The sequence below is a fragment of the Myotis daubentonii genome, chromosome 2 (assembly GCF_963259705.1).
Source record: "Myotis daubentonii chromosome 2, mMyoDau2.1, whole genome shotgun sequence".
Taxonomy (NCBI): domain Eukaryota; kingdom Metazoa; phylum Chordata; class Mammalia; order Chiroptera; family Vespertilionidae; genus Myotis; species Myotis daubentonii.
In genome coordinates, this window is record NC_081841.1 from 22263762 (window position 1) to 22406223 (window position 142462).

The window sequence follows — 142462 nt, forward strand, 5'->3', positions numbered from 1 at the left end:
TGACCTAAAGGATCATTTGGCATTCAGGCAAGAAAGTTGTTGGTAACTATATGATACTATCTCAGCTGTGTGGAGTGGAAATGGGATAGGGGCCTGGCATAGGGCTGGTTTAGATGGGTGCCAGCCCTTATCTCAGATGGAAATAAACATCTTGGATTCCTGATCATTTCCCTGGGACCAAAGACTCTGGTAAAAAAAAAAAAAAAATCAAAGTCTGTCTCAGGACCCACCCTGTGTTCCCCTGGAAGGGCTGGGGTGAGACCCACCTTGGTACCCACCCATCCATCTATGGCTGTTACCTCCTCCCCTGTCCTTTCCTTACTCACGTTGGTGCTCCTGGTGACGATCTTTTCTATCAGAATGAATGGAGCAGCCTGATTTGAAGGAGGGTAGGGGTATTGTCAGAGTGAGTATGCAGATTGGAAAGTCTGCTGTGTGTGTTTGTGTGTGTCCAGTGGGGAATGGAATATCCAGGAAGGTGGCAGAGAAGGGAGGACAACTTGGTGGGTCTTTGGCTCCCACTGTGATGCGAAGCGCCCCCTGCTGCCCATAGGGGGAAACAGCAGCAGAGCTCTTAGTAGGTCCCGGCTCCCACCCGCTTGTAAATGACTCTGAAGCTGCTCAGTCCTCCTCTGGTTGCTTGTGTTCCTTTGCGGGTCTTCAGGCCTCTGGCTCCTGGAGGGGTGGGATCGAGTGGAGGATGAGGATACTCATGTCACAGGAGTTTTGGGGGATTGAGGCTGCTTTTATTTGGGCCTGCTAGTCACCATGGAGGCCTCCAAGCTTCTGGGTCAGGCCCTCTGTCAACACTCCAGTGAGGGGCACTGAACTAACATAAAGAGCACAGAGAACAGTCTTTTGGGGAGAGGCTTGGATATGCACCGTGAACGCAGAGTGGCTGGGACACTGCGTTGGCCTGGTGACTTAGGTAATGGGTGAATACACATGGAGCATCATCCTTCAGCTTCTCTCTACTTTGGAAAGGGATCAAGGTAAGGCCCAGTAGTCCTTGGAGCTTCTGCTGGGCAGCTTGTCTGAGAGGAGGCTCTCTCTCCTCCCCACTTGGCCGGGGGACTCTGCAGAGAGTCTGGGCAAGGAATAAGCTTTCCAGTTCTCCTCTGAGTTCTTTTCTTGCTCTTTTCCAAATGCATTCCAGAGTGTGTGGTAGGGTCAGTGTTGCAAGCCTAGTTCTTCTGGCTAGAGCCCCAGTGACTGTCCTGAATGTGTGTGGGGCAGAGCCATTACAGGGGGCAGAAGTGTTCATCTAATGAGCACAAGCCAGGGACTTTCCAACAATTTCCCTCCCCACCCCAGCCAGACTCTGTCCCCACCCCACACCGAGTCCTCTTCTTTCTGACTCTTGTCCTACAGTACTTTTATTCTGAAAGAACCAAGGCCACTGGCGGTAGGGAGGTGCTAGAGGTTAGAGCTGGCCATGACCATGAATAGGGCCTATCCTCGGGGTTGTTTTCCAGGGCAGTGATTCCAGAACCCTAAGAGAGGGGCCTTGGTGTTCTCAGTTCTCCCTCTTATCCTCTGTCCCCATTTTTGTTGGCCTTTAAGCAGAGGGTCTCTATAGCCAGGCCTATTGGTCTTTCTCTTACTGTTGCCTTCACACCTCCATGATCCTCATCTTTGTAGCCCTTGGCCTTATATCTTCCATCTGTTTCCCTTCTCAGGCCTTCTTGCTGCCTATCCTTCTCAAAGTAGACATGGAGGCCAGGCCACTATTTAGAAGCTTCTCAACTTCCTCCCAGTACTGCACAAAGGGTCTTACCCAGTCACCTCCTTCTTCCCCAACATGTAGGATGGAAGTGTACCATAGCCTGGATGCATTCAGATGTTGGTGAACTGAACTCTGTTCAGTGCCTTGGGCCTGGTACTGTTGAACATAAGAGGCTTTTTCCAAAATAAGGACAAGGACATAGACAAAAAGACTCTTAAATTCTTGAACCCCAGTCACAGTTTTCCAAAAGGTCCTCCAGGATAGACTTTTCACTAGCCCTCAAATGCTCAACACTTAGTTCTTTCTTAGATGGAAGATAAAGAGAGTTGAGATTGGTTATTCTCTAGCATCATTTCCTCTTTGCCCGTTTCTTTCATCCAGGAGGCCAGACCGTGAACTGGATATAAGGTCACTACTGGGCAGTGGAGTGTGAGAAAGAAAGGACTTTGGCCTTAGGGGCTGCAAGTTATAGATTAACGTGGGGAGGGCTGAGGAGGGACTCAGCGGGAGGGTAAGGGCCTGAGAAAGGGACTGATGACCTGGGACAATCTGGGCTTGAAGGTGCACAAACAAGAGGAGTCTGGGGACTGGTGCTGTCTGGAGTGGCCTTCAGCTCCTCTCTGGCTACTTGACCTTCCTGAAGACCTGCTTGCATACTGCATCCCTTGCGGTCAGTTCCTGGGGATAAAGAAGGAAAGTTGAGGAAAGCGAATGTTCTTGCCAGCTGGAGCTCCTTTCTCAAGGTCCTTGACCTCCATTTAATCTCAGGATACATCAACTAGAGCATTTGATGCATGAGGAATTGTATCATTGTCCAGACCTTCAACTTTTCACCCCAGAGGAAGGAAGGTAGCTGGGTCAGGGAATGTGAAATGGTGAAGTCTCCATCTCTCCAGTTTTGATTTATGGACATTCACTTGACTTGTAGCCAGGGCCCCACCTCAACCACTCTACTTTTTCCTCTCTCGACTCTCCCCAGAGCTTTTTTGAAAAAATTTTTTATATGCTTTTGTTCCCCAGTGCTTTCGTCCCCCTGTCTTGGTTGTTTTCTTTGGAGAGGGGGCAGGAGATAGAGTAGTAGAGTTATCTGATTTGGGCAAAGACATGAATCCTAGCTGGAGGCCCCTCTCCAGACATGCCCATTTGGGTTCCTTTTCCCAGACCTCACCCAGCTTACCAGGTGCAGCATCTCTCCTTCCAGCCAGTGCCTCCAGCCTCGGTTAGGCACCTCCCCTTTCTGCACACAGACCAGCTGCTCCTCCTCCCAGGTTACTATGGTCTACAGGCAAGGCAGGAGTAAAGGAAGACTGAGGAGCAGTTCCACTCTGGCTGGGCTGTCCCCTTTTACACCACAGCAGACACTGTCTTGCTCCAGCCCCTTCACTCTGAGTGAGAAGGCTGCTCTGATTTAGGACCCCTGCCTCCCACTCTTAAAGGCCACTGAGGGGGGCCCACAGTTTGTCTACTGTAGGGCAGAGTAGGGAGGGAGCAGGATAACCAGGGTGAAATTGGGGAGTGGGTGATGAAGAACGGAGACTTTGTCCTCTGGATACTTCTGGTCAACCTGGAGGGGCCTTTGGGAAAGAAGAGATAGGTTGGGAGTTCCATCAGGGAACCTCTTTCTCAGTTTCAAGGACAGCTGAAGCTTTCCTGAGAATGAAGGATTAAGCTCCCAGAGTCAGAGCTGGGTGGGCCTGGGCATTCCAATCAAAACTTATAAGATAGATCCTGCCAAACAGGGAGCTCAGAATCTTGATCAGTAAATAGATATTTATGATACCAGGCAAGACTGTTGAGGATGGGAGTGAGGAGCTAAATCTTCAAGGAAGTGAGGAGTTAATTAGATAGGAGCTAATGGGAAATTTCTAGCAAGGAAAGTAACAGCACAGAAGTAAGAAAGAGGGAAAACAGTTCTGAGGGGCTGTAACCTAGTGTGTATGTGGGAAGGACACTAGTGTGCTGTGTGAAGCATATGGCCTTACCTGGAGAGTAGTAGATTGTCATGGAAAGGGTTTGATTAAGGGAGTGACATGGTCACTTTTACATGTTAGATCCTTATGGCTACAGTACACAGAGTGGTTTAAAGAAGGGTTAAGATTGAGGGCTAATTTCAGGTACCAGGTGAGAAATGAGGGCCTGAGTTAGGCTGGGGATAGTGAGAAAGGCTAGGGAGGAACAGATGAGAGCCATGTGGAACAGCAATGTTCAGTACAAATATAATGGGAATGTAAGCCACATATATAATTGAAAGAGTTCTAGTAGCTACATTAGAAAAGTAAAAAGCAACAGGGAACTAGGATCTGCAAAGGAGACCAAAAGGAATATGTAAGAAGCAGAAAGAAATGCAGGAGAGTGAAGTTATAGAGGCTAAGGGAAAAAGACTGTGGAGATGAATAGGGTCAAAGGCTAGAGGGTAAGCAAATATTTGCTCTTTGGCCTGAGGGTGACCTGCTCTTTTGGTCCTGTTGACTGGTGATAAGGTCCCACAGGGAGAGAGTGGGAGTGGGGAGCACCAGGACCCTGTTATCCTGGGGGCTCCACAGCATGCTGCGGTGGGCATTTCCCCTGGCTCTGGCTGGGTGAGGTCATTTTGCTTTGCCCCGAATTATTAAGAAGCACCTACTTGCTCATCCACATCCCCTCCCCCACCCCAAACCTGAGGAAAGGTACCTGGCATTTTCGTCCATCCACCATCCTTAGGTCCTCCTCAAACTCAACTCCCACCTCGAATTCTAGAACGTAGTTGCGAAAGGTGCTGAGGGTCTTCACTGTCATGTGGTTGCCCTGATGGTCAATCTCCTTGTCTGGCTTGAGCAGCAGCGCTATCTTCCGCAGAGCCATGTTGATGTCTGTGGGGATTATCTCTTAGCCGGTGTCCTCTTAGCCAGCCAGCCAGGGTTCCCCCACCTGCAGCAGCCCCTTGGGGGCTGTGAGCTTTCTCTCAGCTGGGTCTGGACTATATTGATTTACTCCCTCCTAGAAACACTCCTAGAGATGGATCCCAAGAGAGGTGCCAGCTCCTGAGCCTTTCCACAGGGTCCCACCCCAGCATTCCCCCTTCTCAATGGGATGGAGAGGCAGGAAGGTAGAGGGAAAAGGGGGAGTGAGAGGGGTCTGGGAGGGGTGAGGCCATTACTTAGGGCTTGCAGGTAGTCCTCCATGTTCTTCTGTGAGACAAAGCAGTAGTAGCCGGTGAGGTTGGGAGGCATTGTCCGGGCTGGCCAAGATGGAGGTGGAGATCTTAGGAGACCATAGGAGACAGGGTGAGGAGGGAGGGGTGTTGTCTGGCAGGAGAGACTCCCGCCAGGCCTCCACACACAGAGACAGGCTTGTGTAAAGGTCTATGCTTACCAGGGTTTTTATAGCGCCGGGGCTCTGTTGCAATAAGAGCTCCTACCAGACCTCCTCCCTCCCCTCATGATGAGTTTGGGGTGGTGTTTGCTGCCTGAAGGAGGGGCAGGGACTTGGCAAGGTCATGCTGGACCTCGGCTTTTCCTGAGGAAGGAACCTGGAGCAGGATCTGGGGCTGTCAGTCATCCAAGACTTGAGCCTTTCCAAAGGTCAGCTTGGCTTCCAGCCCATTTGTGGGAGGCTTGGGAACCATTCCAGAGCCCTGGGGAGATGGTGTCCCCCTGGGAGGAGCTGGTCTTGCTGTGTGGAGTGTGGGCTCTTCCAGGCTTACCCAGGGATGAGTTCCAACAATATTCTGAGATCCGGGGGCTGAGTTGGGGATCCTGAAAAGTATGAGGGGAGAAGGTGGGGGAAGGAGGAGGACAGCCAGCTGACCACGAGCCAAAGTGAAGCAAAGCCTATCGCGCTGGCCCCCACAACTCCTCTAGACAGCTCCCCTAGCTGCATTCCAGGCTCTGTCCTATAAGACCATTGGGAAGGAGGTGGAGAAACTGCCCTTCCTAAGCACAGAGGGGGCGGTGGGCAGCCTGATGAGGTGTTGAGTTCAGAGTCCAGAGCGGAAGTCAGTGAGGGAGGAGGTTGGTTGGCTATTCTGGAGAATTTTACACGCTTTGGCCTGGGACCCAGGGGTTTCCTTTTCCCTGTGTGGTCATTGATGATACATACGCCCCCGGCCCCCCTTACCCCCCAGTCCCTCAGCCCTCATACGGCCCAAGCTCACCAGTATTCCCATGGTGGAGGGAGGTGTGCCTCGATTATTTCGTGCCCCACCCCCCCGCCCCCAACCTACCAACTTCTCTGGCTTCAGAATCAATGGGCTGATTTATTATGGTTTAAGGTGGGGAATTCGGGGAGAGGAAGGCAGGGAGGGTAGGCAGTGGGGAAAATTACACCTGGTGGTGGACTGCCTCGACAGGTGTGTGCGCGTGTGTGCGTGCGCGGCACAAAAATCTCACTTTTCCTTCAGTTCCAAAGCCCTTTCCACCGCCCTGCTGACCGCCCCGTGTTTTCCTGAGAGACCTGGGGCTGGGAACTGAAATGCTAGGATCTTTCGGGTTCAGGCTGTGGGTTTTACTTCATGGTTCCCACGAGGCACGCAGCAGGGACTCGCTGATGGAATGGACTGTGTAAAGAGGTTAATGCAGAGTTGGGGGGCGGGGGTGACGCGGATACTGCTCCTCCTCGCCTCCCTCAGGTCTCCGTTGACGTCTTGGTTCCCCACCCCCGAGCTTCTAGCTTCTAGCTTCTCCCGAGGTCCGTCTTATTTCCCACCCCCTCTACGGCTTTCCAGCTTCCTCTCCAGCCCCCGCAGTTCCCTGGCTCCCGCAAATTGCAATCCAGGGGGAAAAAGCCCTAAAAGCATTCTCCCGCCCCAGCTCCCCGGTCCCATTGGTTCCCTCCCCCGCTGCAGCACCTGGCCCTCCCAGTCAACCGATTGGCCCATGGCCTCATCAATCTTCGTCTGGCTGTGCTTACGTCATCCTGCAGTAGAGGGGATGGGAATGAGAGAGAGCGAAAGAGCGAGGAAGCCGGGCTGGAGAGCATACGAGAAGCCACTGCAAGTCCCCCACCTCCGCTACCCAGGTTGGGGTCTGCCCAGGTCTGCTCTATGGACTAGTGTGGGCGGCAGGCTCCTTCTGTCTCTGCCCTGCTGCCCTCTCTCTTCCCTCCCCTCCTTGGAGGTCCCCTGCATCCTCCCTCAAGGAGCAGTAAGTGGGCTTGAGGCTCCCAGGGGAGAGCAATCGCCTGGCCCTGCCCTGCCCTTTACCACACCACACCATGACCCTCCTGCTGCTGCCCCTCTTGCTGGCCTCCCTTCTTCCCTCCAGCTCCTGTAACAAAGGTGAGTGAGGTGGGGGGTGGGGGCACTAAAAGAGGGGTTTCAGGCAGAACATTGGGGGGTAGGGGTGAGCAGGAGCCATGAGGCTCTCTGGCACATGACAGGTGTCAGTTCTTCTCACCATTCCCCTTCCCATCCATTTTCTCAGATGTACCCCTTCTCCTTTCCTTTGAAACATACCCCCCCCCCCCCACCACATCCTCCTGTCTGGTCCATCTTTATCCATAGGCTTCTTTGGTCCCGTTTGGTCCCTATTCCCATCTTGGGGTTTCTGTCTCCCTGTCTCCCAATTTCTCTCTGTTGGAGATATTTCAGGTCTCGGAAGGACTTGCCCTGAGGGTCATTATACATCTCCGGGTGGTTCTCCATTTTCACTGGGGTGTGCGTGCACTAAGGGTGTGTGGCAGATCCATCTGGTTCATCTCCATCCCATCCTGGGGAGAAACTGTTCCTTGCGGCTCAGCAATTCGGAGCACGTATGTTTTGGCGTGTTCCTCTGCATCTATACCCTTATGCCTGCATGCAGCTGGGTTGTGGGTTACCAGAGCTGCCCTCTCTGGCAGACAGCAGATAAATTCAGCTGGGTGAGGCCCACAGAGGGACCAAGAGGGAGGGAAGAAGGGAAGGGGTGGAGGAAGAGGGCTCAGGTAGGTGGAGAAAGGCAGGAAAGGGCAGAAGTGGGTGTGTGGGGGAGCTAAATGAGTGCTGAGAGGGAAAGCTGAGAAGGAGAAGGGAGATGAGGCGTGGGAGGGGGATAAGAAGGGGTTGGAAAGGGTAAAAGTGGAGGCAAAAAAAGGGGGAGAGAGGAATGAAAGGGAAATCAGGAAGAACGGAGGAGAAGAGGGGGAGGGGAGAGTCAAGGAAGGAAAAGACAGGGAGCCTAGGAGTGAGTGAAAGGAGATGGACACAAGGAGAGAGCTGGTGGCCAAGAAGAGAGGAGCAGGGTCAGGGGTGAGCTGTGAAGAGGGTGCCCAGTGCGGACCTTGCTGTGTGCCTCCCCTCCATTCCCAATCTCTGACATCAGTCTGGTTTTTTAGCTTCCTGCCACTTCCTGTGCTGCCTTCTGAGCACTGTCCTGTGGCTTTCACCTCTGCCACTAGAGAAGGGGTGGTGGTAGTCATCAGCAAGAAAGGGGCAGACTTTCAGATACAAGAAGGCTTTTGGGGGTAGGGTTGGAGGAAAAAATGGATTTCTTGCTCACCATGACATTCTGGGGACGAGTTTCCTTTGGCAACATCCTTTTGGATGATGTCTTTCTCTGCCCATGTCCTGCTGATGGACCATCATAAATGTACCTGGGAGCCTGAGGGTTGACATGATAGGATTAGATAGAGCAGGCAGTGGAGGTTGGGGTTGGGAGGTGATGTAGGAAGGGAAGGGAAGATGCTGTGCTTTCCCCGTAGCCTCTTACCAGGCTAGTGGGAAATTGGTCCTGGCAGGAAGCACAGTTGAGCTAAGTCTGGTAGGAGATAGGGAGATTTGGAGGCTGATCCATCCGGAATGGGCTGGTGGTTGAAGGGAAGTAGGATAGAGTAGACAAGAATTGGGACTAAGTCATGAGACTGTATAAAAAGTGGGGTTCAGGGAGCATGGGGTTTGGTCACCTTGGTGGGGGAATACAGAAATGTGTTGGTTACGAGTGTGTTCTCTTGGCTGTGGGGGTGAGAAGCAGGGAGGAGATTTGTCCTGATTCTAGGCCAGCTTGATAATCCCTTAGGATGTTGGCTCTGCTGGGTCCAGTTATTTGGCATTGATTCCTCCGCTCTATCGCTGCCCTTCTCTGTCCCCCTCCCTCTGTCCTATATATTTTCTCTTCTCTCTTTCCCCCTGTTCCCTCTACTCTGGGAGAATGGCCTTAGGTTGGGGCTTGGCTGGGAGAAGTGCAGAGTGAAGGGATCAGGATTGAATGGGGTAGTGGAAGTGGTGATGGAGTGGATAAACAATCAGGATCTCAGGAAACTTCTAGATCTACTTTTTCTAACACCAACTCTGCCCTTCATCTATCCCTTCCCTTTCCCAGGGCCTTCTGATGGCCCACCACTATTTCCTGAATTCTCCAGTCTCCATTCTCCAGCACTTGAAATCCCTAAGGAAAATTCTCCACCCTCTGACCATGTTTCCCAGTGAAGTTAGAAGATCCATCCCTCTCTTCAGGGCAGACTGTTGCCATGGAAACGTTCTATCCTGCCATAGGAGAAGGCTGTGACCTCCCTCAGGCCTTCTGACTCCTTTAATAGCTGATTTCTTGTCCTCATTTTTTCCACCTGCAGATGCTTCTGCAGGGTGTGGAAAGGGTAGTGATACTGGAGTGTGAGTTTTTCTGAGTCAATGAGAGTTGTGTGGGAGTGGCGGGCGAGCTCACAGGTTCTTCCTCTCCTCTCCCTTGGGGGGTCAGCCAACAAGCACAAGCCATGGATTGAGGCGGAATACCAGGGCATCGTCATGGAGAATGACAACACGGTCCTGCTGAACCCACCACTCTTCGCCTTGGACAAGGACGCCCCCCTGCGCTATGCAGGTAATTGGGATTGGTGGATTGCAAGGTGGGTAGGGCAGAGAAAAGTGGTTGGGAGGGTAGAAGGCAGGAGAGGAGAGGGGAGATCCTGGGAAGGAGAGCAATAAGGAAGTGGGAAAGAGGCCTTGGAAAGTGGAAAATGAAGTTGTCTCAAGGAGTAGAAAGAAGCTGGTGGTTGGGTAAAGGCAACCAGAGAGGACATGGGCAGGATAGGGGTTAAATGAATCAAGATTTTGCCAGATCTCAGACCTGGTATCTCTGAGAGGTTGTTGATCAGGAAAGCTGGCGTTGGAGCTGTATGCTTGATAATTATTGCTTTCAGATGCACAAAAAGGACTGGGTTTGGGAGGAGAGGTGAAGTGGGAACCCGAGGCAGGGAGGCTGAGGCTGGAAGGAGATGCTGGAGGTAGTGCAAGGGCCTCATCTTTCCCTACCCCCTCGGCCAGGTGAGATCTGTGGCTTCCGGCTCCATGGGTCTGGGGTGCCCTTCGAGGCTGTGATCCTGGACAAGGCAACAGGAGAAGGGCTGATTCGGGCCAAGGAGCCAGTGGACTGCGAGGCCCAGAAGGAGCACACTTTCACCATCCAGGCCTATGACTGTGGCGAGGGCCCTGATGGAGCCAACACCAAGAAGTCCCACAAGTGAGGAAGCCCTAGTCCCATGCCCCCTGCTGCAGGGTCTCCTCCCTCCTTCCAAGCCCCTCGCCATCCTCCATCGGTGCAGTCATTGAATATTAGCTGCCCTTTCCCTCTCTGTTCATAGGGTTTAGGGACAGGAGACAGAATTATATGGTAGAACTTAGTGGGATCTAACCCTGGCTCTGCCTCTTATGGCCCTTGGGCAACTTAGCCTTTCTGGATCTGCTTTTCTTATCTGTAAAATAGAAATAATGATGTCACCTACTTCTTTAGGTTGCTGTGAAGATGAAAGGAGATGGTTTGTATAAAAAGCATGCGCCACAGTGCCTGACAGATAGTAATGGGCTCAATACATGGGGGTTACGATGACCAGGAGAGCAAGGAGGAAGCGAAGGTGCACACTCAGCACTGTAGATTCCTTCCTACTGTTCCGCTGGTCTGTGGTGCAGTGTGCGCCACTCTCACACCGTTATCACACACACAGCACGCTGGGTGAGGGTGGGCAGGGGCTGGCTACAGCATGAAAGAGGCTGGGACCTGGGACTCCTTTGTTTCAAGCTAGCTTCTCATGTGAGACTGGATGAAAATTGGCAGGCAGGGTTCCTGGGTTGCTAAGAGGCCCTGGGGATCAACGGCTCTTTGTGACTCAGTTTCCCATTTGGAGACAGGAACTTTGCCTCGAGGGGTCCTGGGAGCCTGGATCTAGGCTAGGGGCAGGCCTCAGCGCAAAGGGTTAGCCTGAGCTTTGGTTGCCCTGCGGGGACCTGAGCAGGGAGGGCCGCAGCTGACATGCATACTGTTCACAAAAGGCAATACTCGTCTTCCGTGTACTGCTCATGACAGATGACATGGCTTTTGTACAAATGCCACTACCTTTCCCATGGTTGGTTTTTAACTTGGCTTTTACCCTGTATCTTCCTTGGTTATCTCATTGGATCCGATTGTTGTGAAGAAACGACCTGCTGGACACAAAATCCTCTTACCCCTCTTCTGGGCAGCCCCAACCTATAGCATTCTGTCCAGAAGCCATCAAAATCAGTGTTGGTGTCACCGGGGGTGGTTCTTACCCCTCAGAGCAGATATCCTTTCCTTAGCACAGTTCCCTTGAGGGCTCTCTCCCTCGAGGTGCCTGGTGCCCTGGGGAGTGGCGATGGGCATCCCAACTGCCCCAGGCTAAGAGACAGACTGCCTCCCTCCTGCTCTGATTCCCTGTCTGGATTTCTGCTTGTGCCTCTCTTGAGTCTCCAGTATGAGGATGGCTGACTCGTTCTCTCCCCTCTTCCCGCTCTGGCACATGCAGGGCGACCGTTCATGTGCGTGTCAATGATGTGAATGAGTTTGCCCCCGTGTTTGTGGAGCGGCTGTACCGAGCTGCAGTGACTGAGGGGAAGCTGTATGACCGCATCCTGCGGGTAGAAGCCATTGATGGTGACTGCTCCCCCCAGTACAGCCAGATCTGCTACTACGAGATCCTCACACCCAACACCCCCTTCCTCATTGACAATGATGGTGAGTCCAGCCCCCGCCCACTTTGTGCACCCACATCCCTCAGGACATCTCAGGGCTGAGCTGTCCACTTCTCTGCCTTCCAAACCCTCCTTTCCAGATGTGGAGCATTTTTTCCCGAGATACCCTCTTTTCAGCTTCCTGCTGCTTAGTTAGCTCCTGAGCCCGCTGCCCTCAGCCCCCCCTTGTCTCCCTAGGTTTTCTTTAGTGCTTCTGACCATCTCTATCCTCCCCCGCCCCCACCCCAGGGAACATTGAGAACACGGAGAAGCTGCAGTACAGCGGGGAGAAGCTCTACAAGTTTACGGTGACAGCTTATGACTGCGGGAAGAAGCGGGCGGCAGATGACGCCCAGGTGGAGATCCAGGTGAAGCCCACCTGTAAACCCAGCTGGCAAGGTGAGGAGCCCTGCTCTGTGACTCATCTTGTGAATCATTTTTTACCTTCACCTCACTTTTTGTCGCTTCTGACAGTCATGGGAGCTAGGCTAGGAGTCAGGGGAGGGATAGTTAGGTTCAGGCTTGTAACTGTCCACCCTGGACAACCATTTTTGTAGGAGGCTGAGACTGTCAGTGGAATGGCAAGAGCAGAATGGATAGACAGGAGGGGCTGCCTTCCTCTTCTGTCTCTGCACTGCCCTCTCCCTCTCCCCCATGCAGGCTGGAACAAAAGGATTGAATATGCACCAGGTGCTGGGAGCTTGGCTTTGTTCCCTGGCATCCGCCTGGAGACCTGTGATGAACCTCTCTGGAATATTCAGGCCACCATAGAGCTGCAGACCAGCCATGTGGCCAAAGGCTGTGACCGAGACAACTACTCCGAGCGGGCATTGCGGAAACTCTGTGGTGGGTGTGCATCCCCAACCCCTAGTCCTGCCCCTTCCCACCCAGCCTTTACATGACCCTCCTCTACCTCTTTAGTAAGAATCTGCATTATATCTTCCTTTGTCCATGCATAGGTGTATATATTCACAGGGGTTGTGGCATGTAGTTAGCTCTTGTGATCCAAAGATCAAATAAATATGTTATTGGCAAAGATGCATAATTGTAGCACAAAACGATTACCAGATGCATTGTGGAAAAATGGTAGGGAGAGATGAAGAGTTGGAGAATGAGTTAATTGGAGAGGTATTCCTAAAAGAGAGGCCAATTCCTCTCTTGTCTTTGAAAGGCCAGAAGAGGTGGTGAGATTAGCTGTAGGAGATTTTTTCTCATTAGTCACTCTTTCCCTGCCTGCTCCCCAGTTCCAAATCTGCTGCTGCTCAGCTCTGACATGTGTGCTTTCTGGGGCTCCTGCAGGTGCTGCCACTGGGGAGGTGGATCTGTTGCCCATGCCTGGCCCCAATGCCAACTGGACGGCAGGCCTCTCAGTGCACTACAGCCAGGACAGCAGTCTTATCTACTGGTTCAACGGCACCCAAGCTGTGCAGGTGCCCCTGGGTGGCACAGCTGGGCTGGGCTCGGGGCCCCAGGACAGCCTCAGTGACCACTTTACCCTGTCCTTCTGGATGAAGCACGGTGTAACTCCCAATAAGGGCAAGAAGGAAGAGGAAACCATCGTGTGTAACACTGTCCAGAATGGTGAGCCTTGCTCAGGGCACTGGCCGGAGAGTGGGAACCCTAGCTTCTTGGCTGTCTCTATCACTGTTCAGTCTGTGACTGTGAATGGGTCACTTCCTCTTGCTGCATCTGTAAGATGGCAGTGCCAGGTTTGATAGTTCCTGAAATTCTTTGATTGGCTCCCAACATGAGAGGTTGAGATCCTACTGCTCTCAGAGTGCAGTGGGACTGCTCACTGCCATTCTCACTTGGGGGTGCCCAGTCCTCCTGCATCCCACCATAGACTGCCCCCTGAATCTGCTCCCATTGAAACCCTTCCACTATGGTGGAAAGCCCTGGGTGGTGGTGTGCCCCATCCTTTCTCCTCTGCCTCTACCCATTTTCCTCTTATAAGGGCTAGTTGGCTCCATCACTAAGTACATCTCCCTCAACTGTGTGACACATCCTTCTGCGGGTCGGGTGTCAGGGCGCTCAGCTTCATATGCTCTTTCATTTCTGCCACTTCTCTGAGGTCAGATATCGTGACTTGAAGAGGACTGTCACCAGTGATGTTTGTATTAACCAAAGGACCAATAATGATCTGGGTGGAACAGGCTGGCTGGTGTCCCCCCTCAGCCAATCAGAGTGCCCAAGAAGCTCTAGTTACCACCTGAACTGGGTGTAGGGGTGTGTGCGTGTGTGTGTGTGTGTGTGTGTGTGTGTGTGTGTGTGTGTGTTGGGGGGAGAAGACTAGTGAATGCAGGAGTGAGAGAGTGCATGAGAGGGCAAAGAGAACCCAGTGTCCTCTCCCTTCTGGTGCTTTGAACCTGTTCTTGCCCCAGGCCCTGTGGTTGACCCCCATCCCCATCCTCTGTCCTCAGAGGACGGCTTCTCTCACTACTCACTGACCGTCCACGGCTGCAGGATTTCCTTCCTCTACTGGCCTCTGCTGGAGAGTGCCCGCCCAGTCAAGTTCCTCTGGAAGCTGGAGCAGGTGAGGCCAGTGCCAGAAAGATGGGTGCATGTAACTTGCTTTCAGGGGAGGAGGGGCCTAGGGCAGGGGTTTGAGTTTTTTGGGTCGCCCATGCCCCCTCTTTCTGTTCCTCACCATTATATCCCTAGGTTCTTTTGTTTTCTATTGCCAAGGCTTGTCTCCTGCAGAAAGCACTCCTGGGTTAAAAGGAAATAGGAAACAAATGACTACTAACATCAAACCCAACCAACCATTTCCTCCCCCACTTGTTTTATTTAATCTCTTTCTGATCTAGAACCTTAATAGTACACATTTCTGACTCTCAAGCAGTTAGCATGTTGTAATTGAGAAAATAATTTAATTCTGAGGTACACAGATTGGGTTTGAGTCCCACCCGGGGAACTTACTAGCTCTGAAAACTTGGTTAATATGTCTAGACTTCAGTTTATTTACCTATAAAATGGGGATAATAAGAATTCTATATTCAGGGTTGTTGTAGGACTAAATGACATGATAGACCTTTACACTGCTATCCCCGCTTAACGACAGAATATGTTCTAAGAAATGCGTTGTTAGGCAATTTTGTCGTTGTGTGAACATCCCAGAGTGCACTTACAGAAACCTATTACACACCTAGCCTATACGGGATAGCCTCTTGCGCTTAGGCTACAAGCCTGTACAGCATGTTACTGTGCAAAACCACACGAGGTTAAACCAAGCACAAGAGAAAATGATGCAATCAAGACCCATGGTAAACGCGAGAAATCTGAGGCTGCTGCTGGCATAACACTTTTTTACAGCAAAATTTTTTTATGAGTAGAAAGACTACATTCTGAAATAGTGATTAAAAGTATAGTAAGTACATAAACCAGTAACATAGTTGTTTATGATCATTATGAAGTATATGTACTGTTCATGGTTATATGAGTTATCCTATATATAACTGGTAGTGCAGTAGGCTTGTTTAGACCAGCTTCACCACAAACAAGTGAGCAATGTGCTGCACCTTGATGTTATGACAGCTATGATGTCACTAGGCAACAGGAATTTTTTTTAGCTCCATTATAATCTTATGGGACCACCATTGTATATATAGTAGATTGTTGACCAAAATGTCATTATTCCACACATGACCATAGACTGGAAAGGACTCTATACATGTTATTTCTTATTCTTATTATCCATGATTATGAAGGATAAGTAAAAATGGACCAAAACCCCACAAAAGAAAACAGTAAAATCCTCTCTTGAGCCAACAGTTGCATTCTCCAAGCTAACCACAAGGACTAGTGGGGACTAATGGGTTTCCATCTCCTATTTTTCTTGCAAGCCCTGGTGGAGTGGCTGGTTAAGCAAATGACTGAAAAAAGGCAGGAAGTGGAAGAGAGAGAATGGCAAATGAAGGGCCTGGAAAACCCACAAACTGGATAGTTGAGGGTTGTTTGCAAAAGCTTCTGCTTTTTGTGGTACTGTTGAAAAGAGATAGTCTGCCATTGGCTATTTCTTGACCTTCTGCCATGTTGCTAATATTGGTAACATTACTCCTATTTTTATTTTACTTTTATTTATTTAAAAAATACTTATTAAATATCAATTAAGTCCTTGTCAATCTGCTAGATTCTGGGGATACAATGGAGTATAAGATGGAACAAAATCTTTGCCTTCATTAAGGCTACATTTTAGTTGGAGATATATTTTTAGAAAGTAAGCAGAAATATAAAAATGATAAATAGTGATAAATGCTCTGAAAGAGTAAGGTACTGAAGTAGGGAAAAGGGGAAGGCAAAGATTGGGGAACTTCCCTGACATTGGGTGTTCAGGGAAGGTGACTGAGGAGAACAGTAAGTAGGATGGGAAGTAGCTGGTAGGAGAGGGTGTTCTAGGCAGAGAAGAAACAGATGTACAAGCCGTGAAGTAGGAAAGAGTTCAGCATGTTCCAAGCATAAATTATTTTGGGAAAAATTAATTCATAAAATAGCACGTTACTCCTTTTAGAAATGTTTATAGCTTTAAAGATTTACCTGAAGAGTGGAATTTTAGGTATTAGGTTGGTTGCCTGAGAGATTTTGCACAAGGATGTTATTCCTTGAGCTGGATAGGCAATAAGTCCCTAATAAGTCCTGATGATAGAACTGCCCCTTGATTCTCAGAAGGGGCAGTGCCTTGTATTAGTTCCCTGAGGATGAAGTCACTGAGGGGCTCTTGACCCTACACTCCTCCCCCAGGTCTGCGATGACGAGTGGCACCACTATGCTTTGAACCTGGAGTTCCCCACAGTCACACTCTATGCTGATGGCATCTCCTTTGACCCTGCTCTCATCCATGACAATGGTCTCATCCACCCACCCCGAAAGGAACCTGCTCTCATGATCGGGGCCTGCTGGACTGGTAAGTCGCTGAGTTGCTCCATGAAGACACTGAAGGTTGGAGCCTCTAGTGCAGGGATGGCGAACCTAAGACACGCGTGTCAGAGGTGACACGTAAATTCATTTTTTTGGTTGATTTTTCTTTGTTAAATGGTTTATATTTGATATATAAAATAAATATCAAAAATATAAGTCTTTGTTTTACTATGGTTGCAAATATCAAAAAATTTCTATATGTGACACGGCACCAGAGTTAAGTTAGGGTTTTTCAAAATGCTGACTCGCCGAGCTCAAAAGGCTCGCCATCACTGCTCTAGTGGCTTAGAATTGGTGAAGGAGCAAGGACAGTTGGGCAAGGTGACTCAAAAAGACCTCCAGTGGCCACCACAGCCCCCTATATCTCCTACCTATTCAACTGGTCATCACCTCTGACTTGGAAAAATTTACTTTTCAGGCATCATGGGAATATTTCTGTCACTTCAGCCAGTTTCCACTCTGTCCCATCACAGCGATTATGATTTCCACAGCCCTTTACCCTGTTGGAGGGCAGTAATCCTTCAGAGTCATCAGTCTTCCAACTTTAAGCTCTTTCTTTCATTTATTTTTTTCCTTCTGGGAGAGTGTGTGTGTCTGTCAGTCTTACCAGAATTTGTGTTTCCTCAGCAACGTATTTGAGGGTTTGTCTATACTAGAGGCCTGAGGGATTAAGACATAACAAAGAAGGGTTGGGGCCCTGGCCGGGTAGGTCAGTTGGTTAGAGTGTGGTCCCAGTACACCAAGGTTGCAGGTTTGATCCCCGGTAGCACATCCAAGAAACAACCAACCCTATATAATAAAAGGCTAATATACAAATCGACTGAATGGCCGAACGACGGAATGACCAGTTGCTATGGTGCACACTGACCACCAGGAGGCAGATGCTCAACACAGGAGCTGCCCCCTGGTGATCAGTGCGCTCCCATAGCGGAAGTGCTGCTCAGCCAGAAGCCAGCTCACAGCTGGCGAGTGCAGTGGCTGTGGCAGAGCTTCTCCCGCCTCTGCGGCCGTGCTAAGGATGTCAGACTGACGGCTTAGGCCTGCTCCTTGTGGTGAGCAGGCCTAGGCCACCAGTCGGACATCCCCTGAGGGCTCCTGGACTATGAGAGGGTGCAGACTGAGTTGAGGGAACCCCCCCCTCCAGTGCACGATTTTCATGCACCAGGCCTCTAGTGAATACATAAATAAATGGAACAACAAATTGCTCTCTTCCTGCCTCTCTCTCAAATCAATAAATAAAGAGGTTGCAAGTCCTATAAGGGCAGGCCAGAGCAAGGAAGACCTCTTCTTCCTCTTTCCTCTCTGTCAATCTGTCCTTACAACTTTGAGCTCACTGCCACTTTTTTTCCTCCTTCAGAGGAGAAGAACAAGGAGAAAGAAAAAGGTGGAGACAACAGTACGGATGCCACACAAGGTACTCTGTGTGTAAGAACTGGAGACCAGAGAGTTCTCACCTTAACTTTCTGTTCTGCACTCCCTTTTCCACACCAAATCCTGTTCAGCCTTCTTAGTTACTGCTTCCCATGCCACCAGGGGGCAGAGCCTCTGAGAACTACAGCAAGGTAGGGTTTCCTTGGTGAGTGGCCAGATGGAGTTTGGCTGGACTCTGGGTGTCCCATCCTGCCTACAGAAGGGAGTAAAGGGTTTCTCTTGCTGAAACGCAGGAGGCAGGAGTCAGTCACAGGAGGACCTGGGCATCTGTGAAGCTCACACACATTCACCCTGGTCTCCTTGCATGCTTCTGAAGATGCCCTCTCTTGCAATCTCCTCCTTTTCCTCATTGTGTCTCCTCTCTCCTCCCTGAGTCTTGCTTTTCTTCTTCCCTTTTCCCTGTCCTGGAAGCTTTTCTCATTTCTGTTGCTTCTATTTTTCACCCCTTTCTCCCCTTGTTTTATTCTGTGCTAGAGGCCCAATGCACAAAATTCGTGCAAGGGGCTTGGTCCTCGAAGCTGCAGCAGCTTGCCTTGGCCCTCGCAGCCCCGGCTTCGTCCGGAAGGACATCTGGTCTAATTAGCATATTAGCTTTTATTATTATAGATTCTCTCTCTGCCTTCTCCAATCTCCCACTTAGCCTCATTTCTCTCTCATCTCTCTTCTTTCCTTCTTTTAGTTCCCACCTTTCTCCTTTGCATTTTCTTTCTCAAGCCTTCTGCCCTTTCTCTCTTTTCCCTTTCTCTTAGTCCCTTTCCTTGTCTATTCCCCCTTTCTTCTCACCTCCCATCTGCCCCTGTGTTCCTGCCCTAGGAGACCCCTTGCTGATCCACCACTACTTTCATGGCTACCTGGCTGGTTTCAGCGTGCGCTCAGGCCGCCTGGAGAGCCGCGAGGTCATCGAGTGCCTCTATGCATGTCGGGAGGGGCTGGACTATAGGGATTTCGAGAGCCTGGGCAAAGGCATGAAGGTATACCCACTTCCTCCAGCCCTCTCCTTCCAGACATGTCCCCAGCTCCCCAACCTTGTCCCACCTCTCTACCTCGGCTCCCTTCCTCTCTTGCCTCCTGGGCCTGCTCTCAGCTGTGTCTGTGTCTGGGACCCAGGTCCACGTGAACCCCTCGCAGTCTCTGCTCACCCTGGAGGGGGATGATGTGGAGACCTTCAACCATGCCCTGCAGCATGTGGCTTACATGAACACTCTGCGCTTTGCCACGCCTGGCGTCAGGCCCCTGCGCCTCACCACTGCCGTCAAGTGAGTGTGGGGTGGGGTGGGAAAATCACAGAGTAGGGACAGACGGTCAGAACCCTTTGGCGGTCAGGGTAGCTCAGTTAATGGATGGGGAGAGGACACTTGACCTGCTTGGTTGACATAGCCTGGACTAGACTGATTTCCCAGCAACTGATGCATTACTCTTTCCACTGAGCCACACTTCCAGGACTTGGGGGTTTTAAACTTCTCGGTGGCTCTCTGCTGGCTCTCTGCTGATACGTAAAGTGGGACAGGGGTGGAACTGGATTGGGAGCTGGGAGGGCTGATATTAATTCTGACTCAATACTCATTACCTTGAAGATATCGGGCAAATAGCTCTAGGTGCTTTACCTATTTTAACCTTGACTCATCAAGCTCTTGCAAGGTCAAAGTGGATGATCTAAGCTCAATCTGATCTGCTGCTTGTTTTTGTAAATAAAGTTTTATTAGTACACAGCCATGTCCGTCCATTTGCATATTGTCTATGGCTGCTTTTCCACTGTGGTGGCAGGGTTGAATATCTGGGACAGAGGCTGTATGGCCAAAAAGCTGAAAATATTTACTGTTTGGCCCTTCACAGAAAAAGTTTGCTGACCTTTGCATTTTAAGTGAATTATTTTGAAATCGTTAAAAGAAAAATTATACATTACTTCAAGGTTTAAGTATATTTGGTGTTAAAAAATACAGATTAATTGAGAGGTAATGAAAGCATAATAGTTATGGACACAGATATTACTAGCTTTTTCACATCGAACAAATGCTATAAAGCAAGGATAACAATAGAATGTAACACATGGAATTGTTATAGCTAAATGATATAATCCAGATCAAACGCCTGGCAGAGTGCCTACTCTGCAAATGTTGGCTCTTATTATAAGGGAATTTTCACCCCTTATTAGGTTTATGGGGCAGTTTTTAGGATATGCTGCCACCTAGTGGGTGGATTACACAATGTAGGAGTCAGGATTCCTGTGTAAGCATTCTCTTCCCTACGCTGCCTCAGTTTCTCCATAAACTGTATGAAGATTACTACCACTGACTTGTCCCTAACTTGAGGGTTGTGGGTTTAGAGATGAGAGAGCTCTGAGCCTAGGCAGTGACTGGGTGTAATGATCAGGCCCCACAATTAGAGCAGTGGAAGGCAGGGGCAGGAGCTTTGGGTAATCTGGCTGTTGGTGGGTGGTGTGGTGACGATGTGGAGTTGAAGGTCATAGGTAAATGAAGTCATGTGGGCACAGGTCAGAGCTGAGGATGTGTCCCATCATGTTATAGTCAGAACCCTAGTTGCCAGAGGGCTGTCATCCAGTTAAGAAGGGCTTAATCCTCCTCAGTCAGCCAAGGGCCAAGTCAGAAGGGAGGGCTCTGTCTCAGCTCAGGGTGGAGCTCTGCAAGAGTAGTCCCACAGGGCGAGGAGTTGACATCCCCTTTGTTGATGGGCTTGTCTGAATCCCTCCTACCTCTGTCGTGCTCAGGAAGAGGCTTATACAAGGGCTGGGAACTGACATTGATCCGTTTGTACAGGAGAGGGGCCCTGTTGTTTTCTTTCTGAGGTTAAGAAAAAAAAGAAAAGAAAAGAAAGAACAAACTCTCATTTCTCCATTTCTAGTGCTTCCATGTGGTTGGTTAGTGCTACCCTAATACTTGAGGTTGTGGGAGAAAACCTAGAGGTTGTGTATTTGTGCGCATGTGTGAATGAGAAAACAGGGAGAGACAGATACCTACCAGCACTTCCTTTTCTCTGATGCATACATATCCTTGCCCTAGTTCAGGTGGCTTCCCTAACTTCCAGTGTTCAGTTCTTGGGCCTCTGTCCATTTAAAGCCAGGTTAATGCCCCTTTTGTCCATAGCACTCTGAGGGGTTGTACAAAATGAAAGGTGTTTTATAGGTAAAAGGGTAGGGCAAGAGAGCTCTTAAGAAAAGGATTATTTTTTAGATCAGGACCTGGGTTTGGGGGAGAGAAAGGGAACAGCAAGGCTTTTTGTCATGCAGGTTGCCTCTTCTTTCTAAAGCCAGGTTAATGCAACTATTCAGTTTTTATTATTTTTTAAATCTCTTTCTTGGAAAGCCCATCTACTTGCAGAATTAACCCCAGAACAAATGCTACCCCATCTTTTTCTCTAGCTTTGTCCTTTTTTCCATAGCTCTTGAATTTCTACCAGCTTGCTATAATCTCTTTCTAGAACAGTGGTTCTCAACCTTCCTAATGCCGCAACCCTTTAATACAGTACCTCATGTTGTGGTGACCCCCAATTTCATTGTTACAAATTGAACATAATTAAAGCATAGTGATTAATCACAAAAACAATATGTGATTATATATGTGTTTTCCGATGGTTAGGCGACCCCTGTAAAAGGGTCGTTCGACCCCCAAAGGGCTCGTGACCCACAGGTTGAGAACCACTGATCTAGAAGTTCTTTCAGCACCTCAAAAAAAATGAGCTAAAGCTGAAATAATGCTGTGAGGAGTTTTATTTATGAATATAGGATGGGGCTAGAGGGGATCCTGGGAGCATGTTTCTGAGCTGCTGTGCTGTTGGTTGGTTCAGCCTGGCTGAGTTTTCTAGGGAGTGTTTGTATCGGCACCAAGATCAGTGAGGCTCATGGGAAGATGGATGCAGGTCCCAGATAGTCAGATTAGTTCACCTACCAAAGTGTGCTACTCTGATATTAAAAGAGAGTCAATACAAGACTCATCAAGAAGGCGAACACCTTTTGATAGGTCCCCACCTCCTTTTGTGGTAGAATATTTTGGGGCATATTTCTGCCAGATATTGCACTAAACACAAATAAAAATACCTCTTGGATAAAGAACTGTATGTGTATATATATGTACATTTTTGTAAGCTCAGCTTGTAAAATACAAGTTTGCTAGATGTTCCATAATTTTGGGGTAAGACATTGAGGATGTGGTCAGCCCCTTAGGTTAAGGTTGCCTGACCTTCTGTCCCTGATCTTTCCTGCAGTAGCATCTTCATGAGAGACAGTATCTCTTTCTTCAGCTCTACTACTGGGGGTGACGGTGGTGGTGGTGGTGCAGAGACACTAGCCCCCTTTCCTCCCCTCACCACATGGGCTGCTCTATGTAGAGGTGGAGGCCCAGAGGGATGAAAGAGAATATAGATTATAAGAGAGGGGGTTTTGGGGTCATAGCTGCCTCTCCCCATTTCTCACATAGGTGCTTCAGTGAAGAGTCTTGCGTCTCCATCCCCGAAGTGGAGGGCTACGTGGTTGTCCTCCAGCCTGATGCCCCCCAGATCCTGCTGAGTGGCACTGCTCACTTTGCCCGCCCAGCTGTGGACTTCGAGGGATCCGAGGGGGTCGCTTTGTTCCCAGATCTTCAGATCACTTGCTCCATCTCTCACCAGGTGGAGGCCAAAAAGGATGAGAGTTGGCAGGGCACAGGTAAGGATGACCCCAGGGAGTGAGGTCATCCCAAGGAGGGTCCCTGTCTAGCACCGGAGTGAGGGAGAAAATCTGGGGCTGGATGTGAGCAGCGACTTCATCCTGCATTTGCTTGACTAGAGCCACAGACCCTTAGGAAGAAGAGCCTGTAGGAGGCTCACAGGTGGATGGAAATTGTTGGGTAATGGCGTTCTTGAAAATGATGCTGACTTCCAGGGAATGACCCTGGCAGGGGAGGAAGAGTGGCTGTGAGGTGGGCCTCAACTCTGACCCAGATCCTGACTCTCTCCAACCCAGTGACAGACACACGCATGTCAGATGAGATTGTGCACAACCTGGACGGCTGTGAGATTTCTCTGGTGGGGGATGACCTAGACCCGGAGCGGGAAAGCCTGCTCTTGGACATGGCCTCCTTGCAGCAGCGCGGGCTGGAGCTCACCAACACGTCTGCCTACATCACCATTGCTGGTCAGTGGGGCCCGAGAGCCTGTCCTCTTTTTCTGTGTGTTTTCCTCCCATGATCAAGTACTGGGAAATCCAGAGGGTCCTCTTCCAGGTCCAGGGATGTGGCCAAGTGACATTTCACATCTTCCCAGCCTGGAAGATTGTTTCACTGCTAGATTGCCCCTGGAGGAGATGTGCCAGGGGTTAGGCTCCAAATGGTCCTTTCTCCCTCTTCTCTCTTCAACCTGGCTCACCTCCACCTTTCCTTTGGCCGAGCCTTCTTTGACCAGCTTCCTAATCCTCTGGCTGTTTGATACCAGCCATCCTGCCTGTCTTCCGTCTCACTCATCTTATGTAAACAGCATAGCTTTCTGTTAGGAGGTCATCTAACTAGTGGGAATGATTTAGAAATGTCCAAAGGAAGCCTGCTCTTCTCCAAAGGATCCTCCCTAAGGGAGGATGGGAGCTGATGGGCATCACCAGTTCCCTCCCATTTCCAGTCCCTTCCAGAGCCTCCCTGGTGATTTCCGTATTTCCCCTCTCTGTTTCTCTCCTGCTTGCCACCTCCCTAATGTGTTGCAGAGGGTCCTGGTTTCCTTCTCTCCATCCCTACTCAGAAGCCACAGAGCATTAGAGAGGAAACCAGAGCAGGAAATGCAGCCCATCCCAGTCAATTAGAGCCAGGTTTCGGGGCAGAAGGGAACACGGCTTCCTCTGAGAACTCCTGTTGAAGGGTGGAGTTAACCCACTCTAGGCTGGTGGGAGTCGGAGAGAGAGTCCGCCCTGGGCCTCTTCACTGGCTCCTGCGCTGAGCTACTTCCTCGTCCCCCAGGGGTGGAGAGCATCACTGTGTATGAAGAGATCCTGAGGCAGGCGCATTATAGGCTGCGGCACGGAGCTGCCCTCTATGCCAGGAAGTTCCGACTTTCCTGCTCAGAAATGAATGGTCGTTACTCCAGCAATGAATTCATCGTGGAGGTACCGAGAGGGTCTCCTTCCTTCCACAGCTATTCCCCACTGGCGAGAAGCCAGGGTGGAGTGGACTGAACCGAAAGGTGGTGGGAGTGGAAATGACAGCAGGGAGGACTCCTGGCCCCGGTGGTGGGTGGGGCGGCAGCAGCTGTGGGGCAGTGGTTAAGAGAGGGCTTTCGGGAGATGGAGTTGGACCTGGGGAGAAGTGTGTGCCCACCAAGCCCTCCCTCCCCAGGTCAACGTCCTGCACAGCATGAACCGGGTTGCCCACCCAAGCCATGTGCTCAGCTCCCAGCAGTTTCTGCACCGTGGTCACCAGCCACCTCCTGAGATGGCTGGACACAGCTTGGCCAGCGCCCACCGAAACTCCAGTAAGTAAGGCTGTGTGGGGTGGGCAGGTGGCAGGGGACGGCGCTGGGCACAGGCATCCTCCCCCTCCACCCCCGGGGGGCGGGGGGGCAGGACAGGGTGGAGCATTGGGTTCTGTTCCCTTGTGGTACCTGAAGGCTGTGTTCCAGTTTCTTTATTCCCCTGGATCATCACCTTTCCCTTGGGAAGAATGTGAGCCGTGTGTCATTGCAGGGGCACTCATGCTGGGAATCATGAAGTCAGTGTGGGGTTTAGGCCAAGCCTTTGTTGTCCCTGCTACCCTCCCACAGCAATATCAATAAGCCCTGGTCCTAGGGACCCTTGGTAGTGAAGTTATCAAGTATATTAAACACCTATCATGTACTAGCACTGTCCTAAAGTGCTTTTAGGAATCTAAAGACATTACAGGATACTGTTCCTATCCCCAAGGGGAAAGTTGGCACCATTACATGTGTAATTACGTGCCATGTACAAAGTCATAAGACTATTTCTAAATCAAAATGAGCAAGTGTGTAAACATGCAGATGGAGTGCTGCCCTTCAAAGCAATCTCCTTCCCTGGCCCTGGTCCTTCACCAGTGACACAATTTTTAAATTCCCATGTAAGAGTTGCTTAATAGCCGAGAAACCAGAAACTGCAAGTGTAAAGAAGAAAGCTCAGCCACAATTCTATCACAGAGAGGGAACCATTTTATTTATTTACTTATTTTTAAAATATATTTTGTTGATTTTTTACAGAGAGGAAGGGAGAGGGATAGAGAGTTAGAAACATCGATGAGAGAGAAACATTGATCAGCTGCCTCCTGCACACCCCCTACTGGGAATGTGCCCACAACCAAGGTACATGCCCTTGACAGGAATCGAACCTGGGCCCCTTGAGTCCGCAGGCCGACGCTCTATCCACTGAGCCAAACTGGTTAGGGCGAAACCATTTTAATATGGTATATTATGCACCAGGTTTTTTTTTTCTATCCCCATTTTTTTTTCCTTTTTACAAAGTTCGGATCCTATTATTTTGCAACTCGAGATTTATACCAAATATTATAAAATGAGTCTTCCCCCACATTATTAAAAACTGCAAAATTATTCTGATCGTGCTAAAAATGATTTTTTAAATCCCTTTTTTGATTGCGTTCAAAGCCAATTAATGAGGTTGCACTTTTTATTTTATTTTTTTTTGGACACACCATGCTTTTGGCCCAGTTCAGCATTACCCAACTTCAGCATCCAGTTTTGTCAGAGTTGGCGCCGGATGTCATGTTGCTTTTTTAAACATTAAACCTACTCTCGAAGGGCACAGATTTGTCACTTTTGAAAAAAAGTCAAAAGGTGTATCACAGGCTGTGAAGGCAATTCCTTAAGGAGTTCCAAGAATGCTTTGTGGGAAGAAATCCTTGGTCAGTGAACACTACCCTGAAAGTACAGCACTCCCTTCAATACATTTAGTAATACGAACAGCAAGCACATCCCCGTGTGCCAGGCACTATGTCTGTGAGCATTTACACATATTAACTCATTTAGTCATTACAAACAGCAAATGAAATAGGTACTAGAATTATCCCTTTAAAGGCAGGGAAATGGAAGCCCAGAGAGGTTAAATACTTTACTAAGATCACACCGCCAGAAAGTGATAGAGCCAGGATTAAAATCCAGCAGCAATTCCAGAGCCTGTGCACTTCCTACTCTCTCCATTTATATTTGATGCTTAAAAACACACACACTGTTATTAGCCTCAATACTTTGTAGGGCTTCCCTCTTACTCAGTCTGGCTTCCTCTCCTTGGGCAGTGGCCGCTGCTACACTATCCTTTGTGTATTGTTACCCTTAGTACTGGCTCCCTTCTTTCTTCTGCAGAAGCCTTTTTAAATGTTTTACTCTGACAGTATGGCAGAGCAGGTGGGAATAGGGACGAGGAGGAGTAAAAGGCATAACCAAGTTGCAGAGGTTCTAAGAAACTTCACTCCATTAAAAAAAAAATATTTTTATTGATTTCAGAGAGGATGGGAGAGGGAGAGAGAGGTAGAAACATTAATGATGAGAGAGAATCATTGATCAGCTGCTTCCTGCAAGTCCCACACTGGGGACGGAGCCCACAACCCGGGCATGTGCCCTGACTGGGAATCGAACCATGACTTCTTGGTTCACTGTTCAACACTCAGCCACTGAGCCATGCTGGCCAGGCTTCACTCAGTGTTTAGTTGGTAGAGACATGTGAGTGAACTAAACCTGTTTGTGTTCAATAGACCCTCAGGGCCAACTTCTTTCTTCTTCTCATGATTCCCTAGCTCTTTCTCCAGTTCTTTCCCTCGGAATTGGCCCACTCAACCCTGTCTGGGTTGGATACTGGGTCCTGCTACACAGATTAAGCTCAATCTAAATCCTTGTTGGCATTGTTGCTGGGCCTGTCGAGATTTCAGTCTTAGTTTTCTGTGGCATGAGGTCCCAGGGGTGGTCCCTCTCTAACTACCCCAGAGCTTCCTACCCTCACCTTCATCCTCCCCAGCTGGCGGTGCTCCAGGGGTGTGTGTAAGTATTGTCCTCATTTCACCTCCCCATCCACTGTTCTGAGCTGATGTGCAGGTCAACCAAGCCTGCTCTGAGATCCTAACTGAGAGCGGCAGCCTGCTTTTGCTTTCCCCTTTATTTTGGGTTGAGTATTGTGCAGAGTTCATAGTTCACCTGGGGTCCTTGGTGATGACATCTCCTGAGTTTACCAGGAGATCCATTTCATAAAACCCTCCTCAAGGCAGTCCATCTCCTCCCCCACCCAATCCCAAGAGTGGTATTATAGAATTATGGTGTTGCAATGTCAAATTCCTCTAGGCAAGCAGAAGCAGTGAGAGATACCATTTCCTCCGAAGGGACAAGAGGTGGATTTCCCTGAAGGTCCTAAGTGCATCAGAAAACAGAGGATCAGTGTGAAGGGGGGCAGTCAGGGAATGTTTTCTGGTGCGCAGAGAGTTTGAACTTTGACCTTGAAGGAATTTTTGTGTGGTTATGAGAGAGAATGAGAATTTGAAAATTGTGGGTGGGTGGGGGGTTTAGGGCAATTATGGTTAGGGAGAATAAGGTTGTCTGAGAAAGGTGAGACAAAACGATGAAGATTGTATTTATATAGTCATCCAAAAGTTTGATGCTCCTCAGTCTCACTTGGGGAGCTGTAAAAATGTTTGGTGCCCAGGTTACACTCCATACCAGTGAAATCAGAATGTCTGGCAGTGGGAGCCAGGCATCAGGGTTTTCAAAGGTTCTTAAGTGACTCCAATGTGCGGCAAGGTTTGGGAACCATTTCCCTGCTTTGTTTCCTACAAGGCTTTTCAGAAAGACCTACAATGTAATAGGATAAAGGTAGAAAATGAATTAGGAAGTGCGGCGGAAAGGACTAAGATGAAAGACGAATAAGATAACACCAGTTCATAAAATACTCAGAGACTGTGCAGTTGCGAGAGTGGGTCAAATTTTGACTCTGAGCTTCCTTGTCGCTAAAGCCAAGGGGAACCTGAGAAGTTATGAAGGTCATAGGATAGGAGCCAAGCAGAATTTCAGGAGAAGCCCTGGGACCAAGGGCAGAAAGGTCTCTCCCGATGGTCTTCACAAAGGGGCACCACGCAGAGCTGTGGCCAGGGCTCTCCACAGTGTCCTCACCATCAGCTGAAGCCAGGAGTTCACGTGGGCCATTTGCTAAAACACCCTTTCATGTTGACTATGGAGGTCATTCAAGGCCAGAACTAACAGCTCAGATCTAATGCCGCAAGAAAGGTTGCTTCGTTGTTAAATTCTTGATTTTTATCTGTAGCTAATTTAAAAATCCTCCCATCTCCCTGGCCTCCTGGCTCATTTTAAACTAACGAACCATGCTCATTGGCCTATAGATAGAGTGTTGGCATTTTGTCTTTCCTGCATCATTCCTTAGTCCTGGCAATCAACTTGTGATTTCCTTTGCCAGGCCAGGGTCTCAGAGGACTAAATGCATCTGATTAAGGCACAAACCAGAAGGTTTGGCTTGTCATCATTGTGCCCAGAGCAAGTATGCCTGCTGTGGCCTCCACTCCTTCTAGAGCCTGGGCTTAGCGACAGGGGCATTCTGCTGGTGGCCCGCCCCCTCCCACCCCCATCTTGCTTATTGACGTGGAGACTTGGGAGGGACTGTTTCCTGCAGATGGGCAGACAGGTCTTCTCTGTCTCCCTCTACCCTCCTCCCCCATGCCCAGGCAGTTAAGAAATGCTGATCCAGCCAGGCCCATCTCTACCCTGGAGCCAGTGCCCAGGAAGGCTGCCTGCCCTGCTAGGCAGAGTCAGCTCTAGCTGGAGAGTGGCCCCAAGTGGGCTATGGGTCGGGACAGGGACCAACTCGGCAGAGAGCCATCAGGGTGGCCTCAGGGAGGTGTGAGGCTAGTGTGCCTTCTCAGGCAGGGCATTCTCCACACACCTGGTTGGCCCTGGAGCGCGTGGTAGTGTGTGTGGTGGCAGCATGAGTGTGCTGGCTGCCGCAAGCAGGGACTGCAGTAGGGTGTGTGGGGCTCTTGTGCTGTGTGCTTCTCTGCATTCTGCTCTGTCTCTTGACATGTGAGTCTTACAGGCTGAGGGTAAATTCAGGACCAGGAGGTGTATCTGTTACCGGAACATAATGTGTGTGTGTGTGTGTGTCCCATGCATTTAATAGTTCCTCAGCAACGGGACTGCTCAGAGTCTGGGCCTCATGGAGCCTCTGTGGTCGGGTGAGCTGCTGTGAGCAAAGGCAGTGGGCAGGATGTGCACCATGTGGGGTGTAGTGACCCAGCTGCCTGTGAGGGCCCTGGGCCTGGGTGTGTATGTGTGGGGTCTCTGCCTCCAACTGCTATCCCTGGGGCTGTGGGCTCTCCTGTTTTGCCTCCTCCTGTTTCTCCGAGGGCTGTTTGTGTGTGTGCGGGGGGTGGGCAGGGCTGTGCTCACAGCTGCTCGCTCTGTGGCCCTTGCAGTCTACGTTTGTGCTGTTTACATCCTCTTTCAGGGGATTGCCTGGTGTGCCCAGCTGGCAGGGAGCTGGGTGACGCTGCACCTATGGCTCTTCGCTGCCTTTCTGGAGACCCTCAGACGTATCCCGTACACCCTGCTGTGTGAGCAGGCCGCCAGGGGGCTGGTGCAGGCAGCTGTGTGGGCCAGCAGAGGCCTGGCTTGGGTGCAGGGTGTGGCAACATTCTTCCGGCTGTGTGCCCACCCGGTCTTCCTGGGCATGTACCTGTGCATGCACATCTGCTTTTCCGCCATCAGCTCTAGGGTCCATGTGAGAGTCCACGTGCCCTTCAATGTCTCACTGCCCTTCAAAGTCCATGCCCCCCTGAGCCTGGGCCTCAAAGTGGGGCTGCAGGACCAGAGGCATGGCAGGGCCAAAGAGAGGAGGGGTGTACCTCAGAGGGAGGTTAGGGAGGAGCAGAGGCCCCGGAGGCCAAGGAGCCCTAAGCCCATAAGGAGAAGGGAGGCGGCATCCAGCAGGAGTGAGTCCAATCCAGGTAGGTAAGTGAAGGGGCTGCTGCTTGCCCCTTAGACCTGTCCCAGCCTTGGTCATTCTCTCCTCCCACACCATTAAGCCCATGTGGCTGCCTCTCTCCTTCTCCCACTGAGCAGCTCATTCCTAGGCCAAGTGGTCCTGAGAGCACAACCTGGGCAGGCTCCAAACCTTGTCCTCTTCCCGCTGACAATAGGGCTGCTCCTGACAGCACTGCGCTGGGAGCCCTTCCCCACCTTGCCCTGCCTCCACTTTTACTCACCTCCTTCCCTCTGTCTCTCTAGCAGCAGCCACTCTGCCGACAGCTTTTCTCTTGGTCTCTGGTCCTTCCCAACTCTATTTTTCTTCTAGCTTCTCCAGGGTAGTCTCCTCTTCTGAGTCATCATGGATCTTCTCTTCTCTTACTAGATACCCTCTGCCTAGGCCCCCCTCCCTGCTCCCTGTGCTGAGTCCCCTTTAGGTGGGCCTGGCCACGGTCTGCTCACTGCACGCTCTCCCCACAGTGGTCCCCAGTGCAGCGACTCTTATCATTGTGGTGTGTGTGGGCTTCCTGGTGCTCATGGTCATCCTGGGCCTGGTGAGAATCCACTCCCTTCACCGCCGTGTCTCGGGGGCCGGTGGGCCCCCAGCGGCCTCCAGTGACCCCAAGGACCCTGACCTCTTCTGGGATGACTCTGCGCTCACCATTATCGTGAACCCCATGGAGGTGAGTGGCTCTGGGGAGTGGGAGGTTTGAAGGGTCATACACAGCGAAGACCTCTAAGGAATGGCCGGGCCCTGGGGGAAAGCTCTGGGCAGAGCCTCTGAGTAGAAAGGAGAAAGGTTTGCATGGGGAAGGAGATGGGAGAGGGGTGGGGTGAGGAGACGGAGGGAGGCTGAGAGGCTCTGGGGTGTGTCAGGCCACTGAACCCCTCTCTTCTCCACTTCTGCCTTCTCCAGTCCTACCAGAATCGGCAAGCCTGTGTGGCAGGAGCTGCCGGTGGCCAGCAGGAGGACGAGGACAGCAGTGACTCAGAGGCAGCTGACTCGCCCAGCAGCGATGAGAGACGCATCATTGAGACCCCCCCACACCGCTACTAAGGCCTACACTCCTCCCCGAAGAGAGAGAGAGAGAGAGAGAGAGAGAGAGAGAGAGAGAGAGAGAGAGAATTCTGCCCTGGTGAGACAGAGATACTCTCAGAAAAGAAAGAAGGACATTCTGAGAGAAGAGAGACCAAAAGGGAGAGAGCTTGAGGCATCCTTTAATCTCAAAATCCCACTGGAGTCTGCCCTCCCCATCCCTCCACCCACCTTGCTCCCATGCCTCTGGGCTCCCCCCGCTATCCCGAGTGGAAGACTCTGGCTGCCTTTTTGCCCCTCAGAGCAGCCTTCCCCTAGCTCACCCATGTCTCTGTCTCTCCCCCCACTAGCCATGCTCTGTACTGGGGGGGTTGTCAGTAGCAATGGCAGTGGCCAGCGGTGGGATTGAAGGAACCCTCTACTCCACTTCCCTACTCTCCTGTCCATGAGGCCTTCCTATCCCCAGTTCCCGCCCTGGGGCCTTCCTGCTTCTCTTATGACCCCCCACCTCTGTCCGTTTCACTCTGGGGACCCCTGCTTCTTCACTGCGCCCACTTTCCTTCCTTTGTTGCCCTCTTTCCTCTCCTGTCCTTGCCTGAAGTCCTACAGCCCCTTCCCCTTCCTACATGACCCGGTCATGGCTAGGTTGTGGGGGTGGGAGCGGGAGTAGGGGCCCCGATGTATTATATATAATGTATATTTTTTCATGTTGTTGTGAGCACAGCCCCTGTGTTCCATGTGCAGCTCACAGCCTTGTGTGTGTGTGTGTGTGTGGCATTGTCATGTCCTGGGGTGGCGGTAGGGGAATGGGTGTGGTGAGGGAGGGGACACACCTGAGGGTTTTCAAATAAAACCACCAGAAAAAAGCGCCGTGAGCTGCCTCCTGCCTGTCTGATCCCATGTGGACACTGTGTCGGAGGTGGGCCTGTGGGTCTCAGGGCCCATTGGGGTCTATGAACAGGGCTGAGGTGAGGTGGGAAGGACTGGTTGTCTTGGGTGCCATCACCAGGATGCCAGGCCACAGGGAAGTAAGGCAAGGTCAGATGGCTCCCAACACCTTCCCTCAGCACTCCCTGGAAAAATATAGGTGATTCAGGGGATGCTGCAGATGCCTGGACATTGTGGAGGTCACTGTCAGTCCCTCCCCATCTCTTGGAACATCCCATCTGGAGCACATGGGCTCCTAGCCCAGGAGTCTAGGCGGTAAGGGCAGGAAGCCCTGCCATTTGTAGCAAGAGAGGATGGGCTCTGAGACATGTCCCCTAGGTGGTAAGAAGCAGTAATGAGATGGACATGTTTCAGAAGAGGGACCTGTAATGGAGCATCCTTCCTGGGCTGTCTCTCCCCCAGGAAACACCAGGGGTCCAAGTCTTATTTCCTTTCTGTGGGATGAGGGGTTTTGAGGATCAGTAACGTTCTCTGGAATTCTTAACAGGTGGGATGGAGGTGGAGATCACTGGCCCATCCCATGCCCCTCTCAGTGCCCAGTCTTCTGCTGGGCGCCTGCTCCTTACCCGTGGATCCAACTACCAGCTGTAGATGGATGCTTCCACATATATTTCTCCCACCCAAACCTCTTTACAACTACCTATTGGTATGTCTACTCAGGCATCTTGTGCCTCAGACTCAACCTTAACCCAAATTCTGCTCTGTTGTTGCTTACCTCTCCCTATCGCCTTTTGCCCAGTTACCTAAGCCAGAAACCTGGGTGTCAGTCTAGACTTCTCCCTCTCCCTTCACCTCATGTCCAAGTGGTGATGACACATGTCATTTTTACCCCTTAAAATCTCTCAACATGTCTTTTCCTTTCTCTTTCCTCTACTGCTGTTACTGTGTTGCTTCAATATAAGCCTGGTCTCCTTGCCTCTGGGGTCTTACTGCACTCCAGCCTGACTCTGGGTCTGAGTGACCTTTCCAAAGTGCAATTCTGGTTATGCCACTCTCCTCTTAGAACTTTCCCGTCCTTCCCATCACTGCCAGTCAAGTTCTGGTGCCTTGGGGGTGGCACTTCACCCAGGGGGGTCAGACCTTGCCTCCCTCCCTGGCCCCTCTCTGCCACCTCTCTTGTGTACCTGGTCACACAGACCACTAGTACTTCCCCAAATTCACCCTGCTCTTTCCTGCCTTCGTCTTTGCACATACTGTTCCCCCTGCCCAGCATGTTCTTTCCCCTTTGTGTGCTTATTAACTATTCTACTTATCTATTCTCTTTGTGCGCAATCTTCTACTTATCACTGAACGCCCAGTTCCAATGTTGCTTCTTCCGGGAAGTCTTCTGTGCTCTGGCACCTCTTGTTTATGCCCCCATCACAGCACTTCCTACTAGACTGCAGTACATGTATGTTTCCACCACCAGATTTGTGATATCCGCAGCAAATTATATAGGGTCTGGCACATAGCAGGGGCTCCATAAATGATGAGTGAGGTGGTGTGTGTGGCTCTCACACTGAGGCTTATTGGTAGAAGGGGAGAGGAGAGCTGCTCTGGTGACCTCTGTCCTGGGAGGTCAGTGCATAGAGGACAGAGGTGGCCAAGCAGATGCCCTGTGGCAGCCTCTCCTGTGGTGGGGCCACCTGTATGCCAAGCTGACATTTCTGTGTCTGTGGCAATACCATGTGGGAGGCAGCTCTACCTGTTCAGCCAGAGTCCTTCAGAGGCTCAGGTGATGGCTCAATAGGTAGAGAGGCATGAGAGAGACTTTGTTGTCCTGAATCTCAGTGTGTTCACATCATTCTTCTCCCTCTTGCCATCCCTCCTCACCCTCACGCTCTCTGGTCTCCAAGACCACAGCTTCCCATGGGGAGGAGCTGAAGCCAAGTGCATCCCGTTATTTCTGTGCTTGCCCTGGGAGCCCATGCACTGTGGCTGAGACCTCAGCACGGGGTCCTTATTCACCTCCAGTTCAAGCCACACCTCTATGGAGAGGGTGGGGGAGAGGGAGAGCTCACTGGGAACTCCCCGCATCCCCTCCCCTTGTACACACATCAGCAGCATAGAATGGCAAATGGCAGCGTGGAGTCTTTCTTACATCTGCCCAACCTCAGCCAGACTCCTGGCCTTTCTGGATCGTCTGCCCCTGGGGTGGAGTTTTTTTCTGAAACCTACCATTCTACATTAGTTTCCTGGAGACTCTAGAATCAGAGCCATGGATCACTGATTATGTCTTATAGGTGTAACCTTTCCTGTCCCTCGTGCCTGACACCCCGGATCCCAGTGTATGGTTACTGCCATCTCCCTCTATGACAATGGAACACATAGAGGCATCGTGGGTGGTGGTGGGGGTGGTGGTATAAGCAGGAGCCTGGTGGCCTGGAGAAGACCTTGAACTCCTCTCTCTCTCTCTCTCTCTCTCTCTCTCTCTCTCTCTCTCTCTCTCTCTCTTACACACACACACACACACACAAGGAATGAGGCATGAGGTAAGATGCTAACTCTGACCATGCGGAGGAAACACAGCAGGCAGCAGACCAAATGGGTTTTTATTTTGTTGCTCAAGATCTCCTGGAAGGCTGCTCCATAACCTCCCGAGTAGAAGCTGGAAAAGCCTCAGGGTGCCTGGTCTTGGGCAGCGTTTCCAATTTACCTACTCCCATTTGATTCGAAATAGCCGACACATCTCCCTTGGCCTGACTCCATTCTTCTGCACTGGAAGGATGTTTTCCTCTGAAATCCTCTCTCTGCAATGAAAATTAATTAGCTTTCCAAAAGCTGCAAGAGCTATGCCCTTGGGAAAAGCCATGCTGTAGAGGCAGATATGGTAACAACGAGTTCAAGAACAAAGTGTGTCCTTCCTGTTACCAGGCCAGAGACCTTAAAACTCACCCTTGTGCTTCCTGGGTGTTAGGCGCATGCACACACACAGACAGACAGACACACACACACACACACTGGTAGTGTGTAAATGCAGGAGGGCTCTGCACACTTCAGGAGTCTCCATTCCACCCTGCAACCTCAGGCTAATGCACCAATCAGCAAGAATTCGGAAACCTCCATTGCCCCACCCACTAGCCTTCACCCTGGGGACTTGGTTGGTTAGGGAAAGAATGACACTTCTGCTCTCTGTCTTCTAGGAGCTATGGAAGGTCTCATATACCCTTCAGAATGTAATATCCATGTTTGCTCCCCAAAGTGTGTCCCCTAGAAGATCCCCCAGAGTTACTCTACCTCAGGACTCTGGACTATATGTTGACCTGGTGACTCCCTCAGATCCTGGGATGTCTCCGAGGCGTGTCTAAGGATGAGTTTGTGTCCACTCTGTTTCTCTGTGCACCTTGGGTATGGTTTCCCGGTTTCCTGAACTCCACTTCCTGGGAACCCTCTCCTCATGCAGCATCCTTTGGGCGAGTCCCTGGCAGGTGGGTGGAGGCATCTGACAGACAGAGAGGAGGAGCTAGCAGGATTATTTTCACAGCACTGGTGTCATTGCATCTCCCGCGGCACCACGCGGTCGCTCCCTTAAAATACCCACGTCCTACAGGAAAAGGACAGATGAGGATTTAAATTTAGCAACAGTGAGTAGGGGGGAGGGGGTGATGGAGACTCTGGGATGTGGTGGAGCCGACTTTGAGAAAACGGGAGTAAAAATCCCACGATGCCTGGGTGAGAATTCCAATATACAAAGATAAGGGAATGTCAGCCCCAAAATATCCAGTCTCAAAGAGCTGCCCACATTTCCCAAGTTCTCACCTCAGGTCTGCAGCCCTGTCCTGTCTCCTCATCAGGTGTGGTCTTTCCCCCTTAAACACATGCAGTTAGGATTATTCTGTGGTCTCCACATGCGCTGCGGTGTGGCAGGCTCTGGGGAAAGAGGCTGCTAGTGGGCAAAAGCAACATTTGAGAAGACCTCTAATTTTAATTAGGCCTCTGAAGGAAGAGCAGTCTTCCTTCATTCCATGGTGCTACAGGGAGGGCAAAGTCTGAAAGGCATGAAGCAGTGAAGAGAGGGTAATACATCTTCCAGATGACAACTGGTCAAAGCCCCAGGGCACCAGGTGGACTTAGGCTGCTCATGCTACCTAGTCTCCTGATAGTTTAGCAGTCCCCTCACAGAGCCCAGGGCCAGGGACCCTCTCCCTTAGCCCCTACTCTTTTTTCTTTTTTGAGCGAGAGGAAGAGAGAGGCATAGAGAGATAGAAACATCAATGAGAGAGAGAGACATTGATCAGCTGTCTCCTCCATGCCCCCTACTGGGGATCAAGCCCACAACCCAGGCATGTGCCCTGACCAGGCATCAAATAGGTGAATTCTTGGTTTGTCAGTCAACACTCAACCACTGAGCCACACTGGCCAGGCCCTCAGGGCCCTACTCTTTTTTTTGTTTTGTTTTCTTATTTTTCTTTTCTTTTTTATTAAATCTTTATTGTTCAGATTATTACATTTGTTCCTCTTTCCCCCCCCCATAACTCCCCTCCTTCCAGTTCCCACCCCACCCTCTGCCCTCACTCCCCACCCACTGTCCTCATCCATATGTGCACGAATTTTGTCCAGTCTCTTCCTGCATCTCCCACACCCCTTTCCCCCCCAAGATAGTCAGTCCATTCCCTATCTATGTCCCTGATTCTATTATAATCAACAGTTCATTCTGTTCATCAGATTATTCACTTGATTCTTAGATTCACTTGTTGATAGATGCATATTTGTTGTTCATAATTTGTATCTTTACCTTTTTCTTCTTCCTCTTCTTAAAGGATACCTTTCAGCATTTCATATAATACTGGTTTGGTGGTGATGAACTCCTTTAGCTTTTCCTTATCTGTGAAGCTCTTTATCTGACCTTCAGTTCTGAATGATAGCTTTGCTGGATAAAGTAATCTTGGTTGTAGGTTCTTGGTATTCATCACTTTGAATATTTCTTGCCACTCCCTTCTGGCCTGCAAAGTTTCTTTTTTTTTTTAATTAAATCTTTATTGTTCAGATTATTACATTTGTTCCTCTTTTTACCCCCCCCATAACTCCCCTCCTCCCAGCTCCCGCCCCACCCTCCGCCCTCACTCCCCACCCACTGTCCTCATCCATAGGTGTACGATTTTTGTCCAGTCTCTTTCCGCATCTCCCACACCCCTTTCCCCCCCAAGAATAGTCAGTCCATTCCCTTTCTATGTCCCTGATTCTGTTATGATCACCAGATTATTTATTCACTTGATTCTTAGATTCACTTGTTGATAGATGCATGTTTGTTGTTCATAATTTGTATCTTTACCTTTTTCTTCCTCTTCCTCTTCTTAAAGGATTTAAGCATTTCATATAATACTGATTTGGTGGTGATGAACTACTTTAGTTTTTCCTTATCTGTGAAGCTCTTTATCTGACCTTCAGTTCTGAATGATAGCTTTGCTGGATAAAGTAATCTTGGTTGTAGGTTCTTGGTATTCATCACTTTGAATATTTCTTGCCATTCCCTTCTGGCCTGCAAAGTTTCTGTTGAGAAATCAGCTGACAGTCGTATGGGTACTCCCTTGTAGGTAACTGAGTTTCTTTCTCTTGCTGCTCTTAAGATTCTCTCTTTATCTTTTGCTCTTGGCATTTTAATCATGATGTGTCTTGGTGTGGTCCTCTTTGGATTCCTTTTGTTTGGGGTTCTCTGCACTTCCTGGACCTGTAAGTCTATTTCTTTCACCAGGAGAGGGAAGTTTTCTGTCATTATTTCTTCAAATAGGTTTTCAATATCTTGCTCTCTCTCATCTTCTGGCACCCCTATAATTCTGATGTTGGTACGCTTGAAGCTGTCCCAGAGGCTCCTTACACTATCTTCGTATTTTCGGATTCTTTTTTCATTTTGCTTTTCTGGTTGGGTGTTTTTTGCTTCTTTGCATTTCGAATCTTTGACTTGATTCTTGCGCTCCTCTGGTCTGCTGTTGGGAGTCTGTATAATATTCTTTATTTCAGTCAATGTATGCTTAATTTCTAGTTGGTTCTTTATCACAACATTGGGGGTCTCATTAGATTTCTTGAGGATCTCATTAAGTTTATCGGCAGCTTCTAGACAGTTCTTGAGAGACCTTAAAAGTGTGGCTCTGAACTCTATATCTTCCATTGACAATTTTGTCCTGTTTCTTTGTCTCCACATTTTTTTTTATGCTTTCTTGGTGCACCCCCTAGTGGTCTTTGTGCGCAGTCTTGTTGTAGTTAAGCCTTGATTGTTGTAGTTAATACTGGGGGGATTTGACCTCCAGGCCAACTGGCTGTGAGAGTCAGCTGTGTCTGCAGTGGGAGGACTTCTGTCCTCTAGGGAGGTGCTAATCTAGCCTTTGCCTGAGGCTATCTGGCAAATGACTCTGTGCAGGGCTTGGGGGGGCGGGTCTCATGGGATCAAACAGAGCGGGCAGAGCAAGCAGTTATGGCTGCTCTCAGTTCCGTCCCCAGGGGCTCTGCCTCTCAGAGTCCCAGCAATCACTGCAAACCTCGGAGAGAAAGCTGCCTTCGAGTTCCAACCGAAGCCAGACAGTCCTGCTTCTCCCGTTTGAGTCCAGGTCCCTAGAGACTCGCCCAGAACTGGAGCTCAGGGCGTGAGCCTCCCTCCCGATTGAAAACGACAACCGCGTCCTCAGCCACCAGCCCGCTCCACGCAACCTCTGCACCTCTGTATTTTCCACACTGCGCCTCCTCTGTGTCTCGGTATGCTGTTCTCTTTGCTTCTAGTTGAAGAATTTCCCCTCAGCCAGCTTTCCTGTGGTTCTGGGTGATGTCCGTTCCGTCTTTTAGTTGTATTTCTGAAGTGGTTGTTGGAGGCAGCATTCTCCGGTGTTTACCTATGCCACCATCTTGGTTCTTTGATTCAGGGCCCTACTCTTTTTTTTTTTTTAATATATTTTATTGATTTTTTTTACAGAGAGGAAGGGAGAGGGATAGAAAGTTAGAAACATCGATGAGAGAGGAACATAGATCAGCTGCCTCCTGCACACCTCCTACTGGGGATGTGCCCGCAACCAAGGTACATGCCCTTGGCCGGAATCGAACCTGGGACCTTTCAGTCCTCAGGCCGACGCTCTATCCACTGAGCCAAACCGGTTAGGGCTCAGGGCCCTACTCTTGACGAGCCATCTTGTTGCTTTGAGAAAATCCTATAGCACAGAGGGCCCCCTTGCCAGGTGAGGTCATGGGGAGCAAGGCTGATGAGGACTTTGCTATCAGCTCTGCCCCTGTTCAAATCCCAGCAACTTAGTGTTTGTTCTTTGTCTTTTTCTCTAAGCGTTGGTTCATCACCTAAAAGGGGAATTTTAGGTGAGGCTTAAGGGTCAAGTGAGGCTTAAGTAAGAGCTTTTTCTGAAAGAACTCAGAATCAGCATATTACATGTCAGCTATTATTATCATTAACTGTTGGGAGATGCACAAAACTATTCCTAGTCACAGTAAATGGGGTCTTTTAAACCATGAAGTTCTAGAGATCCCCATCCCGCATGCACTGTCTTATTCCTCATTCAAAGTCCAGGCACCATATGGTTGTGGTTTTGAACACATGCTTTGGAGTCAGAGACACCTGGATTTTCTTCTTCTCCTTGACACTTTACAGGAGCGTATTGAGGCTAATGCCCATAGGAGAATGACTATTTTTATAGTTTCCAGTGTGTTTTAAACAGATATGAGGTTATTTTAAAAAGTTTACATTTTATTGATTTTTTTTTACAGAGAGGGAGAGGGATAGAGAGTTAGAAACATCGAAGAGAGAGAAACATCGATCAGCTGCCTCCTGCACACCCCATACTGGGGATCCGCCCGCAACCAAGGTACATGCCCTTGACCGGAATCAAACCTGGGACCCTTCAGTCCACAGACCCTTCTATCCACTGAGCCAAACTGGTTAGGGCACGAGGTTATTTTTTTTTAATAGATAGGGGCTTTAGCAACGGGAGTGCCTAGGTTCTTAACAAACAAGAGCTCACAGGCTGTTGGGTGCCAACTTCTGTGGGTGACCTTGATTTGGATGGGCAAAGCTGACCTGGTACTACAGTTAATACAAAAACAGAGATTAGTTCAACAAACAGGTGGTCTTTTGGTCACACCTCAAAATGGGCAGAATCTTGGCTATGAGAGCTTTTTAAGTAAGGCATTGGTAGGCAGAAAAATAATATAAAGCCACTGTAAAATGGAGTTGGTGCTGCCATCCCGCATGCACTGTCTTATTCCTCAAACCTTTGGGATGTTAAGACGGGGCAAAATAACCTTTGGATTGGGGCTAAACCAACACTGTGTCCCAAATAACTGTTTGTAAAGATAATAAGAAAGCATATATGACTACTGGACTGAAAATGAAAAACACGCCTGGAATTAATGTCATGATGTAAGCTTATTTGCACCAACAGAAATGCTTTCCTTCTACTAATGTTATTGTGTACCAGGGGAAAAGGGTATTGGGTTAGGGCCTCTGAAAGGAGAATTTTTGCATCATCTTCAGGCCTGCCCTGCCATTCTGTTTCCCTGATGTATTGGAGCAACTTCTCTACTTTCCCCGAAATAAGTTTGCGCAGCTATGCCTCCCGAGTCCCCTGGAACCTCCACCTTTGAAATTTGCAGGACAGCCTGGCCCAGGGTGCCACCTGCTGTCTACCTATCACCCCCCTGCACCCTGGGCTGGACTCGGACTTTTGTTCTCTTGGCACTAACCCATGCCGGCCCATCTACCAGCAGCCCTGAGCACCTCGTGCCCTTTTGCATGACACCAGGATTCCCTTGGTCTTGGAGGCAGGTGAGATTTCAGGGTTTCTCAGTGACCTTGAAGTTTGACACCAGAGCCACTACTGTGGCATATGGTGGGGTATGTGGCTTAATCCGTGGTTAAAAATCATTTCTTGCATCTTGTCTGTGCTTTCCTAGTTTGGAGCAGTGGGAGTAAGGTCACCATGGTGACCTTGACCAGTGGCGAGGGAGGGGTCAGGGAAGAGGAATGATTCACTGGGCTCCTTCCCCTTGGTCTCAGGATGCTTGGACCCTATTTTAGTCTACGAAATTTGTCATCATCTAGTGCTATTTCCCCCACTAGCCAGAGGTGGCAGAGGGCTTGAGGGCAAGCTTCTGTCTCCATGGAGACTGTACGCGGCCAGCTAGGGGCGATTTAGAAGGGGACAGGCCTAGAAGGCTGGGGAGGGCCCCGATTTGAACCTCGCAAATCCCGCGTTATACGGTGCGCCTCCAGGGAAGAGCCGGAATGAACTGAGCCTAGGATCCAGCGCCCTCGGCTTTCACCGAAGCGGAGGAAGCCCCTCCTAGCTCCATTCTTCTTCGAGCTTCCCTTCAAATAAGTCCTGGAGTCCGTGATCCTTGTAAGAGCTCCCAGAGGGGTTCCAGACTTCCCCTTTAAGGCGCTCTTCCCCTTTAAGACTCTCGGTGGCTCCCGTCGTGCCGCCTCTCGACCTTAAGGCCCCGCCCCTTCAACGACTTCCGCGAGGCCGCGGCCGCAGCCCGGCGGTCACGGCCCCTTTAAGCCTGAGCCCCGCCCCTGGCGCCCCGCCCCATCTTTTCCTCTCCCACTCGGCCCGTCACCAGGTGCCCCGGCGGGTCGGGCGGCGCGGCGCGCGACGGTGAGCGCAGGGCCTGGGGGACCTGAGGACACGTTCACCGAGCGTTCCGCGTCCTTGCCGTGTCGTCGCGGGTCCCGGGACGGGGCTGGGGCTGCGCCTGGGGCGGGGGAGACGGGGTGGTCCGGAGCGCGGGAGGGGTGGGCCTGGCTCGGCGGGGCTGGGGGAGGGGCTCAGGTGACTTCGGGGAGGGGATGTCCCTCCTCGGTGCTGTGGGGCCGTGGGGAGTGGGGGGCCTGGCGTTGCGGTCTGGCGGCGGTCCCACTCTTCCCGCCCTGCTCTGCCCTGCCCCGCCGGTACCCCGGTACAGCCCGGTTGCGGAACTGTCGCCCCGTCGTCTCCCGGGGTCCAGGCCCCTCTGAGGGTTGCCGGCCGGTCGGTCCCGCCGCCCGAGTCTGCAGTCGTGGAGGCCGCTGGGGAGGCCCAGGCTGAAAGCGGCGGCTTGGGACTGGGGGCGGGGGTGCGGGGTGGGCGGCGGGAGAGCAGCGGTCCCCTCTCGGACTTCTGACCGAGCTGAGGCCGCAGCAGAAGGCACAGGTGGGGAAGGGCCGGGGGCTCACCCGGGACGGGCGTCTGTCTGCCTCCTGCAGATACTGGCTGGGTGGTGGTTTGGGTGTGACAGCGGGACCTCACCTTCTCTGCCCATCAGAGAGCTGGCGGTCGCCATGGCGATGCGGGAGCTGGTGGAGGGCGAATGCGGGGGTGCCAACCCGCTCATGAAGCTGGCCGGGCACTTCACCCAGGACAAGGCCCTTCGGCAGGAGGGGCTGAGGCCCGGTCCCTGGCCACCGGGGACCCCAGCCTCCGAGGCGGTGAGTGTTCTTGGGTCGGAGGGCCGGGAGTGGCGTGGGGTAGAGGGTGCCTATTAGGGAATACACCGAACGGCTTTCTCAGTGCGCGGCCAGACTTTGTAAGACACGCAGTACCCGACTGTGCGGTCAGGGGCACTGACCTCTTTCTCTTTAGGTTGTCAAATAAAAAAATGACAAGAGCCCACACAATAGCCGTCCGCTGTGAATGAATTAAAGTGAGACCTAGCCCAGCGGGTTGTGGCTCACTGGTTGCTTCAGCCCGTGAGCCAGGAGGTCACAGTTGGATGCCGGTCAGGGCACATGCCAGGGTTGGGGGCTTGATCCCCAGAGTGGGGTGTGCAGGAGGCAGTCGATCAGTGATTCTCTCTCCTCATTGATGTTTCTATCGCTCTCTTCCTTCTCTGAAATCAATAAAAAGATACATTTAACAAAAAACAAAGTTATATCTTTTTTTTTTTTTTGGTCGGATCAGCAGAAAATTTATTTATTTATTTATTTATTTATTTTTGTTTGTTTTTTGGTGCCATGACTCGGATGAAAATTTATTTATTTTTATTTTTTAAAAAGATATATTTTATTGAGTTTTTACAGAGAGGAAAGGAGAGAGATAGAGAGTTAGAAACATCGATGAGAGAGAAACATCAACCAGCTGCCTCCTGCACACCCCCCACTGGGGATGTACCCGCAACCCGGGTACATGCCCTTGACCGGAATCGAACCTGGGACCTTTCAGTCCGCAGGCCGACGCTCTATCCACTGAGCCAAACCGGTTTCTGCGAAAATTTATTTTTTGGTGTGCTGCAGAATTTTAGGAATTAGTTTGTGTGTGCCATGAGATGAAAAAAGGTTGAAAATCACTGCTCATCGTGTTGCGAAGAATAGTTACCACTCAATGAGTGTTTACTAAGCAACATGCTAAGCATTGTACATCTTTACATTGATGGAGGCAACCGTTTTATAGGTGAAGAAACAAGGCTCACAGAGGTTTTGTTGTCTCCCTTCTGTCTAGGTCCCTAAGCCTTTGGGGGTAGCCTCTGAAGATGAGGTAAGTATTCTAGTCTCTTCTGTTTCATTTTCCTGTTGCCCATTGTGTTTTTACTTTAAAGTTGGTTCACCCACATTTCAGTCTTTGGACTTTCCTGACCAAATGAAATTTGCTTTAGCCCTCTTGCTTATTTTTTAAAAAATGTATTTCTTGGCATATTCCCAAATCTGTAGTTTCTGTGTTTTCTTTTCCTTCTGTTTGACATTAGTAACCCGCATCCCATGGCCCTGCCTCTTGCTGGGTTCATCTCACCATCTCTCTTCTGACAGTTGGTGGCCGAATTCCTCCAGGACCAGAATGAACCACTTATATCGCGTGCCCCTCAGACCTTCAAGATGGATGACCTCCTGGCAGAGATGCAGGAGATTGAACAGTCAAGTTTCCGCCAGGCACCCCAGAGAGGTGGGTCCAGAGTCTGATGGGAGGGGAGATCACCATTTTTTTTGTGTGTGCAGATAGAGACAAGGGGGTTCCATATTTGGATGCTGCTGGGACTGGGAAACTTGAGATGCAGAAGGAGACAAAAGGAACAGTGTTTTCATGGGCACTCAGGGTTCCTTAGGCATGAGAGAATGATATTCATTTCTTTTGTTTCTCAGTTCTCTCCTTCTCTATCTCCAGCCCCTGGGGTGGCAGACTTGGCCTTGTCTGAGAACTGGGCCCAGGAGTTTCTTGCAGCTGGAGATGCTGTGGATGTAACGCAGGATTATAATGAGACGGACTGGTCCCAAGAATTCATCTCTGAAGTTACAGGTGAGGCTCCTCAGGGGAAAATCTGAAGTGGTTCCTATTGGGGTCCAACCCCAGCAGGTCCAGGGGTTCCCAAAGGTGTGGACGGAGTCGGTGAAGAAGGAATGACATGGAGACAGCGTTCAGTTGATCAGCAGCCTAGCAGGTTCTCTATCCAGGATCTCCAGCCAAGTTCTGTCTTTATTCTGTTACATCTGTGTTTATACCAGTTGATTTTAATCGTATCCATTCTATTCCAAAAGTTAGGGCATTTCTTATCTCCATTCCAAGGTTACTCTATTGTTCAATTAAGCTACAACGAAGTAACTGAAGGAGATTCTCTTAAGTAAAGATTATGTAGCTTAATCGTGATTGTTAGTAGTTAAAGTGATTAACTACCCGCCTGGCATTTAGTTAAGGGGTTTTATTCCCTCCCTAACTCCAGGGAAAAACCCCTACCTGGGGAAACAACCTTTCTCGGAGAGGTGACCTTGGTTAAAACGCATAGCGCTAAGAAGGGGAGCAAACATTAAGGACAGTGTGCCATATACACCAGGTCCCTTGAACCATATGCTGTGCAGATGTTTCTTCCCTGCAGAGACTGTGTCAAGCAGCAAGGGTGGACCGGCTTCGGCAAGTTCCCATGGGGCAGTCAGTATTCTGCACTGTTACCTAATTCATCTAAGGGTATATGTAGAGTGATTCAGCTGCTTAAGACTTTTCTGAATTCTTGACTCATTTCTATGGGCCACTAAATCTGATTTCTCTTAGGTGATAATAATAATAGGGAATTGAAACTTATATTAAACAGAGGATTATTTGTGTTTGTGAGAGAGAGAGAAAAAGAGAGGTGGGGGAGGAGATGAGGAATTATGTTTACTTCTTTGTTACCTGAAACTTTATTATTGTAGTTTGGTGGAGAGATTGGATGGATTGCAGTGTGGCTCAGGGAGGGAGAATTATTTAACACACCCTATAGGATTTTGGCATTAAGTTATCTTGAACAGAATTGGGCCTTGGAGAGTGAAATTGCTGAGTTCAAGGGCCTGAAGTATAAGATCTTGGAGGTCAAAGACCATACCCTGGTGATGATAATACAAATTAATAAGAATAGCTAATGTTTATTTACCATGTTTAAAGGCTTTGTGTTTAGTGCTTTAAATGCATTATCTATTTAATCATGAGAGCCCAGGAGATAGTTACTGTTTTTATTCCTAGTTTTATAGATAAGAACTTCGCCCGAGGTGACACAATTTTGTGAGTAGTGGAGTTGGGATTTGACTCTGGGTTTGAATGATTCCAGACCCTGTGGATTTAACCATTATGTAGTACTGCCAGGCCTACAGCTTCAGCTCTTCAGGGTCTCAGCCAAATTTTCCCTCTTTGAGGGCATCCATGCTCACTGCATCCTTTGAGATTGATGCATGGTAAATAAGTTGTGGAGTTGGGATTTGAGGCATAGAAACATGAATGATGAGAGAGAATCTTTGGCTGCCTCCTGCACGTCCCCCCACTTAGGATCAAGCCTGTGATCCAGGCATGGGCCCTGACTAGAATCGAACCATGATCTCCTGGTTCATAGGTTGCTAATTTCACTGAGCAACACCAGCTGGGCTATATATGTTATATTCTTAAACCCATTTGAATTTTATAGTAACACTTACAAGGCAGGTATTCCTCCCCTATATTATGGATAAGGAAACTAAGATTTGGGAAGGTTAAATACTCTGTCCAAAGTCATTCAGTAACAGAGCTGATATTGGAACTCATGATATTGGGCTCTATACTTAGAACCATTACACTATCGTTGAGAAATCTGAGCTGTAATACAGACCCTCCACCAGACTGAAACTCAGTGTTTCATATAAACCTTAGTGTAAGTGCTATCTCTTATTACATAGAGACTTCTGTTGTAATGTGTGGGTATCAGTCATTTATCACAACTCAAAAAAAATCATTGCTACTGTAAGCATTGAGACTGATGAGATTTTTGTTACAATTAACTGAATTATTTGCAGCCATTGAAATCTCCCTTAGCCTGTAAGTGAAAAACAACTTAATAAAAAACACACATTGGACTTTATCTTAAATCTGTAAAATATTCTTTGGGAGATCTCTTTTTTATACATTCTTTTGTAACCATGCCTGCTTCATAGAGGCAGGGACATGGGAAGCTGGAAAGAGAAGTAGAGCTATTTGGAGTCTGCCTTCATAAAAATGTCTTATTGCAGTAGTATATTGCTTTGTATGAAGTGAATCTTCAGTGTTTAGTGAATGAATGAAGTGAGATCTGGGAGAAAGAGCTAAAGGAAATTGATTTTCTAGTAATTGATTTTTTTTATTATCCTCAACATTTGTGGGTGATATGATTATATTGATGATATAGATTACTTGTTACTTTATGGATAAGTAGACTGAGATGAGAGAAGGATATATTCTTTATACCCTTATTATTTTCTAATCCCCATTGTTGCAATTCTAGAATTAAGTTTAAAAGGAACGGTGAAGTTCAATTTTATTGTTTTATTTGGAAATACCTATAGTTTCACTGGAAGTTGCCAAAAAATGTACAGAAAGGTTCTGTGTATCTTTTATTCTGTTTTTCTCAATGATAACATTTTGCATAACTGTTATGCACAGTATCAAAATCAGGAAATTGCTTTTGGTATAATCCATAGAGCTTATTAGATTTCACCAGGTTTACATGCCCTTATTTGTATATGTTTTTATAGTGTTATGAAGTGTAGATTTGTGTAACCACCACTACAATCAAGATATAGAATTATTCCATTGCACATAAAGTTACTTTTTAGTCTGCCAGATTTCTTGATTGAATATGCCCTCCAACCCTAATTTTCTGGGCCAAATAATTCTCCACTTCATGATTGCTTAGCTCTAGGAATGAAACACATCCTTAAGGAGTTTTGAATTTAGAAGGCCTAAGCTAACGTGGTGTGTGAGGTTCAATGATAATGAATCCTGTACTTTCATAGGAAAAACAGTGGGCAATAGAAGCAGAAGGTGAGTGCCTTAGATCTCCCCTGGATGGCAGAGGAAGAGGCTATGGAATAAATGGGATAACAATCTCATTGTGATGTTTTCTATTTTTGTTGTAAGTTTGCCACGAGTGGCCAGCTATGATAGCAATAGTTAATACTTGTTACTTTGTGTTTTATGTATGCATTATCTCATTTGGTCTTTATGACCTCTCTCTGAGGTAGCTATTATTATTTCTATTTTATAGATAAGGAAATGGAAACTTGGCAGGTTGAGTAATTTGTCTGAAAATGCATGGTGAATAAGTTGTGGAGTTGGGATTTGAGTGCAGGTAGGCTGACTATAGAATCTACATGTTTATTACTGTGCTATTTAGCAAATGCAGAAAACTGATGGATAGGGGTAGGAAGTTCTGAGTTTGGGTTGGATGTGCCTAGATGGAATGAACACACAATGAGAAACTGTAAGAGGTGAACATTCTGAATTGGATAATTGGTACCTGGGTTGTTAGTTTGAACTCTACTAATCAGTGTGTCCTAGGACAGTCCTTTTCCATCTGTAGGCTTTAGATGTTTCAATCTCAGAGGTATCCAAATGAATCTGATTTTCTGCAAGAATTTCTCAAAAAAATATTGTGAAGGCCAAGTGGTACTCTTTTGGTAATTTTATTTTGACTCCTTTGTTGGAGCAGGTTCCCAAATGCCAAAAAATTCTGAGTCTTTTGGCTAATATGGCCGAATATTAAATTACAGGTATTTGTAGAAGTCTTTTCTCACCTTTGGGATTTTCTTTTAGTTTTTCTCATGTCTGTTTTATAGTCCAGGCACTTTGTATTTTTTTTCCGTTGCTTCTTATCTTTGAGAGGAGCGTTTCACAGAAATGGTGTTCTCTGTAAGGAGCACTTGTGGCCTGAGTATGCTTTTGTAAAACACTCTAGTTGAGAGTAAGGAGGAGGGACTGGTTATTCTTCAACAGAATGGGACAAAGGAACTGGGAGGTATTATAAAGTCTAAGTGTTAAGCATCTCATTATTAGGTCTCTACTCTTGAGCCAACAGTCTAGTTGGGGCAAAGGAAAAATAAATGTTGCCTGTAAGAGCTAGTGAGGGATATATAGATATAAATGTTGGGAATCTGTGACATTAAGAGGGCCCATGATCAAAAATATTGTCAATGATATATTTTATTATATTGGTAATATCTACATATATAAGAAGCCCGTGGCTGTAATGCTGTAACGACCAAACAACTGGTCACCAAGAGGTGCATGGAGCACCTCTAGGTACCGCCCCCCCCCTCCACTGGCCCATGAGCTGCGAGCTGCGGCAGGGTGGGGCTTGCTCGTGGCTCGTGGCAGTGAGCTACTTGTGCACGGTGAGACTGGGGTCCTGGTGGCGCGGCAGGTCTGGGTCTCACGTGATTTTGTGCGCTGGGCCTCTAGTATTATTTATAATTAGATATATTCTGAGAGTCTTGATTCTTTATATTCTCAGATTTTGACATTGCTTTCTCAGATGTTGAGATTACTTTGTTCAATTTATTCAGGCAAAATTTCAGTTAAATGGAATAGAATATAGAGTTCTGCTAAACATTAATACTGAGAGGATAAATCTCCTCAGCATTAAAAGCAATGACAGTTCTTCAAACTGGGGACAAAGACAGGAAGTCCATCTTAGTATCTGGTTTGTAAAGATGTGGATGCAGAGCAAAAGGAATGAACACTGCAGGCTTATGCTTTCTCTATGTTTACACATTCTTTAGGGCCCCTTAGAATAATTTTTTTTGGCCTTTTCCCCCCCTGACTCCAGAATAGTAAAGGGCAAAGTCCTGGAGGTTGAGAAACAAACAGTGTAGCACCCTCATTTGACCTGTTGCCTTGATATGTTTATTCAGATGTTGCAGCTGTGCCCTTTGTCACTAGAGCTAAAACAATTTCTAGAATTAGACTTAAAAACATAGCCCTCAAAATTAATCAAAAGTGACTGAAGTCAGAATAGTGTTTATCTCTGGGGGGTGGAGGTATGAGGGAACCTTTGAGGGAACTGTAAATATTCTGTATCTTGATGTGGGTGGTGGTGATTTGAGTGTATTCATATGTAGAAACTAATGAAGCAGTCTATTTAGTTTGGTATACTTTATGAACTTTCATGTTTGTATTTTAAATCTCAGTTAAAAAAACAAACAAACAAAAAATCCAATAGGAAGAGTGGACCCATGTATCTTTAATTCTAGCTCAGTGTTCTGGTTCTCAGATTCTCTTGGTAGGTATAGTAAGATGAAATAGGCTCCTTTCGTTAGGAGGATGTGAACTCTGTAAATGGAGAACAGACCAGAGATTTGGTTAAGGAACTAGAGTTCTTCTGTTCTCCCTTAGTTCCTTGCTGCTTCCCAGCAGTACCTTTGAGGAAAGTGAAGGTCCTAGTACCTGCTTTTTCTTATTGAGGTTTCTGACACTTTAAGCAAAAGGCTTTGGTCCTTATTCTTTTTATTTGGTCTCCTGTTCCCGGTTCAGTAAATTTCCATGCCAGGCCCTTGGGGGAGTAGGTTGGATACTGAAAATTTAGTAATATATATATTTTGACCAGGGGTCTCTGAGGGATTAAATAGGATTTTGTCTGCTTTGGCTTGGTCAAGGTAGTACTCTTTTTCCCAGCCCCTTCACTGAATCCTGTGTGATTTTTTCAACTCTCTGCTCCTTGCAGACCCTTTGTCTGTGTCTCCTGCCCGCTGGGCTGAGGAATATCTGGAACAGTCAGAGGAGAAGTTGTGGCTGGGAGAGCCCGAGGGAACGACTGCCAGTGATCGCTGGTGAGTGCAGCCATTTCTTCCTGGATGGATCCCTGTGGAAGGAGGATTGGACAGTTTTCCCAGCCTCCTCCAGTCTCCTCCCTCTATATTCCCAAACCATCTTGCAAAACCTTCATTTTGTACATTAAGGTTCCACCTGTATTATGATCCCTAAGAATCCTAACTGTCCTAACCAAAAGTTTGTAACTTTACCTTCTGCACCCTGATTCCTTTTTATTTTTTATTTATTTTTATTTTTATTTTTTTAATATATTTTATTGATTTTTTACAGAGAGGAAGGGAGAGAGATAGAGAGTTAGAAACATCGATGAGAGAGAAACATCGACCAGCTGCCTCCTGCACACCCCCTACTGGGGATGTGCCCGCAACCCAGGTACATGCCCTTGACCGGAATCGAACCTGGGACCTTTCAGTCCGCAAGCCGACGCTCTATCCACTGAGCCAAACCGGTTTTGGCCCCTGATTCCTTTTTAAGTTGGAGCCTGTCTATTCTTTCTCTCTGCAAAGATATGTTTGGGAAAGGGAGAGTTAAAAGGATATAACTATTGCTTTACACTCCTGCCCAGATGTCCTTCTTTAATGTAAATTGTAGATCCTCAACAAGAGAGTAGAGTAAGGTCACTCTCTTTTCCCCCATAGGAAGTGTGATTGCCATGGGCTGGGAGTGGGGAATAGCATGGGGAAGGTAATGGCTAACTAATGTGTAAAATTAGTTTGTCCCTACCTGTTCCAGGTATAATGATTATCATCCTGAGGATGATCTACAGCATACTGCCAGTGACTTTGTGGCCAAAGTGGATGACCCCAAATTGGCTAACTCTGAGGTGAGCCACACCCCACTGCTGCTTTGCCCAGGAGAGCTGGTCTTGGAAGTCAAGGGTCTTGCTTCTCTTACCCCAGTTCAGTTTAAAGAGAAGGAGATGAGATCCTTGGTCTGTTCCTTCTAATTGAGAATGGAGACTTTGGATCTGCCTCTTCTTCCAACATTCTTTCCTCATTTCCTTGCTTACTAACTCCCCCCCGCCCTGCCTTCTTAATTCTTTAAAGCCAGAAATCCTTTCTTTTTGCTCTCTACCTTTTTTAGGGTCTGTAGTATATCTTTCCTACAGCCCAAGATGGTCAGGGGGGAGGGCTAAGTGCAGGCTCCTCTTGGGCATGGTTGAGAGTGCACACTTGGAAGTTCTTTCCCGAGTGGCCTATGTGTGTCTCTGTGCCCCAGTTCCTGAAATTCGTGCGGCAGATTGGCGAGGGGCAGGTGTCCCTGGAGTCCGGTGCAGGGTCGGGCCGAGCTCAGGCAGAACAGTGGGCAGCAGAGTTTGTACAGCAGCAGGTAGGACATTGTCACCTCCCAGTTCCACTTCAGAGCCAGCTGGTGTCCTAGGCTTTGGGTTCAGTGTTCAGTGGTCCCAGATGGGGAAGGGATTTTATTGTCAGCTTGTCTTGGTAGCGTTCAGGTCTGAGTGGGTGGGAAAGAGATTCTGAGAATGTTCTCAGAAGTGTCCAGGTTGGTGGTGTTCAGTGGGTATTTAGTCAGTGTTTAGTGGGTAGAAAGTTGGTGGTGGTGGTATGACCATCCTTCTTTGTCACAGGGTACATCAGATGCCTGGGTTGACGAGTTCACAAGACCAGGGAACACATCTGCCCTTGATATGGAGTTTGAACGAGCCAAATCAGCTATAGAGGTGAGAGCAGATAGTGCAGGAGTGCACACTGCACAAGAAAAGACTCCATTGGAGCAAGTGGGTGTTAACATCAAAGATGATGAGCATAGTGTTCCTGGATCATCTGTGTCAGAATTGTTTGGGATTGGTGCCTCTCAAAAATGCTAATTCCTGCATCACCTCAGATGACTGAATCAGAATCTGGGAGGAGGATCTAGGAATCTGCATTTTGAAAAAGCTCTTCAGATATTCTGAACACATTGAAGTTTAACTAGTGCTTAGGGAACCGTTCTAGTGGAGCTGAGGTGCGGTGGGGTGGTCATGATGTATCCCCTTTTTCTAGCTTCCTTCCCTTCCTTACAGTCTGATGTCGATTTCTGGGACAAGTTGCAGGCAGAGTTGGAGGAGATGGCGAAACGGGATGCTGAGGTTCACCCCTGGCTTTCTGACTATGATGACATCACGACTGCTTCCTATGATAAGGTGAGAACTAGATTTTCAGATCGCAGGATTTCCTTGTTTTGTTGTCTCTCCTTTAATCCTGAATTTGGATATTCACCTTTTTTAATCCTCACCCAACAGTATTTTTCCATTGATTTTTAGACAGAGTGGAAGGGAGGGGGAGAGACACACAGAGAGAGTCATTGATGTGAGAGAGACACATCGATTGGTTGCCTCCTGCCCTCACCCCTACCAGGGTTGGGGATTGAGCTTGCAACTGAAGGGTGTGCCCTTGACTGGAACCGAACCTGGGATCCTTCAGTCTGCAGGCTGATGCTCTAGCCACTGAGCCAAACAGGCCAGGGCTGGGTACTCACTTTTATGTAATTATTTTCTTAAGCCCCTTTTTTCTGAAAGGAACATTCCCTTGCCCCTGCTGTCCTTTAGTAATTGAGAGTATGCTTTATTCTTAGGCTATAAAGGTTAATAATAGACCACCCTTGTCAAATAACAATGGTGCGATGACATTATACTTATGGTAGAAGTTTGCACATGATGCAGCAAGAGCTTGGGAGGTTGAGAACACTTTGAGAAGATAGATAACTCCTTTGGTGTGGAGTGGTAGTTGGTAGACTCTCTGTGCCTCCACACCTTAATACCTATGTATTTTTTTAACTCACAAGTTTACTTTAAATTCTGATCTCTTCCTGCAGATCACCCAATTTAGGGTGTTTTCAAAGAATTATATTAAATAAATGTTAGGAAAATTTTCCAGCAGTCAGTGGTGAAAAATGATCAAATTTTGCATATAGCATATACTATTGACTTAGAAGTGGATGTTATTTCAGGGTTATCACCATGAAAAAATACTACCTGTGGGTTGTAGGGCATTTGGGGATGTGGTTAATAATTAAGCTGCTGAGTTGAAGCATGATAGGGAAGGGAGAGAATTGCTTGGTTTTGTAAAAGACAAAATAGGAACTGAGGAGGTGAGTAGGGATATCTTTTTCTCAGCTCAGATCTGTTTGGGAAGGGATTCAGGGGCTAGAACCAGGGATTGAGATACAAGGCAGGATGCTGAAGGCAGATCTTGACATAAGGGAGCTGTGCAGAGATAGAGATGAATAAAGTTGAAGATAACTTTAAAAAAATCAATGAAAAACTTAGTACTAAGAGAAATACGATTTTGCCTATTATCCCAGTGTGATTTCCCACTTTACCTCATTACTCTCTGCCTAACATGAAACGCCACTAGACAAAACTTTGCACAGAGCATCATAACTCTTCCCTGAAACGAGAATTCCTCAGCTAGACGGGGACAGTGTATTTCTGAAACATTTCTGCCCTCAGGATTTTGGGATTAGCTATCATTTACCATCAGATACAGATTAATATTAATAACTTTTAAGAATGAAATTGGGGAACAAATGAAAAATTTCTAAGTGCTTCAATACATGCTCTCTTATTATTGTCCACCATGACTCCATGAGTTGGGTAAGATTTGCATTTGAATGGCAGGGTCTCTAATTCCAAATTGCCTTATAATGTAGTTATCCTTTACATTGTCACATATTGCAGGATAACTAGAAATGCCCTGTGAAGAGCTAAGGAGAGCTTATCTTATTACCGCAAGCAAATCCTGGCAAGACATATATTCTGTTCATTGGTGAGAAGTCAAGGATTTGGAAATTCAGGTCTATAAAGGGTTCCTAAAATAAGCTTATGCCCGGCATGGATCAGAGTTTGTAGGCCAGCCTAGCGTTCCAGTTATTGTGAACAGGAGCTAGAAGTGTGAGCACAAAACTGAATGACTTCACTGTAGTCATACATGATCTCCTTATTAATATGGAAATTTTGTCATCATTTGTTCAGATATCTTTCTGGAGACCTTCAACTTCTCCACCTTTGTCTTGGTTGTCATCTCCTATTCCTGCTGCTCTGTGATGACTCCTTCTCATATGGGTTCTTACTTGGCTTCTCTTCTTTCCAGGGGTACCAGTTTGAGGAGGAGAACCCCCTGCGTGACCACCCCCAGCCTTTTGAGGAAGGGCTGCGGCGACTTCAGGATGGGGACCTGCCAAATGCTGTGCTGCTTTTTGAGGCGGCTGTGCAGCAGGATCCTAAGCACATGGAAGTGAGTGACTCATTCTTCTGACTTCACATTAGAGACTGCTTCCTCTAGTTTTGAGGGAGGTCCCAAAGAGTAGTCCAGATGGACTAGGGCCAGTGTGCTGGCCTGGGATGGGGTGAGAGTGAGATGGTGAGTGGCGGGGAGCCAGAGGAGGGGAGGATGGAAAGGTGAATACAGGGGTGATGGAATCTGTCAACTTCTCTCTAGGCTTGGCAGTATCTGGGTACCACACAGGCAGAGAATGAACAAGAACTATTAGCCATCAGCGCACTACGGAAGTGAGTACACTGAGAGGTGGGGTGAGGTGGGTCCAGGGCTCTCCAAATCGCCTTTAGAATGATAAGAGCCCAGATCTAGATCCATGTCTTCTTTCAGGCCACTAACTAGAGTGTTTTTCATGATTAAAACTATAAGGTTTGGAGTGAGTTGGCGATAACTGATTCTATTCCTTCAATAGCTTTTGGTTTTATTTGTGAGACCCTGGCTGGTTCCTTGGCTGCTAAACTGTTCCCTTTCTCAGATCTGTAATTTTATTAGTAACTTATGTGTAGAGGATTCCTCTGTATCTTAATCGGAGGGAGTTGGCAGGTGAGGCCATCATGACTGCATTCCAAGGCTTGGCTTGGATCCCAGGGTACTGATGGGTACCATTGTCACTGCAATACCAGTTCTGTCCATCTCTGTTCAAACAGGTGTCTGGAGCTAAAGCCAGATAACCAGACAGCATTGATGGCACTGGCTGTCAGCTTCACCAACGAGTCCCTGCAGCGACAGGCCTGTGAAACCCTGCGAGACTGGCTGCGCTATACACCAGCCTATGCCCATCTGGTGGTGCCCGGGGAAGAAGGGGCCAGTGGCGCAGGACTGGGCCCAAGCAAGCGCATCCTGGGATCTCTGTTGTCTGAGTGAGTGAGGGGTTCCTGGGGTGAGAATGGTAACCCATTAGGAGAACCTTGATTTTCGATATTTGGATAGGGTGAGACTCAAGGATCTACTAGTACTTGAAGGAGGTCTGCATTTTACAGTGTAATGCTGGGAGGAGACAGAAAAACAGGTTTGTAAATTGGAATTTGGGAGTAGAGTAGGAAGGATGGCTGATCGATTGGTAATCTCTTGGATCTGATTGACTAATTAAGGAATTATTTTGGAGGGGTAGGAATATGTAGACATGTCCATCCACATTTTCCTCTTCTTTTCTAGCTCCCTGTTTCTTGAAGTGAAAGAGCTCTTCCTGGCAGCTGTGCGCCTGGACCCTACAAACATTGACCCTGATGTGCAGTGTGGGTTAGGGGTCCTTTTCAACCTGAGTGGGGAGTATGACAAGGCAGTGGACTGTTTCACAGCTGCCCTCAGCGTTCGTCCCAATGTGAGCCTCAGGGGAGGAATGGAAATGGGACATCACTCTGTACCTTATGGAAGAACCATTTGTTGGGACCTTTGGAGTCATGGGATAGTTCATTCCAGTGTTCCATGTACAGGTTACCTTGGGAGAATTGGGCAAAGAAGGGTGGGTGTGCAGAGCCATCTGAACTTACAGGAGTCTGTATGGTGAGAGTGGTTACATTGAGCTACACAATGAACTGTTGAGAGGAAAGGAATGGGGTGGTAACATACATTAGCTAAACAGATTGGTGAACAAGGGAGGAATGGGCAGAATTTGATCGGAGCTTGGCTTATGTTCCTAACCCTTCTTCATCCCTATCTCAGGACTATTTGCTGTGGAATAAACTAGGGGCCACCCTAGCCAATGGAAACCAGAGTGAAGAAGCAGTAGCTGCATACCGTCGGGCCCTCGAGCTACAACCAGGCTATATACGGTCCCGCTATAACCTGGGCATCAGCTGCATCAACCTTGGGGCTCATCGGTGAGAGTATCTATTGAGTAATGAATGAATGAACTTCTTGGTGAGGGTATCTACTGAGTAATAAATGAATGAACCTTTTCTCCCTGCCTTTGTCCCTAGCTCCTCATTCTCTGTTCCTGTTACTTGACTATCCATCCCCAGCTTTCCTTCTCCCCATACCAGCTGACCTGTCTCCTTCCTTGGTGTTTTGCTCACCAGCTCTCATTTCTGTTCCCTACAGGGAGGCTGTGGAACACTTTTTGGAGGCCTTAAACATGCAGCGGAAAAGCCGGGGCCCTCGGGGTGAAGGGGGCGCCATGTCAGAGAACATCTGGAGCACCCTGCGTTTGGCATTGTCCATGTTAGGCCAAAGCGACGCCTATGGGGCGGCTGATGCCCGGGATCTGTCCGCCCTCTTAACTATGTTTGGCCTGCCCCAGTGACAGTGGGATGGGCTGCCCTGTGAGTGTCTGCCTGGAGGGGTCCCCGCTCTGGATGTGACTCCCTCTCCCCAAATGGGCCTACCAAGGGGGTGGGCTGATGATCATAAGCGGTACGGCCTCTCAGGAGTGGCCTCAATGTAGGGGTGGGTAGTCTTTGTTCTAGTTCCTACGTAATTGTAGGAAAATGAGCTGTATCTCTTGAGTCCCTTGGTAATTCAAGGGTGCACACCCGGCTACAGATCTCTGCATATCATGCCCTTTCTTGGTGCTGCTTTTTGGGTAGGACCCAGAGATAATAGGGTAACTGTTGTCATCAGCTGCCATTTCTCATAGGGTCTACCACATTTGTAATGTCTGTCCCCCCTCCCCCTTTTACTGGGAATTGATAATAGTACAGCTTCCTTGGGCAGTTATGTGTAGGCCATTCTTCTACCATGCACCTCTGTGATGACCATATCTAGGGCGGGATGGCAGGAGTTGGCCTGTTGGACTTAAATGTTGATTTGGCTCAGCAGAGTCAAGTTTTGGTAGGGGTGCTCATAGTTCTGTCATTGGACCTCTCCTGGCTGTTGCTCAGATTCCCTGGGTACGATGCTGCACACAGGAATGCTGGCCTCACGATCTGGGGGTCCTCAAGAGCTGCCAGGGTAAATTGCTACACAGTATTTGGGTATTGGGTACAGGAAGTCTCACTTGTGGAATTAGCTAGCCTAGAAGGGGCCTGATGGGATCAGGTCAAGGGCTGTGCTCTGTGCCCTTTGGTGGAAGGACGGCATTGGGACGTGGGATGTGAGTGTAGGAGTCCCTCCTCTTAGACCTGTGAGTAGGAATTGAGCTAATAGCTCTTCTAGAAAGTTGCTTCAGAAATTGCCATCTTGCCAGATTCCTAGCAAAGAGATGGTTCAGTGTTACCTTAGGACTTTGCTGTATGTCTTGAAGTGTTTCTAGGGGAGAGTGTAAAAAAATCCCTTTCCCCTATCGTACCTCTGCAAGGTGAAGATTGAGGGAAGAGGAGGGAGTCTCTTGGGTTCTTCTCACCTGTGCCCTGTGTGGGGAGCTACACTAACCTGCAGAAATGACTGCTGAGCCTCTTGCCTTGTCATTAGTAGCTAATGATCAGAATTTTTTTTTTTTAACTACCATGGTCCCAAGGTTCCATTCTCAGATTTATTTTTCTTTGTATGAATATGTGTAAATGATTTTAAAATAAAACTGTAAAATATTTGTAGGAAGAATAAATGGAACTGACATGGGTCTGAGTTCTGTTGCCAAGTATGAAGTTGGGATGTTGGGAGGTGGGTTGTTGGTGTTTGGAGGATTGGGATTCAACAGTTTTCCTCTTTATCTTTCAATTCTCATTGGTGTACTGATTGCACATCTGTGTACCTAGTAATTACTCAGCACCTACTACGTACTAGGTACTATGAATAAGATGGACAGGGTGCCTGTGTTCATGGAGTTTATGGTTTATCAGGACAGACAGATGTTTAACAACCATGTGCACTTTTCACACTTGTGTACTACAAAAAATATGGGGTTGGTGCTATGTCATTTTGGGGTATTGTTTTATTGTGAAAGACATGGGAGGATTTGTATAGTTTTTTCCAATGCTTAGGTTTCATTTAAAGGTTTCATTCAGCTCTGCCTGGTTTTCTCAGGACTGTATGAAGAGCCATATCAACATGGGTCACTATTCTGGGGGAAAATTAAAAAATATAAATAAATTTATATTTGAAAATAAATGTTCATGGCCACATTAGAATTAGAAAAAATATCTAAAAGAACTTGTTCTATAAATTTCTAGACAGTGATATATTATTTAGTTATTTATATTTATGGTACAGTTTCCAAGGCCAATAAATGTTAAGAATATAATGAGAAAAGGTTAATAAACCACAGGTTATCCCTAGGAAAAAATGCACAGAAAAGAGAATAAAGGAATATTCCAATATGCTAAAAGTGTGAGGATTTCCCCCTTTTTGTCATATCCCAATTGTTTTTTTTTTTTTTTAAGTGCATGTGTAATACTTTCAGAGGAAAGAAAATAAAACACCATGAGGGAGGAGGGTGTCTGTGGCCACCACCTGGGTGATCTCCAGGCAGCTGGAGACCAGGGCTCTGAGGAGTGGGCAGTATGAAGCCCCAGGCCTGGGAGTGGGCTGGGCAGGCCGAGGCAGTAGTTTTGATATGTGGAAATATAAGAAGGAAGAAAGTGGCCGAGTAAATGGCTTGAAAGCTTAGCTAACTTCTGGTTTAAATGAAGTCTCCAGGTCTGTCTGCCTTGCCTGCGTTTGGTGGCATGACGGCATCCAAGAGGATACTTTTCTTGCATAGTCAGTGCCAAATCAAATCCAGCCAGTATTTATTGAGTCCCTGTCAGGCACCAGGGTTACAATTAGCAAGGCAGACAGGGTCCCTGCTTTTATAGCTTACATACTAGGGGGAGAGACAGAATAAGCAAGTATATATGAACATTTCAGTTATTCATGTGTGTTGAAAATATCAAAATGGCACATTGACAGGAGAGTAAAGGGGAGGGTTTGGGGAGACAACATTAGATAAAATCGTCAGGAAAAGGTCTTTGTCATGAGGTGATCTGAGTGAAAGGGAGGAGCCACCTATGGGGAGTTCTGGTCCCAGGGCAAGTGGGAAGACTGATGTGAGGTTAAAAGCTCTGCAATCCCACAGGAAGAAGGCTGGGGTGGAGAGGAATAGCAGGAGAGGGTCGACAGGTGGTCAGGAGCCATGGCAGGGAGGCTTTTTTCCATTATGGTAAAGAGTTTGAATTTTATTCTAAGTTCCACAAGAAATCGCTGGAGTGTTTTGCGCAGAAAAGTGATGTGATGTGATTTAGTTGCTGCAGCGTAAAGATGGATCATGGAGGGTGTGGAGGCTGGGTTGGAACTGAAGCAGGTGGGTCCGTTTGGAAGATCCTGGAGTAAGCTAGGTAAGGGATGTTAGTGGCTTAGTGTAGTGTGGACATGGAGTGGAGGGGATGGATGGAGAGTATGGAGCCAGAGAAGGTTGGATGAATTCAGTATATGTATATCTATCTATCTATCTATCTATCTATCTATCTATCTATCTATCTATCTATCATCTATCTATCTATCATCTGTCTATACCTATCTATCTATCTACAGACACACATACACATCTACAATAATAAAAGCGTAATATGCTAATTAGACCAGATGTCCATTTGGACAACCTTCTGGAAGAAGCCAAGGCTGCTAGGGAAACCCAGGTCCTGGGTGCCAGAGGGAAGTCGGTGCTGGCAGCGGGGAAGGAAGGCCTACTCCTGCATGAATTTTGTGCACTGGGTTTCTAGTACATACATAAACAGACACACACACACACACACACACACACACACACACACACACGTTTCAACTGCTGGAACTTGCTGCTGGATTGGCTGCAGAGGGTAAGGGAAAGAAATGAAGGATGACTCCCACCCTGAGCAACTGCAAGAATGGTATTGCCCTCAACTGAGAGGGAAAAATAGTGGGTGGAGCAGGTTTGGGAAGGAAAACTAAGTTCCATACTGAATACATTAGATTGGAGGTAGAGATCTCCAAGTAGAGATTTTAAGTAGATCATTAAGTCTTAGGGGTATGTCAGGACTATCTAGATAAAATTATGTCCTTTAGGTGATATTTAAAGTCCTGAGACTGAATATGTTTACCTAAAGTGAGACTGTAAATAAAGAAGAGGGTGTAAGGCTGCAAAACTATGGATTGCCAGGCATTTGTTCCTGTATGATACAAATCTGTACAGAGTAGCCTTTGTTTTTTTTCTATGTAATCTGAGTTGCATATCTTCTGCAACTTTAAGAAACAATTTAACTCTCCACCCTCCCTCCCAAGTTTTTCTATTTACAGGAAGAAATGTAACTGGCAGATGGATGTCTGAGTGCTCAATTCAATATGACTAGACCATTCTCCCTCTACAGGTAAACTGATAGGAGGTGAAATGATGGAAAGATTGCTTGGTGTGTGAAGACAATTTGTTTGATAGGACGTCTTTATAGTCCCAAACTCTGGTTGCTGGTGGGCCATTTTCACAACACTGTCAAGCCTACTAGATGAGGATGTAAGCATGCCAAGGCACCCTCTTTTCTAAATAGTGCATGTACGGGCATTGGCTCCTTGAGGCTCCTCTCCACTTACTTAAAACATTAGAAAATGATTGTTTTTAAAAATTTAAATGTTTAGAGCAGTTTTAGGTTTCCAACAAAAATTGAGAGAGAGATAGAGATTTCCCATATTCACGAGACAAAAGGGTACTTTTCTGGAGGGCTCTGCTAATGGACAGACACTGAAGGGTATAATTATTGTTGATAATATGAACTCATCAGAGAAATGTGGCATCTTAAAACTTTACTAAGGCCCTAGCCTGTTTGCCTCAGTGTATAGTCAAAGGTACGTACCTTGGTTTTAGGCTCCATCCCTGACCTGGTTGGGTGATGTGGGAGGCAACCAATTGATGTGTTTCTCACATCAATGTTTCTGTCTCCCTCCCTCCCTCTCTCTCTCTCTCTCTCAAAAAAAAAAAAAAAAAAAAGAAAGAAAGAAAAAAAAATCAATGAAAAATATCCTTAGGTGAGGATTAACACCAAAAAAATTTTTTTTACTTAGATTTTGTATGTGGGGTACCTTTGTAGTCTGCATAATGTGTACTAATGACTAAGGTTAAGAAAGCCATTTTATAAAGACATTAAATTATTACATTTAAATATTAATGAAATAATATTTTTTATTTTATTTTATTTTAAAATATATTTTATTGATTTTTCTACAGAGAGGAAGGGAAAGGGACAGAGCTAGAAACATCAATGAGAGAGAAACATCGATCAGCTGCCTCCTGCACACTCCCTACTGGGGATGTGCCTGCAACCAAGGTACATGCCCTTGACCAGAATTGAACCTGGGACCCTTGAGTCCACAGGCCGATGCTCCATCCACTGAGCAAAACCGGTTAGGGCATTAATGAAATAAAATTATTTAAACACTCATGTACATACATCTATGTGTCCTTAAATAATGGCAAAGGTAATAACTTTAAGGCAAATGTACAGTGGGAATTACACAACTGGTTTTTTTTTTATTCAATCTGCCTATTTCTTTTCTCCAGAAATTTACAGCCTCTGCAGAGATGGCTTCTGATTCAAAAAGCTGGAGTCCCTTGGGATCCTGACATCATCTTGGGTTCCCGTACTCACTTAGGCTTTCATATAGGAAAACAAATCCTCACTTGTTCAAAAAAGAGATGAAAGTTTGGTCACACTAGACATTACATGACAGCCTTGCATTTTAATGAAAAGAAATAGATGATCCAGGGGGTAAAAAACCCACCCACAATTTCAGGATAAAACACCCACAATTTCAGGATAAAACACACTGCCTGTCCTTGGATTTCTAGCAAATCACACATTTATTCGACCCTTTAGGCCAATGGGTCTCTTGTTTTGGGCTGCCACCTGGGGCCATACCTTTTTTTCCCCTCTAAACTCTAGTCAAAATTTTCTGGCAATCTGGAAACTCATCCGCTAATCCCTGCTTAATCTCAAATGTCACAAAGAAAGAAATTGGGTTAATATCTAACTTGATAATATTTTTAAATAATTTTGAAAAATTCCAAGAAGACAGAGCTTAAACAGCTTTTCCTCTAAGTTTGACTACATAGGATTCATCAGTTCAAAAAAATTAATGTGCTGATTCCACTAACAACATCTGGCAGCTGCTGCTACGCAGCAAAAACTACTACTATCACTGTTATATATTTGAACTTACCTTATGTTCTGATGGTTCTCAAAGCCAAGGCTATTCTAAGTGTTTGGATCACGTTAAAACCAAGCACAAACTTGGAGAGGTGAGTTAGCCTTTTATTCCTTCTTAGTTTAATCAACCAGTTCAAGGCACTGGTTTCTTTTAGTTTAAGTGAGAATGAATTACTCTCAATCTCTTTGTTTTGATAAATGATCCAACAGAAGAAGAAAACATATTTAGATGGTTCAGTCGGAGGAAGAAAAAACAACTATTTGGGAATCCATTTGCTATGGCCAACGTTAGGTCAATAGCAGATGGCACCAAAGGACCTTAATAGCAACCAACAGTTTTGCTTGTCATCTCCATTATTAGTCTGTTTCCCACCCCATTTACCCAAGATTGCTCAGGAGTGGTGATTAAGAGCATAGACTCAGGAGTCAGAGTAGCTGGCTTCACAATGCCATATTTGCTAGTTGGGTGACCTTGGATGAGTTATATAACTTGATTTTCCTCTTTGTAGAATAGGGATGCTAAAAAAATCTCATAGGATTGTTGTGAAGAATAGATGAATTATTACGTACTAGAGGCCAGATGCATGAAAATTCGTGCACTGGGGGTGGGTATCTCTCAGCTCGGCCTGTGCCCTCTCAGAGGATGTCCACCTGAGTGGGGGAGGGGAGGGGAAGCAGGCCTAAGCCGCAGTTGGACATCCTTAGTGCTGCCACAGAGGCAGGAGAGGCTCCCTCCACCGCTGCTGCATTGGCCAGCCATGAGTTTGCTTCTAGCTGAGCAACGCTCCCCCTGTGGAAGCGCACTGACCACCAGGGGACAGTTCCTGTGTTGAGCGTCTGCCCCCCTGGTGGTCAGTGCGCATCATAGCGACTAGTCATTCCTGGTAGTTCTAGGGTCAATTTGCATATTACCCTTTTATTTTATAGGATAATTCCAGAGGGAAGGTCAGAAGTTATGGATCTATACTGATCCACAGGGAATGGATTGGATTGATGTTTAGGACCTTGGAAAGAACACAATGGAAGGATTGACAAAGGAAATGGAGAAGAGATATGTAGGTCAAGTACATGTAAGGGCACAAAGTGTAAAGATATTTGTGTTCCATGGGAATGATTGCCAGAGGTCATCTATCATGAAGGTGGTACTCAAAAATCATCTTGATGAGGTCACATGCTCTGTGGATGCCAATCAATAGCTTTCCCAGGCTATTGACTTGCTCATTGGACTTATGAATAAAATGGTCATAGTATAAAGACTAGAAGTTATGAATGGGCTCAGCAATTGGACTTTTCCTCATTTGGGATGATCTGTGTGCACTTTTGGTAAGTAGCAAACCTATCAGTTGCAGAGCCCAAAGCTTTATTCCCAGGATTACACCATGTTTTTGGAGACCAACCAGCATTTGTTAGCAGGCTGATTATGTTAGTTTCTTCCATATACAAGGGTGTGATTATTTTCCTCACTGTAATAGACACTTATTCTGGATATGTATTTGTGCAAAATATATCTGCTTGCACTACATTCTTGGATTTATATAATTTCTTGTTTACCATGATGGCATCTTAATTCTTCTGTACTAGGAATTCATTGCACAGCAAAAACAGCCAGGCTATGTGTTTATGCCCATAGTATTCACTGGTTTTATTATGTATCATTTCATCACTCAGAAGTAGCTGACATGGTAGAATTATGAAATGGTTTGTTGAAACCTCAATTATAGATTTAACTAGGGGCCCGGTGCACGAAATTCGTGCACTGGGTGGGGGGGGGGGAGTGTCCCTCAGCCCAGCCTGCCCCCTCTCACATACTGGGAGCCCTCAGGCGTTGACCCCCATCACCCTCCAATTGCAGGATCAGCCCCTTGCCCAGGCCTGACGCCTCTGACAGAGGCGTAGACCCCCATCACCCTCCGATCGCCTGATTGGCCCCTTGCCCAGGCCTGACGCCTCCGCCAGAGGTGTCAGGCTTGGACAGGGGGCCCCCATCTCCCCCCGATCACTGGCTCTGGCCCCCGCCCAGGCCTGAGGCCTCTGGCCCAGGAATCATGCCTGGGCAGGGGATCCCCATCTCCCTCTGATCGCTTGCTCCACCCCCCGCCCAAGCCTGACGCCTCTGACCCAGGCTTCAGGCCTGGGCAAGGGGACCATCATATCTCCCAAATCCCCGGCTCAGCCCCCCGCCCAGGCCTGATGCCTCGGCCAGAGGAGTTGACCCTCATCACCCTCCGATCACCAATCACCAGATCGGCCCCTTGACCAGGCCTGAGGCCTCTGGCAGAGGTGTCAGGCCTGGGCAGGGGACCCCCAGCTCCCCGCGTTGCAGGCTCCACCCCTGCCCAGGCCTAACGCCTCTGGCCTAGGCGTCCGGCCCGGGCAGCGGTGACCCACAGCTGCAGCAGCCCCGCGATCGTGGGCTCCGCTTTAGGCCCAGGCAAGGGACCCCTAGCTCCCGGGACTGCCAGCTTCAACCGTGCCCAGCTCCCATCGCTGGCTCCACCCCTACTTCCTGCTATCACTGGCCAGGGCGGCAAAGGCACCTGATTCTCCGATCATGGCTGGGGGCCAGGGCAAAGGCGGCCCTGGGGTTAGCTCCCCCCTGGGTTTCTGATCACTGTCAGTGGCAGGGGGCTTCTTCCTGCTTTCCCTTTCGCCTCCCTGCATTGTGCCTACATATGCAAATTAGCCGCCATCTTGTTGGCAGTTAACTGCCCCCCAGCTCTTAGCTCCCCCCTGGGTTTCCGATCACTGTCAGTGGCAGGGGGCTTCTTCCTGCTTTCCCTTTTGCCTCCCTGCATTGTGCCTACATATGCAAATTAGCCGCCATCTTGTTGGCAGTTAACTGCCAATCTTAGTTGGCAGTTAATTTGCATATAGCCCTGATTAGCCAATGAAAAGGGTATCGTCGTACGCCAATTACCATTTTTCTCTTTTATTAGATAGGATTGAGTGTCAACCTCTTGAGGGGTTAGCATTCTGTCTTATAAGATGTGGTATATAGTCAGAATCAGTGACCAATTCATGGTGAGAGTGATGTGATTATTGCTGGGGAACCATGAGCTAAAGAAAGCAGGTGGCCTCTGGAAGGAAAAAGCAAGGAAATATACTGTCTCCAGAAAGAACTAGACCTGGGATTTAGTCCTGTAAGATCCATTTCAGATCTGACCTGTAGAACTTTCGGATAATAAATTTGTGTTAATTTGTGTTATAGCAGCAATGGAAAACTCATATAAGCAAAGAAGGGGCTCACCGAATTGGCTGAAGTAATTGATTCTAAAACAATGATTATAAGATTGCTCAACGATCTTGAGAGCTTCAAGGGACTTAGCATCATAATTGTTTGTGCTAAATCTTCCAGACACCCTCTCCCCCAGCCCCAGCCTCAAGTCCCATTCTACTAACAGTTTGGTGGCGTGTTCTTTTCTATTGAGTGCTTTGATCAGACTAAGCTGGTTTCTTTTTCTTTTTTTCTTTTTATTTTTTTAAATATATTCCATTGATTTTTCACAGAAAGGAAGAGAGAGGGACAGAGAGTTAGAAACATCAATGAGAGAGAAACATCGATCAGCTGCCTCCTGCACACCTCCCACTGGGGATGTGCCCGCAACCAAGGTACACGCCCTTGGCCGGAATCGAACCTGGGACCCTTCAGTCCGCAGGCCAACGCTCCATCCACTGAGCCAAACCAGTCAGGGCTCTTTTTATTTTTTAATATATTTTTATTGATTTCAGAGAGGAAGGGAGAGAGAGATAGAAACAGCATGATGAGAGAGAATCGTTGATTGGCTGCCTCCTGCACACCCCTCACTGGGGATCGAGCCTGCAACCCAGGCATGCACCCTGACTGGGAATTGAACCAGCGATGTCCTGATTCATAGATTGACGCTCAATCACTGAGCCACACCAGCCGGGCTAAGTTGGTTTCTTGTTACTATATTACAGTTTACCAGTCTTGGAAAAGCCTGTGTGAAAAAGCCTTACCACCACCCACTATGCCTCCCAACATTTGGAAAGCCATTGTCAAAAGAACCCAAACTTCTTCTAGTTGATCATGAGCATCTATGAATAAGCATTGCTCCAGAGGAGGAAGCAAACCAATGACTAACTTTTCTATAAAGTTGCCTTAGTCTCTACAGAGTCTTACTTGGATGGATGCATAGAAGTCCCTGTTTCTTGATCTTCCATGCTTTCTTTTGATTTTTTTCTTTCCTTCTTACTGTAAAGGCTACATCTGCTACATTACCTGAGCTAATGTAGTAACATGTTTGTGGGTGAACATTTCATTTCATTTTTGAATGATTAACTTTTTCCCATTTTGGGACAGCAGACCAAGGGGACCAGACTTTTTGAGCCACTGAATCTCCCGGGAAAATCCTCATAGAAATATGTTAGTCACAAACATATTCTGCCCCTGAAACATGACCTGCTGGCGCCTCTTCCCTCTGTCTGTTGTTACCCTTACTGGGAATTGACTGTATTGTGCAGAACAATTTAATTGTCTTGGTTGCTACAGCGTCCTTCAAAGTCAGGTCAGAGGCTCTCCTTTCACAATGTGAAAGACTAATTAAACTGCGTTCTTAAGCAAAACAACTCTCTCTGCACCTCATCTCCATCCTTACGTCATATAGACAGTGCTGCAGTGCTTTCTCATTTCTCCCTTTTATATTCCTGTGTGGTTTTAGTTGAAAAGCAGCCAAATGATACATACATATATAAATATCCTGATTCCTCTGTCAGGTCTGATTAAGACTTAATAAGAGGCCACATGGCCTGTTAGTATGTTGTGGTTTGTCTTGTGTATCTTTGGAGACAGAGAGATTTGTAGCATGTGTTATATATTTGTTGGCGATAAGCTGCTTCTGTTGTGAAAATTGAAATGGCTTTATTAATTGCCGAAATCCTTTGACAATAAAATATCAGTTACCTACATGATGTTCTCAAAATAGTTCTTACTTAAGATAATTTCTCTTAAATGTCTAGCCCAGTGCCATCTTTTTGTTCAATAAATATTAGTTGAGCATCTATTAAGTTGTAGACATTGGAAGTACAGAGCCATTTTCTTCATAATCTAGTTTAGGAGATTAAGTGGTATATAAATAAATGAGTTAAAAAATTTCAGGCCCTGACCGGTTTGGCTCAATGGATAGAGCGCCAGCCTGCGGACTGAAAGGTCCCAGGTTCAATTCCAGTCAAGGGCATGTACTTTGGTTGCGGGCACATCCCCAGTAGGAGGTGTGCAGGAAGCAGCTGATTGATGTTTCTCTCTCATCGATGTTTCTAACTCTCTATCCCTCTCCCTTCTTCTCTGTAAAAAATCAATAAAATATATTTAAAAAACACACATATCTACACTAATAAAAGAGAAAAATGGTAATTGGCGTACGACGCTACCCTTTTCATGGGCTAATCAGGGCTATATGCAAATTAACTGCCAACTAAGATTGGCAGTTAACTGCCAACAAGATGGCGGCTAATTTGCATATGTAGGCACAATGCAGGGAGGCAAAAGGGAAAGCAGGAAGAAGCCCCCTGCCACTGACAGTGATCGGAAACCCAGGGGGGAGCTAAGAGCTGGGGGGCAGGGCAAGGGCCGCCTTTGCCCTGCCCCCCAGCCATGATCAGAGAATCAGGTGCCTTTTCCGCCCTGGCCAGTGATAGCAGGAAGTAGGGGTGGAGCCAGCGATGGGAGCTGGGCATGGTCGAAGCTGGCAGTCCCGGGAGCTAGGGGTCCCTTGCCTGGGCCTAAAGCGGAGCCCACAATCGCAGGGCTGCTGCAGCTGCGGGTCCCCGCTGCCCGGGCCGAACGCCTCAGCCAGAGGCGTTAGGCCTGGGCAGGGGTGGAGCCTGCAACCGCGGGGAGCTGGGGGTCCCCTGCCCAGGCCTGACACCTCTGCCGGAGGCCTCAGGCCTGGTCAAGGGGCCGATCCAGTGATTGGTGATCGGAGGGTGATGAGGGTCAACTCCTCTGGCCGAGGCATCAGGCCTGGGTGGGGGGCGGAGCCGGGGATTGGAGGGATATGATGGTCCTGTTGCCCAGGCCTGAAGCCTGGGTCAGAGGCGTCAGGCTTGGGCGGGGGGTGGAGCAAGCGATCAGAGGGAGATGGGGGTCCCCTGCCCAGGCATGATTCCTGGGCCAGAGGCCTCAGGCCTGGGCGGGGGCCAGAGCCAGTGATCGGGGGGAGATGGGAGTCCCCTGTCCAAGCCTGACACCTCTGGCGGAGGCATCAAGCCTGGGCAAGGGGCCGATCAGGCGATCGGAGGGTGAAGGGGGTCTACACCTCTGGCCGAGGCATCAGGCCTGGGCTGGGGGCAGAACCAGTGATGGGGGGAAATGAGGGTCCCCTGTCCAGGCCTGACACCTCTGTCAGAGGCGTCAGGCCTGGGCAAGGGGCCGATCCTGCAATTGGAGGGTGATGGGGGTCAACGCCTGAGGGCTCCCAGTATGTGAGAGGGGGCAGGCTGGGCTGAGGGACACTCCCCCCCTCCACACCCAGTGCACGAATTTCATGCACCGGGCCCCTAGTATATATATAAAACCTAAAGCATATTGAGTATCTTAAAAAAAATTTCAGGCATCAAAGTTTTGAATTAATCATTCAAAAATGAAATGAAATGTTCATCCACAAGCATGTTACTGCATTAGCTCAGGTAATGTAGCAGATGTAGCCTTTACAGTGAGAAGGGAAGAAAAAAATCAGAAGAAAGTATGGAAGACCAATAGGTAAAATGGGATATAAAGGAGGTACATAGGAGTAGACTTTACACTAATCTGAGGTCCTTATAGGGCCTCAGAAGATGCCTGTAGCCTGCAGTGGCCTTAGTTAGCATGCCCAAATGGGGAAAGATTCAACGATAAGGAAAAAAAATAATCTGTTCACAGACTTTTTAGATGCTAAAGGGAAAAACAATTTTTTTTTTGCTGTATTTTCAAGCATGTCTGCAGATAGGACTAAGCTGCACCAAAGCTCCATGTGCAACAGTACCAGTGTGGGAACAACTAGCTTTGCATTTTGAGAACCGGCCATATAAGGGCAAAGTTGGATCAGCTGACCAAATTCTGCTCGTCTTTTATTTTTATTTTATTTTTTTAAATTAAATCTTTATTGTTCAGATTATTACAGTTGTTCCTCTTCCCTCCCCTCCCCTCATATCTCCCCTCCACCCGGTTCCCATGCCACCCTCTGCCTCACCCCCCGCCCCCGAACTGTCCTCATCCATAGGTGCACGATTTTTGTCCAGTCTCTTCCCGCATCTCCCACACCCCTTTCCCCCCCAAGAATAGTCAGTCCATTCCCTTTCTATGTCCCTGATTCTATTATAATCACCAGTTCATTCTGTTTATCAAATTATTTATTCACTCGATTCTTAGATTCACTTGTTGATAGATGCATATTTGTTGTTCATAATTTGTATCTTTACCTTTTTCTTCCTCTTCCTCTTCTTAAAGGATACCTTTCAGCATTTCATATAATACTGGTTTGGTGGTGATGAACTCCTTTAGCTTTTCCTTATCTGTGAAGCTCTTTATCTGACCTTCAATTCTGAATGATAGCTTTGCTGGATAAAGTAATCTTGGTTGTAGGTTCTTGCTATTCATCACTTTGAATATTTCTTGCCACTCCCTTCTGGCCTGCAAAATTTCTGTTGAGAAATCAGCTGACAGTCGTATGGGCATTCCCTTGTAGGTAACTGAGTTACTTTCTCTTGCTGTTTTTAAGATTCTCTCTTTATCTTTTGCTCTTGGCATTTTAATTATGATGTGTCTTGGTGTGGTCCTCTTTGGATTCCTTTTGTTTGGGGTTCTCCGCGCTTCTTGGACCTGTAAGTCCATTTCTTTCACCAGGTGGGGGAAGTTTTCTGTCATTATTTCTTCAAATAGGTTTTCAATATCTTGCTCTCTCTCATCTTCTGGCACCCCTATAATTCTGATGTTGGTACGCTTGAAGCTGTCCCAGAGGCTCCTTACACTATCCTCGCATTTTTGGATTCTTTTTTCATTTTGCTTTTCTGGTTGGGTGTTTTTTGCTTCCTCGCATTTCAAATCATTGACTTGATTCTTGCGCTCCTCTGGTCTGCTGTCGGGCGTCTGTATAATATTCGTTATTTCAGTCCATGTATGCTTAATTTCTAGTTGGTTCCCCAATATAAGATCGAGGGTCTCATTAGTTTTCTTGTAGATCTCATAAAGTTTATCGGCAGCTTCTAAACAGTTCTTGAGAGACCTTAAAAGTGTGGTTCTGAACTCTGTATCTTCCATTGACAATTTTGTCCTGTTTCTTTGTCTCCGCATTTTGTTATGCTTCCTTGGTGCACCCCCTAGTGGTCTTTGTTCGCAGTCTTATAGTTAAACCTTGATTGTTGTAGCTAATCCCAGGGAGGGTTTGACCTCCAGGCCAAGTGGCTATGAGAATCAGCTGTGTCAGCAGTGAGAGAACTTCTGTCCTCTAGGGAGGTGCTAATCTAGCCTTTGCCTGAGGCTATCCAGCAAATGCCTCTGTGCAGGGCTTGGGTAGGGTGGGTCGCACAGGATCAACAGGGTGGGCCAGAGAGAGCAGTTGTGGCGGCTCTCAGTCCTGTCCCCAGGGGCTCTGCCTCTCTGAGTCCCAGCACCCGCTGCAAAGCTCGGAGAGAAAGCTGCACTCGCTCTGACCGAAGCCAGACAGTCCGCTTCTCCCGTTTGAGCCTGGGTCCCTAAAGACTCGCCTGTATCTGGAGCTCAGAGTCTGTGACTCCCTCCCGATTGAAAACTACAACCGCACCCTCCGCCGCCAGCCCGCTCCGCGCACTCCGCACCTCAGAATTTGACTTCAGCACTGCGCCTCCTCTGAGTGTCCGTATGCGTTTCTCTTTCCTCCTAGTTGTAGGACTTCCACTCAGCCAGCGTTCCTGTGGTTCTGGGTGATGTCTGTTCCGTCTTTTAGTTTCACTTTTGAAGTAGTTGTTCAAAGCAGCAAACTCCGGTGTTAACCTATGCCGCCATCTTGGTTCTCCTCTGAAATTGTTTCTTATCCAAAGGCCTTTTTCATTAGTATAGAAATGATGGAAAGATAAAAATAAAATCAAAGATGATGGATTGACTAACCCAGAGGAAAGAGGGGATGCTTAAGAATTAAGGTTAAGATGCTAAGAGCAAAAGCAGGGTAATCAGAGCATGACTGCCAGCACAGACTGGTATAAAATGAAAAAAGTTAACTCAGACTCTTCCATTAAAAAAATTTATTTTGTTTTTATTTTGTTAATCCTCACCTGAGGATATTTTTCCATTGATTTTTAGAGAGAGTGGAAGAGAGAGGGAAAGACAGAAACATCGATTGATTGGTTGCCTCCTGCACAAGCCCTGACCAGGGTCTGGGCCGTGGAGGAGCCTGCAACCAAGGTACGTGCCCTTGACCAGAATCAAACTGCAGGCTGATGATCTACCCACTGAGCCAAACCGACTAGAGCAGACTCTTCCATTTAAATGTCTTCTTCAACTTAGCTCAGGTGCAGCGTAATAGATACTTCGCCAGTAATCGGTTCCAACTCCCTGCTGGTTTTTCTCTTTTTCAGGAGCCATTTCCTCTGTTTCTCCTCCCAAAGATGGTTCTTCGATGAAGGGGCTTTTTACTACCCTAATGGCAGTGGGGAAAAGGTCCTTGGTCTGCATGCTCCCCACTTAGTATCTGCTTGTCTGTGATTTAGTAGGTTTGACCTGGTCTGGTCTCTGGCATTATGCACTGGACTTGTGGAGAAAAGAATGAGGCCTATTCAGTGCCAACCTCTTTGCTAGCTGTTGCTAGTCAAAGTCTGCAAAAGGCTGAACAAGGCTGATGGGCTGGACCTGAACCAGCTCATGACCTTGTTCTTTCATGCCCTTGTGATGAAGTGGGCTTTGGTAGAAGAACCTTTGCTAACCCTGTACCATCCACAAGGAACACAGATTAGTGAGGTGGATCTTCCATGCTTTTGTGAAATAGCTCAATTAATAATTTCTTTTTAATAGCTTATAGATCTTTAAAAATATATTTTTATTGATTTCAGAGAGGAAGGGATAGGGAGAGAGAGACAGAAACATCAATAATGAGAGAGAACCACCCATCAGCTGCCTCTTGCAAAACCCCCACTGGGGATCGAGCCTGCAACCTGGGCATATGCCCTGACTGGGAATTGAGCCGTGACCTCCTGGTTCATAGGTCGACGCTCAACCACTGATCCAAACCGGCTGGGCTATGTAAATCTTTTTTAATTCCTAAGGAATATTTTGTGTTTTAGTCACTCTGTTTCTGATAGGTCTTAAGAAACTGTTCCTCAAGCAAGGATGTTTAATTATTAACTTCTCCAGAGAAGAGGTTACTTGACCTCTTAAACCCCCACTTTCTTATGGGTAAATTGGGAAGGATAATGCTATGTTACAATATTGTTGTAATATATTGTATTGTGTTACAATCCAGAAGGCCAACTTACTAATTATGCTAAGTAAAGGAACAGAATTCTTCCTGCTCTTTACTTCTGCATTTCTTATTCAGAACCAAAATATTTTTATAACAGAATTTTCTTCCTGTTACAGTCATGTGTGGTTTTAACTGAAAATGTGCCAAATGATAAATACATAAACATCCTGCCCACTTAGCCCTATCTGATAGATAGCGCAAGAGGCTTCATGGTTTCACCTGGCAGTGTGTTGTGGTTTGTTTTCTGTATCTTTGGATACACAAAGAAACCTGTAGCATTTGCATGTTTTTAAAATTGGCTGTCTCATCAGTGCCCTGGGAATGGGTCTGCATTTATTTTTGTAAATTGGAATTTACTGTATTATATTAAATACATTAATATAATAACATTTAATGCTATAGTAATTATATTAAATTGCCAGGAGCCGGTCCATCCTTGCTGTTTCAAGGGACCTGGCATATATAGCATACTGTTCTTAATATGTTTGCTCCCCTTAGCGCTGTGTGTTTTAACCAAGGTCACCTCTCTGAGAAAGGTTGTTTCCCCAGGTAGGGATTTTTCCCCTGAAGTTAGGGAGGGAATAAAACCCCTCAACTAAGTACCAGGCGGATAATTAATCACTTTAACTACAAACAATCATGCTTAAGCTACATAATCTTTACTCCCTGGAATGGAGATAAGAAACGCCCTAACCTTTGGAATAGAGATTGATAGGATTGGAATCAACTGGTATAAATACAGATGTAACAAGACAGAACTGAGAACACAGAACTTAGGAGACAGGACTTAGAAGACAGGACCAAGAGAGACCGAACCTAGGCACAGAACCTACACAGAACGTTCTCTAGAGACAGAAGGACTTCGCTGGAGAGAACATGGCAAAAGATCCTGGACTGAACCTGACTACAGAAATTGGCAAGAGAACCTGACTAGAACCTGGTGACTGAACCTGGCTGGAGAACCTGTACAGAACCTGGCTGGAGATCCTAACCAGAACTTCTCTGGAGATCCAGACCAGAACTTGGCTGGAGATCCTGGCTAGAGATCCTGGCTAGGCTGCTGATCAACTGAACACTGTCTCCGTGTCATTCCTTCTTCGCCGACTCCGTCTACGCCTTTGGGGACCCCTGGACCTGCTGGGGTTGGACCCCGGCTTCTTGCCAATTTCTGTAGTCAGGTTCAGTCCAGGATCTTTTGCCATGTTCTCTCCAGCGAAGTCCTTCTGTCTCTAGAGAACGTTCTGTGTAGGTTCTGTGCCTAGGTTCGGTCTCTCTTGGTCCTGTCTTCTAAGTCCTGTCTCCTAAGTTCTGTGTTCTCAGTTCTGTCTTGTTACATCTGTATTTATACCAATTGATTCCAATCCTATCAATCTCTATTCCAAAGGTTAGGGCGTTTCTTATCTCCATTCCAGAGAGTAAAGATTATGTAGCTTAAGCATGATTGTTTGTAGTTAAAGTGATTAATTATCCGCCTGGTACTTAGTTGAGGGGTTTTATTCCCTCCCTAACTTCAGGGAAAAAATCCCTACCTGGGGAAACAACCTTTCTCAGAGAGGTGACCTTGGTTAAAACACACAGCGCTAAGGGGAGCAAACATATTAAGAACAGTATGCTATATATGCCAGGTCCCTTGAAACAGCAAGGATGGACCGGCTCCCGGCAAATAATGATATATCTTCTATGGAAATATTAAGTCCTCATAAGATGAAGTTGAATATTGTTCTCAAAACAGTTCTTTTTAATTGAAATAACCTCTGTAAAACACTTAGCAGAGTGCCATTCACTGACTCATTCATCCAATCAATAGACATTTGGAATTCTTAAATAGCCAGCCATTGAGGCTATAGAGGTGAATTAGACATAGAACTTCTGCTAACCACATTTAGAGCTTATAAAGTAAAATTGGCAAGTAAACAAATGAGCTCATGAAAGGGTTGCAGATGCTAAGGAAGAATTTCATAATCAGTAGAATGGGAATGAGAGAGAGAGAGAGAGAGAGAGAGAGAGAGAGAGAGAGAGAGAGAGAGAGAGAGAGAGATATCAATTGCAAAAGGCTCGCAACTTTGAGTGGCACCATTATCATACCACCAAGGCACCACTATAGTTCCATGGTAGATTTCTGACAGGTTCCCAACAAGGCTATAGGTAACAGAATGTAATTTAATATTCTAGAGCCTTGTGATTCCTGAGATGAGATGGAGAAAGATGTCCTAATATGACTTCTCTACTGCCACTATTCAGCATTTATGCTGTAACTTGGTAAATCCAACTCATTTAATCCTCACCCAAACTCTAATATCTAGGCATGATTGTCACCCTCATTTTATGGATGAAGCAACCAAGCACAGAGAGTCTTAAGAAACCGTTCAAGGTCACAGATATAGTATGTGCAGAGCTGTGAGTCAAGACCAGGCAGTCTGCCTCCTGAGTCTGTTCTCTTGATCACTGCATTGCAGCCTCTCAGGTTCATTGTGGGACCCAGCTGGTTGGTGCCTTCTGTAAAACCTTCCTCCCTTTCATCTTTTATGAGATTGTACACTGGTATTTCTTATGTTTGAAGAAGATCTTGTCTTTATTGGAGGGTGTGTTAGTCCATGTTGACACTGTACCCCAAACTCTAGAATATAGGGTGCTGCTTGGAGACAGCATGCCAGCCCTGAGTTGAGACCTTTCTTTCTATCCCATCAGTCCCTATACAATGGTTCTCAACCTTCCTAATATCGCTACCCTTTAATACAGTTCCTCATGTTGTGGTGACCCCCAATTTCATTGTTAAAATTGAACATAATTAAAGCATAGTGATTAATCACAAAAACAATATGTCGTTATATATGTGTTTTTTGATGGTCTTAGGCGACCCCTGTGAAAGGGTCGTTCGACCTCCAAAGGGGTCACGACCCACAGGTTGAGAACCGCTGGATCTGAAGCCCATAACAGTGTTTTCCCTATGAGATCTCAATGCTGAGGTAAGCGAGACCAAATGTGACTGGTTACTCTAAATGCATGCCTATGTCATCCTTTGGAAATGGGTGGCTGGACTCCAGCAAGCATATCCTATGTTCTAGGGTCTGGGTGAATGGTTTCTAGTGATGGTGTAGAGCCCAGAACTGGGTAAGAATGATAAATCTGTGCCACAGAGGGAAGATGGCATCTTGACCAAGTGATCCAGCAGATCCTGATCCTAGCTCCAGCACCTGAGTTTGAATTCTGGTTCTGATATTTAGAATCAGTTATTATCATTAATATGTTAAGATTACAGATAAAGAAGAAGACAGGGTTCATGTAGTGCTATGGGGCTTAGGCATGAGTAAGCGGTTCTTAGAAAATTAATAGGTAAGTATTAGATGCATGTGTTCAACTATTTCTTTTTTCTTCCTTTTAATTGACCCAAGTCCCAAGAAGAAAGAATGGGCATGGCAGAAACTGAGAACTTGTATCTGCTGACATGGGTCCTTTGGGTGGGGAATGTGGCAAGGCTTTGGAATGACTCACAGCTGCCCTCAGTGTTTGTCCCACTGAAAACTTCAGGTGTGGGACGGGGCTCTGAACTCTGGTGGGGACTTTGGGGATGGGGGTGTCACAGAATGTTTCCTTCCCGTATCTGCGTGCTTAAACATTGAGGACCAAGGTGAGGGGACCACAGGGTTGGCTTGTGTGCACTGCAGAGATGTATTATGGAAGCACTGAGCTTGTGGAGGCATGAAGAATGGGGTGGTAGCATGAGTTAATAACCTCAAATTTTGAGGTGGGACCTTGCCTTGCATACCCTTACTTCCCTTCTCACTCTCTATACCTATCCCAGGGCTACTTTCTGGAGAGCATCTGGGAGCTGCTCTGATCAATGGAAACCAGAATAAGGCACAGTGGCTAAATTGGGCATATGCCCTTCTGCATTGGGCTTTCCCCTCAACCCACCTGGGCTTTCATTCTTGTCACCACCTTCCCTCTTGGCCTCAGATCTAAGAAGGCAATGGTTTTAGGTAGCGTCTGTCCCCTTCTCTTTTCTATTTCACATGCCTCTCCTTTGCCACCCGATAGCAAAAGACTTTATCTTTTCCCTTTCTGTTTGGGCAGTTCCATAAAATTATATTTTGCATCTTCCCTAACTATGGGTTATAATAAAATTGTGTTCTGAATCCTACCAAACCAAATTCTCAGTATATAAAGAGGAACAATTTGAAATTTAGAAAACCTTAGTCTTTCAAAATTATTTTATTCTTGGGACCCAAAAATCCTATTGTTGAAAGGCTAGAGTTGAATGTCAGCTCCTTTTTCTTTATTTCCTGTAATAACAATCTCTTTATCTCCTAAAGCATCATTTGGTGACTGGATGAAATGCAATAAAGAAAAAGGAATCTAGGATATTTTAAAAGACCATTATATAGCTGTTGTATCTATTTGTTTATCTATCCATATCTATCTACCTACCTATCTTCATCACCACCATCATCAACTCATGATCCCATCTACCTAATCTATTTCTTTAGTGTTTATATTTCTGCCTTCATTAATTTCTTTCATAGTTAAAATTCTAATATATTATTCAATGGACCATTTTAGGGTGTTTAAATATGAAATAGATATTAATTGTAATTAAAAAACACACAAGTAATAAAATTTTACTTGGCTACTTTAGCTTCCAGGAATTTGTCATTCCCAGTTCTGCCATCTTGTGGCAATCCTATAAACTGCACACTGGCAACCTGGAATTTCTGATCTCAGACAAGCAGCTCCCAGGTACAAGCTGATCCTGTCACACATTGGACAAGTCCACTGGTGCAATAAGTGGATTACAATTTGACCCTGAAATTTCTTTGTAAAAATTAATAATTTAAATATTTGGAATTCAAATATATAGAATCCATTAAGGACTATGTAAAGATCCCATGCCTACGTTAGCTAAGGGCTGGTAGTCAGTTCTAGTAGTGGGCAAGGGAGAGGTTTGGGGAAGTCATCAATACCTGAGCCTTCTTTGCCTTAAACACTTCCCACTCCAGCCACTCCTGGAAGAGTTAGTCACCCAGAATGAGATGAAGGAGGTAATCACCCAGAATGAGATGAAGGAGATAGGTTTATTATTTTTCTTTTCTCCTTCTTCAAGAAGGTTGAGCGATTCAGAGGAGAATAGATAGATTTCCAGGTACTACATGGCAATATAGCAAAAAACTTACTACTTTTTTCCACTTGATTACTAATAAATTCCTTTTCTGCATATGTAATAACAATCCCCTCTCTGGATATCTATCACAAGTGAATAATCTGAACTGCAAACAAAATTTATGTGAAAAGATTTTTATGTTAACATTAATCATATGAAAATGAAGATATGGAATTTTCCTTTCCACCATCCTCCTTATCCTCATTCTTTTATTCTCTTTTCTCTCTGATAATTATTGGTAAATTATTACTGTTAAAGAAGCTAACTGTTAATATGTTCTTACTTTACAGATGTTTAATAACGGCAACTTTTCAGAAAACAATTTGAAATTTAAATCAGAATGCCATTTTTATTAATTCACACTGGGAAATGCAACTGTCAGATGGGCTGGATATCATTTGAATATGACCAAAGCACCTCCTAATCATAACCCACAAGGGTACATGGAGGAGGGATTGGGAGGAAATGACTGAAATCCTACTGAATAAACAAGGGAAGTTGGATATTTAGTTGGAAGGTTTAATGCCTCGAGCTCTGCAGGCTGACAAGCCCATCTTTGGATGATGTACCTTCCATTCCAACGAGACATTATCATATGCCTCTCAGGATTCCAGATCATCATATTGGCCAGAAAGGGCATTCTCTGGCTTAAACAATGCTTGCATAGACAGTTCACTGTTGTCTTTGATAGCTCTTTCATGCTTCTGGAGTAGAATGTTAAAACTGAAGTTTCCATCAAGATGTCAAAGTGTAACAGACACGAAATTCTGAAGTAGGCTACTAAATACAGAATTTGCAAAGGAAATATATTAGACTTTGTTCCATGGCACTTGGTCCCTTTAAGCAGATTATGTATATTAAAGAGATCATGATATCAAGAGAGAAGGATTTTTGTAAAGGAGGATTTGGGCACCTTTTGTGCCTGAGCGCTGAAGTGAGAATAGATACAATGTCAAGGTTCTATGCATACTTTGTGGTGACAGCAAAGACAAAAAAAAAAAAAAATACATGGAGGGTGAGCTGGAGTAAGAAGATTGTGTTGTCAACCTGTTGGCTGGAGTACAAAGATTCTATGTGCTTTTGAAATAGCATCAAATAAACCTGAAGGGAAGAAAAGCAGTGAGTTTGAAACTTGGCTTGACAGACAGCTTCTTTTATTTTTTATTTTTTATATGCCTGCCAAGTGGATGAAGGGGCAGCTTCTTCTAATAGTGCTCCTATTGACAATGGAAGGTATCAGTGAATCAGCTTGACTGAGTTCATTTCCCCCTTAGTCTGCCAGCTGTAGAGAAGCAGCATTTTTCTTTCATTAGGTAGACTTCCATTGGTTATCTATTTTTTTTTCCCTTTCTGGTCAGATTGTACAGATTCTAGAGCTGTCTTTATCCTCTGGAGTGGTTTCTGTCTCCACCTGAGAGTTTCATGTGTTTTCTCCCTTTTTTGAGGCTCCTCCTGCCTGGAACTTTCTGACTCTCCATTCCCATCACTGCACCAAAGCATTTGTCTATGGGAAGTCATGAATCACAGAGAAAAATGAACATAGTAGTAACAAAGTAGCATCGCTTTTTGTGGTAGCTTCCCTTCCCTCTTGCTCTGGTTCACCAGTCCTAATAAGTTCAACAACATCAGCCTAGTTATTTCAAACTTTAGGCACACCCCCCCCACCCCCCCGCCATGACTGGCTGTAGATATTTTACCCCAGTCAACTCAAATACATCTTTTGATAATCTAATCTTTAATTCTGTGAGACCAGTCAGGAGCCGAAAACGAGGATTACAGGCTTTATCAGGGGAGAGAGACCTGCCGGGCTGCCTCGCAATGGGAAGACGGCAGCACGTGCAGAGATGAACACGTGTTGAGGGGAGGCATGGGAAGGAATGGGGGCTTAGTGTACTCAGCGCATGCTGACTGATGGCTTAAACAGTGGTTCTCAACCTTCCTAATGCTGCGACCCTTTAATACAGTTCCTCATATTGTGGTGACCCCCAATTTCATTGTTACAAATTGAACATAATTAAAGCATAGTGATTAATCACAAAAACAATATGTAATTATATATGTGTTTTTCGATAGTCTTAGGCAATCCCTGTGAACAGGTCGTTCGACCCCCAAAGGGGTCGCAACCCACAGGTTGAGAACCGCTGGCTTAATGTGTGGTCCATACAGGAGCAAGGGCTGAGGGTATTTGGCAGGTGTGGATTGGTGGTTCAATGTATAGTCCATATAAGGTACATGGTTAGTCACTCAGGTATTTCCGGGCTGCAGGTTATGTCATACTCTGCCCACCAGTTGGGGGGAAGGGAGGATCTATCAAATTCTTTCTCCAATTCTTAATGTGTTCTATCTCAAGCAGAGCAAGAGATCTAAGGGAGTACAGATATTGAACAGTTGAAGGATAGGTATGGTCAAAATAAGAGTGAGAAATAGAACAATAGAATTTCAATATGTAAAAATTCAGAAAAGGAGTTGTTACCATGAGTGACAGGGTCTAGGGATGGGTAGTGGGTGTGAGTTGATGGTCTTCAACTTCTTGGTAAACTCCAACTCCATCAAGTATCAGCTTAAATATCCCTTCCCAAAAGAAGCTTCCCTTGGCTGGGTTCAACCTTCTTGCAATTCCTCTTCATATAATAAACATGGTATTTTTTCTTTTTTTAAAAAATATATTTTTATTGATTTCAGAGAGGAAGGGAGAGGGAGAGAAAGATAGAAACATTACCTGCACACCCCTCACTGGCGATTGAGCTGGCAACCAGGGCATGTACCCCTGACTGGAATTGAACCCAGGACCCTTCAGTCCACAGGCTGACGCTCTATCCACTGAGCCAAACTTGCTAGGGCGGTATTTTTTCTTTATAGCCTTTTCATATATGTTGTTAAACAATTATATATATGTTTTTTTCCAGCAGCTCACTGTCCCATGAGCCCAGGGACAGAGTCTGTCTTGCTCACTGTTTTATTCCCAGCCACAGCACAGTGCTTAAAGGCAATGGTGTAGAGTAAATGCTTAGTAAATGCTAGCTGATGGTGTGTTATATGCTATGCCTGGTAACTCATGAATTTTACCTCAGTAAAATTTACATCATAAGATATAAATTTCTATCTTCCCTTGATCCTTTCTCTGGTGTGACTCACAGTAAAACCATTAATTATGAAAAGAGAATGAGTACATATATTAGGGATAGCAAGGATAAGATGGACTTGGGGCTAAACTTTATGCTACACCAAGCTATGAATTCAGAAAGATTCCAAAAGGGTGGGAGGGTGGATCCAGGAGGAAAAATGGTGCAAGTAGATCAGCCAATTGGCTGATGCACTTTCTGACCCCTGAACACCAACCCAGCTCTCAGGGCAGGACTGCTGGCCCTGGGCAGCTGCACAGCAAGGAGGAGATCTGGTCGGTAAATACCCTGGAGATTACAGCCCCTCCTTATCCCTGAGACGGAGAATTTAGTCTCAGGTGACTTGTGTGGGCTGGACAGAGTGGTCTTAGGGGCTAAGAAAGATCTCCGATGAGAAAAAGTTAGATCCTGTCGAAGACCCATTGATATTATGAGCGCCTCTGTTCCAAGTCCCCAGCCTCCAGATCACTAGGAAAAGGGAGAAAGACCAATAATCACACCTCCTCAACTTGGCGCTTCCCCTCTCACCCCTCCACATTCACCTGTGAATTCCTATGCTGAGGTCCTCATTTTCTGCTGGCCTGATAAGTAGTCTCATATTTCAAGCCTTCTTGTGGTTCTCTGCTTCAGGCATGAGCTCAGTCACAGAGAAGAACAATGTTTGATTACAACAAAGACATCCTCGCATGGGCCAAAGGGTAACTGATTGCAGCACCATGAACCCTGAAAGATCTCAGTCTGCAGAGATCAGCCAAGACTGTTGGTGGAGAGTGGCTTTTTGATGCAACTTTTCTACCCCAGCCGTGATCATGGGGGCCTAGTTCTCAGGGACCTAAGGAAACATGATGTCAAAGGGCCATGCTGCTCATATAAGGAGATAGTGAAGATTCAGAATCTAATTGGTGTTTGAGCTTCAGAAGGTGGCAGATGAAGTCTCTGATAGCATCTGAAATGGCAAAAGCTCTCTCTATTGGCTATCAGTAGGGAGGATGTGAGCGTATGTGTGTGTATATACCCCTCCCGTCGGTACCCTGATGCCTCCGCACGGGGTTATTTTGCAGCTGGGACTGTGATTTTGATGGCACAGGAGTTAGGATGGCTTTGAATGGACATCTCTCTCCTCAGGGACTCTGTTTTCTCCTCAGTACTGTGCTGCATTCTCAAGGTAAGAGTTACCTCTTTCCTGGGATCAACAATGAGTTGACACCTTGGCAAAGGGAAAGGTCCCAGGAGTTATGGAGCTAAAGCCTTAAGGTAAACCATGTTTTTTGACCAAAAGGGAACCACGATGATTATAAATATTGGTTCTTCTCCTGTGGGGTTTCAATTGGTCATACTGGCAGGTTTTTTTTTTTTTTTCAAAGACTACTAGATTTAAAAAATATATATATTTTTATTGATTTCAGAGAGGAATGGAGAGAGAGAGAGAGATAGGAACATCAATGATGAGAATCATTGATCGGCTGCCTCCTGCACGCGCCCTAATGGGAATCGAGCCCACAACCCGGGCATGTGCCCCTTGACTGGAATCAAACCTGGGACCCTTCAGTCCGCAGGCCAACGCTTTATCCATTGAGCCAAACTGGCTAGGGCAGTGGCAGGTTTTTCAAAGAAATGATAGTTGCAGACTAAGGTGAGTCGATTTTAGTCCTCTCCCATGCCTCCTTGTTTTTAAGAAGTATCTGTTTTGTTCCAGTGGCTCCCAGTGTCTGGGAAGGACCAGAGATTGACTCAGCTGGGCCTCTGAGCTGTTCCTCCCACACTGCATTTGCTTGCTTTGGAGAGGGCTGCCCGTGAGAATTTCTATGTTTTATGTATTTATGTAAAGAGAGAGGGAGGGAGGGAGAGAGAGAGAGAGAGAGAGAGAGAGAGAGAGAGAGGTGGATGTGAGTGTGTGGTGGATGTGATGGATGTGTGAGAGGAGCATAGCAGCCGAGAAGTGACTGATTCAGTTGGTGAGTGGAATACACAGTGCCCACACTGTTGGGGTGTCACGTAAACTGTATGTAACCAGATCACAGATAATCTTGCACCTGCTTTCTTTCTTTCTGGCTGCTCTCCTTCAATCTTACAGCCTCCTCTCTGCTTGACTACAGTGTTTGCCCAGGACTAGGCTCTGTGAGAGAATTTGCTTCCTGACTCACCTATTCCTACCAGGTGTCTGCTGTAGAACAGAGGACTCTGCAGCCAGGAGAGGGGATCTCTCGCTTAGAGATACCCAGCATCAGTTATGTATAGTTTCCCCGAGTTCCTGCCCCAGTTCTTGTGAATTGTTCCCTGACTTGTTGAGGTTCACACCCACTCCCTAGGATGTGTTGTGAATTCTATAGGGTGCATTTTCTCTCTCATGGGTTCTTTTGTCCCTCCCTGCAAACTGGCTTCCACTGAGCCAGAGTACTGCAGGCATCAGGGATAGGGTTGCAGCAAATCTAGCCTTCAGCCTGGGTACTGATCCAGCTCGAGATGGTGCACAGCTCTGTCTCCTCTCAATGCTCATTGTCTTCCTCCTAGAGTTCAGTCTTTCAGTCCCAGAACTCTCCTGGGGAAACCTCATTCCTTTAAGTTTCTGCTCCTTGAGTGTTGGCCAGATGCTAGTGAAGATTCTTCTCTTGATGGCTCTGAAGTGGAGAGGTAGGTTTTGGTCCCATGTAGAGGAGAGACAATGGGTGTTTCGATAAAAGGACACCTCTTATTACGAGAAAAACTATAGGAAATTTACTTAGTTACTTAAGAAGAAAGAAAATGTAAAAAATATATTTTATTGATTCTTTATAGAGAGGAAGGGAGAGGGATAGAGAGTTAGAAACATCGATGAGAGAGAAACATAGATCAGCTGCCTCCTGCACACTCCCCACTGGGTATGTGCCTGCAACCAAGGTACATGCCCTTGACTGGAATCGAACCTGGGACCCTTGAGTCAGCAGGCCGACGCTCTATCCACGGAGCCAAACCGGTTAGGGCAGCAAGAACATTTTTCCAAGGCAAGCAGCTATCCTACTAGAAATTTATTCTTCAACTTCATATGACATTGGACTTGCTCCTTGTAAAACAGTAGTCTTGGCCTTTTTGAGCATTTGATGATTTCTGAGCTGGGCATACATTACAGGATTCTCCACAGTGAAATCCATGATGGGCATTGGCAAGAAATTATGCTTTCAAACACACTTTATGCCATAATACACAAAAACATAAACTCCCAAAGACTGCGTAATTTGGTTATTTGGTTTACATTATTTGGTAATCTGTTTTTTAAAATTGACAGTATATTTTGCAAATCTTTCTAGACCATTAACTATTCTTCTTTTCTACACTAAAACATTTTATTCTATTACAAAAATATATATTATAAGGATAATATGGAAAATTTAATTATTTTCAATCATTTATTTATATGAGCAACATCAATATATTCACGTGATCACTTCTGTGGGCATTTAGTTGTTTTCATTTTTGAAGTTATGAAGTTATTCAACTTCCTTGTATTTACATGTAAGGACTCTCCATGATTATTTTTCTCAATAACATTTTAAAAGTGAAATTGCTGTTCTCTAGGCTCTGAATACCTTTAAGGCTTTTGATACATAGAGATTAATTGCCCACCAGAAATGTTTGCACTAAATTTTATTCCCACTAATGTTGGATGAGAATATTAGTTTTCACATACCTTCACCAGCATTGGGTTTTTATCACATTTTAAAATCTTAGCCCAAACTGGTGTATGTTAGGCAAAAACTGGCATATATTTGCTAATTTAATCCTTTATTTGTGAATTACTTGCTCATGACATTTGTACTTTTTATCTTTGGATGTTTGTCATTTTTGTTACAATTTCTATTGGAACTCTTTATACTACTACTACTATACTACTACTACTAGTACTACTACTACTACTACTACAACTGTAACTGCTACCATCAGATACTGATACTACATTCACTTATATGAACTCATTTGAGTGCACAACAATCCTACAAGGTGGAGTATATATATTAATAATACATATTTATTTTTTGACTTGAGCAGATTTTACTTTGCAGTCAAGAATGCAGCAGACAATGTAAGAGTAATTTCTAAACTGAACTCTCAGTGGTGAGGTGACTCTGGTCCAGAACAGGGCTGAAGCAACTGAGAATTTGAGAGGTCCAGGTTTAAGTCTAAGAAGGTGTATGTGGTATATTCACGATGCTGCTTTAAAAATTCTCTCTTTGTCTTTGGTAAAACACAGTTTTAGTAAAATGTAATTTGCTGCACAGCAATATATAACTAATTGAGGGATTCCCACCAAAGCGAGAAAACAGCAGGGTGGACAACCTGGAGACTTATATAAGTGGCTTAATTGCTTCATCAAAATAAGACTTCTTCCTGAGTGACCAATTCTGTAACCTTGATGCTACCTGAAATAGGGACCTAAACCCTCTCTATCTTTTCATATCTGTTTCTCATTCAGTACCTTAGATTCCCGCTTTGCTGAGGCCCTGAATCATCTCCATTAGCTTTGAATTGAGGTCACCAAAATGAGAATTTTTTGTTCTTATAATCTAATCAGGACTCAGTCCCTGGGGTATCCGTTCTCACTGCTCAGGTCTCTGCTTGGGTCCATATGCTTTCATTCTGGAAAAATAGAAGTGGTGCATCAAAAAGGGAAACACCTGGAAAGATGCTGAATTTGAAAAGAATCCTTGTGTATTAGTCTGCTCAGATGGGCTGCCATAGCAAAATACTGCAGACTATATGGCAACAAATTACTGCCAAACATGGCAGCTTAGTGAGCAAGAATCTAGTATCTACTATCTCATAGTTTCTGTGGGCTAGGAATCTGGGCATGGCTTATCTGGGTCCTCTGACTTATGCTCTCTCACAAGGCTACAATCATCTTAAGGGTCATCTGGGAGTGAATACTACCAAACTTATTCACCTAGTTAATTGGCAGCATTTAGACCAGTGGTTCTCAAACTGTGGGTCGCAAACATCAGAAAACACATATAGCATATCAGATATTTACATTACAATTCATAACAGTAGCAAAATTACAGTTATGAAGTAGCAACAAAAATAATTTTATGGTTGGGGGTCACCACAACATGAGGAACCGTATTAAAGGGTTGCGGCATTAGGAAGGTGGAGAACCACTGATTTAGACCTTGGTGGACAGTGTAATAGAACCTCAGTCCCTTGCTGGCTATTGGCTGGAAGCCTCCCTCAGTTCTTTGTCATGGAGGTTTCTCCATACACAGCTCACAATATGGCAGCTGGCTTCATTGCAGCAAGCAAATAAGAGAGTAAGATAGATCAAAAAGAGAGAAACCAGAGTCCTCTTGAAACCAATTTCTTAAGTGACAGCTGATCGCTTTTGCCAAATTCCACTTGTTGGATGCATGTTACTGGGTTCATCCCACAATCAAGTGTGAGGAAGATTATGTGAGGGTGTGAATGCAAGGAAATAGGAATAATCAGGATGTTTTAGAGGCTGCTTAACACACTCCTCTGTTCCAAAGCTAGATGAGAGCGCTCCCTGTGGGTCAGAGGGGAGGGAAGATGCCTCCACTGGCCTGGTGGGCCATGAACTGTAACTGAGATGGTGAACTTTGGCCCCGACCAGCCTTAGGCATTATCTATTGAGACAACAGCATCCTGATCCTCTAAAGGCCTATCCTCAGTGGGGTGCCTGGCGCTGGGTCTTACTAGCTGGTGAGAAATAATTGTGTGCATCTCTTTCCAACTCTGTACTTAGTGATGCCACATTGATAGCTTAAAACTGGTCACAGTGGAGATACAGGGTTGGGCAAAAGTATGTTTATAGTTGTGAAACACAGTTTATTCTCATATTATTTTTTATTAACTATGATATTATTTTCCGTATGAACAACTGTAACCCTACTTTTGTCCCACCCTGTATTTACACCACAGAAATAAACAAATGCTATACATAGAGATATTTTTGAAACCCTAGATAACTATTTTTTTCTTCTGAGTAATTCTACTTTTACTTATTACAGTTTAGTTGTAATTTTGATGTGGTCATGGGAGGTGGTGAGAATAGTGTTTACATACTCTGCCATCTTGACCTTTGGAACTCTCCCAGAGATCTAGGTTTTTAATACTAAACACACACCACTGTATGGTCTCTTTAAATCTCTGCTGTGTCATGTGTTCTGTGTCTACGTCTCTCTTACAGCTGCAGACCTGAGGCTGACGAGTGGAGGCCACCGCTGTGAGGGGAGAGTGGAAGTGAAGTACCAAGGAATATGGGGCACAGTGAATGATTTTGACTGGAACCTGGAGGATGCAGCTGTGGTGTGCAGACAGCTGGAATGTGGAGTTGCTGTTGCTGCTTCCAGAGGGGTTTATTTCGGATCAGGGGTAGGGCCCATTTGGCATTCATATCTTATTTGCAAAGGGACAGAATTGAAAATCAATGACTGTATTCGTTCTATGGTTCGAAACTATCATGAGCTTGACTATTCCCATACCTTGGATGTTGGAGTTGCCTGCTCAGGTAAGCCTGTTTGTCTGGCAGGGGATCCCCAGCAGGAATAGCCTCAGTCTCATTCTAAGGATTACAGCCTTTACTAGTAGAGCATTCATGGGAGAAGGTTCCAGTTATACAGTGATTCCTAGAGCATTAGTATTCAAAGAAGCATGTTTAGCCCTGGACAGTAAATAGTCCATACCTACAGATCACAGAACTTTTCATCCCTGTGGTGTGTCATGAGAAATAGGGAGGTGGGATCAAAAGTTTCCTATAGGTACAACTACTGGGTTGTACCTGTATGAATTTGTTTGATCATAGTAGCTATTTGTAGTCTTTCATGAGATGGTCAATCAGGTGTAGCCGCAAGAGGGGACGTGAAAGAGGCACAGGAAAACAAAGTTTTTATACTTACAAGTCCTAGAGAGACAGAGTCACTTACTTCCATAAGGGGGCCACATGGGAAAATACCAAGGAAATAGGCTCAACAAGCAGGTGGGGTGGGGGGGGGGGGAGAGAGAGAGAGAGAGAGAAAGAGAGAGAGAGAGAAACATCAACGTGAGAGAGACACATCGATTGGTTGCCTCCCGAACATGCCTCATCCCGGGTTGGGCTTGAACCTGCCACCCAGGAACCTGCCCTTGACTGGGAAATCGAGCCTGAGACCCTGCAGTGTACTGGCCAATGATTTAACCACTGAGAACACTGGTCAGGATGACTCTGTTGATATTTTTTATCATGTATTTGCTTTTTATTTCATTGATTTCTGTTCTTAGTGTTCATTCTTTTTAAAAAATTTTATATTATTATAAATGTGTGGCAGATAAAAATTGGGAGAAATAAAATATATTTTTATTGATTTCAGAGAGGAAGGAAGAGGGAGAGAGAGATAGAAACATCAATGATGAGAGACAATCATTGATTGGCTGCCTCCTGTACACCCTCCACTGGGGATCGAGCCTGCAACCCAGGCATATGCCTGGACTAGGAATTGAACCATGACCTCATGGTTCATAGATCAACACTCAACCACTGAGCCATGTGGGCTGGGCAGTGTTCATTCTTTTTGGATAATAATTTGCTGTTATTTTTGTAGACTCTTGAAATGGCATCATAGATCATTTGCCTTTAGTTTTTATATTCTATTCTAATGTAAAAATCAAGGAAGCATCAAGGCTATACATTTTCTTCTCAGAACCTCTTTAGCTGTATCCTGCTAATTTTAATATTACATAGTTTCTTTTCTATTTTATCATCATAAAATGTTTATTATTTCTCTCTGAATAAATTCTGTCTTACTTTATCTGATATTAACTTATCTATTACAGCTTTCTTTGATTAGTGTTTGCAAGGTATATCTTTTTTTGATTCTGTTTATAGTTCATGTGTGTATTTTTGTAGACAGCATATGGTTATGCCTTTTGCACAGTCTGATCATCTTGCTTTTATTTGGAGAATTTAAATTATTTAATTTTAATGTAATTATTTCATGATTTGCTTTAAGTCTACTAGCTTGCTATTTGTTTTGTTTTTTATATTCCTATATTAATCTTTATTTGAGTTTTTTAAGAACTATTTTATTAACTGTATTGGTCTACTAACTATTTCCCCTTTTAAAGAGTTTATCATAATGTTGAAATTATTACTTTTTGATCACTTTTTACCTTCAAATGATATTATAAAAGTTAACATATAAGATCTTAAAGCCGTATACTTGTTTTCTTATTTTTGACATTTGTGCCAGTAATGTTATACATTTACTTATAAATATCCTATATAATAAAAGCCTAGGTGGTGTCGTGCAATGCCCTCGCACAATGTTGTCACAAGATGGCTACCACAAGATGGCCACCACAAAGATGGCCAACAGGGGAGGGCAGTTGTGGGTGATCGGCTGGCAGGTGAGGGCAGTGGGGGGCAAACAGGCCAGCAGGGGAGGGCAGTTGAGGGTGATCAGGCCAGCAGGGGAGCAGTTAGGTGTCAATCAGGCTGGCAGGGTAGTGGTTAGGGGGCAGGCAGGCAGGCAGGCAGGCGAGCGTTAGGAGCCAGCAGTCCTGGATTGTGAGAGGGATGTCCAACTGCCAGTTTAGGCCCGATCCCGAGGGGTCCCAGATTGGAGAGGGTGCAGGCTGGGTTGAGGGACCCCCCTGCCCCCGCATGAATTTCATGCACCGGGCCTCTAGTGTTATAAATATTATAATACATCACTGTTGATTTTGCCTTAAATGTTCTTTTATTTTTAAAATAAGAAAAAATCCTTTATATGTTTTTTCACAAATTTATTATTTACAGCAGTCTTTATAGGTTTGGGTAGATCCACTTTTTTTTTTAATCTGTTATCATTTTCCTTTAGCTTGAAGAACTTTCAGTAAGATTTTTGTGTAGTGTAGGTCTGGTGTCCTCAAATTCTCTAATCTTTTATCTATTGTCTATTTGCATTCAATTTTGAAAGGCATTTTCACAGGAGACTTAATTTTAGGTTGGTAATTCCTACCCGCTACCTTAAAATTGATTTTATATTGTTATTTATATTATATATCATATGGCTTGCATTGCCACCAATAAGAAGTCAGCAATACGTTTTTGTTGTTGTTGTTGTTCCTCTCTATACAATGAGTCAATTTTCTCTGGCAGCTTTTTTTTAAAAAAAATAAATTATTATTTTATTGATTTTAGAGAGGAAGGGAGAGGGAGAGAGAGATAGAAACATCAATGATGAGAGAATCATTGATTGGCTGCCTCCTGCACACCCCCTCCTGGGGATCAAGCCCACAACCCAGGCATGTGCCCTTGTCTGGAATTGAACCTGGGACCTTTCAGTTTGCAGGCCAACACTCTATCCACTGAGCAAAACCAGCTATTGCTCTGGCTGCTTTTTAAAAAAAATATATTTTTAGAGAGAGAGAAAGGGAGAGGGAGAGAAATATGGACGTATACTCACAACCCTCACAACCGTTAACCTACTTTGCCCCTACTTTGTTGTCTATTTCTCCCTTTAGATCTGTCAATGTTTGCTTTATACAGGGTGTGCCTCTGAAAATGTATACACACTTTAACAGCTGATAGCTCAATTTTGGAAATGAAATGTATTTTAATAAAAACTACTTTTATAATTATTCAAAGTGTGTGTATACATTTTTTTGGGACACGTTATATATAGGTGCTTTGATTGTTGGGTACATATATATTTGTAATTAGTATACCTTCTGGTTGAATTGACTCTTTTATCATTATATCATGTCTTTTTTTGTCTCTTTTAACAGTTTTTGACTTAAAGTCTATTTTGTCTGATATACTAATAATGTTGATCTCTTTTATTTTTTTATTTTTATTTTTTTTACTGTTCATCAGATTATTTATTCACTTGATTTTTAGATTCACTTGTTGATAGATGTGTATTTGTTGTTCATAATTTGTATCTTTACCTTTTTCTTCTTCTTCCTCTTCTTAAAGGATACCTTTCAGCATTTCATATAATACTGGTTTGGTGGTGATGAACTCCTTTAGCTTTTTCTTATCTGCGAAGCTCTTTATCTGGCCTTCAATTCTGAATGATAGCTTTGCTGGATAAAGTAATCTTGGTTGTAGGTTCTTGGTATTCATCACTTTGAATATTTCTTGCCACTCCCTTCTGGCCTGCAAAGTTTCTGTTGAGAAATCAGCTGACAGTCGTATGGGTATTCCCTTGTAGGTAACTGCCTTTCTTTCTCTTGCTGCTTTTAGGATTCTCTCTTTGTCTTTTGCTCTTGGCATTTTAATTATGATGTGTCTTGGTGTGGTCCTCTTTGGATTCCTTTTGTTTGGGGTTCTCTGCGCTTCCTGAACTTGTAAGTCTATTTCTTTCACCAGGTAGGGGAAGTTTTCTGTCATTATTTCTTCAAATAGGTTTTCAATATCTTGCTCTCTCTCCTCTTCTGGGCACCCCTATAATTCGGACGTTGGTACGCTTGAAGCTGTCCCAGAGGCTCCTTACATATCTTCATATTTTTGGATTCTTTTTTCATTCTGCTTTTCTGGTTGGGTGTTTTTTGCTTCTTCGTATTTCAAATCTTTGACTTGATTCTTGCGATCCTCTGGTCTGCTGTTGGGAGTCTGTATTATGTTCTTTATTTCAGTCAGTGTATGCTTAATTTCTAGTTGGTCTTTTTTTCATGTCCTCCAGGGTCTCATTAAATTTATTGGCGGTTTCTAGAAAATTCTTGAAAAACCTTGTAACTGTGGTTTTGAACTCTATATCCAGTAGTTTGCTTTCCTCCATTTCTGTCATTTATGACCTGTTTCCTTGTCTCCATATTGTTTATGCTTCCCTGCGTTGGTAGAGTGGGTTTGTGTGCTAGGTGTCCTATAGGGCACAGTGGCTCAGACTTCGCAATTACCTGAGGTGGACACTCTTGGTGCACCCGCTTGTGGTCTTTGTGCACAGTCTTGTTGTAGTTAAGCCTTGATTGTTGTAGGTATCACTGGGACGAATTGACCTCCAGGCCAATTGTCTGTGAGAATCAGCTGTGGTTATGATGGGAGAACTTCTGTGCTGGAGACACCCTTCTGGGGCAAGACTTGCTTCAGTGGGGCTTTGGTACTCACTGAGTTTGCCCCCTGAGTGTGTCCCTGATGGATCTGAGGAGTTGTAATCTGGATGGTCCCACTCTGACCACTGGGTACACTGGCTCTTGGATCTAAGGAGGTGCTAATTTAGCCTCTGGGTAAGGCTACCCAGCAGGAGCTACGAAGAGATATGCAGATTCCCCTTCCTTTTTTTGGGGTTTGTAGGTGCCCAAATAAGGCCCAGCTGTGAAGCAATGCAAGCTGCTGTGGGGCCTTGGGCCTTCTCTTAAGAGTTCTGGGTCTGTCTGGCCCAGCTGCAGTTTGTTAAGTAATTTTCAGATTGCAAAGGGCCAGGGCATTCATATGCAAAAGCCTCTGCTGCAGCTTGGGTGGGGCAGGGTCTCAGGGAATCAACAGGGTGGAGCAAACAGCTATGGCTGACCCTTAGCCCTGCCCTAAGGGGCCCCGCGTCTCAGTGTCCCGGTAATGGCTGCAAGCACCTCTGAGAGAATGCTGCCCGCGAGTTCTGAGTTCTGCCCACTGCCAGAGAGTCCAGTTTCTCCCCGTATGAGTCAGGGTCCCCAGAGACTCACCCGGAACTGTAGTTCAGAGCAGTCGGGGGCTTGTGACTCCCAATTCAAAAAGACAGCCACGTCCTCAGTTGCCAGCCCTTGCCGCATGCGCCTCTGTTCCTCTGCATTTCCGCACCTCCTCTGAGTCTCAGGGTGCTTTTCTCTATTCTTCTAGTTGTAGAATTTCCACTCAGCCAGCCTTCCTGTAGTTCTGGATGATGTCCATTTTGTCTTTTCGTTGTATTTTTGAATTTGTTGTGGGAGGCAGCAATTTCTGGTGTTTACCTATGCCGCCATCTTGGTTTCTCAGGAAAAAAAAAATTTAACACCATGGTTTATCAGATGTCATTTCTAATTGTCAACATGTGATTGTGAACACTCACTGGGTCTATTTGTTCTCTCTTAGGATTTGTGCGTCTGGTTGGAGGGGATGGATCCTGCTCAGGGAGAGTAGAAGTGCATTCTGGAAGAAACTGGGATTCAGTATCTGGTGGGAACTTCACATTCTCCACTGCCCAGGTTATCTGTGCAGAGCTGGGGTGTGGCAAAGCTGTGTCTATTCTGATGGATGTGCCCTTTAGAGAGTCAGATGGACAGGTCTGGGATGAAGAGTTCTGGTGTGAGGGGCAGGAACCTGAGCTCAGGATCTGCCCCAGAGTGCCCTGTCCTGGAGGTACTTGCCAGCACAGAGGGGCTGTTCAAGTTGTCTGTTCAGGTGAGTTGCAGAGCAGGATTTTAACCACCCTGCATAATCTGTTGGGGTGATAAAAACATAATACTTTGTTAAAATCCTATCTTCTCCTACCAGCATACACAGAAGTGCGGCTCATGAAAAATGGCACCTCTCAGTGTGAGGGACAAGTGGAAATGAATATTTCTGGAAAATGGAGAATACTCTGTGCCTCCCACTGGAATATGGCCAATGCCAATGTTGTCTGTCATCAGCTCGGCTGTGGAGTTGCCATCTCAACCCCCAAAGGAGCATACTTTGTGAAAGGAGGTGATCAAATCTGGAAAGCCCAATTTCACTGCTCAGGGGCTGAGTCCTTCTTATGGAATTGCCCAATGACTGCCTTGGGCATTCCTGACTGTACCCATGGAAGCACAGCCTCTGTGATCTGCTCAGGTAAGAGAAAGGGAAGGGCTAACTGGTACTAAGGATGTTTCTTGAGTGAACTGTGCATAAGAGCAGAAAGTGTGGAAAAACTGCCTTAAAAATAAGGTATTTTATGGTGAAATATTGTTCTTTTCATTGTTTATTCATTTTTCAGGTCAGCACAAGAAGTGTTAAGAAAAATAATATTTTAAAAATAAGCAATATTATTTAAGTATAATCATAGAGAATAATGTGTAAGCAATTAAGTGTATATACCTTGGTCATGTAGCCCAACCCAGATTAACAAAGAGAACATTAATAGCACCTAGGAAGTCACCTTCCTGTCCTACTAATCTTTCTGCCCTCCCTTCTCTCCAAAGAAGAGGTCCTCAAAGAACTGGAAAAGGGAGAACAAACTACACCCAAAATTACTAGAAGGAAGTAACAAGGATCAGAGCAGAAATAAGTGAAATAGAGACTAAAAAGACAATTGAAAATGTCAATGAAACTAAGAGCTGTTTTTTAAAAAATTTTCACCCAAGGATATATTTTTAGAGAGAGGAAGGGAGAAGAGAGAGAGAGAGAGAAAGAGAGAGAGAGAGAGAGAGGAAGAGGAGGGGGGTAAGAGACAAACACCAATGGGTTGTCTTCCATATGTATGTGCCCTGACCAGGTATCAAACCCAAAACCTAGATATGTGCCCTGTCTGGAAATCGAACCTGCAACCTTTAGGTGTACAGGATGACATACCAACCAACTGTACCACTTGCCAAGGGCAAGAGTTGGTTTTTTAAACAAGATAAACAAAATAGAAACAAGCATGTCAAACTCAGGGCTAGTGGGCTGCATGTTTGACATGCTTGAGTTAGACTAAGAAAAAAGTCTCAAATAAAAAAATATGAAAGAAGATGAGGCTGAGACGGCCCCTGTGAGGCTGAGACGGCCCCTGAGAGGTTGAGATGGCCCCTGTAAGGTTGAAACGCCCCCTGTGAGGCTGAGACGGCCCCTGAGAGGTTGAGATGGCCCCTGTGAGGTTGAAACAGCCCCTGTGAGGCTGAGACGGCCCCTGTGAGGCTGGGACGACCCCTGAGAGGCTGCGACGGCCCCTGTGAGGTTGTGACGGCCCCTGTGAGGCTGCACCAGCCCCTGGGAAGCCGAGAAAAATACCACATGATCTCACTCATTTATGGATAATAAAGACCATTATAAACTCATGAAAAAAATAGATACAGAGGCAGAGCAGCATTGAACAGACTGTCAAACTACAGTGGGAAGCCTGGGGAGGGGTTGGGGGGGGGGCGGTAAGAGATCAACCGAAGGACTTGTATGCATGCATATAAGAATAACCAATGGACACAAGACACTGGGGGGTAGGGGAGGCCGGGGGAATGTCAAGGGGAGGAAAAAAGGAGACATATGTAATATTCTTTGTAATACTTTAAGAAATAAAACAAAATTAAATAAAAAAAATAAAAAATGAAAGAAGAGATATTGCAACAGATACAACAGAAATACAAAAGATCATAGGAGTCCATTATGAACAATACTATGCCAGCAAATTGGATAACATAGAAGGAATGGATAAATTGATAGAAACACACAACCTACCAACACTGAACCATGAAGAAATAGAAAATCTGAACAGACCAATAACAAGTAGGGAGATTAAATTAATTCTCAAAAATTTTCCAACATAGAAAAGTCCAAGATAAATTGTTTCACCTGTGAATTATACCAGACACTTAAAGAAAAATTAACACCAGTCCTTTTCAGTCCCTTTCAAAAAAATAGACAAGGAGGAAACACTTGCAAATTTATCTTATGAGGTCAACATTACCCTGATAGTAAAGCCAGATAATAACACTAAAGGAAAACTATAGACCCACATCCTGATGAATAAAGATGCAAAAATTCTCAATGAATATTAGCAAATTGAATTCAACAACACATTCAAAAGATCATACACCATAACCATGTGGGGTTTATCCCTGGGACGCAAGGATGGTTCAACATATGCAAATCAATAAAGATGGTGCACCAAATACTGGAATAAAAGATAAAAATCATATGACCATCTCTATGAATGCATAAAAAGCATTTGATAAAATAAAACATATTTTCTTTACAGACCAATAAATTGGGTCTAGAAGGAACACACCACAACAAAATAAAAACCCATACAGCGGAACCTCAGTTCTCGAACTTAATTCGAGAAGTGATTTGTCAGAAAACGGTATCATTTTTTCCTCATTAGAATAATGTAAATTGAATGTATCCATTCTAGACCCCTAAATAATTCCCTGCTTTAACCTTTTTTATATACAGTACATGTCTAATGCAGCATCTTTGCTTGTTCATATAACACTGCCTCTGAAATGGCTGTCACTGGCTAACTGCTTTTTGTTTATCCAAATCAACAATACTTTTTCTGCTAGTACCTCTTCAATTGCCTCTAATTATTGTTTCTTTCACACCCTTAGCAACATTAGCACTCTTGATGGCTTCTTTATGTTTTAGAATTGTGCTAAGTATTAATTTTGTCAACAACAAAAACATTCTCTCCTTTGTTTGTTGCCTGAGAAAAGCTTTTGTCATGCTGAGGTATCAGCAAGAAAGGGTTTTCAGGTTGAAAATCAGTTTGGTTCAACAACTGAGACATTTTTCTCTGTGAACAACTTGGTCAAGAACTGAATTGTTTGAGATACCAGACAGTCGAGAAACTAGATTTGTATATTACAAATGCGCAGCTATCATTATATTCAAGTGTGAACAGTTGAAAGATTTTCCTATAAGATCAGAAAAACTACAAGGCTGCCTACTCTCACCACTCTTATTCAGCATAGTACTGGAAGTCCTAGCTAGAGCAATCAGCCAAGATAATGAAATAAAAGACATCCAAATTGGAAATAAAGTAAAATTGTCATTATTTTAGATGATATGATTAATACCAGGGGTCCTCAAACTTTTTAAACAGGGGACCAGTTCACTGTCCCTCAGACTGTTGGAGGGCCAGACTATAGTTTTTAAAAAAACTATGAACAAATTCCTATGCACACTGCACATATCTTATTTTGAAGTAAAAAACCAAAACGGGAACAAATACAATATTTGTATTTGCATGTAGCCCGCGGGCTGTAGTTTGAGGACCCCTGATTTATACTAATAGAAGGGTAATATGCTAATTAGACCGGATAGACCGGATGTCTTCTGGACATCTTTCCAGACAAAGCCGCAGTGGCTGCGAGGGCCAAGGCAGCCGCGAGGGCTGAGGAGGGTCAACAGCCACGGCGGCTGGCAGTGGCAGCAGCAGTGGGGTGATGGGGGTGGCACCTTCCCCTGATCGGCCTGGTCGCCTCTTGCATCCTCTGAGGGCTCCTGGACTGTGAGAGGGGGCAGGCCAGGCTGAGGGGACCCCCCGCCTCCAGTGCACAAATTTTCGTGCATCAGGCCTCTAGTCTTATATATTGGAAATCCTAAAGACTCTACAAAAAAAAAACCACCAGAAGTATTCAATAAATCAGCTCAGCTGTAACATATACAATCATCATACAGAAATCAGTTGTATTTCTATACACTAAAAACATAACAGCCCAAGTACCCATGAGTAGATGAGTGGATAAAAAAGATGTGGTACATTTACACAATGAAATACTATGCAGCTGTAAAAAAAGAAGGATCTCTTATCCTTTGAGATAGCATGGAGGGACCTGGAGAGTATTATGTTAAGTGAAATAAGTCAGCCAGAGAAAGACAAGTATCACATGGTCTCACTCATATGTGAGATCCAATGAACAAAATAAAGTGATGAACAAAATAGATCCAGAGACATGGAAGCATGGAACAGACTGACAAATCTCAAAGGGAAGGAGGAGGGGGGTAGGAAGAGATTGACCAAAGAACTTATATGCATATATGCATAACCCATGGACATAGACAATAATGGGGTGCAGACTCTCATCTTACACCATACACAAAAATCAACTCAAAATGGATTAAAGACTTGAATGTAAGACCTAAACAATGGAAGACCTATAATAAAGATAGGGAGTAAAGTCATTGACATCAGTCTTTGCAATTATTTTTTTTTTAGATTTGACATCAAAAGCAATGAAAACAAAAGCAAAAATAAACACGTGGGACTACATAAAAGGAAATGCTTCTGTAGAGCAAGGAAACCACCACCAATTAAAAAGACAACCTATGGAATGGGAGATGATTTATAAGTTGCCAATCAGCAAAAGAAAAGATACTTAATAAAATTAGTTATTAAGAAAATTTAAGTTAAAGTGTAAAGAGATATGACTTCACAAACTAGAATTGCTAAAGTTAAAGAGACAATTCTAAGTTTTGACAAGGATGTGGATTAACTAGAGATCTCATATATTGCTGGTAGTAATGTAAAAGAAAATGACCTCTTCGAAAATCAGTTTTTTTAAAGGTTAAGATACACTTACTAGGTTATCCAAAAATCCTACTACTTGATATTTACCAAAGAGAAATGAAAACTCACGTCCACAGAAAAAAATCTAGGCAAGCAAGTTTATAGCATTTTTATTCACTAGAGCGAAAAATTATAAGACAAACAAATGTTCATTAACAGAAGAATAATTAAACTATAGAATATTTATAGAATGGAAGATTTTTTAGCAATAGAAAGAATAAACTACTGGTAAATGCAACTACACAAAACATATTGAAGGAAGCCATACAAAAAAGGAGTGCATATTGTATGATCTTATTAAACTCTAGAAAACATAAAACTAATTTATTGTGATAGAAGCTGTTAGTGTTTGTCTGGGGCTGGGTTTGTGGAGTCTTTTATTGTCTGCAAAAGGCAGATGGGAACTTTTTAGGGCCATGCATCTATTTTGTATTTTAATTGTGGTGATGGTTATTACAGATAAGGATGCTGTGAACATGAATGTACATGCTCTTTTGAAGACGAGCGTTTTCATTTGTTGTTAGTAAATATTTAGTAACATGGTAAGTGTAAGTGTTCTGGTTCCTATTGCTGCAAAATAACAATTTTCCCTAAATGTTAGCAGTTTAAAACTCTTTTTTATTTTGCTCATGATTTCCTGAACAAGGAATTAAGGAAGGGCTTAGTGTGGCAGTTCTCTCATCAGGTTTCAGGGGCTGATGTCATCTGAAGACTCAATTGGGCTGAGAATCCAGAATGGCTCAAGAACATGGCTGGCAGCTCGGTCAGCTGGTTAGTGGACCAGAGCACCTGCATATCCTGTATAATAAAAGCGTAGTATGCAAATTTTCCCCTTGATCTGGAGTTGTCTGGGAGTTCAACCAAGGGGTGCGGTTGGCCAGGGGAAGGGAGGGAGGCCCTGGCCGGCAGCCAGCAGCCACTAGGTACCCCACCAGTGCACAAATTTCGTGCACTGGGCCTCTAGTGATAGTATCTGCAGCATGTAATCTCAACATGTAAACTCTCTCTAAAGCAAATTTACTAAGCTAATTTTGGGGAGGCTGCATGACATTTTTGACCGGGTGTTGAAAGACAAGTGGTTACTTTCACTGCATACTATTACTTACATGCAATTCAAGAAGGTCAACCCAGATTCCATGTGTTGAACATTCAATAGAGTATACATATGTTGTACACCTGAAATTTATACAATGTTATTAACCAATGTTACCCTAATAAACAATGAAAAACAGGAAATTTTGGCATTGTCAGAAGCAGAACTCTCCACAAACAAGGTGAACTCTAATATTATGGTAGTATTACTTTTATTTTACAGCTTTCATCTCAGACCCCATCACTGGATTATTGTTTAGTTTAAATCAGTTTCCTGTTCCTTGACCTCACTAACCCTTTGACAACTGCTGTTTCTGTAGGAAACCAGACCCAGGTGCTGCCCCAGTGTGACTCCATGTCTGCATCAGCAGGCTCTGCAGCCTCAGAGGAGAGTCCTGCCAGCTGCTTAGGTGAGGGCTCCACCAAGACCAGAACACCCTCCTCTTTCCCTGTGTAAATACCCCATTGGCCTGACTCTCTCTCCTCAGACAGGGGACAGCTCCGCCTGGTGGACGGGGGCGGTCCCTGTGCTGGCAGAGTGGAGATCCTTCACCAGGGCTCCTGGGGCACCATCTGTGATGACAGCTGGGACCTGAATGATGCCCAGGTGGTGTGCAGACAGCTGGGCTGTGGAGAGGCCCTCAACACCACGGTCTCTGCTCACTTCGGGGAAGGATCAGGCCAGATCTGGCTGGATGACGTGAACTGCACAGGAAAGGAGTCCCACCTGTGGAAGTGCCCTTCCCGGGGCTGGGGACAGCACGACTGCTGGCACAAGGAGGACGCGGGGGTCATCTGCTCAGGTCTCACTGCACATTGTCCATAGGCTGGGGGCAGAGCGGAGGGTCTCGAGGATCGGAGTCTGAACTCTGAGAGGTGTTGCTGAAAGGGCCACAGAGTCTGTCTTACTGGCAGGAATGGAGATTGGTGCTTTCATTTCCTCCTGCACCAGCGGAGGCTCTGGTCCTTCCTTCTCAGCAATATCCCTGACAAAGCCATTTCTTTTCTTTTCTTTTTTTAAAAAATATATTTTATTGATTTTTTTACAGAGAGGAAGGGAGAGGGGTAGAGAGTTAGAAACATCGATGAGAGAGAAACATTGATCAGCTGCCTCCTGCATACCCACTACTGGGGATGTGCCCATAACCAAGGTACATGCCCTTGACTGGAATCGAACCTGGGCCCCTTAAGTCCGCAGGCTGACGCTCTATCCACTGAGCCAAACTGGTTAGGGCCAAAGCCATTTCTTTCAGAGTTTCCATTAAAAGTGGGGCTCACTCTTCAGTTGCCTATGGTAGTAAAATCTTGAGATCCTACTGCGGATGTAATGAATTAACATATACTTAGTGGTTTAAAACCACCCCAATTTATTACCTTATAGTTCTGTGCGTTTGAAGTCCGACGGGAGTCTCACTGGGCTGACATCGAGGTGTCAACAGGTCTGCATTCTTTCTGGAGGCTCCAGGGAAGATTTCTTTTCCCTGCCTTTTCTAGTTTCTAAAGAAGGTGCACACTCCTTGATTCCTACCTCCCTTTATTTTTCTTCAAACAATGTTGCCTCCCTCTGACCATTCTTTCCTACTCACATTTCCCTCTGATCTGAAGATGGGAAAGTTTATTTGTTTTTTAGGAGAGTGAGTCTACTGGTAAGGATGTGATTAGACTAGGCTCACCTGGTTAGTCCATGATATCCCAAGTTAATCTCACCATTCAAAGTCCTTATCTTAACAGTAACTATACAGTCCATTTTGCCATGTTAGGAAACATATTCACAGATTCCAGAGGGTAGGATGTAGGAATTTGGGGTCTGTTATTCTGTCTACCACCCTCTCTCCACACTTCCTTTCACATACTCTGTCAGAAGGTTTGTCAGCAAGCGGCATTCAGCTTTTCCTCCCTGCGGAAGGCCCAGGTTGGTGATCCTCTCTCCACTACATCATTGAAGTAGAGATAGGCAGACACAAATGGACAAAGTCAGGGAAAAGGGACACAGAGTTCTATCTTGCCACTTAGGGGTGTCTCCTCAGCAGTCAGCGACAAGTGTTCACAAGCTCTGGGAGAGAGCGTTGAGTGGAATGCTCATTGTGCCCTGTTTCCCCTCTTCCACTTTCAGAGTTCCTGGCCCTCAGGATGGTGAGCAAGGACCAGGAGTGTGCTGGGTGGCTGGAAGTTTTCTACAACGGGACCTGGGGCAGTGTCTGCTATAGCCCCATGGAAGCCACGACTTTGTCCACGATCTGCAGACACCTTGGCTGTGGGGACAGTGGGACCCTGGACTCTTCTGTTGATTTTAGGGAAGGTTCTAGACCCCGGTGGGTAGATGGAATCCGGTGTCGGAAAACTGATACCTCTCTCTGGCAATGTCCTTCTGACCCTTGGAAATACAGTTCATGCCTTCTAAGAGATGAAGCTTATATCACGTGTGCAGGTGAGTTACTGTCTGTTTCTATATGTCTGTGCCACCCCTGTAGGATATAGTTAGTGAGACTTTATGTTTTCAAATCTAAGGGATGATTGTAAGATGAGTCTACAAAATAAAGTGGGATGAAGATGACTTAATGCATATGTTGCAATCTTGATTCAAAGGAAAAATAAGATAATCCACGTTCACAGCAATTTAGGTGAAAAATATCAGGAAGATTGAAAAAAAAACTTGTAGGGAGCAAAAATAATATTCGGATAAACTTTCTAAGGAATTGCTAAAAAATTAGGAGTGGTTAAAAGATATGCACAACACCTTGAAGTTGGTAAGGGACAGAGCAATGAATTAATCTTGACTGCTTTGTCTCTTAAACTCATGGTATTTTACTCTGAAATGCATCTATACCACTTAGACTACTTTTCAAATCAGTCTGTTGGTCGATAGTAATTGAATGCCTGAAGGTACAAATTTATACTATAGGTAAGAGGACAGAGAAGAGAAAAAATATGTAGTCACTGCTCTCATAGAACTTACAATCCAGCGCTGAAAACTCTCATGAGGCAGAAATTTCAAGTGTCATGAAGCATGAGGAAGTGGTTGGAAATGTGTAATTTGGGCAAAAGAAGAGATCATATTTAGATGGAGACTTACAGGAAGAGTAAGAATTTCTTTAAAAAAATATTTTTATTGATTTCAGAGAGGAAAGGAGAGGGAGATAGAGATAGAAACCTCAATGGTGAGAGAGAATATTGATGGGCTGCCTCCTGCACGCCCCCTACTGGAGATGGAGCCCGCAACCTGAGCATGTGCCCTTGACTGGAATCAAACCCAGGATCCTCCAGTCCGCAGGCCAACGCTCTATCTCCTGAGCCAAACCAGCTAGGGCAAGAGTTTCTTAAAGGAAGAGAGTCAAAAGATCATTTTGGTCAGTGTAAATACTGAGTAGGGATAGGACATGATACATTTGAGGTACCGAGAATATTCCATCTTGGGCAGAGCAGAAAGAGGGCGAAGGAGAGGGATACAGGATTAGCCTGGAATGGTGAGCAGAGCAAAGACCTCTGTTAGGCAGGACCCAATAAAACAATCCTGTGAAAGAGGAATTTGTTTTACTTCTTGGCTGCCACACCATGGAGACCTGCTGGGAGGTTAGTGACCTCAGGTTCCTATATCTCACACTGAAAAATAGATAAGTTTAGAATCTGCTGTATAATTTCCCTTTAAAAAGTAGAAGTGGAACATTGAATACAAATTACTTCTGTGGTTCTGGACTTATTTGTTTATAATATCCACTATTTATTACCACAATTCATGAATATTAATTTGTATTTCTTTTATTATCTTACTGATCAGCAAGAACTTAAGTGAATTATATTTCACTGGATTTTATTCATTGATCCACTCATTCAACAAATGTTGATCAAGCCCCTATACCTACTATTTATAGAAGATCATCAATGTATACTCATTGAATGAATGCATATAATGTGCCAGACACTGTCTTAATAGCAGAAACACAGAGGTGAATAAGATATGCAAGGTTCTTCCTCTAGGGGAGCTTTCACTCAGGTGTATGTGGTGTGTGTGTGTGTGTGTGTGTGTGTGTGTGTGTGTGTCTGTATTTGTTGTGGTATGTGGAGAGTGATAAACGAGTAAGTAGATAAAGTAATTTTGGCTGGTGATAGAGGCTAGGATCCAGTGACTGTCTCAGTAACTCAGCCTATTAGCTTAAAAAAAGTCTGTGTTTTCACTTGTCATTGGACTGAACCAAAGATCTTAAATAATCTTGTGGGGCAAGACCACATCCAGCTCTTCCTGATCCAGTGCTTTCCCATTGTCTGCTTTGCAGGAAGAAGATCCCAGAGCTGTCCCTCTACTGCCCCCTGCACAGGTACATCAGCCCCTCCCACCTTCCCTGCTGGCTCCCAGAACCCCCTTCCTTCCCACCAGAGGCAGTAACAAGAGGTGGTGCTGCCTTTTCAGACAAAGACAAGGTCCGACTCAGGAATGGAGACACCCAGTGCTCAGGGCGAGTGGAGGTTTGGCACAATGGCTCCTGGGGCACAGTGTGCGATGACTCTTGGAGCCTGGCAGAGGCTGAGGTGGTGTGTCAGCAGCTGGGCTGTGGCTCTGCCCTGGAAGCCCTGCAGGAGGCGACATTTGGTCCAGGACATGGGCCCATCTGGCTGGATGAGGTGCAGTGCAGGGGCAGGGAGTCCTCCCTGTGGGCCTGTGCTATGGAGCCCTGGGGGCAGAGCAACTGCAAGCACGAGGAGGATGCTGGCGTGAGGTGCTCTGGTGAGTGGAGGAGCGTGGGTCCGGCTCTGGTTGAGCTGGGGTAGGGGTGGGACAATGGGCTGGGCTGGAATAAGATGGGGAGTTTGTCTTTAGAAAGTATCTAGGTTCTGCAGTCCTAGATCTAGGAGAGGGGTGCTAGGAGGACTCAGTATTGATATCGATAACTGAGGGGTGATTTCAGGGCTCAGGTGGGAAAAGTGGGTTAACTCGTGTTCCGGCCAATTTCTGCACTCCAAACTCCTGTTTGTCTCTCTAGGTGAAAGAACAACATTGCCCACCACTACAGCAGGTACAGGGTCACCATCCATTCATGGGGGAGAATGTTCAAATTCCTGGGAGATGTCCTGAGGAATCTCTGACAGAATTAGCCAACTCAGGAAAGGAAGTCCTGAGGAGCAACTGGATGGTAGGGAAGTATCAAGGTGTTTTCATTGGAGAAACGTTCCCCCCTTTTCTGTTCACTGTGCCAGAAGTTTCTCATGCCCTCAGGCCATTGGAGACTGGCTGTTATGTTGAGAATGTAAGGACTTTTTTCACCTGCTCACGAGTATTGCTCCTCAGCAGCTATGCTAGGTTGTTTGATGCTCTGGTCTGGTGGAGCCCAAGAGAAGGGGTTGAAGCTGTTCCCTGGCCTTTAGAGGTTGTTTAGCCCCGGAGATCCCTGATGATCCCCAGCATTCCTTTGGACCACAATGGAGGGGGAGTTGAATTTATCTTAGGACATGGCCTGGGGGAGTGCCCACCAGGGTCACAGTCAATCCCATTATGTTGAAAGCTGAGACTTCACTGTTCTGAGCTCTCTGGAAATGCTGGCATAACTGTGTTTTTCTGCACATATGCCCTTCTTGATATTCTCTTGGCTTTGTTCTTTCTAGGGACCAGATCTGGCCCAAGTCCTGTACCTGGCATCTTCTCCCTGCCTGGGACCCTTTGCCTCATCTTAGGGGCCCTTCTCTTCCTGGTCCTCATCATCCTGGTGATTCAGCTGTACAGAGGGAGAGTGGAGCACAGAGGTGGGTAATATGGAAAATGTATGGAGGCAGGAAATGGGGCCAGGTGTGACAAGGGGAAAACTGGGCAAGGTATCTGTTCTTACCCCATTGGTTTGCAAAATCATGTGCCCCATGTTAGCCTCTAAGGGCAGAATATATAGAAGTTCTTAAGAATGGGATGTGGCCTGGCTGCTGTGGCTCAGTGGTTGACTGTTGATCTATGAACCAGGAGGTCACAGTTTGATTCCCAGTTGGGGCACATGCCCAGGTTGCGGGCTTGCACATGTCCCAGTAGCAGGTGTGCAGGAGGAGGCTGATCAATGATTCTCTCTCATCATTTATGTTTCTATCTCTCTCTTCCTCTCCCTTTCTCACTGAAATAAATAAAAATATATATATTAAAAAAAAGAATGGGGTGTGAGCACTCATAATCGTGGCTTTTTATGTGAGACAAGAAAGGGTAAAAGCTGAGCTTTGGATACAGGGTCAGACAAAGGTAGAAGGTGCAGACCTGGTGCATGGTGTAAGACTATATAGGGTAGCGGTTCTCAACCTGTGTGTTGCGACCCCTTTGGCGGTTGAATGACCCTTTCACTGGGGTCGCCTAAGACCATCCTGCATATCAGATATTTACATTATGATTCATAACAGTAGCAACATTACAGTTATGAAGTAGCAACGAAAATAATTTTATGGTTGGGTCACAACATGAGGAACTGTATTTAAAGGGCCAGAAGGTTGAGAACCACTGATATAGGGCTCCTGGAAGCTGTGAGGGTTTTTCCATGTGTGAGCATCGGGGATAATGAAGGTGTCTCAGGTGGCAATCTCTGACCTGCTGGTGGTTTTCTCAGCCTTATCCAATTTAGAATATGCTCTTGATGAAGCCATGTATGTGGAAATTGATTATCGTGTATCGCCGAAGAAAGAAGCTCTACTGAGCACCCCAGGTGAGTGTCCCTGCCTTGCCCTCCTGGGATCTCTACTTTTCATCCACCTGCTGGCTATGGTCCAGGTCTTCTCAGCATCTGCAGACCCCACATGTACCCCAGGCTCACAGAGGCAGGATGAGCCTCTCCAGAGCTCCTGTGAGCTCTGACCCTTCCCTTGACTTTGTAAGAGCCATGCTAGCCCCAGCATTTCTTCTCAGCTTTATTGTGGAGCCTATGGGTGTGGGAAGGGTTGTTTGCCCCAACCTGCACGGCTAGGGTTCAGGATCTGAAGGAGGGGCCGATGCACAAATGAAAATACTATATAAGAAATATGAATTTAGAAGGCATGGGGGGGCCAGGTGGAGACCTCTCTTTTGGAGAGGCACACTGAAACCTGGCCTTATCTGCTTTTTATTCAGTTTTAGATACACATCTTGCCCTCAGTAAAGCACGGCAAACAGGTAGCAGACAGACCATCTCTAAGGGCAGTAATGATCAGTAAAGATCAGTAAGGTCCAGTAAACATTTACTTTGAGGCTATTAGGTCAGGAAATTGCTTTGAGCCACTACAATCTCAACAGAACAATGATGCTTGACATTAGCCCTGCTAATCGACCAAGGTCCATCTGCCTTCCGAGTTCCTTGGTGCTCTCTCATGATAGTATCAGTACTGGATGGCTTCCCGCAGTTGTTTTTTTGTTTTTTGTTTTTGTGATTTTTTCCTCCACAGTAGGGTTTCTGTCAAATGACTCAGTGAAAAAAAATGCCATATTACACCAGAGATGGTGAGAAAAGTGACTATAAATATGTTCTAGGTAGTTGAGGTAGATCTGTCTTGGCTGGATAGTGGGGGCAGAAGAATTTCCCTCAGAGATGAGAGCCAAGGGAAATAGTTTTTCTTTGACTAAGATTAGAGGGGTCGCTTCCTCTTCTCTGGTGGCTTTGAAATGCCTCATGTCGGGGCCAGGCTCTCGGTGTCCAGAACCAACCCCATTCAGCCACAGCAGGCACAAATTGTTCTTTAAAAAAATAACATCTGGAAAGTATGATCTGATAAAATATTTTAGTAATGCTTTTTGGTATAAGAGTTCTTTGAAAATATGAAGTTTTAATCAAGAAATATTGAAATATTTGGATAACTTTCTGGTTTATTGGCCCATAAAAATGAAATATATGGCCTTAGAAAAGACCTGTTAAATCATGGGGCGAATGGTGCCTCTGATTAGCAACCACCAGATCTCTGGGTCAGAAAGGATTCTAGGCATTACCTAAATCAGTGATGGCGAACCTTTTGAGCTCGGCATGTCAGCATTTTGAAAAACCCTAACTTAACTCTGGTGCCGTGTCACATATAGAGATTTTTTGATATTTGCAACCATAGTAAAACAAAGATTTATATTTTTGATATTTATTTTATATATTTAAATGCCATTTAACAAAGAAAAATCAACCAAAAAAATGAGTTCGCGTGTCACCTCTGACACGCGTGTCATAGGTTCGCCATCACTGACCTAAATCAATCCATTTACTGTGGTTTCACCTTACACCCTTGTCTGCCCTTAGAGCCCTCTGCTCAAAGGACTGATGCCTTTAGCGAGATTTACGATGATGCTGAAGAGGTTCCAGTGCCCCAGGCTCCTTCTGCTTCTCAGATGAACGAGTGGGAAGTGCCCTTAGAGGAGAATGGAGTGAGAATTTTTCAGACAGGTGAGTGGGATTACTTGATCCCTGTCATATTTTGTCTCTGGCCTGGAAAGGATGAATTTGATCTCTTCAATGCCCATTCTTGAGTCTGGCGCCTTAGACCACTCGGCCATCCTGACACACTCAATGCCCATTCTTATTGTAGATTCAAAATGTGGATGACCTAATATGTTTGATAGCATCACTTAGACCAGTGGTCAGCAAACTGCGGCTCGCGAGCCACATGCGGCTCTTTGGCCCCTTGAGTGTGGCTCTTCCACAAAATACCACGTGCGGGTGCGCATGTACAGTGTGATTGAAACTTCATGGCCCATGCACAGAAGTCGGTATTTTGTGGAAGAGCCACACTCAAGGGGCCAAAGAGCCACATGTGGCCCGCGAGCCGCCATTTGCCGACCACTGAAGACCATTTTCATTTCTTTAATGCTTTCAGATCCCTTGGGAGGGTGGAAGCACTCTGTAGTCTTTTATCTGTGTTTTCATCACTTTATCCTCAATGTGCCTGCATTAAGGCTTGCAGATTAATTGAGCGTATTTACCAAATCCAAAAATGAAACAACTGTTCTTTTAAAATTTTTGTGTTGTCTTATACATAAATAGCAGTAAGGGATTAAAAAAAAATATTGCAATATTGGAATTTGTGAGACATTTTGATAATTTAAGATGTGCTATGATCATATATGTTAGCCCTAACAAGGTCTATGATACATGGTGACCTTAAAAATTAAAGCCAGTGTGGTGGATTATAGACTCAGAATTTATAGGCAGCTAAGGCCTAATCCTCTCTAGACATTTAATGGCCAAATGAAGATACTCATTCTCCAGAGAAGAGTGTCCATCTGAGGGTTCAAGTGATTCCATGGGGCAACTGCGAAGGAATTCTGTGATTGTTTTTGTTGACACCTGGGAACATAAATCAAGGCCAGCAAGAGCAGACTTGGATTTTCAGTGAAGAATTGAGATTTCTCCAGATATGGTCTCCTGTCTCCTTCTTGTGAATGCAGACCTGAAAATTGTGAAAGAAGCTTTCACATTTTGTCATGTAATTCTCACCATCCTTGGGTCATCTCCCTGTTAAGTGTGTAAGCCAAGGAAAAGGTCTTTAGAGAGTGCATGTATTGGTCACAGATCTCCTGTGATCCAGGGTTTCCCAGATAAGCTGTGGCCCCAGAGACCCACATGGACTGAGTCCTGATAGGATAGCCCTGGTACACCCTTGCTGTAACTAATATTAAATAGTCGGAGCCTACTTGAGCATTAATAGGTACCCAGAGATGCTTTCTTATTACCATTTACTAGACTTACTTCTACTTGGGGGTACTGTCCTGTGCCTCTATCACAGTTCTAATTAAACTTCTCTTTACTATTGTAGGCTCCTCTCTGCACTTCCCTGGAGGGGCAGCTCATCCTAGGAAAGAAGATAGTCCCTGGCTGCTCCAGGGGGGAGAAGAGGATCCTGAGTATGATGATGCTGAACTAAGTGTTGTTGGAGCATCTACAGTAGCTTTCCATGCTGTTGTGTTAAAAAAGAGATGAGGCCTCAGATAGTCTGTCTCTATTCCAATAGGGCAGTACTGACCTATAATTATGTCCTATGGAAATGGCTCAAAATTAACTATTCTGAATAGAGCACTTTTTACTTTGTTGATAAATTAGCAAGTTTGATCTAATTGCTCTTAGAGGAGTGGTCCTCAATCTGTTTTCCTATGAAGATATTGGGAACTGACCTGTTTATTCATCTCCCCCACAAACTACTCAAGGCATTAACTTTGCCCAGGCTCATGGGTGCTCAGGTCATTCTTGCTTAGACAAGGGACTCTAAAGTTGGTCCACACTCACACCCTCATTCCTAGGAAGATGAACTCATAAAAACATCTTGAACATTCATGTATGCTCTTTGCTGAGATGTCACATCATCTGTTTTTAAACAATTTCTAGAAACCAGACTTGGGTGTGAATTTCAAAGTTGAGGGTGAGAGGCTGGCTAGTAAGAGAGAATGAGTAAAGCTTTCCTTACTCTGTCCAAACTTTCATGGAACAATTAAAAATGTAGTTTTATACAACTGTTTCTTCTTTTTTCACCTCTAATTTCGTAAGCTGCTTTTCATTTTATTACTCAGGCTCATACAGTCTCCTTACTTTTTCCTCATGTCTAGTTGGTAATGAAATCCTTTTAAATTCAGACTTTCCTCTCCATTCCTTTCTCATATTTATTTAGGACATTGCCATTTATTGTCTGTTTAATTATAAAGCCTTCTAAGCAAATTATATAAACTCATCTCTTTTTATTGCAAGTTGATGGAGGACAAATTGGCACTCACCCACAGACCTGCATCCAAGTGGGCAAGAAAACAAGGAAGGGTAGACCTAGTTAGAGGAAACCCAGAAGGAATACAGACAGAAAAAACAAGAACTTTTGGCTACATGAGTTTTGCAGATTGGATGAAGGGATCTGACATAATTAAACTAATAGAAAAATAATTTCAGACCAGTGGGCTTCTCTGAAAATATATTGCTTTAAGGTTGCTTTGATCTGGTGACTATTAAAATACACATGTGGCTTTGCTGTGATTCTGCAGAATAAAGAGATATTCTGTAGCAGTGGCCAAATAAAGATTACATCTTCAAAACTCCACCACAATAAATGTGTGGAGAGGTTGATGAACTAATATAAGAACTAATATAAGAAGTGAGCTGAGCCCACGTAATTACTTAACTGGTGGTTATGGATGCAGTCTGGGGCGGGGGCTGGGGGGGAGGTGTGTGGGAAGGGGGAAGGGGTATGTATTAACTATACTCATTCTTGTAATCTTCATAAATTGTAGTAGGTCATTGGGATTAGAAGGTGGCCAGGGCTTCTCCCAGTGTAATGTACATGGCCATTGGTCATAGGAAAATGACAAAAACAATGAAAAGTAAAGTATACCCACCAAAATGATGAGATTTTTACTTCTGATGCATGGTGTCAATGAAGCCACAAAAGAGAGATGGCTGCTATAATTTTTGGTGATAAAAATTAGGAAAAGTTAAGGAAGAGAGAGTTAGGACAAGCGTCACCACCCAGATTTGGGAGGGTTCCAGGGTTTATGGATTGGGTGCTCAAAAAGCAGTCAGGAGTTGGTGAACAGATTTTCAGAGTGTTTAGACTTAGGGAGAAAAGCAGCAATCATTTTAAATGATCTATGTTGCTTATGAATGAGCCTTTTGTGAGGGTGTGATAATGGAATATATACCATTCCAGGGCATGCAACAAAAACCAGAAAACTTCTCTGCTTAGTAGTAACTATGACAAAGCAGCAGAATATCTTGATAAATAAAAACCAAGAAGATTTATTGTTAACAGACTTTTACTAAAAAAAAAAATGGTAAAGGAAATTCTTTAGACTGGAGGTAAATGACAGAGATGGAAACAGTTCTATAGGAAGTAATAATTAGAAAATATACAAGAAACTATGAAAGGTCATATTTTTTCTTAATTTCTACAAAAAATATATGACTATTTGAGGCAAAAATCATAAAGATGTAGTATAGTCATCAAAATCCATGTGAGATATAATACATATGACAACAATAGCACCAAGGATGGAAGTAAATAGAACCATATTGTTGCAAAGTTCTTACATTTTACAATATTACCTCTAAGGAGACTATGATAAGATAGTGGTGCATGTTCTAATGCCTAGAGAAACCACTAAATATTGATGTAAAGATATATAGCTAAAAAGCCAGTAGAGGAATTAAAACAGGATATAAAATATATTAAATTAACTTAAAAGAAGGCAGAAAGAGAAGAACAAAAGAGATATAGCACAAATAGAAAATAGAGAGCAAAATGGTAGTGCTAAATCCAACCATATTATAATTATACTAGAGGCCTGGTGCATGGATTTGTACACTGGGGGAGAGAGGCGTCCCTTGGCCTGTGGGGATTGGGCTGAAACCAGCTCTCCAATATTCCCTGAGAAGTCCTGGATTGCAAGAGGGCAGTTCTTGGGTGACTCACCCTGTAATTGGACTACCTCCTCTCTAGTTCTAGGTGCGTCACCCGAGAACTGAGAACCACAGCTGCCAAGTCACTGCAGTTCGGCAGCTCCTGCATTGAGCATCTGCCCCCTGGTGGTCAGTGCGCCTCATAGCTATCAGTCGGACAGTCAAATGGTCAGATGGTCGCTTAGGCTTTTATATATATATATATATATATATATATATATATATATATATATATATATATATATATATACACATTAAATGTAAATGAACCAAATTGTCTAATTAAAAGGCATAGGTTGACTACTACACATCTATTAGAGCAGCTAAAATGAATAATAGTGATTATATCAAATGCTAATGAAGATGAAGAGAAGCTGGTTCTCTCATATATTGCTGGTGGAATATAGCCAATCTCAAAAGCAGTTTGGCAATTTCTTCAAACTAAACATGCACTTGCCATATGATGCAGCCATTACATTTTTGGGCATTTATCCAAGAGAAATAAAACCTTATGTTCACACAAAACCTGCACACAAATGTTCTTAGCAGTTTTATTCGTAATAACAAAATACTTCAATACAGTCCAAATGTCTTCAATGGGTCAATGGTTGAACAAACTCCGATGCATCCATACAATGGAATACTTTTCAGCAATATAAAGAAATGATCTATTGATACATATAACAACATGAATGGGCTTCAAGAATATTATGCTTAGTGAAAAAGTCAATTGTAAAAGGTTATATCCAAAAGTCATATGATTCCACTTATATAACATTATCAAGATGACAAAACTATACACATGGAGAACAGATTAGCAGTTGCCAGATGATAGGGAGAGAGGTGAGGTAGGGTGGGAAGTAAGTGTGAACACAAAGAGGTAGCATAAAGCAGTTCTTTTGTGGTGACTGACTAGTTCTAAGGGTGTCCCAAAATTCACGCAAGAAGTAATTTTGATAGAAAACACAGGTTTATAATTAAAAATTGTAAATTTTTATTGATTCATAAAGTATACAGTATAAGGTTATGTATGGAATAGCATACATAAAAACTGGATTATCATGTCGCGATAGTGAGCACCATTAACTGTTACTGCCTGAACAGCCGCATTTTCGAAGAAGAGTAGTCCAAAGATGCCTCCAGCCCAAAATCTGCACCAAACAGTGACACGTTGTGGATGCATTTGTTTCTCAACAATCACTTGTGGATTTTCTGAACCCTAAATGCAACAATTTTGTCGATTAACCAAGCCATAAGGTGAAAATGAGCCTCATCGAAATTCAGCCACATTTATGCAAAAACGGTCATGGAAAATTTCAACAAAAGAGTGCGTATGTGCCAGCAAAGCCGTGGAGGCCATTTACCCGATATGCTATTCCATACATCACCGTATACTGTATACTTTATGAATCAATAAAAATTTACAATTTTTAATTATAAACCTGTGTTTTCTATCAAAATTACTTCTTGTGTGAGTTTTGGGACACCCTTTATAACTTAATTTTAGTCACTTTAGGCTTTTCTTGTATCCTGTATATGTTTAAAGTTTTACATATGTCTCCTTTTTTCCCAATTGACCCCCCTCCCCCAGCCATTCCCACCCCGGGCAAGCCCCCACCCCCCAGTGTCTGTGTCCATTGGTTATGCTAATATGCATGCATACAAGTCCTTTAGTTGCTCTCTAGCCCACCCTTTTCCTACCATTTGTCTCTAGATCGTTCTTGTTCATCAAATTATGTTGATCATTACATATGAGTGAGATCATGTGATATTTATCTTTCTCCGGCTAGCTTATTTCGCTTAGAATAATGCTCTCCAGTTCCATTCATGTTGTTGCAAATGGTAAAAGTTCCTTCTTTTTTATAGCGGCATAATATTCCATTGTGTAGATGTACCACAGTTTTTTAATCCACTCATCTGCTGATGGACACTTAGGTTGTTTCCAAATCTTAGCTCTGGTAAATTGTGCTGCTATGAACATAGGGATGCATATATCCTTTCTGATTGATGTTTCTGGTTTCTTGGGATGTAGTCCTAGGAGTGGGATTACTGGGTCAAATGGGAGTTCCATTTTTAACTTTTTGAGGAAACTCCATACTGTCTTCCACAGTGGCTGCACCAGTCCACATTCCCACCAGCAGTACAGGAGGGTTCCTTTTTCTCCACATAGTTCAAAGTAAATACCATGAGTTTAAGAGACAGAGAATCAGGATAGATTTTCTGCTCTGTCCCTTACTTACTTTAAGGTTCAGGGTATATCTTTTAACTAATAATGAGCTAGCCATCCCTTAGAAAGTTAATCAGAGTATTAGTCATGCTCTCCACATGTTCAATGCAATTCCTGATATTTTTCACATAAATTGCTGTCAGCACAGATTTCCTTATTTTTTCCTTTGAAACACGATTGAAATGTGTAGATTCACTCATCTTCATTCAATTAAGTTTTGTACACTTATTCTAAAGTCATTTCTTAGATTTGAAAATATAAAGTCTCACTAACTATATCCTATAGGGGTGGCACGGACACATAGAAATAGACAGTAATTCACCTGCACACGTGATATAAGCTTCATCTCTTGGAAGGCATGAACTGTATTTCCAAGGGTCAGAAGGACATTGCCAGAGAGAGGTATCAGTTTTCCGACACCGGATTCCATCTACCCACCGGGGTCTAGAACCTTCCCTAAAATCAACAGAAGAGTCCAGGGTCCCTTGTCCCCACAGCCAAGGTGTCTGCAGATCGTGGACAAGGTTGTGGCTTCCATGGGGCTGAAGCAGACACTGCCCCAGGTCCCGTTGTAGAAAACTTCCAGCCACCCAGCACACTCCTGGTCCTTGCTCACCATCCTGAGGGCCAGGAACTCTGAAAGTGGAAGAGGGGAAACAGGGCACAGTGAGCATTCCACTCAACGCTCTCTCCCAGAGCTTGTGAACACTTGTCCCTGACTGCTGAGGAGACACCCCTAAGTGGCAAGATAGAACTCTGTGTCTCTTTTCCCTGACTTTGTCCATTTGTGTCTGCCTATCTCTACTTCAACGATGTAGTGGAGAGAGGATCACCAACCTGAGCCTTCCACAGGGAGGAAAAGCTGAATGCCGCTTGCTGACAAACCTTCTGACAGAGTATGTGAAAGGAAGTGTGGAGAGTGGGTGGTAGGCAGAATAACAGACCCCAAATTCCTACATCCTCCCCTCTGGAACCTGTGAATATGTTACCTAACATGGCGAAAGGGACTGTACAGATGTGATTAAGATAATGATCTTGGTGAGATTAACCTGGGATGGTGTATTAACCAGGTGAGGTCAGTCTACTCCTTCCAGGGGTGGGCAAACTTTTTGACTTGAGGGCCACAATGGGTTCTTAAACTGGACCGGAGGGCCAGAACAAAAGCATGAATGGAGTGTTTCTGTGAACTAATATAAATTTAAAGTAAACATCATTACATAAAAGGGTACGGTCTTTTATTTCAATAGTTTTATTCATTTCAAACGGGCCGGATCCGGCCTGCGGGCCGTAGTTTGCCCACAGTTGCCTTAGACCCACTCTCCCTAAATGTGAAATACCTTTCCTGGCTTTGGTGAGAGGGAAATGTGACTATGAAAGAATGGTTAGAGATATGTAACATTGTTGGTCTGATGATGAAAGAAGGGGCTGTAAACCAAGGAATACATGCAAGTTTCTAGAGCTTGAAAAGACAAGAACTAAATTCTTCCCCAGAGTCTCAGAATGGATGCAACCCTACTGACACCATGAATTCAGCCCAGGGAGATCTGTGTTGGACATTTAGCCTATAGAACAGTCGGTAGTGTCGGTAGTATATATCCATTGCTTTAAACCACTAATTATGTGATAATTTGTTACAGCAACAAATAAAAACGAGTACAGTGGGTCAAAAGATTTTACCACTGGAGGCAACTGAAGAGTAATCCCTGCTTCCAATGGAAACTCTGCAAGAAATGGCTTTGTCAGGGATATTGCTGAGACGGAAGGACCAGAACCTCAGCTGGTGCAGGAGGAAATGAAAGCACCAATCTCCATACCTGCCAGTAAGACAGGCAATGTGGAAGGAAGCTTCCTTCTCCTCTGGCCCTTTCAACAACACCCCCTCAGGGCGCAGACTCCGATCCTCAGGCCCTCTGCCTCCCCCCCCAGCCTATGGACAATGTGCAGTGAGACCTGAGCAGATGACCCCCGCGTCCTCCTTGTGCCAGCAGTCGTGCTGTCCCCAGCCCCGGGAAGGGCACTTCCACAGGTGGGACTCCTTTCCTGTGCAGTTCACGTCATCCAGCCAGATCTGGCCTGATCCTTCCCCGAAGTGAGCAGAGACCGTGGCGTTGAGGGCCTCTCCACAGCCCAGCTGTCTGCACACCACCTGGGCATCGTTCAGGTCCCAGCTGTCATCACAGATGGTGCCCCAGGAGCCCTGGTGAAGGATCTCCACTCTGCCGGCACAGGGACCGCCCCTGTCCACCAGGCGGAGCTGTCCCCTGTCTGAGGAGAGAGTCAGGCCAATGGGGTATTTACACAGGGAAAGAGGAGGGTGTTCTGGTCTTGGTGGAGCCCTCACCTGAGCAGCTGGCAGGGCTCTCCTCTGAGGCTGCAGAGCCTGCTGGTGCAGACATGGAGTCGCACTGGGGCAGCACCTGGTTCTGGTTTCCTACAGAAATAGTCCTCCCCACAGGCCAGCACTTGTAGACAACAGGGTGAAGAGGATACTGGAGTAGGTGCCCTGTTAAGTAGAGAGGCCTGTGCTTTGGATTAATAATCTGTAAAGGAGAATTAGTTTTGATAGTTTTGAAGATGAGGTATGTACTAAGTTGAAGAGTGTCCCTACAAAATTTATGTCCATCCAAAACTTCAAAATGTGACCTTATTTCCAAATGCAGTCAAGTTAAGATGAGATCTTGCTGGATTAGAGTGGTCCCTCATCCAATATCTACTGTTCTTATAAGAAGAGAGACATTTAGACACAGACACAGAGAGAACACCATGTGAAAATGAGAGACACCCAAGGAGAATTACACTTGATGATGGAGGCAGAGATTAGAGTGATACCTTTATAAGCTAAGATACACCAGGGATTGCCAACAAGCACAGGAAACTAGGAAGAGGCAAGGGAAGACTTTTCCCTGAAGCCTCCGGAGAGAGCAAGGCCCTGTTGACACCTTGATTTTGAACTTGGAGCCTCCAGAACTGTGAGAGAACAAATTTCTGTCTTGAGTCACTCACTTTGTGGCAATTTGTTATGGCAGCCATGAGAAACAAGGTAAGAATGTAAAAATGTTCTTTCCAAAAGTACTTGCATGACCTGTAAGTGTTCTTACACTAGGTGAGTCTATGTCCTGATCTGATGGATTTCTGCAGGCACTTTGGGTGAGGGGGGCTTAAGGCATCCCAAGAATGAATACAAGGTGAATGTGTCTATTTTCTAGTAATGGTTGCTGTCCAGACAACAGGGAAAGTTTGCCTTACATTTTAAGTAGACACAGTGTTCTCTTCATTCTGCTCCATGTGACAGGAGAGATAGTCTAAGATTCCCTCTGGTGCACACATTTCACACAGACCTGCATGTGCCCTGGGGGACCCTTGACTCTTCAGAAAAGGATAAGGAGTCCCTACTCAGGAGGGCTTTTCTTTCCTTGGGTTGAGTTGGGGCAGGAAAATTGGGGAACTAGATCACTTGCCATGCACATGGGTGTTGTTCCCTTTGGGGATACTCCCATCCTGACCAGGAGTCCTCTGATCTTTCTCCCGGCTCTGATGTGGATGCGCTCTATCTCTGAGAAGGGGGCTAGATGTGATGCGTCTGAACCCCAAATCTGTGGCAGTTGTGAAGCTTCCTGACATTCCTTAGAATTCTCTTAGGTAGCTTTTCTGGGCAGCATAGGATGGGGCTGAGGTTTATAAAGGAGAGGGGCTGGCCAGTCCCCGCTAGGCTCTCACAATCTCCCATTGTGCCTGAAGCTGTGACTTCACTAACCTGAGCATCCACCAGGTGACAGGAAGGGGCAGGATTCCCCCATGTCCTTTCCCATCCAGAAGATATGTTTTCTTTCGGGACCCATTTAGGCTCAGATGCTGGCACTAGGATTTTATTTGTGATAGCTATCTTCGGTTTCATCGTGGGGCCCTGCCTGCTTCTTTTTCTCATGTTCTTGGCAATCCAGCAGTGCAGTGAGAAAATAAAGTGTCAAGGTAGGTTCTAGAAAAGAGATGAGGATGAGGAGAGCTTGTGGGCAGTGGATGAGAAGGGGCCCATTGTGATGTGGGATGCTGAATCTGCATCTTGTCCTTATTACATTTCTGGAAAATGATACCTATACTTCTGTGGACTCCAAGTCTCAGTGACTTTGGATCAGGAGTGCCGACGAAACTTGGTATCATATATGACAGCAGTGACTTCAGCACCAGGGGTGAGGGACACAGGACTGGGTCAAAAATTCTGGGTATATTCATGAAGGGATAGAGGCTCTGATCGGCTGAGAGCAGCTCCAGGGACTTCAAAGGTGGTTCTAGCTAAAGGTGTGTCAAGATATGAGTTTCTGCTTATAAAATCATTTGTGGTTAGTAACAAAAACTTTATTTTCATAGTGTTTTCACATAATTTCCCCCAAGTTTTTACACTATCAAACAGGCCTCTGTTTTTAAAGGGACTGAGTGTTTTAATTTCTGCATATTTTATATCAAATGGAAAATATCAAATTAGCCCAATTGTCTTGGTCTCTAGACTCCCTTGTTTGAGAAAAAACAATGCAAAGAAATGCATTCATACCAAAATTGGAACAAAAAGTAAAGCCTATTTTTTAACATCAACCCGTTTTTAACATCATAAAACACTGTTTTGTTAAATATAATAATAAAACCTTGTTAAAGTTTAACCAATATTATTGATTGCCAGACTTTTATGAAAGCCAAAAACTGCTAATGTAAAACATGTTCAAGTAATAGCCAAAGCTGAGAAGTGGTCTGTCATAAATTACATCCCCAGTCATCTCGGAAGGAAAAAATTAATAACAAAAGTAGTATTTATATAACTGCATTTAGAAAAATAAAACAGTTCTTAGAATGTAAGCCTTAAGTGGGCAGAATATTTCCTTTAGATTATTCTCTTATTTTAGACTGTTTATAAAAGAGAACTAATTGCCAAGTGGCCTTTTGTCAGATCAACAGTTACCTAACTCCACTGACATTCCATACAAGTTTAAATGAATGCTGCAAAATCTTAAGTCTGCAGCCTGGGTGTGCTTTCTCCTGAGTTCTTCTATTGAGAATTCTTGATGAAAAAGATACTGGCAGTTTAACCTTACTCTGCTCATTAAATAATGGGTTGGTGTGAGATATCAGGAATGTCTCATGATGATCACGTTTACCATTTATGCCATTTGCAACCATATGCTATTAACAAACAAAACAGTCATTTTGCATATAGTTCACTCTTACCTAGTTTAGTCCATGATATTACACGTACTTGTAAGAGCATATCCAGATGCTGTGTTCTCTACTTAAAACAGTGTTGCCCAATCAGAAATCTGTGGCCCTTCATTTATGAATATTGAATATATGTAATGCAGTGCTAGCCCAATATTTTCAATAAAGGAATTTATGCAAAAAAAAAAAGATATGAGTTTCTGATTCAGAGCCTTTGTCTCTATCTTGCCTTCGTGTACATATCTATGTGAGGCTGCCTGTGAGGACATCAACGATGACCAGGACATTGGAGAAGAGAAACCGTTGGAATCAGGTGGATGTCCTTCTCCCTCTTTCACATGTTCTTCTGACCACAAACCATCCTCTGGAGTTATTTGCAACACCTGCAGGCAAAGCATCTACACACAGCATTCCTGTGTCCCACCTCAGAACCACAGCTCTCTGCAGATCTCAGCATCTCTCTCTGACCCCCAGGGGACATTGAATCTTCTCTCTAGAAAGAAAATACTTTGTCTGAGATTTTGTTCTGAAGGCTTATCTAATTTTCACATGTGAAAATTTCACTTTTCATGTCTGTTTTTAAGATTTTTTTTTAAAAAAACCTGTTAAATGATTCTGTGGCCAAGCTGCCATTGTGTGCCAAGGAGTATGAAGACAAAGCTGGTTTTGGACATGTTCCGGGCAGGGCAGGCCAATCTGCTCTTGGGATAGGGATGAGGGTAAGAAGGTCTTGTGTGAAGGAAACAATGAAGGAAATAGAGAGCTTTGGGAAATTGCAACCTCAGTCCTCTGAAAAGGTGGGTCTGGTTTTCTAAAGACCATCCTCTGAGAACCGAAGGACCATTTCTCCAGCGCCTGCTTCATGACCTCAGAGAAGAAGAAATAGACTGAGTTCTCCATGTGTATAGTTGCTCTAATAGCTTCAGATATGTGTTCATGTAGAGATAATGTGACTGTATTTCTCAAACCAAGATATCTGGTTCAACAAAAACAAAACAAAACAAACAAACAAACGAACCACTGTAAAACTTCTAAAAAGAATTTTTTATTTTATTGTTTAATTACAATTAATATACAATATTAGTTTCAGGTGTACAACATAGTGATTAGACATTTATATACCTTATGAAGTGATCACCCCAATAAGTCCAGTAACTATCTGACACCAAATGTAATTACTGACTATCCTGGAGGCCCAATGCACAAAATTCATTCACAGGGGGTTGTCCCTCAGCCTGGCCTGCTCTCTCTCACAATCTGGGACCCCTCGGGGGACATCTTTCTCGCAATCTAGGACCCCTCTCTCCTAACTGCCAACTTGCTTGCTCCTTACCGCTTGGCTCACTACTCCTTAGCCCTGCCCCAGAGGTGGGAGAGGCTCCCGTCTCCACCACTGTGCTCGCCAGTCGTGAGCCTGGCTTCTGGCTGAGTGGTGCTTCCACTGTGGGAGTGCACTGACCACCAGGGGCAGCTTCTGCATTGAGCGTCTGCCCCCTGGTGGTCAGTGCACATCATAGCGACCAGTTATTCTGGTTGTTCTGCCTTAATGGTCACTGGGCTTTTATATATATAGATTCCCTATGTTGTACTTTACATCCCCATGACGGTTTTTATAACTGGCAATTTGTATATCTTAATTCTTTCCTCTAAAAATTGTAAACCTTTAGGGTGGGAGACAACTGAGAAATATAATTTTATGGAAATATTTTGGTATTTGGTGAATATTTTGTGTGTTATGGGAATAATGCTATAACATTTTGAAGCTGGTATATCTATCAGTTGTTAGAATGTGTTTAATGAAACACTCTAGGATTCAGTACTTAAGAGATGATAGGGATTATATGGTTAAATATTACTCTATAAGTAAAATAATTGAAAGTAGATAATGTGACTTTCTCAAGGTCATTAAAAAAAGTCACTATTCGAGCCCTGGCCAGTTTGGCTCAGTGAATAGAGTGTCGGCCTGCAGACTGAAGGGTCCTAGATTTGATTCTGGTCAAGGGCATGTACCTTGGTTGCAGGCTTCTCCCCAACCCGGGCCCTGGTCAGGGCGTGTGCAGGAGGCAACCAAATGATGTGTTTTTCTCACATAAATGTTTCTCTCTGTCTTTCCCCCTCTCTTCCACTCTCTCTAAAAATCAATGGAAAAATATCCTTTGGGGAGGATTAAAGAAAATAAGGACACTGTTTGATCCAGGATGACCCTTTCCTCATTCCTAGGGATAGGTCCACTCTACCTACTTGATTTCTATCAGAGTAAGACATTATTATTAGCAGACAGAAGACAGGTAATATGGAATGTAATTACAAAAATGAAGGTTTTTCTGTGCCTGAAATTCTTCCTGGAGTTTATTTATGTGAAATGGATGAGGTGGACATGCTCAGACACACCTTCATGAGAATGAGACCTGTGCAATTGCGACAGGTCACAACACTCAGAAAGACCGGACCTCGCACTTTGTTTATTGTTCTCCTGTCACATCATAAACTTCTTGTTAGTTTTTGGACAAAAGGCTCTGCATTTTTATTTTACATCAGGCTCCACAAATTGTGTAACCCAGAGAATAATCTCTCATAAACAAGTAAAAGGGAAATTAAATCTCTTGTATTCTTATTCTTATTTCCTGAAGATGAGTCTGAGTCCTTAATTACCAATCCTTCCTGTAAAGACAATTTTTGAGTGGGTCCATGTTTCTTAATTAAAAGCAGTTATCTTCCCAAGTCATTTTTGTTATTTGTAGGTACCTTTTGGGAGAATGGAAATAACTAGATTTTTGATAGGTACCTTCCTGCAGTTACAGCAACACATATATTTTGATGCTGAGACCTTATTTTCCCAATCACAACAACCACATGTTATCAAAAATTTTTTTTTTGTTAACTTAAGGTGTGACAAAGTGAAAAATATAATTAAAACAGCAAGACATTGATATTAGGCTATATTTTGACACTGTTAAGTTACTAATATATTAAAATTACTCTGCTAAGTATATTTTTTCATGAGGACAGGTTTTGGGTGAAAGGTGATAATTACTCCAGATTTTCTTAAGACCCATGGCAGGACTAGTGGCATAATTTTAGGGCCCAATGCAAAAGAAAATATGAATTGCTTTTTCAAAAATTATTAAGACTTTGAAGATGGCAACAGCATGAGGTTCTGCACAATTGCATAGGCTGCATGTCCATGAAGCTGGCCCTTACCCACAGAATTTCAGAGCTGATGGCCGAATAAAACATCTGCTGCCATACCCTGTGTAAAGGTGGTGGGTTCCTTGGGAGGAGAAAAACTGTAGAAACTGAAGCAGCTATGTTCACTTAAGGACTTTCAGAAAAGGCTGGAGTCATCCTTGTGAACATCTGGGAAGTCAGGGTCTGGTCTTTAAGTGTCCTCATGGAATAGTTGGTAATGGAATTGTACCTTCCCATCACCACATTGCTGTGATTTGGCCCAATCTCATTGGGGTAAGTAGGATGTTCACTGCTGGGGTTCATGTCCCAGCATCAAGAAGGGTTCAGGAATCTGGAAAAGGGGCTGTGCGCAGATGACATAGGAATCCAGAGACTAATGAAGAGTCCGGAGACGAGATACAATTTTAAAAGGCATTGGGGGTCAGAGGACCTTCAGCTAAAGGAACTGAAGAGAGTCCCTCCTTGTCTAGGATCCTTGCTTTTATTAACACAATTTGTCCTCAGGCAAGGTGGTGATAATACACTTCAAAGGGTAAGGTTTCAAAGGGTCAGAGGCATTGTCAGTTTGGGGAATAGCCTATGGCTGTTCAGGTGTTTGGCCAGTAGAAGGCAATAACATGTAGATTAAGATGCCCTTTAACTGTCTGGCAGCCACAGTTTCCTATTCAGGTTTGGGGAAAAGCCTTTAGCCATTCCCAGATGGTGACTACATGTGTGACTCAACCCTGTTGAGTCCCTAAGTCTCATCAACCTTTTGATGAAACTCTTAAAATTATGACATGCTGGAATTGGTCTACGGCAATTCACAATTATTTCTTCCTCTAATTTCATGCCCCTGCTGCTTGTATAGACTGTAAAATAGCTATTCAGAGAGGTCTTTAGTCTCTATTATAGGTATTTCCTAGACAGTCACCTGAGACCAACAGTTTGTATCTAAAATTATTTTCTTGATGTTTTATGCTGTGCAGAAATGATCTCAATCTGGAGCCCCAGGAATGCTGTTTTCATCTTGCCCATGATTCTGATGCCTCTAGAGCAGCCGTGGGCAAACTACGGCCTGCAGGGGCCCGTTTGAAATGAATAAAACTAAAAAAAAAAAAAAAAAAAAGACCGTACCCTTTTATGTAATGATGTTTACTTTGAATTTATATTAGTTCACACAAACACTCCATCCATGCTTTTGTTCCGGCCCTCCAGTCCAGTTTAAGAACCCATTGTGGCCCTCGAGTCAAAAAGTTTGCCCACCCCTGCCCTAGAGGGCTCTGTTTACTCTCTGAGTTATAACCAGGCCCTGAATTTGCTATTGCAGGTTGGTTTTTACATTTCTCAAGAAAAAAAGATATCGAAAAAGAGAAACTCCTGAAAGAAGAAGACAAGCTTGGAAGTGAGAACGCTGAGCTTGGAGATGGTGGGATATCATGTGGACAAATATGCCTCTATTGAAACCGTGTTATATTTTGGTCCATCGAGAGGTTTAGAAAATATCATTGTCTATGTCTAGATAGGACAACACTGACTTATAGTCCATTTTCAAATAAATTGTCCAGTAATAAATACTTTGGTCCTTTAAGACCAGTTCTGTGTGATTGAGAAATCTTTGTGACTCTCTAGAAATTTTAACACAACTGCTTTTTCAGTTCACACCTTAGCCATTTTAACTCAAATATATGTTTTCTTCACCTGGGTAAAACCCTAGAGGAGTGATCTATGGTCAGACTGAGGGAGATGCTGAGTCTAGATCCAAATTTGAGGTGTCCCTCCTTCCAAGATGACTTCACTGTAAAAATGCTTGACTATTTCAGAAAAGTTCCATCCTACTTACATCATCTTGTCTTACATAATTTGGGGTCCTTCTATAGACTCTGGAATTTGCTTTTGTGGCAGAGCTTTTTAAATAAAATATATCTTAATACGTTTAAGAGGCATAGTTGGAATAGGAAAGTAGAATCATTTTATGTCAAATTTGTAACTTGGGCTGTGAAGATTCTTAGTTCTCAACTTATTTCTAAGCCCAATTTTGTGTTTTCATGGTTGAGCCATATGTGTAGCATATAATGAGTGCTGTATGGTTAATTCAGATGAAGATAATTTCTTATATTCTCAAGTACAGTGATCTTTTACAAATATAAATCAATTCAAATTACCCCATAGTATGGTTAGATTTTAGTTGGGAAAATAATTTTCAGTTAATTCCTCTGGCTATAGAAAAAGATCAGAAACTATGTGTCTCTTGGTGGGTAAGAGGAATATTGGAAGCTGGGATCAGGGTCAGAGTTAGTAATAACTCTTTAGGAGTTGTGCCAGTCTTGTTCCCTCAGCATGGCCATGATGAACATGGATAGTCTTCTCAACGCATCTCCTAGAAGGGACTGCTGCATACCACTGTGGAAAATAGCTCTATGATAAGTTGTTATACTCTCTCTGTAAAATTATTCTCTATTCCACAATCTCTCAGTTGCTTGCTCATTTTGAAGAATTGAAGTAGCTTCCTAGATCCAAGCTAGGAGTACAGGAAAATCAAGTGATAAACCCTTACATGCAAAAAGTGCCTACATTATCCCCAAATTCTATCCTAATGTGTGCCTATCAGTAGAAGAGAAAGGGAATGAGGTCCTGTATTTCTGAGCTACTGTGTTAGGATAATAGGGTCACATATCATACAGAGTAGGGTCAGTCTTGCTAACCTTTTGAACTTCCTGGGAAAATTAATAGAGTTCACACATCTTCTGGGAACAAATATGCTATCTACATATAACATCTAAGTTTACAAGTCCTTTGAATAATAAGAAATGAAAGTGATTTGAATCAATAGCTCTGTATACTTCTGATGGTTCTTTTTAAACCTAAAATATATTTTTATTGATTTCAGAGAGGAAGAGAGAAGGATAGAGAGACAGAAACATCAATGATGAGAGAGAATCATTGATTGGCTGCCTCCTGCATGCCCCACACTGGAGACTGAGCCTGCAACACAGACATGTGCCCTCACCGGGAATCAAACCTTGACCTCCTGATTCATAAGTCAATGCTCAATCATTGAGCCTCACCGGCTGGACTCTAATGGCTCTTGAGTGTGTTTGGGCTATCATACTTCTACTTCCTGAAAGTGTGTTTTTGTTGAGACCTCTATCTGTTTTTTTCTGTGCCTCCTATCTTCTTTCTGGCCCATTTCACCATGTAATGTGTGGACATTTTGCTGCTTCTTACTCCTCTAAAACATTGCTATCAAAAGCTTATTTTTTGTGGTCAACATTTATTACCATTGGGCGAGGAGGGGATAAGCCTGGCACAAAAAGTAAATAACAAACTTGACCTAATCTTAATATCCCACTGCTGTTCTCTCCTGCCCCTCTACTTGAGGGAATTTCTCTTTCCATTTTAACCCCAACTGTCTCCATTGCTTAGGACTCACTCTTCCCTCTCTCTATTGACCTTTATTAATGTCTCTCTCTCACAAGTTTTGAAGTGCTTCCCATAGGTCTCTTGAAATTGACCTTCTTGTCTCAGTACAGGGAGGTAAGGAGAGAGTAAGCCAATAAAACATTCTTTCTCCAACTAAGACAAAGTAGAAGAATTTTGTCCACTTGGGACTGCATGCTTGATTCATGAGCAGGGAATCAGAGAAAAGGCTTATTATTCTAGCAATCACTGTCTGGCCAGCTTTTGGTTCCCTGATTCTCATATTTGAGGTATCATTGTACACAAGCTGACACCAGTAAACAAAATTTGCTCATTCTGCCTATTTGGAGTTTAGGCCAGCTTTGTGCTTTTGTCTAGCAGGGACTGCCTAAATTTGTGTATAGGAACATGAAGGGTTTTAGCATATAAACAGATTAGTTAGTAGGTACCCACAGGAACCTTGCCCACATAGTAGATTTACTTTAAAGAATGTCCAATTATAATCTTTGGGCACTGGCAGACCTCCTATAATAAAATACACACATATAACATTAACTTTTACTACTATTACCCACAACCCAACACCCTTTCCTGAATGAAAAAGCATCTGCTATTTTTTTTTTTATATAGCAAAATTTTCCTTCCTGTTACATACCACAGTGGTTACAATCATGAATGGGTCTAATTATGAACAGAAAAACATCCGGCATCTTTGGTAATATCTGATTAACAGTAATGTCAGAGGCCTTGCTGATTTCTACTTGGCCTAAATTTGTGGTGTACTTTGTATATCTTAGATTGCTTTAAAAGATCTACAGTTGCCCAGCTGGCATTGGTCAGTGGTTGAGAATTGACCTATGAAGCAGGAGGTCACAGTTTGATTCCCAGTCAGGGCACATGTCCGTGTTGCAGGCTTGATCCCCATTGTGGAGTGTGCAGGAGGTATCCAATTGATGATTCTCTTGCATCATTGATGTTTCTACCTCTCTCTCTTCCCTCTCTCTTCCTCTCTGAAATCAATCAATCTATAATAATAAAAGTGTAATATGCTAATTAGACTGGACGACCTTCCAGACAAAGCCGGGGCTGCGAGCGAAGCCTGGGTCCTGTGTGCCTGTGGGTGGCCCGAGGGAAGCCTGCTCTTGCACGAATTGCGTGCATCGGGCCTCTAATATATATATACAGTTATCTGTAGAATTTCCTAAAATAGCAATCTCACTGAGGCAGGACAGTAAGAAGCTAGGAAAATTCCTGGGCAAGTGGAATGGTGAAACAGAGGTAAGATTAAACAAGGTCAAACAATTTGAAGAACTTACAGCCAGCTAGTGAATCACCAGACCTTATCTTCCCTAACCAAAGACACTTAAGAGCAAATGGTTTATACCTCTTCTAACTAGAGAATATGTAGCTTAAATCACTTATACGCTCATTTTGATGCATCCACATATTAAAAATACACTTGGAAAGCTGATGAATGTTCTACTGAAGCCCTTCCCTAAGATTTTCACCTACAGAAGAAATATAAAAACCCTCAAGACAAAGACCTGGTGTGCGCTCCCTCTATGCCCACGCCCTTCCTTTGGCATGAACTTTGTACTTCCTCCTAAACTCTAAGGGTCCCTATGAGACTTGCAACTAGGGGAGCAGCAGGCAGCAGCAGCTTGTCCTGGGCACACCCCTTGATTCTGTCTCCAAGGCCCCCTTTTCCTCTGACTTCCCAGTGAGCTAACAGAAGCCCTTCCCTGGCTCACTTTTTTTCTTATATTTCTAGGGAACAAAGCAGAGCACTGCCTAGGCTCTTCCCGTTGCTTCTTCTACCCTATGTCCTTCCTTTGTTTCACTGTCCCCAGCTTTAATAAATGTACTCTCAAAGTCACCTGGACTCATATTGTGAAATCTTTCCTTGACACAAAGTCAAGAATCCACACACTGAAGGCTGGCCTGAAACAGATCCGCTACCACACTGTCCGGTAATATCATCATTGATCAATCATAAAGATAAAGGGGTAATTAATTTTAGAAATTTGAATTTGATGTATTAATTGACATTTTTGTAGTTTGGATCAAACATGACTAATATTTATATTATGTTCTCAAAATATTTCATCTTCAATGGGATAATTTGTTTTATATGTAATGACAACCTCTTCTTGCCAAAATGGTGAACCAACAGAGGCTGCTAATTGCCAAACCCAGCTCTGGAGCTATAATAGAGATAAAAGAGAAATCAGCACCTGAAGGATGAACCATATCAGAGTGAGACCATTTCCTGAATAAACTGAAACCTAGATTGAACTGGTGAGTAGAGAGCAACCTGGGAAGAGAGCTGAAACCTGGGGAGAAAATGAATGTGTAGACTAGAGGAAAGTTCTGATCTTGCATTTTCCCCAACTTATTTTATCACTTGTTTTATAGCCACTATGCTGGGCAACCAAACACGGGATGAGAGAACCTCTTCATGGAAGATGGAGAGCAAAGTGTACTCCTGGAGATGGTGTGCAACAAGTGTTGGGAGCTGGCAAAGACTATGGAGGCATATTAACGTCTTCTCATTGCGTCTGCATTGGTCACCTCAGAGAAGGATGAGTTCAGACCAGGAATTGAGGTCATTGTGTGCAGTGGGGAGTGGTGATGGGACAGAGTGTTCCCTGTGGCAGTGGCCAGGGGATGCCTGGGGAAGGTGACCTGAAGCATGAGCAACTTCTGCTGTCAGGTATTCTTTTGAGTCGAGGAGGATCGATTATCTATGTTCTTTAAAACATGTCAGATGGGTTCGTGTAGCAGCATAGAAATAAGGATTTATTCAGACCATAGTGATATCCAGAACAACTCCACAGCTTCAAGTTCTATTTAGTTCAGAAGACAACATAACCCTGATCCTAGAAAAAAACCTGTTCCCTCCCCATTGACACGTGACTGGGGAGAGAGAGCCCATGATCTGTGATACGCATTCTTGACATGAGTAAGCACATGAAGAAAGGTTTTCTCAGAACTTCTAGGAAGGATCTGAAATCTTTTCTCAGGAAAACTTGTCTTTTTTTTGCCCTCAAGTTAGATATCATCTTGTTTAATAAGACTGGCTCTAGAAATTGTTCTTTCATTTTGTGAATGGATATGATTCCGATGCACATTCTAAAAAGTTTATAGTAATCTACCCTCTTACAGGTCTGGCCTGCAGGTTTAGTAATTTTGGCTCAGTGGGGCTGTGGTAGAAGTGCGGCTCCCTTGTATAGCACATAATGGAATGAGGCGTGGCCAATCCCCATCCAGACCTTCATCACTCCTATTGTGTCTGAAGCTGTGACTTCATCACTCTGATCACCTAGGTGGTGAAAGAGCTGGGGCAGAGAATTCCCCATCTCATCTTAGATCCCGATGGCAAAGGTTGTACCAGGGGCCAGTTCATTCTCAAATGGTGTTCCTTGGCTCTCTGTCCTCTTTGCTATGCTCTTTGTATTTTTTCTTTTTGTCATGTTCTCTCCTCTTTTACTTGAGATAGACCAACATATAAAGAACTGTAAGTGCCATGGTGGGCCCTAGGGCACAGGGGACTTATCATAAGAGAATGGATATGTGGAGGGAGGGGATGGTATACATTATAATGTATTATAATGGAGAACATGATCTTTTCTGATCTCTAAGGTCTTAATCCAGGGCTAGGGGGTCTTAGTAATCATAATCTTATATGTGATAAAAATACCTGGGGGACACAGGTTAGATGTGGATTAGGAAGCCCATTTCTGGTATACCTGTGGAGCATTGGGAAGTATCTGGGGCCCTGCCTGAGCTAACATAATGCTCAGGTATAAGGATAAAGGGAACCCTGTAAATCTTGGGGTATATGAAGGAATTTACAGATGACTATCTCTGACCCAGCGTGCTTTGTCTTAGTCTTGATCAGATGTAGGTATTTTCTGCGTAATGCCTTGCATAAGAATAAAGAAAACGAGACACAGATGGACAATCTGGGAAGGCCAGGTGAGTATTCTTTGCTCTGCGCCTCTGGTTCATATGGCCATAAGCTGGCAGCTCTAGTTACTCCCATGGTCCGTGTGCAAGATGGCTCAGGACCCCATATCAAATTTGGTCTCAGTGAGACAGCCTCTTCATGTTCTGTTTAGCCTAAGATCTCTGAGTCTTTTAAGGAGAATATTTTTCAAGCAGAAGTTTGTGGAGTCCTCATTAACTCCATAATAAATACAGGTTTATTATCTAGGACAGTGGTCGGCAAAGTCATTAGTCAACAGAGCCAAATATCAACAATACGACGATTGAAATTTCTTTTGAGGGCCATATTTTTTAAACTTAAACTGTATAGGTAGGTACATTATTATTAACTTAATTAGGGTACTCTTAAGGCTTAGGAAGAGCCACACTCAAGGGGCCAAAGAGCCGCATGTGGCTCTCGAGCCACAGTTGGCCGACCACGGATCTAGGGCCTCCTCTAGGTGGAAACATTTATCTTTTTTAATCTATACTTGTGATGTTTTTCTTTCAATCAAGGTTCCTTCTCAAGTGACTCAGTGACTACACTACCAGTTTTTCATGCTGGTAGATAGTGAAAAATTAGGTGACTCTTCTCCATTTTTCTGGGGAACATTTTAATCATGTGTTGACCACAATTCCTGCAGACTATGTAGGTGAGGTGACTGGCCTCTCTAGTTAAGGTCAGCTCTGCCCTCCTTTGAGTTATTCTATAGCTCCTTTGTGACATCACAGGGAGGGGACACAGTGAATTCCTGAGTTCTCTGTGCCTACAACATTGTCACCTCTTTGTGAATATATGCTACAGATGACCTGACCAGGTTTTCTTCACACAAAATAGAAATATCTGGTCACTAAAATTTGTTATTGTTTTGCTTTGAGGTAGGTAAAATAAAGTATATGCGGTTTTACTGTAAACAACTAGAATACCTAGCCCAACAGTACAATGATAGAAATAAGAATATGTAATTTAAAATGAGAATATTTTATTATTGTAGTTGGAAAAGTTAAGTGAATTGCTCTAAATTCCATGTGGAGTCACTGTAACTCTCAGACATTTGTACAAATGTCTCCACTTCCCCAACTCATGTTACATTTCACCCCTGCTCTTCTGCTTTTAAGACCATTCTTTGCCCTTAGAGCCCAAATTCACAACAATAATACCCCAAATGATGACTTCAAAGGGGTCAAATGGGTGGTTTGTTTGGAACTTTTCCTATTCCAGCAATGATGGGGGTACCTTCCTCAGGGAGAGGTAAAGAGACACGGGTTTATCATCTAGGACTTCTGGAGAGTTCAGAATCTAAGGGGGCTCTGATCTCTCTCATACATCACTGCCCTCCCTTTTAAAGCATTTCTGTCATTTTTCTGTATCCTCCCAGAGGTTGGGTAAATCTTGAGGTCTGTGATTACCTGTTCTTCCCACCCTCATTCTCAGTCACTGATGTACACATATTGTGCTATATGACAATATTTCTCAAATTTGAATATTAAGTCAAGTGATTTTTGCACTAATTCTGCATGTATACCAAAGGGTAGGGGGTCTGGCAAGATGCTAAAATATGAGCGTTTTTGGTGACATTTCCTACCTTATGATGACCATTGTCCCTAACATAACTTTCCTTACCAATATATAGCTTCTGAGGTTAGATGGGGAGAGCATTATCCCAGATTTCCTTATAAACTCACAGGAGCTTAGAGATAGAAGTATTAGCACTGATGTAGCAAAAGTCAGCTTAAATATATTTGATTACCAGATTAGAAGACTTTTGCTTCCTCTTTGCTGTGTAAGGTGAAAGTTGTGGGCACTTTGGTGAAGATTGACTTTTACAACTCATGTAACAACTCCTAGATACAACTATTATAAAAGTTGGGATTATCTGTATAGATATTTTGGGAATTAGGACATGGTTACAAAGAAAAGATTGGTCTGTCACTAACAAAGAATTTTTTGGAGTTTAAAATATTTCTTGCTTATTCATCTTAAGAAATAGTAATCTCTTGTGACAAGTATTTCTCAGACTGTAGGTTGAGAGTCATACTGTCCTTTCCTGATGGGATTGTTCTTAGTGTTTAATGATGTATAGAAATTTTTAATATTTGTATCTCTTCCATTATTTCTGCTGTCTAAAATGGATGTTGTTATCCTGCCGAGTCACAGGTATAATAAGGCAATTTTCTTCTTGTTTCAGACTGTCCCCTGGAATCACCAAGGAGAGAAGTTCTGGGAGGGAAGGAAGATGGAATGGGAAAAGATCCCTTACTATTTGTCAGGGTAGCAAGAGAGCCCAGGGATTCTGAGGTCTGTACCCCTGGGCCATCAGTTTGAGAGTGGATGAAGCTGTAAACAATCACCTGTGACATCATATATCAGACAGGAGAGGGCTTTTGAGACCCTTGTTATCAATGGTTATACTGGAAAAAAAAACCACAAAAGAAATAATAAATATTTTGAATCTCTCAGAAAAGTTATAGTAGCAGAAATTTTTTAACTTATAGCTTCTTATACATAATTGCATTTATTTATTTTTCAATTACAATTGGCATTTAATATGATCTCATATTATTTATAGGTATACAGTATAGTGGCTAGACATCTATATAATTTAAGTAGTGATGTCCCAGATAAGTCTAGCGCCCACCTGGCACCATACATAGTTAGTAAAATATTATTATAAACTCAGTTGCTTTTAGTAAATCCAAATCTCAAATTTGTTACTTATAGGTGAAATCCTAGGGGAATGACTTACGCTATTTCACTCTCCTAAAGCAACATGTGTAGTCCCTTTTACATGATCCCTATTATGTCTAAAAAAACAATCCAGTATAATAGCTGAGCCTTTCTTGTCTCCACCCAAGAAGATCACACAGCAAAACCATCCTAATAATCTAAAAGGTTCTGTCCAGATTCCATGTGGCACTTTTTTCTTATACAAGTATCATGATCCTCTTCCATCTTAGAGTGAAATGTAGTTTTGTGAAGATAGATGTAAAATGGAGGAATGATTGTGAATTTTCTACTCAAAACTCATGGCCCCTCTTCAATATTTCTTCTTTACTATCAAGTGAAACTATTTTTTTTAATCTTACCTCTCCCACATCAAGTTTTCTTTTCATGTAAGTTCTTACACATAATTCTCTCTCATCTTTACCTACCACATATACTTATTTACCTGCTCTTTCTCTCTGTTCGCCTTTTTCAACAAAGTGCGATATCTTTGTCATATTGAGTCATAATGCATCCAAGTGGAAACCTCTAGTTGGAGAGGTATATAAGGGATGGTTGGAGGAAGGAAGAAGGAAGGAGGCAGAGGAGTAATAGGAGTAAAGGAAAAGGAAGGGGATGTGAATGGAGGGAAGAGGAAGGAAAGGTATTTGGATTGGAGACATAGAATAGGTTGTTTTGAGAAGAAAAAAAACTCCTGTCAGTAGAAATGTTAAAGAAAAGTCTCTGATACTACCTATCAGAGGGATTTCTGTGTTGAATGGAAAAGTGAACTAGTATGGAAAAGTTTCTTAATTGTCTAACATAATTTGTGATAAAGAACTGTTGACGAAATGGACTTAAAACTTAAATGTATGACTCAAAACAATAAATTCTTAGAAGAAAACATAGGAATTAAAATCTTGGACATTTATTTTTCTTAGCAATGTTTTTTCTGACATATCTTTCCAGTGAGAGAAACAAAAGAAAAAGTAAACCAATGGTACTGCATCAAACTACAAAGTTTTTTTATTTTTTTTGCACAGCAAAGGAAACCATTAGCAAAATGAAAAGACAAACTTGGTGTGGTGAACACACAATACAGATGATGTATTATAGAATTCTACAACTGAAACCCATATAATTTTATTAACCAATGTCACCCTAATAAATTCAATACAAATTAAAGAAACAAAAACAAAAAGACAACCTACTGAATAGAAGAAGTTATTGGCCATTGATACGAGGGGTTAATAGCTAAAAATATAGGGAACTCATACAACTTAACACACAAAAGACAATTAATTTAAAAATGGTCAGAGGACCGGAATAGACATTTCTCCAAAGAGGACATATAGATGGCCAATAGACATATGAAAAGACGCTCAACATCACTAAGCATTAGGGAAGTGCAAATTAAAACCACAATGAGATATCACCTCACCAGAATGGCTATCCTCAATGAAACCACAAACAAGTACTGATGAGTATGTGGAGAAAAGGGAACCCTCATGTACTGTTGGTGTGAATGCAGATGGTGCAGCCACTGTGGAAAACAGTTTGGAGTTGCCTCAAAAAAATTAACAATAGAACTGCCTTATGACCCAGTGATTTCACCTCTGGGAATTTATCCAAAGAAATCCCACACACTAATTTGAAAGAATATATGCACCTCTGTGTTTATTGCAATGTTATTTACAATAGCCAAGTGTGGACAAAAGGGGCCATATGCTAACCTGACAAGCTCAGGGGAGGCCTGCATAGCGGGCTTGAAATCTCAGAGACCTAAAGTAACCACAAAGGATGGTCTGAAATTAAACTTTAACTAAAAGCAGTTATGGTGGGTAGTTACATCCTAGGTTGGTATCTTTACTGACAAGGTCAACCTTTACCTTAACTGAGCCTATCTGTCTTTTTGCATCTATAATAACATCCTTGAAATGTCTGGATAACTTGTAACTTCCCTTTTTCTGGACTCCTTAGGCACAACCTAATGTGCCTGGGCACCAGGATAAATACCACAAATTCCTTCATTGTTATGTTAATTGTTGACAGTTGGTTACCTACACCCATCTAAGTATGTGCCTATCATTTTACTTTTTGTCCAGTCCCAGAGGTTCTCTCTCCACCCCCCCCGCCACCCCGCTTTGCTTTCTCCCACCTCTCTAATCTATCACCAATGGATTTCATGTAACCCACCCACCTACATCTCCTCCTTTGATTGCAATGTATAAAAATAGAGGAAAACCCGCCATTCTCTGGAGCACTAGCCCAATCCGTTGAAATACTGCTTCCTGGCAATTGTCGACAGTTTGGCTCAAATAAACTCACAAAAATTCTTAACTGGTTTGAATGTTTTTACGTTAACACAAGAAATGTGGAAGCAACTCAAGTGCCCATCAATACATGAGTGGATAAAGGAGAGATGGTACATATATACAATGGAATCTATCTACACTAATAAAAGACAAACATGCAAATTGACCGTACCTTCGCTACACCTTAAGCCACGCCCATCAGCCAATCAGAGTGACTATATGCAAATTAACCCAATCAAGGTGGCGGTCAGCAACCATGGAGCTGGAGCAAGCAGGAGGCTTGGTTGCCCCAATGATGGAGGAAGCCAAGCTTCCCAGCTGCCACAGTGGCTCTGAGCTCCACTCAAAGCAACAAAGTTTCAATTATAGAAGATAAATAAACCCCAGATACCTGCTTTCAGCTGGCCGGCTGTGGCCATGGAGCTGGAACGAGCAGGAGGTTTCCCTCCCGCCCGCCCTGGCTGGCTCTGAGCTCTTAAGGCTACAAAGTTTCAATTATAGAAGGTAAATAAATCCAAGAATTAGAAAAAAAAAAAAGAAAAAAAGGAGAGGCTGGGTGCTTCCGTCACCCAGGGGGGGTTGGCCAGCCTGAAAACGGCCCTCAGCCCCTCACCCAGACTGGCCAGGAACCCCAGTGGGGACCCCCCACCCTGAAGGGGGTGTGACCAGCCTGCAAACAGTCATCAGCCCCTCACCCAGGCTGGCCAGGCACCCCAGGGGGACCCCCACCCTGATCCAGGACACCCTTCAGGGCAAACCAGCCAGCCCCCACCTGTGCACCAGGCCTCTATCCTATATAATAAAAGGGTAATATGCAAACTGACCCTAACAGCAGAAAGACTGGGAATGACTGGTCACTATGACACACACTGACCACCAGGGGGCAGACTCTCAATGCAGGAGCTGTCCCCTGGTAATCAGTGTGCTCCCATAGGGGGAGCTCTGCTCAGCCACAAGCCAGGCTGATGGCTTCCTGTACAGCGGTGGTGGTGGGAGCCTCTCCTGCCTCCTCAGCAAAACCAAGGATGTCTGACTGCAGCTTAGGCCTGCTCTCCGCTGGCAAGTAGACATCCTCCGAGGGCTGCTGGGCTGCCAGAGGGATGTCTGACTGCCAGTTTGGGCATGATTCCCCAGGGAGTGGGCCTAAGCCAGCAGGTGGACATCCTCTGAGGGGTCCCAGACTGCAAGAGGGCATAGGCCGGGCACAAATTTTTGTGCACCGGGCCTCTAGTAGTATATATAAAAGGCTAAGTCACTGATTGTCTGACTGTCCGACCAACCAACCAGCTGGTACATATTATGTGCACTGGCAATTTAAAAATAAACATTGACTCATGCATGTGCCAATCTAGACAGAGTAGGAATATTCCTACCTGAACCAGTTTTCAGACATGATCAGTTATATATTGCTTTCTCTTGAGTTCGAAGAGTGTGTGATGTTAAAGTTGTCAATACTTCATCACAAGGGAAATTAGTGAAGCATTCTGAAAGTGTTTTTACTCTTCATGTGGTATACAGGGAGAGATATTAGAATAAGTTTAATCAATTTATCAGTCATTGTTTTTATCAATGTTGTTTTTATATCATGTTTTTGTTGTTTTTATATCATGTCTTTGTTGTTATATCATGTTGTTATTGTTTATTTATTAATCTATATATTATTTTCATATACATTTTACTAATTTTCTTTCATCTCTGACACTTCTATTATAGAGAAAGGGTGAATAGTGATATTAAAATATTTCTTCTAATTAATTTCCTTTCAATGGGTATGAATCTGTGCACCAGGCCACTAGTATTAGTCATAAAAAGGAATGAAATCTTATCATTTGCAATAGCATAGATGGACCTAGAGTATTATGCTAAGTGAAATAGGTCTTTTAGAGAAAGACAAATATATGATTTCACTTACATGTGGAATTTAAAGAACAAGATAAATGAACAAACAAAACAAATAGACTTACATATACAGAGAACAGACTGATGGTTGTAGAGGGGAGGGGGTTTGAGGGTTGGGTAAAAAAGGTAAAGGGATTGGGAAGCACAGGTTGGTAGTTACAAAATAGTTGCAGGTAAAGTACAGCATAGGGGATATTGTCAATCCTATATAATAAAAGCCTAGGTGGTGTCGTGTGATGTAGTCACAAGATGGCCACCACAACATCATCACAAGATAGCTGCTGTGACATCATCACAAGAGGGCCACCCCCACGTTGTCACAAGATGGCCACACCCACATCATCACAAGATGGCCACCACAAGATGGCCGGCAGGGGAGGGCAGTTGGGGGCAACCAGGCCTGCAGGGGAGGGCAGTTAAGGATGACCAGGCCTGTAGGGGAGGGCAGTTGGGGGCGAGATCAGGCCTGTAGGGGAGGGCAGTTGAGGCAATCGGGCCAGCAGGGGAGCAGTTAGGTGTCGATCAGGCCAGCAGGGGACCAGTTAGGGGGCAATCAGGCAGGCAGGCAGGTGAGCAGTTAGGAGCCAGCAGTCCTGGATTGTGAGAGGGATGTCCGTCTGCCGGTTTAGGCCCGGTCCCCGTGCACAAATTTCATGCACCGGGTCTCTAGTACTATCATAATAACTATGTATGGTGCCAGGTGGGTACTGGGAATATTAAGGAAGTCACTTTGTAAAGTCTAACCATTATGTTGTATACCTGACACCAATACAAAATATTTATAGGGCCAGAAATAGATATTGGGGACCAATAATTGTAAGAAATATTAATCATGCTCTGCTAACCATGATTTGTTCTGACTAAAGAAGGCACATTCTAACCTGGCTGGAAGTTATACAGGGTACCTGGGAACTCACCTAGAAATGTAGCCCATCCTCCCCATCAGGGAGCTGCCTATTATCAGGGAAAGATTAACAACTTTGTTGCAGAAACCAGAGCCTCCAGCCCTTTGCATATCGCTAGCCCTTTGAAGATCCCCAGCTCTTTGCATACTCACAGGTCTTTGCAAATACCTGTAAACTGCCATTTGGAATACCCTTCCCCATGTAATCTTTGTCCTTCTACCCAACATAAGCAACTGGGGTGTAGAGCAGATTTTTGTGGATAACATGCCACTGTCTCATGCTGCTGGTGGTATTGGAATGGATATTGATATATGATTCAACCCTGTCTCTAGTTAATTGGCTCAAGTAATGACAGGCAGCATGGACCCATTGATTGTCCAATTATAATACTGCATGTAAACTGCAATGGAAAAATACAACTTAAACAACCTGATAAAATTCCAATTCACTTTGATGTTTATAAAACTGTAGGGATGTCTATTAATATGATATTAAAAAAGCCTATCAGACTCAATAGGCTTTTCAAATTCAAAGAGTTCTGTTATTAAGTTTTAATTAATTTGCTAACATAATTCTTTGAATAAAGGTGTGATTAAAGAGTGAAAAAAATGATATTTAAATTGGATGTGCAATATTGGTCTTTTGTGTCTGCATCTGTTTCTTTGGAGCATTTCTTTTCTCTGTATATCTTTTTCCTGAATTTCTGGGTACACATTTCTTTTTCTTTTACATTTAACTTCTTTTATATTATTACATATTATTACATTTTATTAATTCTTTTAAATATCCTGATTGTTTTAAACTTTTAGATTATTTTTGTTTTCTTCATCTCTAGGTTTGTGCATGTCTTCCCTATTTGTTTCCTAAGTCTGATTATTTCTTTTCCTTTCTGTCTACCATGAAAATGTTTCATTTTTTATGTTTCACTGCTTTTGAAGAAGAATACAACTTTAAGGCCCTGTTCTCCCACTCCCCAAAATGTAATTCTGCTAAAGAATAAATGAATTTAAGGAGACCAAGGGCTCAAAATCAGATATCAGTCAAAAAGCCCTCTAGGTATTTAAAGCAGAAAGTGGTTTACTACAGGAAATTCTATCTTACAAAAATCCTCATCACAACGTTTCAAAAACCGCAGGAAACCACTGCTAAAAGTCATGGTGCTGCAACACAGAAGTTAGCAATTTTCAGGGCAAGGGCAAAAGCGCCTCCAAAACTAAATCTTCCATGAATAGGAGAACATGTTATTGGTGGAGCTTAGCCCGGATTGCTCCTAAAGAGATTGTGAGAAATGTAGTTCTGTGAAGAATTGATAAGAGATAATTCAGCTTGGTTGCCTATTCAATGCAAAGCAGAGCTAGTTTCTGCTTAGTTTCAGCAGAACACGTAGTGATCACCCCAGAGGCCTCCTCTAGCTACTTTTGTCTCTGTTCTTAACAGGGGTTCTTCAGGTGCTGGGTTAGAAGGGCTTAACATTGCCCACATACTATGCTTGGATCCCATCCTTTTATTATTATTAACTTTATTTTTTAAAAGCACATTTTTATTGATTTCAGAGAGGAAGGAAGAGGGAGAGAGTGATAGAAACATCAATGATGAGAGAGAATCATTGATCGGCTGCCTCCTTCATGCCCCATACTGGAGATTGAGCCCATATCCTGGGCATGTACCCTTGACCAGAATCAAACCCAGGACCCTCCACTCCCCAGGCCAACACGCTATCGAAATCAGCTTAGGGCTTAGATCTCATCCTTTTAGAAATTAATTCTAAGTATGGAAGCCATCTGCTCCCTTACTAAAAGTATACTCCAGTCACAATAGCTTTCCATCCATTTCCCCCAAATCTTATTTGACTTATTTGATATTAGAGGCCTGGTGCACAAAATTTGTGCAGGGGGGGTGGTCCCCTCAGCCCAGCCTGCACCCTCTCACAATCCAGGACCCCTTGGGGGATATCCAACTGTCCTGAGGAATTGGGCCTAAACAGGCAGTCTGACATCCCTCTAGCAATCCAGGACCGCTGGCTCCTAACTGCTCGCCTGCCTGCCTGATTGCCCCTAACTCCTCTGCCTGCCTGCCTGATTGCCCCTAACCACTCTGCCTGTCTGCCTGATTGCCCCTAACCACTCTGCCTGCCTGCCTGATTGCCCCTAACTGCTCGCCTGCCTGCCTAACCCCCCACTACTGCAGCTTTGTCTGGAAGGACGTCCGGAAGGTTGTTCGGCTGTCTGGTCTAATTAGCATATTATGCTTTTATTATTATAGATATGTTATATATTGTGTGTGGGTCACCAACAGTCTAGTCTTAATTTCCTTCCCAGGGAACCATTGCTCTTTTTTTTTTTTTATTGCTTAAAGTATTACAAAGGGTATTACATATGTATCCATTTTATCCCCCTGCCCTAGACAGTCCCCTAGCCTCCCCTATCACCCAGTGTCTTATGTCCATTGGTTATGCTTATATGCATGCATACAAGTCCTTTAGTTGATCTCTTACCCCCCTACCTCCTGCCCCCCAACCCTCCCCGGCCTTCCCGCTGCAGCTCGACAATCTGTTTGAGGCAGCTCTGCCTCTGTATCTATTATTGTTCAAAAGTTTATAATGGTCTCTATTGTCCACGAATGAGTGAGATCATGTGGTATTTTTCCTTTATTGACTGGCTTATTTCACTTAGCATAATGCTCTCCAGTTCCATCCATGACGTTGCAAATGGTAAGAGTTCCTTCCTTTTTAGAGCAGCATAGTATTCCATCGTGTAGATGTACCACAGTTTTCTAATCCATTCATCTACTGATGGGCACTTAGGCTGTTTCCAGATCTTAGCTATGGTGAATTGTGCTGCTATGAACATAGGGGTGCATATATCCTTTCTGATTGGTGTTTCTGGTTTCTTGGGATATATTCCTAGAAGTGGGATCACAGGGTCAAGTGGGAGTTCCATTTTCAGTTTTTTAAGGAAACTCCATACTGTCTTCCATAGTGGCTGCACCAGTCTGCATTCCCACCAGCAGTGCACAAGTGTTCCTTTTTCTCCACATCCTCTCCAGCACTTGTCGTTTGTTGATTTGTTGATGATAGCCAGTCTGACAGGTGTGAGATGGTACCTCATTGCTGTTTTGATTTGCATCTCTTGGATGATTAGTGACTTTGAGCATGTTTTCATATGTCTCTTGGCTTTCTGGATGTCCTCTTTTGAAAGGTGTCTATTTAGGTCCTTTGCCCATTTTTTGATTGGATTGTTTATCTTTCTTTTGTTAAGTTGTATGAGTTCCCTATAAATTTTGGAGATTAGGCCCTTATCAGATATGTCATTGGCAAATATGTTTTCCCACACAGTGGGTTTTCTCGTTGTTTTGTTGATGGTTTCTTTTGCTGTGCAGAAGCTTTTTATTTTGATGTAGTCCCATTTGTTCATTTTTTCTTTAGTTTCAAGTGCCCTAGGAGCTGTATCAGTGAAGAAATTGCTTCGGCATATGTCTGAGATTTTCTTGCCTTTGGATTCTTCTAGAATTTTTATGGTATCCTGTCGTACATTTAAGTCCTTTATCCATTTTGAGTTTATTTTTGTGTATGGTGTAAGTTGGTGGTCTAGTTTCATTTTCTTGCATATATCTGTCCAATTTTCCCAACACCATTTATTGAAGAGACTATCTTGGCTCCATTGTATGTTCTTGCCTCCTTTGTCAAATATTAATTGAGCATATTGAACCATTGCTCTTGAAAGATGATGCTTCCTGGCTGGCGATATGCCTGATGAATTTATTAAAAAATTTACATTGTTAACCAATCTCTCTGATCCAAATTGAGATTCAAGATAGCCTAATAGTTTTTTTTTCATGGACAATGGGTGGTTACTTTCCTTATACTTGTGTAAGCAAAGAGTTTATGATGGCTAATTTCTGAACTTAAAAGGAGTTATCCCTTATGCTAATGATGCCATGGAATAAAACTTCCAGAAACCCTTTAGCTGCCACTCTCTTGATAAAATAATGCTAAATATTAAATAAAAATGGTTCCATTGAACTATTATTATCTTAACATATAATCTTCATTTAACATTTAAATGTCAACAAATCCCCACATTTTTCTCCTTTAACTTCATATTAATATTTTGGGTCATTAAATTAATCTTAAAGTTTCAAGCATGGTTTTTAAATAGAAAGAAAAATATTCCTATTGTTTTTTAAATATTTCACTCATGTTTATTAAAATGGGGTTCCCCCCGATATTTATCTATACAAGGACACAACCAGACTTTATATGAAAAAGAATAAAAATATTGAGCAAAGTTCCTCATAAACAGGAAAGGGCTTTTATGGAGGAAAAAAATGTGTGGGAGTCCTATTTGTACTGAAATAAAATGGATAACAAATACTTTGATACTCTCAGAAAAGTTCTGTGTGCTGTCTTGGAGATGCTTGGGAGAGACCACAGTGTGAGCTGAGGCCAGTTGCCACTTGTGCCAGGCGTGGGACCCCCTGATGGGACTCACATGCAAGCTGAGAATGGTTACCATTTTTGCTAGGCTTGGGGCCACTTAGCAAGAGCTACCAGTCATGCAGAGGCCAGCCACTACTGGTTTGGGGTTTGTGGACCTTTGAGAAATTTTTGGAAAAGTCTGTAGCACGAAGTAGGGAGGCTACTTTTGTGGAGGAGTTGTTGGAATAGGCTTCATTCTAGAGTGTGAGTTGGGTGAAGCGGGGTCTCAGGAGTCACCAGGAAGGGTTGAACGGTGTCAGTGGGGCTTTGGTGTCGGTCAAATCTGTCCTTCAAGTGTGTTTTGGGTAGTGCCCTGGTGTGTTCTATAGCTGGCCAGAGGATATGTTGGTTCTGGAGCTTCTTGGGACAAGCTCTGTTGCAGACCAAGGTCAGCTTGTGCTAGGCTTGAGTAACCTTGATTGTAGGCCTTGCCTTTAACCACTTTAATATTTTGTGCCAGGTTAATAGAGAGCAATAAATACCTATTAGCCAGGTTAATAGAGAGCACCAATTTGGCCTCTGCCTGTGCCATGCCCGCTGCGTGGGAGGAGAGTTCAACATTGCCAGTACTTCCATTCCTGGAGAGAGTTGTCTTCACCCCTCCCCCACCAGCCCTTATCCTGAAGTTAGTTAATTCAGTTCCTTCCTGTATGTCCATTCTGATTTTCAAGCTGCATCTGCTGCATAGAGCTTAGAGCGAGATGAGTTCATGAGAGAATGAATCTGTGG

The 142462-nt window shown here is 44.7% G+C and overlaps 4 protein-coding genes and 1 pseudogene across 8 annotated transcripts; 3 read left to right on the forward strand and 2 right to left on the reverse strand.

The window, feature by feature from the left end:
• Positions 1 to 1925: 1925 nt before the first annotated feature.
• RBP5 (retinol binding protein 5) lies at positions 1926 to 5084 on the reverse strand. The gene is made up of 4 exons (XM_059682108.1): positions 4863 to 5084; positions 4397 to 4575; positions 2904 to 3005; positions 1926 to 2404 (listed from the first exon to the last, which is right to left on the reverse strand). Exons 1-4 carry the CDS (start codon positions 4933 to 4935, stop codon positions 2351 to 2353), a joined length of 408 nt encoding a protein of 135 aa, XP_059538091.1. The 5' UTR covers positions 4936 to 5084; the 3' UTR covers positions 1926 to 2350.
• A 1540-nt stretch (positions 5085 to 6624) lies between these two features.
• CLSTN3 (calsyntenin 3) lies at positions 6625 to 31821 on the forward strand. The gene is made up of 18 exons (XM_059682109.1): positions 6625 to 6980; positions 9373 to 9495; positions 9939 to 10134; positions 11432 to 11640; positions 11886 to 12035; positions 12297 to 12482; positions 12936 to 13217; positions 14057 to 14169; positions 16374 to 16536; positions 17908 to 17964; positions 18795 to 18952; positions 19089 to 19237; positions 22412 to 22638; positions 22936 to 23106; positions 23915 to 24060; positions 24290 to 24425; positions 30411 to 30613; positions 30847 to 31821. Exons 1-18 carry the CDS (start codon positions 6917 to 6919, stop codon positions 30985 to 30987), a joined length of 2874 nt encoding a protein of 957 aa, XP_059538092.1. The 5' UTR covers positions 6625 to 6916; the 3' UTR covers positions 30988 to 31821.
• Positions 31822 to 41324: 9503 nt separating this feature from the next.
• On the forward strand, positions 41325 to 57646 carry PEX5 (peroxisomal biogenesis factor 5). Of its 5 annotated transcripts, XM_059682115.1 has the most exons (16): positions 41325 to 41480; positions 42127 to 42289; positions 43299 to 43334; positions 43604 to 43736; positions 43956 to 44087; positions 49762 to 49867; positions 50601 to 50691; positions 51087 to 51197; positions 51457 to 51549; positions 51892 to 52011; positions 53960 to 54103; positions 54308 to 54378; positions 54793 to 55005; positions 55301 to 55466; positions 55808 to 55965; positions 56186 to 57646. In XM_059682115.1, the coding sequence occupies exons 2-16, from the start codon at positions 42143 to 42145 to the stop codon at positions 56385 to 56387; spliced, it is 1923 nt and encodes a 640-aa protein (XP_059538098.1). In that variant the 5' UTR covers positions 41325 to 41480; positions 42127 to 42142; the 3' UTR covers positions 56388 to 57646. The 5 variants fall into 5 exon arrangements, with proteins under 5 accessions (XP_059538098.1, XP_059538094.1, XP_059538095.1 ...); XM_059682111.1 differs by lacking the exon at positions 41325 to 41480 and having other exon boundaries at positions 51916 to 52011; XM_059682112.1 differs by lacking the exons at positions 41325 to 41480; positions 51087 to 51197.
• Positions 57647 to 59264: 1618 nt separating this feature from the next.
• LOC132225960 (antigen WC1.1-like) lies at positions 59265 to 109981 on the forward strand. Its single transcript, XM_059680881.1, has 14 exons — positions 59265 to 59300; positions 86967 to 87372; positions 92869 to 93177; positions 93271 to 93588; positions 99412 to 99501; positions 99580 to 99894; positions 101205 to 101519; positions 103363 to 103404; positions 103497 to 103811; positions 104068 to 104100; positions 104687 to 104824; positions 105658 to 105753; positions 107299 to 107442; positions 108812 to 109981. The coding sequence occupies exons 1-14, from the start codon at positions 59265 to 59267 to the stop codon at positions 108973 to 108975; spliced, it is 2721 nt and encodes a 906-aa protein (XP_059536864.1). The 3' UTR covers positions 108976 to 109981.
• A 2537-nt stretch (positions 109982 to 112518) lies between these two features.
• Positions 112519 to 117551, reverse strand: LOC132225961 (antigen WC1.1-like; annotated as a pseudogene).
• Between the last annotated feature and the right edge of the window lie 24911 nt (positions 117552 to 142462).

Excerpts from the sequence above, each read along its gene's own strand:
- RBP5 (XM_059682108.1), bottom strand. The coding sequence starts at position 4,935 with ATGCCTCCCAACCTCACCGGCTACTACTGCTTTGTCTCACAGAAGAAC. Across the intron at positions 3,006-4,396 it reads TGGATGGACGAAAATGCCAG|ACCATAGTAACCTGGGAGGA; the intron begins GTACCTTTCCTC and ends CCTTGCCTGTAG. Across the intron at positions 2,405-2,903 it reads AAGGAGAGATGCTGCACCTG|GAACTGACCGCAAGGGATGC; the intron begins GTAAGCTGGGTG and ends CTTTATCCCCAG.
- CLSTN3 (XM_059682109.1), top strand. The coding sequence starts at position 6,917 with ATGACCCTCCTGCTGCTGCCCCTCTTGCTGGCCTCCCTTCTTCCCTCC. Across the intron at positions 24,426-30,410 it reads CAGCGCCCACCGAAACTCCA|TGGTCCCCAGTGCAGCGACT; the intron begins GTAAGTAAGGCT and ends CTCTCCCCACAG. Across the intron at positions 30,614-30,846 it reads TTATCGTGAACCCCATGGAG|TCCTACCAGAATCGGCAAGC; the intron begins GTGAGTGGCTCT and ends TGCCTTCTCCAG.
- PEX5 (XM_059682115.1), top strand. The coding sequence starts at position 42,143 with ATGGCGATGCGGGAGCTGGTGGAGGGCGAATGCGGGGGTGCCAACCCG. Across the intron at positions 49,868-50,600 it reads ACGACTGCCAGTGATCGCTG|GTATAATGATTATCATCCTG; the intron begins GTGAGTGCAGCC and ends TACCTGTTCCAG. Across the intron at positions 55,966-56,185 it reads ATCAACCTTGGGGCTCATCG|GGAGGCTGTGGAACACTTTT; the intron begins GTGAGAGTATCT and ends TGTTCCCTACAG.
- LOC132225960 (XM_059680881.1), top strand. The coding sequence starts at position 59,265 with ATGGAGGGTGTGGAGGCTGGGTTGGAACTGAAGCAG. Across the intron at positions 104,101-104,686 it reads ATTGCCCACCACTACAGCAG|GGACCAGATCTGGCCCAAGT; the intron begins GTACAGGGTCAC and ends TGTTCTTTCTAG. Across the intron at positions 105,754-107,298 it reads AGCTCTACTGAGCACCCCAG|AGCCCTCTGCTCAAAGGACT; the intron begins GTGAGTGTCCCT and ends GTCTGCCCTTAG.